At 55.2% G+C, this 101482-nt stretch overlaps 3 protein-coding genes across 7 annotated transcripts; 1 reads left to right on the forward strand and 2 right to left on the reverse strand.

Annotated features, from left to right (window-relative positions):
* Positions 1 to 14927: 14927 nt before the first annotated feature.
* COL6A2 (collagen type VI alpha 2 chain) lies at positions 14928 to 50383 on the forward strand. 2 transcript variants are annotated; one of them, XM_016938669.4, is made up of 28 exons: positions 14928 to 15029; positions 28601 to 28742; positions 29314 to 29912; positions 30139 to 30159; positions 31339 to 31404; positions 33185 to 33238; positions 33322 to 33366; positions 33690 to 33716; positions 33964 to 33990; positions 34083 to 34127; positions 34711 to 34764; positions 35172 to 35234; positions 35921 to 35983; positions 36337 to 36426; positions 37095 to 37157; positions 38316 to 38378; positions 38901 to 38963; positions 39435 to 39497; positions 39989 to 40039; positions 40377 to 40412; positions 40757 to 40819; positions 42155 to 42217; positions 42467 to 42502; positions 42848 to 42893; positions 43028 to 43180; positions 43349 to 43801; positions 44067 to 44105; positions 49489 to 50383. In XM_016938669.4, exons 2-28 carry the CDS (start codon positions 28628 to 28630, stop codon positions 50085 to 50087), a joined length of 3060 nt encoding a protein of 1019 aa, XP_016794158.2. In that variant the 5' UTR covers positions 14928 to 15029; positions 28601 to 28627; the 3' UTR covers positions 50088 to 50383. The 2 variants fall into 2 exon arrangements, with proteins under 2 accessions (XP_016794158.2, XP_024208137.1); XM_024352369.3 differs by having other exon boundaries at positions 14951 to 15029; positions 46741 to 50383.
* Positions 50384 to 54074: 3691 nt separating this feature from the next.
* FTCD (formimidoyltransferase cyclodeaminase) lies at positions 54075 to 73212 on the reverse strand. 3 transcript variants are annotated; one of them, XM_024352371.3, is made up of 15 exons: positions 73086 to 73210; positions 71778 to 71961; positions 70536 to 70664; positions 69247 to 69335; positions 68913 to 69092; positions 68458 to 68640; positions 67734 to 67871; positions 67465 to 67596; positions 63478 to 63539; positions 63030 to 63159; positions 62589 to 62750; positions 56220 to 56263; positions 55806 to 55944; positions 54537 to 54632; positions 54075 to 54371 (listed from the first exon to the last, which is right to left on the reverse strand). In XM_024352371.3, exons 1-15 carry the CDS (start codon positions 73137 to 73139, stop codon positions 54285 to 54287), a joined length of 1809 nt encoding a protein of 602 aa, XP_024208139.2. In that variant the 5' UTR covers positions 73140 to 73210; the 3' UTR covers positions 54075 to 54284. The 3 variants fall into 3 exon arrangements, with proteins under 3 accessions (XP_024208139.2, XP_024208141.2, XP_024208140.2); XM_024352373.3 differs by lacking the exon at positions 68458 to 68640 and having other exon boundaries at positions 54075 to 54351; positions 73086 to 73212; XM_024352372.3 differs by lacking the exon at positions 68458 to 68640 and having other exon boundaries at positions 73086 to 73208.
* A 5999-nt stretch (positions 73213 to 79211) lies between these two features.
* Positions 79212 to 100665, reverse strand: SPATC1L (spermatogenesis and centriole associated 1 like). Of its 2 annotated transcripts, none has more exons than XM_063803586.1 (4): positions 100562 to 100665; positions 86190 to 86540; positions 79980 to 80131; positions 79212 to 79769 (listed from the first exon to the last, which is right to left on the reverse strand). In XM_063803586.1, the coding sequence occupies exons 2-4, from the start codon at positions 86269 to 86271 to the stop codon at positions 79443 to 79445; spliced, it is 561 nt and encodes a 186-aa protein (XP_063659656.1). In that variant the 5' UTR covers positions 86272 to 86540; positions 100562 to 100665; the 3' UTR covers positions 79212 to 79442. The 2 variants fall into 2 exon arrangements, with proteins under 2 accessions (XP_063659656.1, XP_001145501.1); XM_001145501.7 differs by having other exon boundaries at positions 99072 to 100631.
* Positions 100666 to 101482: the final 817 nt, after the last annotated feature.

Here is a 101482-nt window from a genome sequence, read left to right on the forward strand (position 1 = left end):
AGGGCCCCAGAGCCCAGGGTCCAGAGGCCGCCCCCCAAACACACTGTGGCTTTGCAGTCCCTGGAGGCTGCCGTGCGTGTCTGTTGTGGGCAGTACAAGGACGGGGGACAGCAGCCCCCCGAGGCCAGGCCAGGTGGGGGCGGGGTCCTGCAGATGCAACCTCGGGGCTCCCGTCAGGGCGTCTCTCAGGGTCAACAGCCCAGCCCACCCTCCCCAGGACGGCTTTCAGGGTCAACAGCCCGGCCCACCCTCCCCAGGACGGCTTTCAGGGTCAACAGCCCGGCCCACCCTCCCCAGGCAACCGTTCACCCCGCCTCAGTCACAGCTTGGACGATGACACTCGCTGCTCAGCCATCATGGTGTGGCCCCAGGAGGCTGTGGTGAGTCCCAGAGTGAGCAGGCCTGGGCGTGCTGTGCCCCCTCCCGGCAGGGACCCACCCACTTGACCTCTCTTCCCCATCTGACCCTTGCTCCCCAGAGACCCTCCCAGTCCCGACCTGTCCCACAGGCTGGGCCTTGACAGAGAAGCCAGGTGGGCTAGAGGGTCCTCTCACTTTGGGCCTCTGTGTCCCTGGGGTGCCACGCCTGGGACTGTCCACACCAACTGCAGGGGAGAGAAGCTCAGGAGGACTCAGGACCTGGCGATGCCAAGAAAATGACCCCCTCCTCCAGGAAGGCCACTGGGCTTCCACTCAGGTGGGGAGCCTGGGTGACCAGTCCCTGGGACGTGAGCTGAGGCCAGAAGACATGCTGGCAGGGATCGGGGCCTTGAGCATTCGTGGGGGCAGAGTGGGGCGCCTGGTAAAGGGGGTCTCTGAGCTGGTGGGAGGGGGCCCCTGGAGAGCTGGGTGGGGTGGGGGACTCAGAGTCTTGTCCAGAGGGACCTGAGCTTGGAAGAGGTGACCTGGGGGGCAGCCGGGCAGGCAAGGTGCTCCCAGCCTGCAGGCCATCGTCACCATCCAGGTCTTATTGGGAGGCCCTGGGCCGCACCCAGTAGCCCTCCCCCGCCTGCCACCACATCTGCACGTGCGGGGATCTAATAAGTGAGTTGGGTAATTGGGTGCGTTGAGCAGGGAGGGGGCCACATGTTGCTGGTCTCACCCTCGACCGCATCTGCTCACTGAGAGGTTTGCCCAGTGGAGTCTCCACAGGGCCCTCCAAGGCCGGGCCTCAGACCCTGGGGGAGGGCAGGCGGCAACCTCCAGGGAGTCCTGACTCTGGGGAGAAATTGAGAGGCCCCTGTGGCATTTCGGTTAAACCAGCCCCAGAAAATCCCACCCCTGCGACGACTGTGGGCCCTGGAATCAGGCCCTCTCGAAGTGGCTTCCAGCTCACAAGTTCATAGCCACCCCCCGGCTGCCGCCCACAGCGCCGCGCCCTCCACGCGGGGCTGCACATTTGTTCCGGGTCTCAAGGCCGTTAATCCTCAGGACAGCTGGTTCTGTTTAGGGCTTGATTTGTCCGACAATTTAAAATTTTCTTCCTGCCGGAAAGCGGCTCCTTCAAAGGGAAGAGAGGCTTCTCTGCGGCCAACGTCACTGAGTCTTCCAAGACCTCAGCCCACAGAGCGGGAGGGGCCCAGAGGGCAGCGTGAGTGCCTCAGACCACGGGAGGGAGCTGCCCAGGAGCCAGGAGGACCAGTGCCCCCAAAGAAACGCAACAGGGCACACAGCCCCACCACGCCCCACTCCTCCCGACCTCAACAGAGCAGAGCAGGCGGGAGTGGGAGGGAGGCGCAGACAAGGCCTGTGTTCTGGGCCTGTAGGGGAGAAGCTGGGGAGAGCAGGCCCTGTACCCTGAGGATGTGGAATGGGCGCCCCACCACAGACGGCTCCTAGGGTCCCTTCCAGGTGGTATTCCTAATTTCTGGGGATGTGTCATCCCTGTGGCTCGGCTGCACGGGCTGTGAGCCGCTCCCGATGCCTGTGGAACAGGGGGGCTGCTCCCCACCCCCGCCAACATACAGGGCAGCGGAGATGCAAGCAGCAATAGCCTGACTTTGAGGCTGGATGTTCAGTCTCCGGGTCCGAACCCATCCCAGGCGAGCTGTGGTCCCAGACCCCCTAGTGCAGCTCTGGGGGGGACCCAGGGCCCTGTCTTGAGCTCTGTGACGTCCCCTCCCCTCTAAAACTGGCAAATGGTCCCAGGCAGTGTGACCGCCCCACACCCAGCCCTGTGGCTGCTGTGAGTGCCCTCTGACCCTGTCCTGTGGTGGCTTCCTATGAGCAGCAGCAGCAGACTCATCTGCTCCCGTGTTCCCGTCTGAACCCTCCTGCCGTCCTGGGGGCTGCGGGAGGGGCTACCAGCCAGACGAGGGCTGACCCGGGAGGCGAGTACAGTGGTGCCGGGGAGGGTCAGGGGCCTCGGTGAGAATTGCGAATGGTCAAACCCAGAGGCTGCACCCGAGGCCAGGTCCAGAGGGGAGCCCAGGCCACCCTGAGGGACAGGTCCCTGGGTGGGGCGGGAGCCGGAAAAGGAGGAACACATTGGAATGCGTCCCAGGTTTCGCCATCAACCTGACGTTGGCATCAGGGTAAATGTACAATTCTAATAATGTGAGACTAAGGCTCATTAGAGGTAGATATTGGGTTTTGTTAAAAGGTATTTCCAGCCTGTCTTAAACCAATCACAGGACTTCTCTCCTCTTGCGTCCATCAAGGACACTTAGGTGCTCCAGGTTTGGCTGTGTGTGGTTTCACACCATCATGCCAGCTGGCATGCGCGTGCACCCAGTGGTGCTGACACCTCCACAGTGAGCCAGGGAAACCTGCCTGCGGCTGCCACCGTCCCAACCCTGGTATCCTGGGAAGTTCCTCACGGGCAGCTCGCCCGACCCAGGTGCGGTGAAGAGTCCCCTGTGACCGAGGAGGAGCAGCGACACAGCCAGGACACAGTGTGACTCCAGGACCCTGCCCCTGTGACCGAGGAGGAGCAGTGACACAGCCAGGGCACAGTGTGACTCCAGGACCCTGCCCCTGTGACCGAGGAGGAGCAGTGACACAGCCAGGGCACAGTGTGACTCCAGGACTCCCGGACCCTGCCCCTGTGACTGAGGAGGAGCAGTGACACAGCCAGGGCATAGTGTGACTCCAGGACTCCAGGACCCTCCCCCTGTGACAGAGGAGGAGCAGTGACACAGCCAGGGCACAGTGTGACTCCAGGACCCTGCCCCTGTGACTGAGGAGGAGCAGTGACACAGCCAGGGCACAGTGTGACTCCAGGACCCTGCCCCTGTGACTGATCACCTGGGTGCTTTTGCCCCACCATCCCGACCACTGTCATCATGGACCAGTCGGTGGCACTGCTATCCTCAGACAGGCTGGCCTGGGCTGAATGGTGGCCTTCAAACTTGGTCATCATCCCAAATAAAATGACAGGCCCAGCCACACAACACTGAAATAGAAAACAGGCAAACAATAGAGACAATCAACACAACAAAAAGCTGACTCTGAAAAGATCAATAAATTTGATACAACTCTATCTATACTGATTTTTTAAAAGAGAGAAGTGACAAATTATTAACATGAGAAATGAAATAGGAAACATCACTACAGATCTGACAGACATTAAAAGGACAATAAAGAAATATGACGACCAACTTTATGCCAATAAATTTAGACAACTTATATAAAATAAAAAGATTCCTTGAAATATATAAATTATCTAAATTAACTCAAAAATATTCCTATAGTTATTAAGAAAATTGTGTGAGAGGTCTTCACTGGAGAATTATATCAAACATTTAAGAAAGAAGTAACACCAATTCTGAATAAACTCTTTCAGAATATAGAAGGGAAGGTAACATTTCAAAATTTATTTGATGAGACCAAAATCATCCTGATACCCAAACCAGAAAAGAAAAACACAGACCAACATCTCAAATGAACATAAACACAAAATTCCTTAACAAAGCATTAGCAAATTGAACCTGCCAATTTATATAAAGGATACTATACCATAGCTAACTGTGCTTATGCAATTTTGGCTTAAGATTTTTTAAATCAAACAATATAATTTACTATAATAGCAGAATAGAGGTGATGAACAATTTGATCACCTCAATAAATGCAGAAAGTATATTTGACAAAATGCAATGCCTGTTTGTGAAAGTACTCTAAGAAAACTAGAAATTGAAGTTAACTTTCTCTAAAATAAAAACTAAAAAAAAAAGAAGTTAACTTTCTCAACATAATAAAGAGCATCATCACCAACAACCACCAAAGTTACCCTATAGTTAATACCATATTTCTGTGAAAGACAGTGGACTTTCTCTCTAAATTCAGGACTATGTTAAGGACATCCATTCTCACCACTGCTATTTGACATTGTACTGGAGGTTTAACTAGCGGATAAAGGCAAGAAAAAGAAATAAAGGTATACATATTGGAAAGAAGAGGTGTATTGGTCTGTTCTCGTGCTGCTTTAGAGAACTGCCCAAGACTGGGTAACTTATAAAGGAAAGAGGCTTAATTGACTCATAGTTTAACATGGCTGGGGAGGCCTCAGGAAACTTACAATCATGGCAGAAGGGGAAGCCAACATGTCCTTCTTCACATGGTGGCAGGGAGAGAGAAGTGCAGAGTGAAAGGGGGAAAAGCCCCTTATAAAACCATCATATCTTGTGAGAACTCACCCACTATCATGAGAACAGCATGGGGGCACCACCCCCATGATCTAACCACCCCCACAAGATCCCTCCCCCAACATGTGGGGATTACAATTCGGATTACAATTCAAGACTAAATTTGGGTGGGGACACAGAGCCAGACTACATCATGAGGTAATATTGTCTGTATTCACAGAGGATATTATTTTGTGCTTAGAAAATTCTACAGAATTTATTTTAAAAGCTGCAAGAACCGATAAGTGAATTTGACAAGGCACAGGATCAATGAACAAAAATTAATTATAAGGCCAGGACTTCTGGAATGGTGGAGTGAGAACCTCCATAAATCCAGTTTTCCTTAAAAGCAAAGAAATTACTAGAAAAAGTATCAAAATATTCTTTTTCAGAGCTCTACAGATTAACCAAAGTATTGCAACAACCTGAAAAGCATTTATTCCAGAAAAAAATATTGTACCTTGGTAAGAATTAACTACTGACACATAGCCTATCATAAATGAATCTCAAAAACATTATGCTAAATGAAAGAAGCCAGACACAAGAGACCACATACTGTATGATTCTGTATGATTCCATTTACATGAAACATCCAGAAAAGGCAAATCTATAGACAGAAAGCAGATTAGTGGTTTCCTGGGGTGGAGGGTATGAAAGGGTATTAACGATAAATGAGCATAAGAAGTCTTATTGGTGTGATGAAAACTTTCTAAAGCTGATTTATGATTATGATTATACCATTTGGTAAATTTGCCAAAAATTATTGAATTGCATACTCATACTTGAATAGGGTGAATTTTATGTTATGTAAAATATACCTGAATAAACCTATTTTGGAAAGAAAAACAAACTAAGCATACTCTTTGCCAGTTTCTCAGTGCTAGGGAGAAAACACCTAGAATTTAGGGCCCTCGAAGGAACAGAACCCTCAGCAAATACCTTAGACTCTCAGCTGGTCCCTTGGAAAGTTAGGCTCTAGGATTAGGGAAAAACTGGTGATATATCAGTATTCACAAAGACATAAACTTAGATTTGAATTACATCCAACTGTGATTGGAAAAAGGTGACCTGTCCCTACACCAACTGTCCACCAAAATAACATTAAATCCTATAAAAAGTAAGATAACATTAAACAGAGCTTCTACAATATTTCATACACAATGTCCAACACTTAATCAAAAATAACCCAGCAAGAAAAGAGACAGGACCGTATGCCTGTATGGGGGAAAAAACAAGGGAAACAGATCCATGGGTGGCCTTGATTTGGGAGTTATCAGACATGAACTTTAAAATAAGTATGATTCATGAGACATTAGAAGATGAGATAGTTGCGTTAAAAAAAGTAATTGACACTGAAGATAAAACAGAAATTCTAAAAGTAAAAAATGCAATAATTAATGTTAAAAGCTCAATGGATAGGATTAATAGCAGATTAGACATAGCAGAAAAGAGAATAAGTTAATTTGAAAATAGGTCAAAAGGAAATGGGCAGACTGAAGGACAAAGACAGATAATATAGAAAAGCATATAAGAGATGCATGGAAGATGATTAAAGGCTCTAACCTGTGAAATTTAAGGCCCAGGAGGAAAACAAAAGACAGAAAGGGGCAGAGGCAATATCTGAAGAGATCATAAGCAAGAACTTTTCTAAAACTGATAAAAGATATCTTACCACAGATTCAAAAAAGAAAATCTACACATAAAGGACATCGTTCCTAGGTACATCATAAAACTGCTGTAAACCAAAGACGATAAGAAAACCTTGAAAGAAACCAGAGGAAAAAAGCACATTTTCTTTAAAGAAACAACAGAAAGATAGATTTTTTTCCACAAATCTGAAAGCCAGAAGATAATGGAATGTCGTCTTCAGAGTATCAAAAGAAAATAACGGCTAAGTTGGAATTCTTACCTAGGGAAATATCTTTCAAAACTGAAGGTTAAATAAAAGGCTGTTGAAACAAATGAAAACTAAGGAAATGTGTTGCTAACAGACCCACACTAGGCAGTCTCTAAAATAGCCTGCAGCAATCCTACCTCCTGGTATTCCCAACCTTGTATAATCCCCTCCACCTGAGCGCAGGCTGGACCTAGTGACTGACTGCTAACAAACAGATTACGGCAAAAGTGATGAGATGTAATTCGAAGACTAGCCTACAAAAACTTGTTTACTTCTGTCTTGCTGGGCCACCATCTCATTCTCCTCTTTTGCCAGCTTTCTCTCTCAGAGCTCCCACTCTAGGGCAATCAAGTTTCTGTATTGCACATGGGGAGCTGTGGTGAGAAGCTGGTGTCTCCAGCCAGCAGGGGGTGAGGACGGCCACAGTTGCGCGAGTGAGCATGGAAGTTATTCTCCCCCACTCCAGCCTTGCAGCAAGGGCTGGCAGGAGGCCTTTTACCCTGTACCCTTTTGTGCCTTTTGACTTTTGCACAGTGGCCATGCATTATCTTCCCCAAAATAAACAGTAATGTCATAACTATTTAATGCCAATCACTAGTAAAAGGTAAAAATTAATAACAAATAAAAAGGCAAAGAAAAGTAACTGTAAACATGCACCTAACAAAGAGGGCACTCTGCAGGTGAGCACATCCTTCTCCCGTATCAGACGGAGGCCCTGCCTCGAAGATAGAAGATGGCAGTCACCCGGGACTTTCACCCTTTCTCCCTCAAGAGAGTTTGTCAGTGTTGGTGAGGAGTACATCCAGAGATTTACAACACCCTTATCCACCCATCACGAATATGTATGTCTTCAGCTACATGGCATGGCCTTTAAGATCAGAGGCTACATCTTTCTATGATCCAATCTCCTGAAATGGTCAGTGCTTGCCTTTAGGAGAGGATGGTGGGGATAGACAAAGGTTATGGGAATGGGAAAAGGTGATAGTGTTGTTGTTGTTGGTGGTGGTGGTGGTAGACTGAAAAGAGTCACAAAATCTTTGCGGCTCTTCGCATTGGGTGCTGGAGCCTACTTCTCCATTGCCTGAATCCTGGTTGGCCTTGTCACTTGCTTTGACCAATAAAATGTGGCAAAGCAATGTATTGTGACTTCTGGGCCCAGATCTCAAGAATCTTTGCAGCTTCTGCTCTCATTCTCTTGGAATACTGACACCATGTAAACAAGTCTGAGTTAGACTTCTAGAGAGGACACATGGAGGAGAACCAAGGCACCCTGGCCAAAACCCTACAAGACCTATAAGTAATGCCATCTTAGATCATTCAGCTTCCTCCAAGCCTTCAGCTGATGGGCAACACATAATGAGTTCAGATACAACCATCAGAAGAGCTGCCCAGCAGAGCCCAGTCCAAAGTGTCAACCCACAAAAAAACAGCAAATTAAATGGATGATTTTTTAAGCCATTAAGTGTTAGAATGGTTTGCTATGGAGAAATGGATAACTGATTCAGATTGTGATATGGATGGTGGTGACAGTAAGGGTGAGGGTAATGGTGATAGCAGTAGTAGTAGTGACAGTAGTGGGGAGGTCATGGTGATGGTGATGATGGTGGCAATGGTGATAATGGTGATGGGGTGATGGTGTGGTGGTGGTGGTGATGGTGGTGGTGGTGATGGTGGTGGTAGTAGTGGTGGTGGTGGTGATGGTGGTGGTGGTGATGGTGGTGGTGGTGATGGTGGTGATGGTGGTGGTGATGGTGGTGATGGTGGTGATGGTGGTGGTGATGGTGGTGGTGGTGGTGGTGATGGTGGTGGTGATGGTGGTGGTAGTAGTGGTGGTGGTGGTGATGGTGGTGGTGATGTGGCCGTGGTGATGGTGTTGGTGGCGGTGGTGATGGTGGTGATGGTGATGATGATGATGGTGATGATGGTGGTGGTGATGGTGAAGGTGGTGATGGTGGTGGTAGTAGTGGTGATGGTGGTGATGGTGATGATGGTGGTAGTAGTGGTGATGGTGGTGATGGTGGTGGTGATGATGGTGATGATAATGGTGATGGTGGTGATGGTGGTGGTTGTGGTGGTGATGATGGTGGTGGTGATGATGGTGATGATAATGGTGATGGTGGTAACAGTGGTGGTGGTGATGGTGGTGATAATGGTGATGGTGGTGATGGTGGTGATGGTGATGATGGTGGTGGTGGTGATGGTGGTGATGGTGGTGGTGATGGTGGTGGTTGTGGTGGTGATGATGGTGATGGTGGTGATGGTGGTTGTGGTGGTGATGAGGGTGGTGATGATAATGGTGATGGTGGTGATGGTGATGGTGGTGGTGGTGATGGTGGTGGTGATGGTGGTGGTGATGGTGGTGATGATGGTGGTGGTGGTGATGGTGGTGGTAGTAGTGGTGGTGGTGGTGATGGTGGTGGTGGTGATGTGGCCGTGGTGATGGTGTTGGTGGCGGTGGTGATGGTGGTGATGGTGATGATGATGATGGTGATGATGGTGGTGGTGATGGTGAAGGTGGTAATGGTGGTGGTAGTAGTGGTGATGGTGATGGTGATGATGGTGGTAATGGTGGTGGTGATGGTGATGATGGTGGTGGTGATGATGGTGATGATAATGGTGATGGTGGTGATGGTGGTGGTGGTGATGATAATGGTGATGGTGGTGGTGGCGGTGATGGTGGTGGTGGTGGTGATGGCAATGATGGTGATGGTGGTGGTGGTGGAGATAACCATGGGATTACTGGTGGCAGTGTCAACTCTGGACTCCCTAAGTCATCAGAGAAAAACTGAATTTTCCTTCATGTGGATTTTGTGTGTTTTGTTGTGTTCCAGTTCTTTGAAACTATGCATTACCTTTGGAGTTACATGTACCTATTTCCAATTAAATCTCTGGGCCCTCTTCCCAGGAAAATAGAGTTTTTTTCAGACTTTGGGGACTTGTGGCACTACACTCTGGGTTGGACCTGCGGTGAGAAGCCCTGTGCTATGCTTACCTGACATTCTCATGTCACAAACAGGTCGTGCCGGCTGCTGAAGTATTTGTCAGTGTGGCCGTCCTGCGCCAGCAGGGAACTGAGTTGCGTGACATTCACGTGGCCCCTTCAGTTAGCACCGCATGGTTGGTTAAGAGGAGGGTTTTATTCAGGCATAAATATTTTGAAATATTTGTAATCAAATCCCACGTAGTATAGACAACCTCCCAGATGGTGGAGGGGAAACACACCACCCCCCTGACTGGGAGAGAAAAGACTGCGGTTTTCTTTCCTGCCACTTGACCTCCTCTGGGAGCCTCGGTCTCCTCTCTGTGGGACAGGGCAGCCTCCCCTGGCTCCTCCTGGTGCAGGATCGATAAGGCTCTCGCCCACAGCCTTTGTCCCCCGACTTCCTACCACCTGGTGTCCTCACCCCATCTGGGCCCCGAGCACACAGCCTCTGGTCCTGGTTTCCGCTGAAAATGTAAACTATGGTCCACGCCACATTCTCCAGTACTCCTGTGCTATTGTGAAAGTAAAAGACAAAAATACACGTGCTCGGCAGCCCGAGAGCCTGGGTGAGATTATTGAGAATAACGTGGTGGCTCTGGCTTAAACAATAAAAGCCGGAGGATCTACCGCCAGCTCTGAACACACACCCGTGACACAAACTGACTCATGCGCAATTCCCCATTAGTGGCAGGTCTTGCCATTTTTCGTTTTTTTCTGAGGCGAGATCAGCTGCGGCTGGGGAGAACATTAGTTCTGTCTGTCGGCTCCATGAGTAAGCAGAGGAAAGTCTGACTACAGAGGCATCTTCTCAAATGTCCATGAAAGGCTGCAAGCCCGAGAGTAACGCCCCTGCTGCCCTGAGTGGTCCACGTGGTGTCCAGAGTGTGAGAAAGCCACGGAGAGCTTTTCCACACGGAGCCACTTAAGGCCTGCCTCGGCCTGAGAACACGTGGGCAGAAAAGGACAGCACGGCTTCCTCCTCCTCCAGGCCCAGCCTGAAAGCACCCACAGTTCCGACAGAGAAAGTCTCTTCTTAATGGTACGCATGTGTCTTACTGTAGCTCCCAGTTAGTCCCCTAAGCGTGAACCACCACCCACCCATGCTGCTCCCCTCCCACCATCTCTCCATAAACAGGACCCAACGCAGCCAAAAACTCATGGTCATGTGACCTTGGCATCAGCTTGCTCGTTAGGAACCGTGCCTGGAGGTGCTCTGAGCACTGACTGCCAACCTCAGCAGGGCCCTTTGTGGTGTTGAGGTGTGGTGTCCGCAGGGCAGCCTGCAGCCTGCTGGGGTCCAGCCTGGGGCCTCAGGTCCTGGGAACCCTGGTTGAGGCCGGGCTGCCTCAGTGCCCCTCTGCAGCCTGCTGCACCCAAGCACTCTGAGAAAAGGAGCAATCACCCAACTTCAGTCTGAAAATGAGAATGCTGAGAAGGGCATGATGAGGGGAAGCAGACCAGAGCCCACCGGCAAGGGTAGAACGTCAGCCCCGCCCTAGTGGGACAGACAAGAGCGAAGCCTCCTCACACCAGGAGGCAGTATAGCCGGAGCCTTCCCTCCAGGGCTCTCAGGAGAGCCTGTGCTGGTTCATGAAAAAGTGAGTCATTTTCTGCTCCTGGCCCCCTCGAAGCTGGCAGCCTCCACGTCAGCTGAGCCGTGGGTCAGAGCAGTGCCCCCAGGAATTAAATATGTTGCCTTCAGAACCCAAAAAGGCCTGTCAGGCCCTGTGCTTCCTCCTTTGAAGCAGGGGATGCAAGACGTAGCAATTTCTCTTTCACTTTAGAGGATGTCCTGGTATGAACCTGATCACTGGTGCCCTAAAAACTTCCATGAAGTTAGGTCCTGAATCCTCGGAGTTCACCTCCCACCCACAGATGCAAATGTGTCTCATAAGGCCTCTAGCTCATGACCCTTCTGTTCCTCCTCCTGCCCATTATGTCGTCACTGTAATGGATCAGCGTGGTGTCCGGTGCACTGCTCAGGTGCCCAGATCTTTTCAGGCAATATTAGGACAGAGGACAGAGTTAGCGTGGCCCTGCCACTAAACCGGGAATAAGTATTGTTGCTCCTCCCATGTAAATGCAAACTGTTTCTGATCCTCTTTTCTAATTGGAATAGAAAAGAATGCAATGGCCAATCACTGGCCTCATTAATCTGCTACGATGATACGTCAGACACAGCAGATGCAACTGGAGCTACTACCGGGTTGAGGCTAAGTGGTCTGGCGTCACTTTCTAGGATCCATCAGTCTTTGCAATGACCAGGCCAGAGAATTAAACAGACATGACAGTCCACCACCCTCGCCTCCATGAGGCCTTTAATGGTGGTGCCATCCTCCCAGGATGCAACGTGGTTTGTGATTTACTCTCTTGGCCATGGAAAGGGGACTTCCCCACTATGATGTCTGTCACCACACAGGCCTGGGATCCAATATATGGCTACTCCAGCCACTAAGTACATAAATTATAATTACATACTCAGGGGGCAGGGAAGCGGCCACTGGATGGTCTTCTGGCCCAGGGGTCTCACTGTGCCCAACACTTTAGCCAGGATTCCTTTTTATTACCTGGCCCTGTCAGCCCCTTCTCTAACAGGGAGGCCACAGCGACACTTTTGGCCTCCAGTATCAAGGTCCACTCACATCCCGTGTCCATTTGTCCTCAAAATCTCTGGATTTTCCCAGCGTGCAGCCAGCTGAGTGAGTGACAGCGGGATTCTACAGAACATCCTTGTCAAGGTATTGCCTGGTCCTTCCTTCTGGGGACCTGGCCACCTCTGCAATCAATGGTTCCAGACAGGAAATTAGCTCAAGTCCAGGAATGGAGTAGGGAACCACCATATTTTACTGGAGTCCCCGCCCTGGGCCTCTTTCTTCCTTCCTCTGCCGTCCGCCAGGGCGGCTTGGCTCCACATGACCCATCGCTTTCTCCAGGCTTCTGGGAGCCATCCCAGAATCATCTTTGACCCACGACCTGCAGAACTTGCCAGGTAACTAATCCTATGTGCCAAGCAAGTGCCTCCGCCTCAAGAGTTCTTCTGTCCCCCTGGATAAAGCCCCCTGGAAATCTAATACCGGGGGTGCTCCCTGGCTCCTGCAGGCACATGCTGGCTGCCTCGTGCAGTTCCTGGACATGCAACCTCTCTACTCCCTGGTCAGGCCTAGCAGGTCCCCATCCAGGTTACCCTGGACTTTCTCCCTAGTCACTGCTGGCAGCCAAGAGACAAGGTGGAGCAGCCCCCAGTGAGGGCACCTGCTGCTCTGGTAGGGGAGGCCCCTGGAGCATCTTCCAGCACAGAGGAAGTGCTGGCTTCCAAGGGCAGGAGGGGCCCCTCTGCAAGCTCTGAGGGGACAGGGGTCTGCAGGGCCATGCCCCCAGGGCTTCCACCTGGATGTCTCAGCCCATGTTTCAGGGTCCCAGATTTTCCCAACCGGGGTCCAGACCTTCACATAGGCCAGCCGTGGCCAGGCATCAAAACATGCCTAGAGCTAGGTGGTCCCCACAGTCACTGTCGGCTCCTCAGCCATACTGGTTCTACCTCTGCCAAACATGGGACTCCTTTTCAGCAACCAGAGAGGCCCTTTGTTCTCACACCAAGCCTGATGGGCAACCGTGGGTAACGTCGCAATCTCCGTTCATCCCTCTGTGGAGCATCAACCCCACTCCCCCCATGCACTGAAAGGGGGAAACTGCCACACCCACAAGGCCTCCCTTCCACCAGGAAAACGTCCCAGATCACTCTTGGTGAAAATATTTAACAACTGGGGCCCTAACTTTGTGCCAAAGACTACCCATATCCCCACATCAACCAGAATGGTGTCCTCGGTGTTGGCCGGGAAACGGCCACCGCACCAGCTGAGTCTCAGGCCCCTCCTGCACCACTTGTGTTAATTGGGGTCTTCCAAGAGGCAGGTGCCATGGAAGCTCTGACGTGACTGGAGATTTATCAGTGCAATGTCTGTGAAGGATGCTGGGGAGGTGGCCAAAGAGGATGGAAGCCTCAGACCACAGGTGAGACCCCTGTGAAGGAGATACGGGGAGCCTTGGCCAGCACGTGCCCCTAGACAGTGCTGGCCAGGCCGAGGAGAACTTCTGGAGCCAAGGTAACCCCTAAAGGATTCTGGTCTTGTGAGGAGGGGCCTGGCTTCCCCCTGGGAGCTGCTGGCTTGGAAGCAGGAGGCATTGCCCAGGTGAGAGTTCGGCGTGGACCCAGGGGAGTGGCACACGGTGCCCGCAGTCAGCTGTGCTCAGGAGCAGCAGGCAGGAGCCCTGGACTCATGGCTACCATGTGGCTGCCACACTCAGGCACACTTAGGCACATACACTCACACTCAGGCACACTTAGACACACACACTCACACTCAACCTCAGACGCAGACACACACCACACACTCACAGATGCACACACACTCAGTCTCAGACACAGACACACACCACACACAGATACACACACCACAGACTCAAACTCAGTCTCAGACACAGACACACACCACACACTCAGATGCACACACCACACACATTGAGTCTCAGACACACACACACCACATTTGCAAACCTGCTCATCAGAAGAGGGACCTCGCCCCCAGCCGCTCCGCCCCCTTCCAGGACAGCTCTGAAGGGGGCCCTGTCCCGGAGCCCAGGGACCTCTCCCCAACCCCGCCTGCGCCTCACCTCAAGGAGGAACCCCGGCCCTGGCTGGGGGGCTGTGACCAGGGTGGGGAGTGGGGACCCCAGACAGAGCCCTACCAGGGACCCCTGTCACTCTGTCCCCGGCTGGGCTCAGGTGGGGACCTCACGGTGGTCCCAGGGCCCAGCACCAAGCCCACCTGTGGTTTCCAGCGGGAAAGGGGTGGCAGGGGTGGCTCGCCGCATGCCCAGGCTCTGCCCCAACCTCCGCACCCAGGCTCTGCTGTCCCTGCCCTCCCGGCTCCCCCCCCTCAGGCCCCAGGAGCGGCAGTTTCTGCAGGAGCTCCTGACCCGGGGCCTCTCGCAGGAGGCCTGAGCCAGCGGGACACAGGACACGGGGTAGGGGAGGGGTGGGGGGGCTGATGGGGGGAACCCTGCACCCCCCAGGGCAGCTCCTACCAAGGGGCGAGTCCCAGGGCCCCCGTCGGCCCTGCGTGCGGGGCGCGGTCCCCAACACCCAGGGCCCCGGAGGCGGACACAGCCCCAGCCAGGTCGTCCGGGAAATGGGGCGGGGGCGACGGGCGGCCGGGCCCGGGACGCGAAGTCCGAGCAGCAGCGGGCAGGGGATGGCGGGGGAGCTCGGCCCGGGCTGCAGGGGGGTCCCCACCCTCTCCACCTCCTCCTGCCTCCCGCCCTCGAGGGTCCCCGCTTCCCTCCCATCCCCCTCCCGTCCCCCCGGCCCCCTCCTCCCATCCGCGGGGCCGCAGCGCTTCCTGGCGGCGGGTCGGGTCAGGCAGGCGGGGCGGGGTATAAAGGGGGCGGCGCCGGCCGCGGTTCCCTCCCTGCTGCTTACTCGGCGCCCGCGCCTCGGGCCGTCGGGAGCGGAGCCTCCTCGGGACCAGGTGAGCGCCTCCCGGACCCCGCACCCTGGAAGCCGCTCGGCCCGCGGGGGGTGACCCCGAGTCCTGGGAAGGCGGCGGCGGCGGCTCCGTCCCTCGGGCCCCCGGGAAGGGGGACTCCAGCCCCAGGGACGGCGCGGGGGCTCGGGGGGCTCGGGGCTCCTCCTCGCGGGGCTGGGGCCGCGCCTGCCCCTGTGGCTCCGCGTCTGAGGGTCCGACCCTCGGGCCCGCGACTTGGGGCCACCTCCCCGCGGCCTCCTCTGGGGCGGAGCCGGCCTGGGCGGGGTGGGGGGGTCCCTGTCTGCGCCCGAGCTCGGTGCTGGGACCCCCGCTCCCGAGACGACCCCGGCACCGCACGCCCCGCCAGGCCCCGCATCTGCGAGCGGTTCGGGTCCGGCTCCGGCCCGCGGGGAAGACGCCCCGGCTGGCTGGGACCTCCGGGGGCGCAGGGCCTCTCCCCGGGCCGGACGGAAGGGGCGGCGGGGCGGGGGGAGGAGGGGCTTTCGGTGCCCGAGGGCGGGACAGGGCGGGGAGGGGACGCGGGTGGCCCCGACGCCCCATCGCTGCGCCCCTCCCGGCCTGGAGCCCACGAGGGCCCCGCCAGGCCCAGGAGAAGCTGCAGACGGAGGCGGCTCCACAGGGCGGCGGGACCCGGGCTGACAGCGACCCGCAGCCCCTGCCGGGCCGCCCACACCCGCCCTGGGACTCCGCGGGGGGCGCTGGTGGAACCGCTGGGCCTGGGTCTCCACTGCTGGCAACCGAACGGATCGGCCCTCTGTGGAGCCGCAGGTGTGCGGGCGAGCGGTGCCCATCCGGGGTGTGCCAGCAGGACCCCGGTGCCCGCGCCTAGGGCGCCCCTGGAGAAGGGACCTTCCCTTTGGGGTCAGAACCCAGAAAGGAGGGGCCTGCGATCCGCGGAGCTCCTTGTTCTTGCGATAACACAGCTCTGGCTTGGAGGCCCCCTTGCACTTCGACTCTGGTGATTATTTCAAGAAAGTCCAGACCGGGCACGGTGGCTCAGGCCTGTAATCCCAACACTTGGGGAGGCCGAGGCGGGCAGATCACCTGAGGTCAGGAGTTCGAGACCAGCCTGGCCAACAGGGTGAAACCCCGTCTCTACTAAAAATACAAAAAAAAATTAGCCGGGCGTGGTGGCAGGCACCTGTAATCCCAGCTAATTGGGAGGCTGAGGCAGGAGAAAATCACTTGAACCTGGGAGGCGGAGGTTGCAGTGAGCTGAGATCGCGCCACTGCACTCCAGCCTGGGCGAGGGAGCGAGACTGTTTCAAAAAAAAAAAAAAAAAAAAAAGGAAAGAAAGGCCCGGTGAGATGCTTTCTCTTAAACACGGCCCTGCACGTTGAGTTGCTGCCTCCTGTGGCCTATTTCACGTTTATGCAAAGTCGGGCGCCTGATGCGGGGCTCACCCGCCACAAGCAGGTGTCCTGGCGCTGCTCATGGAAGGAGCCCTACCCAGCCCGCGGGGCACTGGCTGGGACGGGGCTGCCCAGGTCCGCCCAGGATCCAAACACCCAGCCCCGCCCAGCGGCCCTTCCTGGCCTGCAGTGGAGGCTGTAATGGGCAGGGGTGGTGGGAATCCCAGCTCACAGGGCGCCTGCTCTTAGAAGGGCGGCGTCTGGGTTCAGAGGTCAGAAACGTCAGGTGCCCATCCCAGAAGTGGCGGCGAACCTGTCTCCACAATGGATAGGAGCACTGTCTTTTTTTTTTTTTTTTGCTCATTTCATAGATAAGGAATGATGCCTTGTTGGGGGTTTGTTCTGCATGTCTTTGGTTTTTGTGCAGTACAAGGCTATTTGGGCTGTTTGATGACTGACCGTGTGTAGTGATGTGCATTGCCTGGTTGTGATGTCCCCGTGTTCCTAATGGATGTTCGCTTTTTGGGTTTTTTTGGTTTTTTGTTTGTGTTTTTTGAGACAGGGTCTCGCTCTGTCACCCAGGCTGGAGTGTGGTGGTGCTATCACCGCTCACTGCAATCTGCACATCCCTGGCTCAAGCGAGCCTCCACCTCAGCCTCTGAGTAGCGGGGACTACAGGCATGCACCACTGTGCCCAGCTAATTTTCTTTTAAGAGACGGGGTCTCACTATATTGCCCAGGCCATGGATGTGCTTGTTTGTTTGTTTGGGGTGTTTGGGGGGGGGGGGTTCTTTTTTTATTGATTTGAAAAAGCTTTATTTTCCCGAATTTTTTATTGTGGTATACAATATAAAATGTACTGTCTTAACCATTTTTAAGTGTGCAGCTAGTTCAGCGACAGTAAGTACATTCATAGTGTTCTGTAGCCATCACCAAGGTCCATCTCCGGAACTCTTTTCCTCTTGTCAAACTGAAGCCCGTGGAGCACCAACTCGCATCACCCCTTCCCTCATCCCCTGGCAGCCACCATCCTACTTTATGTTTCCAGGAATTTGGCCATTTAGGTGACTCATATGAGTGAAATCGTATGAAATGTCTCCTTTTGTGACTGGCTTATTTCACGTGGCTTAATGTCCTCCAGATTGATCCATACTGTAACGTATGTCAGCATTCCCTTCCTTTGTAAGGCTGAGCAGTATTCCACTGCATGCATGCCCTGCATTTTGTTTACCCATTCGTCTGTTGCTGGACACTTGTGTTGCTTCCACGTTTGAGCTACTGTGAATGATGTGGCCATGAACACACCACACAGATACCTCTTGGAGATCCCACTTTCACTTCTTTTGAGTATGTTCCCAGAAGTGGAATTGTGGATCATTTGATTTTTTCATTTTTTTGAGGAATTAATTGCCTCACTGTTTCCCACAGTGGCTGCACCATTTTGCTTTCCTGCCAACAGTGCACAAGGGTCCAGTTTCTCCACATCTGCACCAACAGGTGTCATTTTCTGGGTTCGCTTGGTTTTTTTTTTAAATGTTAACCATCCTAATGGGTGTGAGGTGGTATCTCATTGTGGTTTTGACTTGCATTTCCCTCATGATTAGTGACGTTGAGCATCTTTTCATGTGCTTGTTGGCCATTTATATATCTCTTGGGAGAAATATCTGTTTAAGTCCTTGACCTATTTTTGAATCAGGTTGATTGTTTTTTGTTGTTGAATTTTAGGAGTTCTCTGTATATTCTGGATATTAATCCCTTATTAGATACACAGTTTACAGATATTTTCTCTCATTCTCTGGGTTCTTTTTACTCTGTTGATGATGTCCTTTCACTAGATAGATGCAAAAAATGTTTTTAAATTTTGGTGTAATCTGATTTATCTATTTTTTCTTATTGTCATACCCAAGAAATCATTGCTCAGTCCCATGTCATGAAGGTGTTACCTTATGTTTTCTTCTAAGGGTTTTAAAGTTTTAGGTCTTAAAACGTAAAGATCTGGGGACATGGATCCATTTTGAGTTAATTTTTGTATATGGTATTAGGTAAGGGTCTAACTTCATTCTTTTGCATGTGGATATCTAGTTGTCTCTGCACCGTTTGTTGAAAAGACTGTCTTTATCGAATGGTCTTGACAGCTTGATTGAAAGTCATATATGCAAGGGTTTCTTTCTGGACTCTCTGTTTTATTCTGTTGGTCTGTATGTCTGTCTTTATGCCAGTGCCACACTGTTGATGACTGCAGCTTTGTACTAAGTTTTGAAATTAGGACATGTGAGTCCCCCAGCTTTGTTCTTTTCTTTCACGATTTTTTTTTTTTCTGGCTATTCGAGGTCCCTTGAGATTCCATCTAAATTTTAGGATTTATTCACTATTTCTGAAAAAAAAACAATCACTGGGATTTTTATAGGGATTACATTAAACCTCTAGATCAATTTGGGTGGTATTGACATCTTAATATAGTAAGTTTTCCAATCTATGAACATGAATGTCTTTCTTTAAATGTCCTCTTCAATTTCTTTCAGAAATGTTTTGTAGTTTTCATTGTACAGGTCTTTCACCTCCTAAGTCAATTTTTAAGAATTTTATTATTTTTGATACTATAGTAAATAGAATTGTTTTCTTAATTTCCTTTGGATTGTTCATTGTTAGTGAATAGAAATACAACTGATTTTTATGTGTTTACTATGTATTCTGCTATTTTGCTGAATTTGTTTATTAGTTGTAACAGTTTTTGTGAAATTTTTAGGGTTTTCTACATACAAGATCATATCATCAGTGATCAGAGATAATTTACTTATTTCTTTCCAATTTGAATGCCTTTAATTTCTTTTTCTTGCCCAATTGCTCTGGCCAGAACTTCCAGTACAGTGTTAAATAGAAGCAGTGAAAGCAGGCATCCTTCCTTTATTTCTGACCTTAGAGGAAAAGCTTTCAGTCTTTCACCACTGAGTATGATGTTCACTGTGGCTTTTTCATATAATATGGCTTTTATTATGTTAAGGTAGTTTCCTTCTATTCCTAATTTGTTGAGTGTTTTTATCATGAAAGGGTATTGAATTTTGTCATATGGTTTCTCTGCATCAACTGCAATGATCATGTGTGAGTTTTTTTTCCTCCTTCATTCTGTTAATGTGTATTACATTGATTGATTTTTTTTTTTTTGTATGTTGAACTATCCTTGCACTCCAGAAATAAATCCTACTTGGTCAATTCATTAAATTCCATTTAATTGCATCAAATTATACCAAATTTAGTTTACTATTAATAGTATTTTGTTTAGGATTTTTGCATCAATGTTCATAAGGAAGACTGGATTGTAGTTTTCTTCTCTTGCAATATCTTTGTCTGGTATTGGTATCAGAGTAATGCTGGCCTCGTAAGAATGAGTTAAATAGTGTTCCCTTCTCTTCAAGTTTTTTGAAAATTTTGGGAGGGTTTGGTGTTCGTTCTTTATGTGTTTGGTAGAATTCACCAGTGCAGCCATCAGGTCCAGAGATTGTTTGTCAGGAGATTTTTGAGTATTGATTCAATCTCCTTACTAGTTATGTCTATTCAGATTTTCTATTTCTTCATGATTTGATTTTGTCTTGATAGGTTTTGTCTGTCTGGAAATTTTTCCATTCCATCTGTGTTATTCAAATTGTTGACATATAGTTGCTTATAGTACACTCTTATAATCTTTTTCATTTCTGTAGAATTAGTAGCAATGTTGCCACTTTCACTTACAATTTTAGTAATTTGAGTTTCTTTTTCTTAGTCTAGAATCTAGCTTAAGGCTGGTCAATTCTGTTATCTTTTCAAAGAACCAACTTTTGTTGTCATTGATTTTCTCTATTATCTGTCTATTCTCCATTTTGTTTATCTTTGCTCTGATCTTTATTTTTTCCTTATTTCTGCTAGCTTGTTCTTTTTCTAGTTCCTTACATTGTAAGGTTAAGTTCCTATTTGAGACCTGTCTTTTTTAATATAAGCATGTATAGCCATCAGTTTCCCCCTTAGCACTGCTTTCACTGTCGAACAAGTTTTTAAATTTGTGTTTTCATTTTCACTCATCTCTAAGTATTTTATAATTTCCCTTGTGATTTCTTCTCTGATCCTTGGTTATTTAACAGGGTGTTGTTTAATTTCGTGATTTTTTAAATGTCCTTGTTGCTGATTTTTAACTTTACTCCTTTGTGGTCTGAAAAGATATCTTGTATGATGTAGATCTTTCAAAATCTATTGACACAGACTTTGTTGTTGCAACTAACCCCGTCATTGCAAGCCCTTCTCCCTCTGGTTGAAGTGACTTCCAGGAGATTTAAAGGGCTGGCACCCTTTTCTCCGTTCATTTTTCTCTTTTTCCTCTTTTGAGAGGTAGACATTGAAGACTAGCACATTCAAAAGCAACCATATATGTGGAGAAAATAAAAAAGTCATTGCACATGCTCAGGGGAAATCACGGGCTTAGAAAAGACCTAAGAAGACCTTAAGTTTATACTTTATGCTGATCCTTAGCACAGAGACAGCATCAAAATTATAAAAACAAGAAAAACCAGCAAACTCTGGGGAAGAAAGAGATTTTGATTTCACAAGGCATACAAAGAAACTTTCCTATTTCAAAGGAAAAAAACCAACAGAAACTGTCACTGAAAAAGACTTGGTGGTAGATCTACTAGACAAAGGCTTTGAAAGAACTATCTTAAAGATACTCAAATAACTAAGGGAAAATGTGGAGAAAGTGAAAGAAAATATAGGAACAAATGAAAATATCAATAAAAAGCTAGAAATTTTAAAAAGAAACCAAAAGGAAATTCTGGAGCTGAAAAGTACAATAACTGAAATTTAAAATTCACTAGAGAAATGCAAAGGCAGATTTCAGCAGGCAGAATAAAGAATCAGGGAACTTGAAGATACAGCAATGGAAATTATTGAGTCTGAGGAGCAGAAATAAAAAGATTGAAGAAAGGTGATCAGAGCCTAAGGGGTCTGTGGGATACCATCAAGCAAACCAACATAAACATTGTAGAAGCCCCAGAAGAAGAGAGAGCAAAGGGAGCAGAGAGACTATTTGAAGAAATAATGGCTGAAAGCTTCTAAAATATGATGAATGACATGAATATAACCATCCAAGAAGCCCAAAAAGCTCCAAGCAGGATGAACTCAAAGAGACCCACACTGAAACATTCTAATCAAATTGTCAAAACCCAAAGACAAAGATTTTGAAAACAGCAAGAAAGAATGATTCATCACATGTAAGGAATCCTCAATAAAACTATTAGCAGATTTCTGATCAGAAACTTTGAAGGCCACAAGGCAGTGGGCCAATATATCCAAAGTGCTAAAAGAATAAAAACTGTCTACCAAGAAGCCCACATCCAGCAAAACTGTCCTTTAAAAGTAAGGGAGAAATTAACACATTCTTAGATCAACAAAAGCTGAGAATGTTCCTTACCACTAGACCTGCCCTATAGGAAACGCCAAAGGGAGTCCTGCGGGTTGAAATAAAGGGTGATAGACAGTAATTCAAGTGAAGAAATAAAGATCTCAGCCAGGCATAGTGGCTCATGCTTGTAACCCCATCACTTTGGGAGGCCGAGGCAGGAGGATAACTTGAGCCCAGGAGTTCAAGACCAGCCTGAGCAATATAGGGAGACCCTATCTCTATAAAATAAAAATATTTTTAAAAATCGACCAAGCATGGTGGTGCACACCTGTGGTCCCAACTACTGGGGAGGCTGAGGTGGGAGAATCATTTGGGCCTGGGAGGTTGAAGCTACAGTGAGCTGTCACCACACCACTGCACTCCAGCCTGGGCAACAGAGCAAGACCTTATCTCAAAATAAATAAATAAATAAATAAATAAATAAATATCTCAGTAAAGGTAAATATATAGACAATTATAAAAGCTAATATTGCTGTAACAATGGTGTGTAATGCTGCTTTTTGTTTTCTATATAATTTAAGAGACTAATGATTTAAAAATAACATTATGCTTTTGGACACATAATATATAAAGGTGTAATTATGTGACATCAATAGCTAAAAGGGTTGGGGACAGAGCCATTCAGGGAGCAGAGTTTTGTTTATGCCATTGAAGCTAAACTGGTATAAATTCAGTGTAGACTGTTATAATTTTAGGATGTTAAAATGCAATCCCCATGGTAACAACAAAGAAAATAACTAAAGAATAAATACAAAAGGGAATGAGGAAGGGATTTAAATGTTTCACCATCAAAAAAATTAATTAAACACAAGACAGTAATACTGGAAATTAAGGACAAAAAAATCCATAAGGTATACAGAAAAAAATACAAAATGAAAGAAGTCCCTCTTTATCAGTAATTACTTTAGATGTAAATGGATTAAACTCTCCAAACTCTCTCTGTTAAAAGACAGAGATTGGCAGAATGGATTTAGAAAGCCAAATCCAACTATATGCTCTCTACAAGAGATGCACTTTAGATCCAGAAACATAAATAGATTGACAGTGAAAGGATGGGCAATGACATGCCACACAAATAGTAACCAAAAGAGAGCAAGAGTGGCTATACTAATACCAGACAAGATAGGCTTTAAATCAAAAAAGTTTACAAGAGGGAAAGAAGGACATCATATATTAATAAAAGGCTCAATACAGCAAGATATAATAATTATAAATATTTATGCACCTAATAACAGTCCATCAAAATATTTATATCTTACACTGGGAAGATTGTTGCTGGCTCTCAACAGTCTGCTTCCAGTCTGCTCATATTGCTTTTGTTGTAATGATGGTCATATGTGGGAGCTCAGTATCAAGAGGGCAGACTTGAGCCCACACTGCCAGGCTTCAGACCTCAGCTATTAGCTGAGTGCCCTGGGCAAGTTACCTCACTGGGCCTTGGTTTCCTCATCTGTTGGAGTGGGGATGGTAATAGTACCTATGTCCAAGGCCATAAGTCCAATTGTGAATGTTGAATGAAGGGATATAGGACAGTATCTGGTACACAATTATTATAGATTTTTCATTGACATTTTATACATTCTGTTTTCTTCAAAGACTTTTTGGTTTCTGTTTTGCACTCAGATACTTCCTTTTCCTGGAGTTTATTTGGGAGCACCATGTGAGGTAGTACCTTTATTTCTAGTCACAGGGTGAGCCCTCATCCCAGCCTGCTTCCACCACTCTGAAAGGCCACCATGTCATAGCCTAAGTTCTCGTGTGTTGTTATGCCCATGGTTGTGTGGAGTGTTGGCCTGTTCCAGCACCAAAACCAAAACTGTAATTTTATCGTTTCATTTGATAGCACAAGCTTTCTCATCACTCTATTTTTTATTTTGCTCAACTCTTCTTGCTTTTTCTACCAAGTAAAACTTGGATTCATTTTGCAAACTCCTATCTACAAAAATGCAAAAAATTTTCTTGGAAACTTTAATTAAAATTGCATTCTATTATAGATTCAGTTAGGAATAACTGATATTTTTAAATCAGTTTAAGATAGTGGGATGATTTCTTATCCAAAAACAAGGTTTGTCTTTCCAATATATTTCTCAAAAATTTTTTTGGGCTTTTTTCATAAGTCCTGCACATTTTTATTCAGTTAATTCCTTGGGTTTATGTTGTTTTTCTTACTAGTGTAAATAGCATTTTTCTGCAACATTTTCTAACTGGTTGTCACTGATAGAAGAAAATCAATAACTTTTTGTATGTTGAGGACTAAGCTCTGATTTTTTTATCTTGCCTATATTCTTATCTAAGGGGTCTGCGGAGTCATGCCCTACAAACCATAAATTCTCATCAGATGGTTTTATCTAACCCTATATGCCGTGACTTACTTTCCATCTGACTCTGGCATGACACTACACGACCAAGAAGAAAATAAAAATATTTTACCCCAAAACATGTTTCTTTGCCACATTTTGAAATGGCCCTGCAAAGCCGTCCTTTACTGGGGAAAATGTGCATCTGGAAGGAATCTCTGTTAACATAGCTAGCTCTTTTTCTTCCAGGCCCTCCCAATTCTGAAGAGATTAACCGAGAGTCCAGCAGCTTTTAAAGTGAATAGGAAACACTTGTCATCGACTGTCTCTAAGGGCAGCCACTATGAGACTTCAGAAGAACCTTGGTCTCCACAGTCTTTTATCTTAACCTGAGCATTTCCTTTCTATGATCCCAGGTCTTTAGACAAACTCAACCAATTGTCAACCAGAAAATGTTTAAATTTACCTGTAGCCTGGAAGCCATCTCTCCCCACTTTGAATTTTCCTGCCTTTCTGGATTAAACCAATGTATTTCTTAAATGTATTTGATTGATGTCTCATGCCTCCCTAAAATGAATAAAACCGAGCTGCACCCCAGCCACCTTGGGTACATGTTCTCAGGACCTCCTAAGGGCTGTGTCATGGGTCATGGCCACTCATATTTGGCTCAGAATAAATCTCTTAAAATATTTTACAGAGTTTGACTCTTTTCATCAATGATATATTTTTCTAAGTGGCTCACTAAATTTTCTCTCCCTAATCTCCCCTGCTTTCTCTCTCTTTCTCTCTCTCTGTCTATATATATATATATATATTTTTTTCTCTTTTTTAAAAAAACTTTGTTCAGATGATTTTCTGGGTAGACAATCCTATCTTTAATAAGGACAGTTTTGTCTCTTCTTTTCCAGCAGTTATACTTTTGTTTATTTTTACTGTCTTATTGCATTGGCTTCCAACACAACACTGAATAGTAGCGTAAGGTCTGCACTGTTTGCCCCCACCCCATTTTTTTTGTACTGTAGTAAGCATTCTTCTAATGCAGGATTTTTTAACCCAGGGTTAGATCTACAAATGGAATCCCCGAATTCCTGGACATGATTTCTGTATATGAGCATCTATGCATTTGTGTAAGGTGAAATTGTGTAGACTCTTAAAAGGGTCCATGACCACAAAGATAAGAACCACTATTTTAGCTTTTTGTGTAAAATATGATGTGAGCTCTTGATTTGAAATGTATATCCTTTATAGAGTTAATTCTACTCCTAAATTTCTTACTAGGTTTTACCTTGTCTGGCTGTTGTTGTTTCTTAGTTAGAAATTGATGTTTCAGGGATCTATTGAAGCAATTGCATATTTTTCCCATTTTATGTTAATGTGACTTACATTAATGTATTCCCTAGTGTTTGTGGCATCACTGTACTTTAACTTCATATTATAGTTCTGGTATAGTGGTCCTTAATATGCTATTGGATTTTAGTTTTTAATATTGGCTAGAATTTTTGTGATAATGTTATGGGATTTTTAGAGTGTCACTTTTCTGGCCTGAAACCTCTATGGCCAGTGGCGCCTTTGCCCAAGTTTTTGTCCTGTGTCCGGGAAGAATGAGGTACACAGACAAGTGGAGGGTGTGCAAGACAGAGAAGCTTTATTGAGTGTTAGGAGAGCTCACAGGAGACCCGCAGGGGGCAGCCCCTCTCTGTAGGCAGGTTGTCTTGTCGAATGTTCAGCTCTCAGCAGAGAGAAGGCCCTGGAGTGGGTGGCTCCTCTCTGCAGGCAGGTCGTCCCATTGTCTCTGCAGCTCTTAGCAGAGAGGAGGCCCTCGAGAGCGTGTCTCCTCTCTGCAAACAGGGCATCTCAACTAGTGTTCAGCTCTCAGCAGAGAGAAAGCCCTGGAGAGGGTAGCTCCTCTCTGCAGCTGGTCGTCCTGACATCCCTTCAGGTCCTGAAGCTCTCAGCAGAGAGAGTAGCTCCTCTCTGCAGCTGGTCGTGCCATGCTCTGCCCTGCTCTGACTGAGCCTGGGGCTTTTAAAGGTCTCAGAGGGGGGAAGTGCATGCTGATTGGTCCATGTGCAGCCATGTGTGGGCCCAGAAAAAAGCACCTTGAGTTCCCCTCTGGTCCGTAGGACGGGCAACCCGGCCCCCAGGCTTCAGGTCTGCCCCAGCCTGAAGGTGGGGCTTCACTGGAGACCCATCCTCTTCTGCCCAGGAACCTATCATCTGCCTCCTGTAGCCATCTATGGTGCCCAGGCTGCTGGTACCAAGGGGCACCTGTGCCCAGCCACCCTCAGCACCCCCCCAAGCCTCCCCTCCTGCACTTCTCAGTGCCCACAGTCTGGAGGGGGCCAAGTCATAAAGGGGCTGGCATGTCAGCACTGCCACAAGCATGCACACACCCAGCCAGACAGTGACAGTGCCCGGGCTCAGCCCCAACTCTGCTCTGAGATTGGAGTGGGTGGTGGGAGCGGGAAGAAGCTGGGCAGTAGGAACAGGTACCTTCAGGCCTACAAAGGAAAGAGGGGCCTTCCCTGGCTCCCCCAGAGTGCAGCGATGCCTGGGTCAGCAGCCCCAGTTGGGGCAGCTGCAACTGCACCAGGAGTGGGGGCTGGCTCCTGCCTGCTCCATGGAGCAGAAGGCCCAGATCCACAGCCACGACTTGGGCAGTTGTACCTGGGGAACTCTCACCTCGCCAAACTGCAAGGGGCAGGGATCCCACTTATCCCCGGCTCCTGCTGGCTCCGTGGAGCATGGTACCTGGCCATGTCCTCTCGCAGCCTGAGGCGGGGTCTCCAGACCTGGGCCAGCATCCCAGACAGGGGCAACACCGCCATGAGCTCCCCTTCACCCAGCACGCCACCCAGCCCGGCCCCATGGCAGCCTGTCTGCCTCTTCCTTGGGCCCTCCCTGAGCAGCCAGTGTGATGGCAGCGGCCACACCAGATGGCCTGCCGCTGCCATCAGTAATATTTATAGTGATATTTATCTGTAGAGTTACTTTTAGGGACTTTTTTTTTATCAAGCTTTGGTCACAGGTTATGCCACATTTAAAAATGAATTGGGAAAAAGTTTATCTTTTTATGTTCTAAAACAAGTTAAATAGCATGAAGTGCTTGTCCTTGAAGCTGTGAAACTCACCCACAAACTGCCTGAGCTGGCACCTTTGGGAAGGGACTTCATTCCTCCCTGGGCCCCAGGCTGAGGGGGTCTGGCCTGGGTCATCTCATCCACTCCAGCCGCCACAAAATCACAGCAACCCTTCAGGGCCCTCTCCTGGCAGCGCCTCCCCTAGTCCTGGTGCTTGGACACTCCTCCCATCTGCACCGAGGGGAGGGCGGCACTCCAATCCCTGCATTACCCCTGGAACTGCACGCTCTGAACCAGGCCCGGTGCCCTTTCTGCCCAGCTGCCCGGCTGCTGCCAGCCCCACTCTGCAGAGCCAGCAGCACAGTGAGGCCCGTCCTGATGGCCTCCAGCCCCACTGCGGAGTCAGTGGGCACAGTGAGGCCTGTCCTGATGGCCTCCAGCCCCACTCTGCGGAGTCAGTGGGCACAGTGAGGCCCGTCCTGATGGCCTCCAGCCCCACTCTGCGGAGTCAGTGGGCACAGTGAGGCCCGTCCTGATGGCCTCCAGCCCCACTCTGCGGAGTCAGTGGGCACAGTGAGGCCCATCCTGATGGCCTCCAGCCCCACTCTGCGGAGTCAGCGGGCACAGTGAGGCCCATCCTGATGGCCTCCAGCCCCACTCTGCGGAGTCAGTGGGCACAGTAAGGCCCATCCTGATGGCCTCCAGCCCCACTGTGGAGTCAGTGGGCACAGTGAGGCCCGTCCTGATGGCCTCCTGGAGCTGGAGCTTAGGCCAAGCCACAGGGCATCAGGGAGGATGGACGTTCAACGGCTGGATCCACTTGCTCCAGGGTCCTGGCACCCAACAGAAAGGAAAGCCAGGCTAATGACGGCTGTGTCCCCACACTTGACAGAGTCCTCCCTCCCTCCTTATCAAAGTCCTGTTTAAAGGGAATAGAGCCAGGCTGGAGAGAGAGTGCCTAGCTCTGCAGGGGAGCCGGTCTGGGGAAGCTGGGATCTCTCTCCCGCCCTCCCCTCTGCACTGCTTCCAGGGCAGCCCCAGGCAGTGGGGGGCTCCAGACAGTGGTGCTCCATTCCCTTCCATGCCGACGCGCCCAGCTGCCCACTCCACCCAGCCCTGGAGGACATGGAAGGGCCTCAACCATCCAAATCCCACCCAAAACTGAGCCCAGAGGCACCCACTAAACATCTGTGACCCCACCCAGGGTGGGGCAAGAGAGCGCAAGCCCCCCAGTCCAGATGCTGGTGACGGTGTGTGCTGGGCGAAGACCCCACTTCCTTGAAGACTGAGGGCAGTGCCCCCAATCCCGCTGACCTGCTGTGCGTGCGCCTGCCATGGGGGAGGGTGCCAGGGGAGAGGCACTGGGGGTGTCTGAGCGACCCCCACCCCCTGTTGCAGGACTTCAGGGCCACAGGTGCTGCCAAGATGCTCCAGGGCCCCTGCTCCGTGCTCCTGCTCTGGGGAATCCTGGGGGCCATCCAGGCCCAGCAGCAGGAGGTCATCTCACCGGACACTACCGAGAGAAACAACAACTGCCCAGGTGCCAGGGGTCAGGGGCCGGGGGCTCTGGGCATTTGGGGGGCAGTTGGGACCAGTACCCAGGTGCCAGGGGTCGGGGGCCGGGGGCTCTGGGCATTTGGGGGGCAGTTGGGACCAGTACCCAGGTGCCAGGGGTCGGGGGCCGGGGGCTCTGGGCATTTGGGGGGCAGTTGGGACCAGTACCCAGGTGCCAGGGGTCGGGGGCCGGGGGCTCTGGGCATTTGGGGGGCAGTTGGGACCAGTACCCAGGTGCCAGGGGTTGGGGGCCGGGGGCTCTGGGCATTTGGGGGGCAGTTGGGACCAGTACCCAGGTGCCAGGGGTCGGGGGCCGGGGGCTCTGGGCATTTGGGGGGCAGTTGGGACCAGTACCCAGGTGCCAGGGGTCGGGGGCCGGGGGCTCTGGGCATTTGGGGGGCAGTTGGGACCAGTACCCAGGGGCCAGGGGTCGGGGGCCGGGGGCTCTGGCATTCGGGGGCAGTGAGGTCAAACCCACAAACAGGCACAGGGCCAGGAAACAGGGCTCTAACCAGTCCCTCCTGAGGCTGGCTCGTGACAGGTCCTGTGCCCCACAGAGAAGACCGACTGCCCCATCCATGTGTACTTCGTGCTGGACACCTCGGAGAGCGTCACCATGCAGTCCCCCACGGACATCCTGCTCTTCCACATGAAGCAGTTCGTGCCGCAGTTCATCAGCCAGCTGCAGAACGAGTTCTACCTGGACCAGGTGGCGCTGAGCTGGCGCTACGGCGGCCTGCACTTCTCTGACCAGGTGGAGGTGTTCAGCCCACCGGGCAGCGACCGGGCCTCCTTCATCAAGAACCTGCAGGGCATCAGCTCCTTCCGCCGCGGCACCTTCACCGACTGCGCGCTGGCCAACATGACGGAGCAGATCCGGCAGGACCGCAGCAAGGGCACCGTCCACTTCGCCGTGGTCATCACCGACGGCCACGTCACTGGCAGCCCCTGCGGGGGCATCAAGCTGCAGGCCGAGCGGGCCCGTGAGGAGGGCATCCGGCTCTTCGCCGTGGCCCCCAACCAGAACCTGAAGGAGCAGGGCCTGCGGGACATCGCCAGCACGCCGCACGAGCTCTACCGCAACGACTACGCCACCATGCTGCCCGACTCCACCGAGATCGACCAGGACACCATCAACCGCATCATCAAGGTCATGGTGAGCCGCGGGCGGGAGCACCGTCCACGCGCCAGGGGTGGCCACGGTGGGCCGTCCACCCACTCCGGGCCTCACTTTACCCCTCCGTGAGTGCGGAGGCCGAAGGAGGAAGCTCCGGGCAGGGCCTGGGCCACTCAGGTGTCCCTCCATCCCCACCCAGACTCGAGGTGCAGCCGCCCCAGGTCTCGAGGCACACAGCTAACCAGCGTGTCTGTCTTTTCTGCAGAAACACGAAGCCTACGGAGAGGTGAGTGGCACTTCCCTTCCTGCCAGTGCTGGCCGGCAGCTGCCCCAGCAGAGATGACCGCGCCAGGCTGCCGACTCGTGGCGCCTCCAAGCTGGAACAGATGAGAGGAGAGGGAGTCACCTGCTCCATGTTGGACCTGAGGCCTTGGAGTCTGGAGAAAGGGCTCCCAGCCAAAGCTAGGCTGTTTAGATCCCATGAGGGGCAGCGTTAGGGTCACCCACAGAGCACGTGTTACAAGGAGAGGTCGAGGGTCTGGCCTCCGGGCAGGTGGGATCCATCCACCCTGGACTCGAGGCCCGAGCCCAGCCCAGCAGGTCAGGAGAGAAAGAACTGACATCATCGGGGTCCATGACATCCCCACCTCCCTGTGTGTCCCAGCTCCAGCTCTCAGGAAGGGGAGCAGGCATCTGAGATCTCCCCCGTGAGGCTTCCTGCAAAAACGTGCCCTGCCTCAGAATCACTGCTCACTAACAGTGGTTTCATTGCTGTGTACAAATGGTGCCTCCCTCACCAGTGCCCCTTGCTCTTCCATCCTTTTGTAAAATTTATTCTTTTATATTTGTTTTTTTAGAGACAGGGTCTTTCTCTGTCACCTAGGCTGGAGTGCAGTGGTACGATCACGGCTCACTGCAGCCTTGAACTCTGAGGCTCAAGCCATCCTCCCACCTCAGCCTCCCAAGTAGCTGGGACTACAGGCACCTGCCACCATACCTGGTGTGCGCATGTAGTTCCAGCTACTTGGGAGGCTGAGGTGGGAGGATCGCTTTCGTATTTTTTTTTGTAGAGACGGGATCTCACTATGTTGCCCAGCCTGGTCTCTAACTCCTGGCCTCAAGCAGTCCTCCCCGCCTCGGCCTACCAAAATGTTGGGATTCCAGGCGTGAGCTGCACCCGGCCTTTCTTCCCTTCTATTTTCTGTCATGGCTTAAGCCAGGCTTGGTTTTTTAAAACTTGCCTAGAACACCTGACCAAGAGCCAAACTCTTTGGCTTGTCCCTGATGGGGGCAGAGCCTCACAGCACCCCATGTCTGCTCCCTCACCCCCACCCAGATTCTCAGAGCATTTCAGCATCTCCTTGGCCCCTGCTGAGAGTCGTGGGCTACACGTTCTGAGACCCTGCCCTGCCACCTGAGGAATGTCCCACCCATGCAACCTTCTGTCTCTGCTTCCTCATTTCAGTGCTACAAGGTGAGCTGCCTGGAAATCCCTGGGCCCTCTGGCCCCAAGGGCTACCGTGGACAGAAGGTAAGATGCCCAGATTGCCCGCAGGGTCTGCGCTACCAGGAAGCCCCTGATTTGTTTTGAAATCCACATTTGGCCGGGCGTGGTGGCTCATACCTGTAATCCCAGCACTTTGGGAGGCCGATGCGGGTGGATCACAACGTCAGGAGATCAAGACCATCCTGGCTAACATGGTGAAACCCTGTCTCTACTAAAAATACAAACATTAGCCGGGCGTAGTGGCATGCGCCTGTAGTCCCAGCTACTCGGGAGGCTGAGGCAGGAGAATCACTTGAACCTGGGAAGCGGAGGTTGCAGTGAGCCGAGATCACGCCACTGCACTCCAGCCTGGGCAACAAAGTAAGACTCCGTCTCAAAAAAAAAAAAAAGAAATCCACGTTTAAGGCCAGCTGTACCTCAAATTGTCTCAACACTTCTGTCCCTGGGGAAACTAAAATTCTATATGTCTAATTCCTTTTAAATAGTATATTGAGAAAAGCAGAAGCTTGTAAAAAATTATTAAGATATGCCATTAAAATACTTTGGTAAGCAAGCATATTCAAGTAAGTAAATAAAATGTGAGATGCACTACAGTTAATAATATGATTCCTCATTAATATGAAGGAACCTCTTTTGTGGCTTACTAAATAAGCAGTTTTAGGGAGCCTGGTTTGAATGTCCCCTGCATTTTCCTAACAGAGGTGCATAAAATAAAGTCCTTCCAAAACTCACTAACAGAGTATGTGAAACTCCAACAATTCACATCTGTCAAAAATTATAAAGAAAAGCATAGCAGGAGAAAGTAGCTTCTAAGGAGATGAAATAAGGAATTGACCATCATAGAGGATGTTACTGCTACGTAGCTTCGTGTTTTTCTAAATTTGGATAACAGCTGTCTAGACCAGTAGGTATCTGGATGTACCTTCTCCAGGATGAGACATCTCGAGGCTGCAGGTCAAATCCTGCCATCTCCCTCCCTGGCTTCTCCAGTCCTGGTGGCAATGCCTACCCTACCACAGCTGGGAATGAATTTGCCACTTGGGGCAGCCTTGGCTGCACACAGCAGTGCAGTGACCCGTTCTGTTGGGGGGCCACTGGAAGCTGCCACAGGGGTCACTGTGGCTAGAGTTTGAGGGGTGGCAAGGTGCCAAGCGGAGCCCAGGACAGGGCACAGCTGTGATGTTCCAGAAGCCTCTGCCCACCTCATCCCCTGCCCTGAGTTTCCTCCCTTTTCTTCCTTTTGACCTCTTAATTCTTCCCCTTTCCTCTGCTCCTCTTTGCACTTAAGTTGGGAGCATATCAATAAATAGATGAATTTATTTAATAAAGTTCTGTATCATAGGTTAAAATTTTAATTCCAAGAGAGTGTAACCTTTATGTGGTGTTCTGAAGTCCTGATCTGTCTAAAGTTACTTAGATAAAGGACTTAATCTTTGTAGTGACGGTGACCCAGGCATCACTGGAGAATCAGAGCCCAGTGTTGGCCACAGTCACAGCTACTGGGTGCAGAAGGGACCCCCACGGGCCAGGCACCCCCACCCCAGGGGACTCTTCTGGCTCCATTTTGCAGGTGGCTTTGTGGGAAGCTTCCCTCAGAGCTGGGAGAAATGGGTCAAAGCAAACCCTTGTCTGACAGAGGCTGGCCCCTTGGGGAACAGCTGACACCAAGACTTCTCCACTTGGGCAGGGGAATCAGTAACCTCTGCTGTGTCACCTCTCAGAGGAGCTGTGGCAGGGTCCCTAGCTGCCTACCACCCACCCTACCCTGCCTCGATTTACTCTTTTCTCTGTTGTCTGCTTTTAGGGTGCCAAGGGCAACATGGGTGAGCCGGGAGAGCCTGGCCAGAAGGGAAGACAGGTGAGTGTCCTTGCCCCACGCCCGCCCCGCCTGCAGCCCAGCGCCCCAGGGCTGGGCTCACACTGCTGCTTTGTCCTTCACAGGGAGACCCGGGCATCGAAGGCCCCATTGGATTCCCAGGACCCAAGGTGAGTGACCTCGGCCAGGGGCTTGGCTCCACCCTGAGGCCCCAGCACTGCCAGGCAGGCTTCCCCCAGCCCAGCCTCAGCCTCAGCCTCTACGACCCTACCCCCAGTTACCAAGGAACAGAAGCACCTCGATAACTTGATGGCCGTCCCAAAACCCAGCCTCCAGCCCGACCCAGGGCTCAGCCTCCTCCGCAGACTGTTTGTCGAGAACACTAGATGCCAGCGGCCCACTGAGCACTCCCCTCAGCCTGCAGGGCTGGCCCTTCCCTGCCTGTGTCTCTGCAGAGCTCCTCACTAATGCCCCTCTCTCCTCCTGCCCCCAGGGCGTTCCCGGCTTCAAAGGAGAGAAGGTGAGGCTCTTGCCCTGACAGACCTCAGACCTGCGCCAGCGTCGGCCCAGACCCACCTCTTGGCGTCTGCTGCAGCCTGTCACTGCTCCTGGGGCACCGGCCTGGTCTTTTCTCAGTGGTGGCTTTGGGGGCTCCTGGGGGGTCCTGTGGCCTTGAGTTTGGCCCAAGGGCTTTGCCCCCCAGAGGCAGCAGTGCCCATGATGCTTTGAGGCACCGAGCTCACTGCGCCGGCTTTCCTCCTACACAGGGTGAATTTGGAGCCGACGGTCGCAAGGTAGGCTGGCTGGGTAGGCAGAGCCCCTCCTTTCTGCTGCTCAGGGCAGAAGGACTGGGGCTAATGGAGTCCCCTCTTCCTTCTCTCTTCAGGGGGCCCCTGGCCTGGCTGGCAAGAACGGGACCGATGGACAGAAGGTAGAGGGAGCCTCGGGCTCGCAGCTGGACTGGTCTCACAGAGGCATCCCAGCCTCTGCAGAGCCCCCAGATCCAGCCTGATCTGTCAGCTTACACGTGTGTACACACGCATACACACACACACACACACACACACACACGAACTTCAGCTCCTGCCACATCCCACTGCCCCACCCAGGGCTTCACCAGCCTGCATCTAATTCAGGGCTGCACATCCCGGCTTGGGGCAGCTCCACAGCTGCACACAGAGGCCAGCAACAAGCCTACCCCCTCCCAGGTCAAACCACAGGACAGCCCCACCCATTCCTTCCATGGCTCCCCGTGGGAACATCCTCTGTGCCCAGGGAGCTCTGCCCTCAGGGCCTCTGGGAGGCAGCCAGGGATGGCCTGTTCCTGCACAACGGCCACTCTGCCTCCCCGGAGACGGCTCCACAGCAGCCGTGGCCTCATGTGGGCACCCGTGTGCCAGGAGGAGAGCGCTGCAGCCCTGCGGGGCAGAACCGGGTGGGCCGTGTCTTGGTCGTTGGCACACATGGACCCCAGAACCCCGCCCTGAGACTCCTCCTGCCCCCTTCTCCTTCAGGGCAAGCTGGGGCGCATCGGACCTCCTGGCTGCAAGGGAGACCCTGGAAACCGGGTAAGGGCCGTTTGCACCCCTCCTTCAGCCTCGGCCCAGGGGGTGTGGGTGCCTGACCGGGTGGGAGGGTAGTTGCTGCTACAGTGGGAGCGTGGGTTCTCCCGGCAGCCCAGCAGCCCCAGCCCAGCATTCTGCCGGGTCGGAGTCATGTGAGGAATTCCCCCTGGGAGCTCCTGGCGGATCCCCGTGGCCTGGAGACCTGATGCATCGCAAACTTCGGTGTCACTGGACAGCTCCATTTCCCTGAGCAGCAGATCCAGGCCTGGCCTCTCGGTCACTGAGCCTGGGGCCTCACAGCGAGGGTGGGAGGTGCCTCCCGGGCTGGGACAATGGAGCACTTGGGCCCTGGCTCATGGGGAGAACCCCACCCGCCGTGTGCCGAGCTCCACCTCTCACTCCTCTCTCAGGGCCCCGACGGTTACCCCGGGGAAGCAGGGAGTCCAGGGGAGCGAGGAGACCAAGGCGGCAAGGTAAGTGGCCTTGTCAAGGTACAGGCCGGCCGGGGCAGGCGGGGTCACCAGCTTCCAGGGGCCTCCTGGAGGCAGCCCCAGCTGAGAAGCTGAACAGAGAGGGCCTTTCCGGAAACACTGGTCAGTGAGGAGCCAATGGCCATGGGATGTGGTGGAGGGTGCCCTGCCCGTTGCTTCATCAGCTTCTAACCAGGGCTTGGGCGGCCCCACCGCTGCTCACCGAGGCCTCAGCAACAAACCCACCTCCTCCCAGGTGGAGCCCCAGGGAGCCCCACCCACACCTCCTGGAGCTCCCCATGGGAACGTTGGTGCCACAGGGGCTCTGCCCTCCTGGGCCGCCTGCAGTGTCGCCCCGTCCCTGGCGGCCCCAGGATCCCCAAGGGCTTTTTTCTGGGAGCTTGGACTTAGGGCTTCCCACTTTCTGTCCACCCTCCCTCAGCCCGAGCCAAGTCTGGCTGAGTCCTCTGTGCAGATGCACGGGCGTCCTGCCCGTGACACACACTCTGCCCTCAGCTGGCACTGAGGTTCCAGCAGCCCCCAGCCAGCATCTGGCATCCCAGGTGCCCCGTGGACATCAGGGAGGTGCAGTCCCAAGCCCGACCGTGGGTCCTGCCCCCCCCAGTGGGCATCCTGCACCCCCCTTCCCCTGCCAAAAGACGTGAGGCTGATTCTGCAAACCCTTCCAGGGGGACCCTGGCCGCCCAGGACGCAGAGGGCCCCCGGGAGAAATCGGGGCCAAGGGAAACAAGGTGAGCCCCTCTGCCTCTTCGCCTGCAGCTGAGCTGGCCACACTCACGCCCACGGCCCAGATGAACAGTCACGCTGGCCACCGTCTCTGCTGTCACCATGGTGCCCCATTGGGCTCTGGGGACACGGGGAGGGACAGGAAGAACAGGCCATGTGCCCTGAGCCACCAGCCCCTCTGACCTGTGCCCTCCTCACGAGGCTGAACAAGTTCCAGGGGACCCTGCAGGGCCCCCACGTGCCTGGCAAGCGGATTCCGCTGGAAGACAGTAGGGGTTCCACACCACACACCGCACAGGCGTGACCATGCCTCAGGGCCCCTGCCTCTGGGTGACTGTGCTGTCCTCTCCTTCCTCAGGGGTATCAAGGCAACAATGGAGCCCCAGGAAGTCCTGGTGTGAAAGGAGCCAAGGGTGGGCCTGGGCCCCGCGGACCCAAAGGCGAGCCAGTGAGTCCCTCCCGCCCCTGCCTCAGGGCCCCACTCTGGGCATCCTCCTTGCAGCTTGAGGAGGACCATGGGGGAAGGGCACCTGGGCTGTAGGCAGGATCCCCTGCTGGCAAGGCACAGCCAGGCCCCCATCCTCCCAAGAAGTGGACCCGGACCACCCCACGGGACCCCCCAGAGCTGGACTTAGAGGGAAAGCCCAGGCAGGTCCTCCATGGTGTTCCCTAAACCCAGCACCAGCTGCCCAGGGCATCCTGTGAGGGCTGAGCAGGGCCCGTCCCAGTGCTGACCACTCCAAGGGGACTCTGTCTGAGCATGGGGCCTGCCTGGCAGTGACCGCAGTGACTGGACGGCACCAGGTCCCCACCGGGCCCCAGCCCATCACCTAAAACGCCACTCACCAGACATCCAACTCCACCTGGAGCCTCCCCAGATCATTCCTAAATCCTCGGCATGGGCGGGACCGACGCAGCAGAGGGACGAGGGCTGGCAGCAGAGCCACCGGCGCAGGCTGAGGCTGTTGGGAAGGAGCCCGGGGATCGAGGTCCCAGGTCCCAAAGCCAGAGCCCTCCTGTAGAGAAGGAGCATCGGCCCCGGCACAGCCCCCACCCTCCACAGGCTCTGGGCTTGGACTCAGCCCCCTCCCTCACCCACACGCCTGTTCTCTGCAGGGGCGCAGGGGAGACCCCGGCACCAAGGGCAGCCCAGGCAGCGATGGCCCCAAGGGGGAGAAGGTGAGTCCTCGTGTGGAGGCAGCCCGGGGTCTCACTGTGGTGCCCATGGGCCCTGCTGACGAGGGCCCCAACCCCATTCCTCCCAGAGAACAACAGAACCCCAGGGCCTCACTCTCCAGAGTTCACTCTCTGCAGAGTCTGGGAACGCAGCCCTGAGATCCCCACACCCCATTCTCTGCTGAGGAAGCTCCACCACCCACCCAGGCACACCCCGCACAGCTGTGCAGGCACCATTCACCCCCGGCCCACTGAGGCACCACTCACACCCCCCGGCCCCCACTGAGGTACCGCTCACCCCCCAGCCCCCACTGAGGCACCATTCACACCCCCGGCCCACTGAGGCACTGCTCACACCCCCAAACCCACTGAGGCCCTGCTCACCCCCGGCCCCCACTGAGGCACCACTCACAGCCCCGGCCCCCACTGAGGCACCACTCACACCCCCGGCCCCCACTGAGGCACCGCTCACACCCCCGGCCCCCACTGAGGCACCGCTCACACCCCCGGCCCCCACTGAGGCACCGCTCACACCCCCGGCCCACTGAGGCACCGCTCACACCCCCGGCCCCCACTGAGGCACCGCTCACACCCCCGGCCCCCACTGAGGCACCGCTCACACCCCCGGCCCACTGAGGCACCGCTCACACCCCCAGCCCACTGAGGCACCACTCACCCCGGTCCCTAACTGAGGCACCACTCACACCCCCGGCCCCCACTGAGGCACCGCTCACACCCCCGGCCCACTGAGGCACCACTCACACCCCCGGCCCACTGAGGCACCACTCACCCCAGTCCCTAACTGAGGCACTGCTCACCCACGTGACCTCAGGGGTGATGCTGAAGGGCTGTGTGGTAAAACCCCGGCCACCAGCTCCCCTCGACATCAGGTGAAGGGACTTCCTCCCGGGAAGTGGACGAGGTCCTACCCACGTGTGGGTGGCCTCAGGGGGACCGAGAGACCCCGTGCTCAGAGCGGCAGCTACAGGCACCGGGAAGGAGCGATGGGTGAAACAGGCGACTGTTGCAGGTCCCCCTGGACAGACGGGGGTCTTCCTCCCAGGCCCCCTTCCCCAACCCCCGGCCACACCCGCCTCTCACGTGGGACCCAGGCCGGAGGCCTCAGCTGAGACCCATGGGGCCTCCCTTCCCTTCCCACAGGGGGACCCTGGCCCTGAGGGGCCCCGCGGCCTGGCTGGAGAGGTTGGCAACAAAGGAGCCAAGGTAGGGGAGCAGGGTGGGCCGCACCCCAAGGTAGGGGGTGCAGGGGGGCTGCACCCCAAGGTAGGGTGGCCAGGACTGCACCCCAAGGTAGGGGACCCGGGTGGGTGCTGCACTCCAAGGTAAGGGGGACCCAGGTGAGGGCTGCACCCCAAGGTAAGGGGGGCCAAGGGTGGCTGCACCCCAAGGTAAGGGACCAAGGCAAGGGCTGCACTTCAAAGTAAGGGGAACCTGTACCCCAAGGTAAACAGGGCCCAGGCAGGGGCTGCACCCCAAAGTAGGGGACCCAGGTGAGGGCTGCAACCCAAGGTAGGGGTGCTTAGGCAGGGGCTACACCCAGAACCCAGTCTCCTCCACTCAGTGTGCTCAGGGCTGAAGGTCAAGTGGAGCCACAGCCTCTGGGGAGGGTCATAGGGGCCGGGGCCAGACCCGTCTTACCCCTGCAGTGTCCACAGGATTGATACTGGGGACTCCAGAGTGCTGCTGTCAGTCAAGAGAACCCCAAATTCCTCCCCTTTCTTCCAGGGAGACCGAGGCTTGCCTGGACCCAGAGGCCCCCAGGGAGCTCTTGGGGAGCCCGGAAAGCAGGTCAGTGTCGGTGCGGGAGGCCTGTGACCTCTGACCCCACGGCTAGAGGTGGGACCCCGGTGCCCTGTGACCCCACGGGTGGGTCTCCCTATCCATGTGGAGACAGCCTAGAGCTAGCCACTGTCCCCATAGCAAACCCAGGCAGCAGAGCCTGGCCTCAGAAGCCAGGACCTGCTCCCCTAGACCGAGTACCTCATACCCACCCTCAGCCCCAGCCCCAGCCCCCCATCCTGCCCTGAAGGACCCAGGTTGTGGAGTCAGGGGCAAGGCAGTGGGCCTGAGGGCCTGGATGGGCCACAGGGAAAGGAGGAGCTGGGACCCTCAAGACAGAGGTCCACGGCCCCCACAGGCAGCAGGAGGAGCTGCGGCCATGTGGCCTGGTGGTCAGGGCTGGACGGGGCATGTCGGGTGACCCCTGGGCATGGCCAGTCCCTGCCTGTGCTGACTTCTGAATTTCTCTCCTGCCCTCAGGGATCTCGGGGAGACCCCGGTGATGCAGGACCCCGTGGAGACTCAGGACAGCCAGGCCCCAAGGTACGTGCCCCTCCCCCAGCAGGATGTATTAGGGGTTCAGGGCAGCTGCCTGAGGAGCAGGACAGGGGGCCGGCCTGGGGGACCCTGTTGCCGGCAGACATGCCTCAGGACGGGCCTGTGCCTCCTGTTCTCAGCTCTGGAGTGAGGGGATGCCTCCGGGGTCCAGGAAGCCCCCCTGGCTCTCTTCTTCAGCAGTGACCCTTGGGTGTGGGTGGCACATCCTTCCTGAGGCAGGGCCTGAGGGCAGCTACGTGGCCTGAGCAGGGTCCTCCCGGCGTGTGGGCAGGCTTCTGGGTCTCTAGGCACGTCCAGCCCCCACTGGAGGTGGACAGGGCGAGGTTGGCCCCGCCAGGCCTCTGCTCACAGCCAGAACTCGACGGCACCCCTAGCCCACTTCCACCCCAGTGTGCACCTTGCGCCCTGTTGAGCACAGCCCCCCCAGCCCCACCCCATCCTATGACCATGCTGACTGACTCAACGTCCTCCTCCAGGGAGACCCCGGCAGGCCTGGATTCAGCTACCCAGGACCCCGAGGAGCACCCGTGAGTCACAGCCTGGGATGGCAGCTCCCAGGAGTGGGTGGACATTGTCCCAAGGGCCCTGAAGATTCCTAGTAGTTCCCTCAAGGCCTCCTCTGTGCAGAAGAAAGTGTGAGGTCCCTCCTGCGGGACAGAGTGGTGAGAAGGCTTCGGGTGACTCAGTGAAGGACAGGTCCAGCCCAGCATCAGGAAAAGAGCACAGCTCAGAACGCAGCACAGTGGCCTCACCCAGAGTGTGAATGAGCAAGGGAGGGAAACGGGGCTGCAGAAAGCTGCCCAGAGGGAGGAAGGAGCACTGGGATCTGAGGCTGAGTCACCCTGGCTTCTGTTTGCTTCACAGGGAGAAAAAGGCGAGCCCGGCCCACGCGGCCCCGAGGTATGTGTGGGTCCTGGCCACCTGTGCCCACCCAGGGTGGGGGTCTGCACGCCCAATTGCTGGGAACACAATGCCCACCGTCACTGACAGGACCACCCCTGTCTTGGGATGGTCCTGGCTCCCCAAGGCCCAGCCATGTCACCTATGCTGAGCTCTGGGGGAGCTGTCAGCCACTGGCTGGTCCCTTTGCAACCAAAGTTCAGGCTTTGCCAAAAAAACCACATAGATGCTCCCGTTTAAAGGACCCCAAAATGCCAGATCGATTTTTCCACATAAAAATCTCACTGGTGTCCCTGGTAGAGACAGCTCCTCTGTCCCAGGCTAACATGTGTTCCCTGTCACAGGGAGGCCGAGGCGACTTTGGCTTGAAAGGAGAACCTGGGAGGAAAGGAGAGAAAGGAGAGCCTGTGAGTGTCGCCGTCCCGAAGCCCACAGCAGCTGGGCAGAGGCAGGGAGGGGCCCTGAGGCTAAGCGTGTGCATCTATGAGTACAGGAGAACGCCAGGCAGCTTGGCCCCAGCCATGAGCACCACCCCCACCTTCCTAAAGGGAACGGCTGGCTCAGGGGCCCCCTCCCTCCACCCAGCCTCCCTTCCAGCGTCCCCCCAACAGCATCCCCCCCAGGGTCCCCTCCCCCATGTCCCACACACAGCATCCCCACCCCAGCGTCCTCCCCACAGTTATCCCCCAGAAGGTGCTCTGTGCCTCCAAATCCCTAGCCTGGCCAAGGGTTTAACCAGGGCTGCAGGTTGGTCTGGAACTGAGCACAAAACAAGGGATGGATGGATGGGCAAATGGACGGATGGGAGGATGGGTGATGGATGGAAGAGTGGGTGAATAGAGGATGGGTGGGTGGGTGGATAGGTGGGTGAATGAGTAGATGTATGGGTAAGTGGGTGGATAGAAGATGGATGGATGGGTGGGTGGATGGATAAGTGGATACATGGGTGAATGAGTAGATGTATGGGTGAGTAGATGGATGGTTGGGTGGGTGGGCGAGTGTGTGGTTAGAGGATGGATGGCTGAATCGATGAGTGGGGGGATGGGTGGGTGGGTGCATAGAGGATGGATGAATGAGTTAGTGGGTTGGCAGATGGATAAATGGGTAGGTGGATGGATGGTTGGTTGGTGGTTGGGTAGGTGATGAGTGGATAGATGGGTATGTGAGTGAGTGGGGGGATGAGTGGGTAGGTGGATGAATGGATGATTAGGTGAATGAGTGGATGGACAGACGGACAGTGGGTGGATGGATGAGTGAACGGATGGATGAATGGGTGGGTGGGTAGAGGATGGACGGACAGGTGAGTGGGTGGGTGGATGGATAGATGGGTGGGTGGACAGGATGGGTGGATGAATGGATGGGTTAGTGGGTGGCTGGGTGGATGGATGATGGATGGGTGATTGGGTGGATGGGTGGGCGTGGAGTTGGTGGGTACATGATAATGGGGTGGAATACCCATGGATTGGAATGAGCTGTTTTGGCTGCCATTTCTGGGACACCCAGCTCTGCCAGGCCCCTACCCCTCTGGTGGGCCAGGCTCTGACGGTGGCCACTCGCGGCCTTTCCAGCTCTGGTGCCAGCATAAGGAAGGAGGAGGCACGGCCTTGTCTTACTCCTTGCACCTGTTAACCACCCCCCCCCCCAAGGGAGGACCCGTGGTTGGGGACAGCACGGGGGGCCCTGCTGTGTGCAGGGACTGTCCCTGTGGCCACTGAAGCCCACCTGTCCTTGTTCCTTCTCAGGCGGATCCTGGTCCCCCTGGTGAGCCAGGCCCTCGGGGGCCAAGAGGAGTCCCAGGACCCGAGGTAGGTGGCTGGCCAGTCCCCATGCCCTCCCCCCGACCTGCCAGGCCAACGCACACCCAAGCCTCATGGTTCTGCCCACGGTGGACCCACGTATCAGTGGGCCGTGGCCTGGGAGAGACTCAGCCACCCAGCCTTGGCCCCAGAGTCTCAGCCTCATGGTGGACCCACGTATCAGTGGGCAGTGGCCTGGGAGAGACTCAGCCACCCAGCCTTGGCCCCAGAGTCTCAGCCTCATCCTTCCTTCCCCAGGGTGAGCCCGGCCCCCCTGGAGACCCCGGCCTCACGGTAGGTGTCACATGGGGCAGAACCAGTGTCCTTCTCCTGCCAAAACTAGACACCAAGAGCAGCAGGGGTGGGGGAAGGTCAGCTGGCAAGGTCAGAGAGCAAGATCAGTGGAGGAGATCAGAGGGCAAGGTCAGAGAGCAAGCTTGGTTGGGGAAGGTCACAGGGCAAGGTTGGTGGGGGGAGAAGGGTGGCAGCCAGGTTGGTAGGGGCAGGACCCGCCAGCCTCCCCGCATGGCTGCCTCCACACGTGGGCTGGAATGTCCCGGGACCCCCAGGCCAGGACCTTGCTGTGGAAACTCTTCTGGGGCCCCGGGGGGACTGCCCTGCCTGCCGTGTGCATTGCAGGAGTGTGACGTCATGACCTACGTGAGGGAGACCTGCGGGTGCTGCGGTGAGGCACTGCCCACGGCAGGGTCGGGGCCCATGCACCGGGTGGAGGGCGGGAGTGCGGCAGGGCTGGGTCATCGCTGGGTCCCGCATGTGCACGTGACCCTAGGGTCTGAGGTCTCCCCGGTACCCCCCCAGACTGTGAGAAGCGCTGTGGCGCCCTGGACGTGGTCTTCGTCATCGACAGCTCCGAGAGCATTGGGTACACCAACTTCACGCTGGAGAAGAACTTCGTCATCAACGTGGTCAACAGGCTGGGTGCCATCGCTAAGGACCCCAAGTCCGAGACAGGTCAGTGGGGCAGGGGCGGGTGCAGCATTGCACGGGGGCCGGGCGGGGCGTGGGAGGCGATGAGATGGGAGAAGTCCAGACGCGTCCCTCCAACGAGGGCCTCTGCATGGCTGGGGATGCCCCAGACCCCGAGGCCTCTGGCGACGCCCTCACGCGTGCGGCTTGCAGGGACGCGTGTGGGCGTGGTGCAGTACAGCCACGAGGGCACCTTTGAGGCCATCCAGCTGGACGACGAACGTATCGACTCCCTGTCGAGCTTCAAGGAGGCTGTCAAGAACCTCGAGTGGATTGCGGGCGGCACCTGGACACCCTCGGCCCTCAAGTTTGCCTATGACCGCCTCATCAAGGAAAGCCGGCGCCAGAAGACACGCGTGTTTGCGGTGGTCATCACGGACGGGCGCCACGACCCTCGGGACGATGACCTCAACCTGCGGGCGCTGTGCGACCGCGATGTCACAGTGACGGCCATCGGCATCGGGGACATGTTCCACGAGAAGCACGAGAGCGAAAACCTCTACTCCATCGCCTGTGACAAGCCCCAGCAGGTGCGCAACATGACGCTGTTCTCCGACCTGGTCGCCGAGAAGTTCATCGATGACATGGAGGATGTTCTCTGCCCGGGTGAGCGTGTGGGCGCGGGGCAGTCGGCCAAGGAGCAGCAGGCCCCAGCCGCTGTCTAGCGTGAGCCCCAGGGACACCCCTCACCTGAGGGACGAATGTGCAGCCCAGGATGTTGGGCTGTGGGTGGGAAGGGGTCGGGCTCTCTCGGGGCTGCAGGGCGGAGGCCAGCTGCACCCTGAGCCTGTCTAGGCAGATCAGTGAACGGTCACTGAGGGTTCGCTAGGGACTGACCCTGGCCTGGCCCGGCCTCTCTCCTCTCTTCCAGACCCTCAGATCGTGTGCCCAGACCTTCCCTGCCAAACAGGTAATGCAGGGCACCCTGAGCCACCACCCTAGACTAGCAAAGCAGCCCTGGTGTCCTTCCTCCTCGAGGGCCGGGCTGGGGGAGGGGCCGTGCAGGGACCCGGGGGGCGGCGGAGCCACTTCGGAGGCTGCTCCTTAGTGAGATGGCCCCAGGATGGCAGCACAGGGGAGGAGCAGCTCGGGGAAGGCAGGCTCCCAGGAACGCAGGAACAGCATCATGAGGCGGGTGCTGCTAGCCTGGCGCTGTGCTCGGCGTGTGGCCACTGGTCTTGAAGGGCCACCATGGGCCTTGCAGTCTCCATGAGCTGGCCGTGCATGTGCCACTCGGAGGAAGCCCTGGATTGAGTGAGTGAAACCATCCCGGGGCGGAAGCACCGACACCCACCAGCACCAGCAGGTCTTGCTCCAACCCTGGCCTGCCTCGGAGCTGCGGCTGCGGCTGCGGCTCCCATGTCTGGGAGTGGGGGAGCCCATGTCCCGGATGTGGCCCACATGGGTGTGAAGCTGGAGCTGGGGGCGCCATCCAGGCTCTGCTGGACGTGGTGCTGCCCCCATGGTGCACTGCTGCACCGTACCTGGGCCCACAGGAGGTCCCTGGGGGCGTTAGGAGCTGAGTCCCCCTCAGTGAGCCGTCCCCTCCAGGAGTGTGAGGATGGGGACGCCATGGAGACAGGGTGGGAGGGTCCGACCTGGAGGACCACAGGGAGGAAACCTCAGGGTCTGCGGTACGAAGTCAGCGCTTCCTCAGCACGCGGGTCGCGGTGTGCGTTCCATGGGGAGCTCCCGGTGGGTGAGCTGGGCCACTGAGCACATTCACAGGCCCTGAGGCTGCCCCAGGGGAGGAGCCGTGGACTCGGAGCCGAGGTTCCCCATACGTGCTCCGACAGAGAACCTAGGGCTTGCACCTGGGTCTGGCTGCCCTTCAGCAGGCGGGCAGCCTCTGGCCCCACAACAGTGGGCTGTGCTTCTGCCGCCGAGGTGCAGGCGTCCTCCCCTAGGGTCCGCCAGGGCCTGCATCAGCACCAGGGGCACCTGGACCCTGAGGGCAGGAACCAGACCTTGGCTCCTCCACCCAGCCCCTCATTCCTGACGGGGCAGGGAAGTCTCGGGACCCCATGATGGGCGACATGGCGATGGTCACCCTGGGTGCTTTGCTCTCTATCAGATGGAGGCCTTCCCCTCCACTCTGGGGTCCAGTGTGAGTGGCCGCTGTGGCTTCCCCTCCACTCCAAGTTCTATCGTGAGTGGGTGGGTGCTGCGTCTTGTCAGGTCCTTTCTCTGCATCTGTGGATGTCACGTGACCTTTCCTCTTTAGCCCATCATTGTAGTTGGGAGTGAGTTAGCCCGCTGAGCGTCATTGAATTTCCAGTGTTGAGCCAGCCCTGCGTGCCTGGGATAAACGCACCTGGCCGTGGTGTGTGGCCCCTGATTCGCTGACGCCTGCCTGAGGGTTTGCGCTTATCGGCGACATCAGCCTGCACTTTTCTCGTGCTCTCTCTGGTTCTGGCCTCAGGGTGACGTGGGCCTCGTAGGGTCCCATGGTGGCTCCTCCCAAGACGGTGACATGGGGTGAGCCCGTTCTCCCTCCTGGGAGTGGGTCACTCAGGCCCCCAGAGCACCACAGGGAAAGCAGCCAGGGAGGACACGGAGGCCCTTGAAGCTCTGGCCTCTTCTGAGGCCTCCAGGACCTGACAGTGAGTGGGAGCAGCCCTGGCAGAACCCCTCCCCTCCTCTCGGCCTCCCTGACACCTCTTCCCCGACACTCAGAGCTCATCCTCCTTCCCAGCTGTTTGCAATTTCAAAGTGAACTCGACCTTGTGGCTCCAGGAGATGCAGCAGGGACAGTGTTAAATCGGCTTTCACCAGCCCACACGGCCAGGCATCCTCCTCGGCCCTCCTGGGCACTGGGTGGACACCACTGGCTGTGGCCTGGCCCTGGCCTTCTCCAGACAGCCCTGTCCACCCCAAAGCCCAGCCACCCTGGGCCTGCAGCAGGCCTGTGGAGTTCTCAGTTGCGTGGGGACCAGAGGGTGCTGGAGAAACAAACCAGACGCAGCTGAAGGCAGTCAGGGCAGGGCCCACTCAGCGATAAGAGCTGCATAGGGGCCACAGCGTAACCTGAGCTCCAGTCGGTGGAAAGAAAAGGCAGAGACGTTGCAAAGGCCAGGTCTGCTCAGGGGAAGACAGTTCTGGGTGTAGAGGACTCACATCCCAGAGAGGCTGAGGAAGGGTTTGCCACCGCAAGCTTTCTCAGGCGGGCTCTTGAGGGGTGGCTGGGGTCTTCCTGGCGACGGGGCCTGCAGCACTGGAAGCCCTACTGGAGTTTGGCGTGTCTCCGGCACAGGTTTGGACGGAGCTATTTTGTGCTGAAAAGTTTTCTCGGGGTCCGTGGTGTCCCCCAAAGGTGCCACCGTGCGGGTCTCCTAGCTCCCTGGCGCTTCCTGTCCCTGTGCTCACTGCCCCCACGCCTCCTGCCAAGGCCGAGCCACACACCCGCTCCACCTGCATTTCCTCTACCAACTCGCCAGCCCAAATGCCGCTCTTCACTCTGGCCTCGCTAAGCGGCCGCCCGAGGAGGAGCTCTAGGCCGACGCCCACCGCAGGCCTTACAGTCTTCTCTGGACGCTCCCTTGCAGATGCACCGTGGCCTGGCGGCGAGCCCCCGGTCACCTTCCTCCGCACGGAAGAGGGGCCGGACGCCACCTTCCCCAGGACCATTCCCCTGATCCAACAGTTGCTAAACGCCACGGAGCTCACGCAGGACCCGGCCGCCTACTCCCAGCTGGTGGCCGTGCTGGTCTACACCGCCGAGCGGGCCAAGTTCGCCACCGGGGTAGAGCGGCAGGACTGGATGGAGCTGTTCATTGACACCTTTAAGCTGGTGCACAGGGACATCGTGGGGGACCCCGAGACCGCGCTGGCCCTCTGCTAAAGCCCGGGCACCTGCCCAGCCGGGCCGGGCCCTCCCTGCCACACTAGCTTCCCAGGGCTGCCCCCGACAGGCTGGCTCTCAGTGGAGGCCAGAGATCTGGAATCAGGGTCAGCGGGGCTACAGTCCTTCCAGGGGCTCTGGGGCAGCTCCCGGCCTCTTTCCACGCTGGTGGCCACCGTGTCCCTTGCTGCGGCTGCATCTTCCAGTCTCTCCTCCGTCTTCCTGTGGCCGCTCTCTTTATAAGAACACTGGTCATTGAATTTAAGGCCCACCCCAAGTCCAGAATGACCGCGCAAGACCCTTAACTCACTCCCGTCTGCAGAGTCCTTCTTTGCTACATCAGGTCACCCTCACAGGCTCCAGGGTTTGGGCGTGGAAGTCTTTGGAGTCCCTTACTTAGCGGCCCAGCTGGGCTGCCGTGCGTCTGGGATGGGGCTGAGGGAGGGTGCTACCCAGGTGCTGGAGGATGTTCCAGCACCAGGTTCCAGCGGAGCCTCGGAAACAGGCCCCAGAGGCTGGTGAGCCTCGCTGGGTGTGGGCACTAATCCCGTGCATGGTGACTCGTGGGCGCTCACGGCCCACCTGGTGGCAGGTGAAGGCTTCGGGTTGGGCAGCAGATAGGGGAAGCTGGCAGTCCTGGCACCATGACGCATCTGGGCTGGTGTCATGCACAGTAGGGCGAATGGCCACAGCTGCCTGCCAGCAGCCCTGATCCCGGGGTGTCTGCACCCTTCCAGCCCAACCTCTGGGTCCCCAAAAGCACAGTTGGGGGAGCATCCACCAGGCACGACCTCTGCGGTCCTCAGAGGACTGAGCAGAGAACCCCAGGGACCACAATGTTGGGGAGCGGCAGGGATCACCATCCAAAGGGCGCGGCCCCCACAGCGAGCTGACCCCGACGTTCTGACTGCAGGAGCCCTCATCCAGGCTGGGCTCCTGCTGGGCACGGCTGTGACCATTTCTCATGGCCAGGTTCTCGTCCCCACACCCACTGCACAGGGCAGGCCAGGCTGGGCTTCCCACTGTGGGGATGAAGGATCCTCCACAGGAGGAGGAGAGCAGAGTCCACAGACATCCCAACAGCCTCAGCCTCCCTGTGCCTGGCCGGCCCCCACAGCTTCCCTGTCTCCTCCAGGCCCCACAGACACTGATGAATGGACAGAGACCCCAAAACCAGCTGCCCCGTGCATGTCTGTCTCCATGTGTTTGGTGACAGCAGTGAAAATATTAGTTTTGAGGAGGTTTGGGAAGCCCAGCGGTACCTGAGGAGTTTCTGGACATTTAAGCCGGTTCCTAGGTGTGGCCTTAACAGGGAGGCTGCCCTTCCTTTCACTGAATAAGCTGCGTCACTCATAAGCTCACTGAGGGAACCCCATCTGCCAGCTCGTGCATGCTCAGACGACATCCATGTCTCAAGCGTTCTGTGAAGGCTGCGGTGCAGCGTGAGGTCACCCTGCTGTGTTCAGAGCTTTGCTCACTGCCTGCGGGGCTGGACCGTTGCACCTCCAAGACCCCCGGAAACCGAGTTTCGGGTCAGGGTCCTCTGTATGCATTCCTGGGGGTCCATGTACCAGCTGTGACGACGTCCAGGGGTTGGGCTGAGAAGCAGACACCCTTGGGGAAACTGGCTCTGTCCCTCCCCTCCCCCATCCCAGGAGCTGAGGTCCTGGTGAGGCCACAGGGCCAGGTCCACGCAAGGACTGTCCGTGTCCTGTCCTGTGGTCTCTGGCCCCACATGACACCCACACGTGTGGTGGGCAGCCTGGCCTGGGTTGTGGCTATGGCCAGGCCCCCAAGCTGTCCCCGATGCCCAGGGCTGGTGACCACCCAGGCAGGTGGGGGCCCCACTTGGTAACAGAGTCATAGGGCAGAGCCCACCTGGGCTGCCACAGAAGATCTGGCTGCCCCTGTGCCCACTGCTCCCCACCATGGCCAATCAGAAGAGTCAGGGGCTCCTGGTCTTTCCGGGAGGGACGTGGCCCAGCCAGCTCTAGGTGTTCTGAGCAGCTCTGGGACCCAGCGAGTGAGGGGTCAGGCTGGGGGTGTCAGAGCCAGGGTCCTCCTTAAGTACCTCCCACACCACACAGACAGTGGCCCTTTTGTGGGCAGCAAATTCTTGAGCCATGAAAGGATGCTTTGGGCCCCTTCCCTCCCAGGAGGGCAGCCTGTGCAGGGATGGCGCTCAGCAGGTGGACTGGGCCTGGGGCCTGTGTCAGGGTCTCAGGCCTGGGAGCACCAGCAGAGGAGATGGCGGCTCCCAGCAGTGCCACCTCAAAGAGGCTTGGGCTGAGGACCCACACCCAGGGCTGCCCTGCAGGAACGCCCCCGCAGAGCCCAGTGGTCTGTGGGGTTGCAGGCAGGGTGCGAATGGAAGGGCACAGGTGCGGGGCTGGCGCCTGCCCGGTCCTGCCCACCTCCCCTCCGCCCAGCCCGCACCTGCGTCTCCCCACAGAGCTGTCCGTGGCACAGTGCACGCAGCGGCCCGTGGACATCGTCTTCCTGCTGGACGGCTCCGAGCGGCTGGGTGAGCAGAACTTCCACAAGGCCCGGCGCTTCGTGGAGCAGGTGGCACGGCGGCTGACGCTGGCCCGGAGGGACGATGACCCTCTCAACGCACGCGTGGCGCTGCTGCAGTTTGGTGGCCCCGGCGAGCAGCAGGTGGCCTTCCCGCTGAGCCACAACCTCACGGCCATCCACGAGGCGCTGGAGACCACGCAATACCTGAACTCCTTCTCGCACGTGGGCGCAGGCGTGGTACACGCCATCAATGCCATCGTGCGCAGCCCACGTGGCGGGGCCCGGAGGCACGCAGAGCTGTCCTTCGTGTTCCTCACAGATGGCGTCACGGGCAACGACAGTCTGCACGAGTCAGCACACTCCATGCGCAAGCAGAACGTGGTACCCACCGTGCTGGCCTTGGGCAGCGACGTGGACATGGACGTGCTCACCACGCTCAGCCTGGGTGACCGCGCCGCCGTGTTCCACGAGAAGGACTACGACAGCCTGGCGCAACCCGGCTTCTTCGACCGCTTCATCCGCTGGATCTGCTAGCGCCGCCGCCCGGGCCCCGCAGTCGAGGGTCGTGAGCCCACCCCGTCCATGGTGCTAAGCGGGCCCGGGTCCCACACGGCCAGCACCGCTGCTCACTCGGAGGACGCCCTGGGCCCGCGCCTCTCCAGCTCCTCCCACGGGGTCCCCGTAGCCCCGGCCCCCGCCCAGCCCCAGGTCTCCCCAGGCCCTCCGCAGGCTGCCCGGCCTCCCTCCCCCTGCAGCCATCCCAAGGCTCCTGACCTACCTGGCCCCTGAGCTCTGGAGCAAGCCCTGACCCAATAAAGGCTTTGAACCCATTGCGTGCCTGCTCGCGAGCTTCTGTGCTCAGGAGAGACCTCAAAGGTGTCTTGTGGCCAGGAGGGAAACACTGCAGCTGTCGCTCGCCCACCAGGGTCAATGGCTCCCCCGGGCCCAGCCCTGTGCAGACCCCACAGCCTTGATCAGCAAACTCTACCTCCAGCCCCAGCCAGGCCCAAAGTGCTCTAAGAAGTGTCACCCTCATGGCTGAGGGTCTTCTGTGGGTGGACGCATGATTAACACTAGACGGGGAGACAGCAGGTGCTGAGCTTGTTTTGTTCTGTGTGGAGATCTCAGTGAGTTTTTGCTGTTCAGACCCCCAGGGTCCTTCAGGCTCAGCTCAGGAGCACCACAGTGAACCAGAGGCTCCACAGGCAGGTGCTGACCTGGCAGGAGTGGGCTTGGCGGCCATCACAGGGCACCACAGACACAGCTTGAACAACTACCAGTATCGGCCACAGACCTGGAGGCATCAGCCGGGCCATGCTTCCTCTGGAGGGCTAGAGAAGGGCCTGCCCTGGCCTCTCCCCAGCATCCCAGGGTTCCTGATCTCCTGGATAAGGATACAAGTCACCACACTGGACTGGGGCTCAGCCTGCTCTAGAATACCTCACCTAAGTCACACTGGACCAGGGCTCAGCCTGCTCTAAGGTGAGCTTACCCGAGACACTGGACCAGAGATCAGCCTATCCTGGGATGAGCTCACCCGAGTCACACTGGACTAGGGCTCAGCCTATTCCGGGATGAGCTCACCCGAGTCACACTGGACCAGGGCTCAGCCTATTCCGGGATGAGCTCACCCGAGTCACACTGGGCCAGGGCTCAGCCTGCTCTAGAATACCTCACGTAAGTCACACTGGACCAGGGCTCAGCCTATTCCGGGATGAGCTCACCCAAGTCACACTGGACCAGGGCTCAGCCTGCTCTAGGATGAGCTCACCCAAGTCACACTGGACCAGGGCTCAGCCTGCTCTAAGGTGAGCTCACCCGAGACACTGGACCAGGGCTCAGCCTATTCCAGGATGAGCTCACCCGAGACACTGGACCAGGGCTCAGCCTATTCCAGGATGAGCTCACCCGAGTCACACTGGACCAGGGCTCAGCCTATCCTGGGATGAGCTCACCCGAGTCACACTGGACCAGGGCTCAGCCTATCCTGGGATGAGCTCACCCGAGTCACACTGGACCAGGGCTCAGCCTATTCCAGGATGAGCTCACCCGAGTCACACTGGACCAGGGCTCAGCCTGCTCTAAGGTGAGGTCACCCGAGACACTGGACCAGAGATCAGCCTATTCCGGGATGAGCTCACCCGAGTCACACTGGACCAGGGCTCAGCCTATTCTAGGATGAGCTCACCAGAGTCACAGTGGACCAAAGCTCAGCCTGCTCTAGAATGACCTCACTGGAGTCACACTGGACCAGGGCTCAGCCTATTCCAAGATAACCTCACCCAAGTCACACTGGACCAAGCTCACCCTGCTCCAGGAAGATCTCACCTGAGCTCACTGCATCTGCAAGGACCCCATTTCCAAACAAGGTCACATCCAGAGGTCTGGGGCTTAGGGGTTGGGGTTGGGGGTAGGGGGTAGGGGTTAGGGGGCAGGGGTTAGGGGGCAGGGGTTAGGGTTCAGGGTCGGGTTCAGGGTCGGGTTCGGGTTCGGGTTTAGGGTTAGGGGTCAACATGTGAAACTGGGGGAATGCAGTTCACTCTGGATACCCTGAAACTTTGTTGTCCTTTGAGAAGACTCACTCTTTTCTTCATACTCCACCGCTCTGTCATCTGACCACACAGCCTGCAGCTCCAGGGGAGTACGTCAGTTATTTTCTCTTCCTTTCCTCCTTTTCCCATCCCACAAAAAAACTACGCAAATGCCAGCAGGAAATGCAGAAGAGGCCCACCGGTTTTGCTAAGTCCCTGCGCCCTGAGTGTCAGCCCTCAGATCTCTGTGCTCCAGGTGAACACCGCGGGTCCCGCAGGTGGAGGGAGGCAGAGGCCCCTGCAGGTGGAGGGAGGCAGAGGCCCCTGCAGGTGGAGGGAGGCAGAGGCCCCTGCAGGTGCACAAGTTCCACCCACAGGAGCTGCCCAGGGCCTCTGCAGGGAGAGGGCGCTCACCCTCTCTCGTGCCAGCTCCCACGTGTGCAGCCTCGGACCCTGCAGGGCAGGAACGTCAGTCCCACTGGAAGGGACTTCCAGCTACCTACAGGCTCTACCCACAGCTCCACCCAGCAACTGCCGCTCACCACTGGCCCTTCACCAATTACACCACACCAGCATCCCCTCACCAGCATCCCTCACAAATGTCCCCTCATGGTCCCAACACCAATGTCCCCTCACAAATGTCCCCTCATGGTCCCAACACCAATGTCCCCTCACAAATGTCCCCTCCCTCACGGTCCTAACATCAATGTCCCCTCACAAATGTCCCCTCATGGTCCTAACACCAATGTCCCCTCATGGTCCCAACACCAGTGTCCCCTCACAAATGTCCCCTTCATTGTCCCAACACCAATGTCCCCACACAAATGTTCCCTCACAGTCCTAACACCAATGTCCCCTCACAAATGTCCCCTCATGGTCCCAACACCAATGCCCCCTCACAAATGTCCCCTCATTGTCCCACCAATGTCCCCTCACCAATGTCCCCTCACCATCCCAACATTGATGTCCCCTCACCAGCCCAACACCAATGTCCCCTCACCAATGTCCCCTCCCAGCCTTCCCTCCTGAGTCCCCTCCCAGCCTCCCCTCCCAGCCTCCCCTCCCCAGCGTTCCCTCCCAGCCTCCCCTCCCCGCATTCCCTCCCAGCCTCCCCTCCCAGCCTCCCCTCCCCAGCTTTCCCTCCCAGCCTCCCCTCCCAGCATTCCCTCCCTGTCGCCCCCTGCCGGCCGGATATGTAGGAACCTTTCATGCTGAGTGATGATGGCCCTGTACCCACACACACCTTGGGTGTTTTTTCTCCCTGTAGGATTCTTGTCATTTGTCTTGGATGATGACATCTTTTTTCATGAACAAGTATGTTCTATTTTCAGAATGGGAAATCTCTCCAATAAGGCATCTGAGTTTTCTGCTTCACTCAAGGACACAGTAATCTTCTTTTTAATATCCTGCAGTGCTGACTAACAAATACATTCATACGTCGTCTGTCACATGTAATAGTCCATCTGGAAGTAATTTGAGAGTATAGTGATTTGTTAAATTATTTTTTAATGGAGAACTTCTCTGGAGACAGGAGGCTGGCTGGGCAGGGAGGAAAAGTCTCCCAGGAGCCACTGGTTGAAGGGTGGACGGGAACTGAGGACGGGGCCAGTACCGTGCTCTGTGGAACTGTCCGGACCTGCTGAGAGCTGCACCTGGGAAGCGAGGCTATCCTTCCAGCGTCGAAGGTCCTGCTGTCCCTGGGGTTTCTGTCCCATGCACAGAACCAGGGCCCCTTTCCCTCAGACAAGGGGCCTCACAGCCCAGGGACCTGCACTGAACCCCAGGTCCTCTGAATACCTGTGACCCTGCCCACTGTGGGCTGCACTGGGTGTCTGGGGACCCTGGTGCTGAGGTCCGTCTCCTCACGCTGCAACCCCATTCCCTCCAACGCTGGCTCCCATGGGCCACTGACCATATGTCCTGCTCCTGCCCCAAGACCCGCAGCTCAGCTCTCAGCCCTGCCCCCAAAACCGCCAACACACAACACAGGTTTGGTGCCAAAACTTTACTGGAGATCACATGGGACTAAGGGGCCTTCTGTCCCTGCCAGCGCCTCCATTCCCAGGCGATGCCCTGCTGCCTGCCCACCCATCCTCCGGGCCCCACACGAACAAGCTGTGTCCCCCACCGAGGTCACAGCTCTGCCCTCTGGGGATGGGCGAGGGAGGGGCCACAGAGCCCGGAGAGGCCTCCCGCACCGTCACTCCTGCCGGGTCTCCAAGCAGTCCAGCACCAGTGCAGCCTGGGTCTTGGCTTCCTGCAGGAGGCTGGAAACACGATGGTGGATCTGATGGACACAGGGAAAGAGGGGTCTGGGAGTGCCAGTCTTCAGCCCAGCTTGCTGGGCAGCAACCTCCGACCCCCACTGCCCACGGCCAGTCAGCAATCACCCTGAGGCTGTGAATCCAGGCCCCCACGTGGGGTCCGGGCACCACACCTGCCTCCTGCTCACCTGGTCCTTAAATGCCTCGTCTGTGATGTCCCTCAGGTTGATGAGCACGTTGAAATATGCGCCAAACACGCCCATCTCCAGGGCTTTGGCCGCCACCTGCAAGGACCCCAGGGAGCCCCTACATGGATCAAGGCTGAGCAAACTGCCGGAAGGAGGGTCTCTGCCTGACGGACTCCGGGACAGGCCGGACTTCATCCTCTTCCTCACAAGGAGCCCAGCGCAGCCCCCGCTTTCGCCCCACAGAGGGCTAAGCCCCACCACTGAGCTTAGAAAACAAAACTTCCTCTTATCCAAGCAGGGCTCAGCCCCACAGGAGGCCTGGGAGCAGTCACGCTGGAGGCTCTCCGCCACTCTAGGAGCCAGGACCACAGTTCTAGAGGCAAAGTCATCCCCTGGAGGGCCCCCGGAGGCAGCTTCAGGCTAACGGCCCGCCCACGGCCCAGGGCCACTTCCCAGGGACTGAGGGGACACTTCTCTGGGACCAGATGCTGAAAAGAGGTGTCTTTCCTATAAAGACCCCGAAGACCATGAGGTCTTAGGGCAGCTGCAGAAAGTGCTGAGCCCATGAGATAGACGCTCCTTCTCTGGGACCCTCTGCCCAGCCGTGGCCCCTGTCAGTGTGAGGCATCTACTTCCAAGAGCTGCCTTGTGTGCTTCCTCGTGTTTTGTTGTTTTTGACCCAGGGTCTTGCTCTGTCACCAAGGCTGGAGTGCAGTGGTGTGATCACGGCTCACTGCAGCCTTGACCTCCTGTGCTCAAGCAATTCTCCTGCCTCAGCCTCCCAAGTAGCTGGGACCACAGGCACCACCGTGCCTGGCTCATATATGTCTATTGTACAGCCAGGGTCCCGCTATGTTGCCCAGGCTGGTCTCAACCTCCTCTATTCAAGTGATCCTCCCGCCTCAGCCTCCCAAAGTGCTGGGACCACAGGCGTGAGCCATTGTGCCTGGGCTGACATAGGTGTTTTCTAGAACAAGACAGTGGGGGTGATACAAGGGGTCTTGGGGGAGTATACACTTATACAGTGGTCAGGGTGGGCTCTGCAGACACATTTGGGTCTCCGTCTGTGGTGCCGCCGTGAGCGAGATCTTAGAAGGCAGCGGACACCCCGGCCCTGTTAGAGGAGGCCAAAGCCCCGGGAACTGCCCGTGAAGTGAGGTCTCCCTACCTGGCTCAGCCCAGCAAACCACCGTGCTCTCCAGCAACTCAGCCCCAACAGCTGCTTCCTGCTTTGCAGCAGGAGACCTGGGGTCCCCCGGGCCCCCCTACCTGGAGGTCTGACCGGCAGGCCAGGTTCCCACACCAGGCCAGTTCCTGCAGCGCCGGCCATAGCGAGGCCACCGTCTCCGCCAGCGTCAGCGGCACAGAGACTGCCCGCCTCAGACCCTCCTGTAGGGCCGCCGTGCGCCTGAAAGGAGCAAGAGGAGAGCCTGGGCACAGCGGCACACACAGGCAGGCAGTGGACACACTGCACCCCAACAGGGCTGAGCAGGCTGCAGAAGCGGGCGATGGGAAGTCATTCCCAAACACCCAGCACGCCCAGGCTGACCACGCCCCGTCATTCCCAAACACCCAGCACACCCAGGCCAACCACGCCCCGTCACAGCACCCAGGTACCCGGGATCCTGGCCACCAACTCCCCAGACACAGAGGCCCACGGTGCGGCCGGCCCTCCAGGCTCACCTGTCCTTTTCCTCAGGTGTGTTCTTGGGCAGCCTCATTGCTTCCTGCCATAAAGAGAGAGAACCACTGGGCGAGGGACCGTAGGGGGAGCAGCCATGCCCTCTGAGCTCCCACAAGGGGCCGTAGCAAGGAGCATGTCCGAGGCAGGGACCAGTTCTCTGGGAACCAAGCTTCTGTTGGGCCAGTGGTTTACAGCCCTTGGCATCAGGCTTGGTGGAGGAGCAGGGTAGGGGGAGTCAGGGGCACACAGCAGATGGTCAGAGACCCGGGGATGTGAGAAGCAGGTAGTTCCCTCAGGGCCCTTATTCTCAGCTAAAGAGCCTGAGGGCCCAGGAGGTCCCCTGAGCCCTCAGAACCTGTAGGCAGGAGTGGCTCTGGGCCTGTGTCTCCAACACAAGCAGCTGCACCGCCCCCAAGCCTGGGCATAAGAGGCTCAGACTGTGCAGAAGGACCAAGAGCAAACCTCAAAGCCCCTCATGTCCCTGCCCCGGTCACAGACACTGGCCTTTCCTAGGTGCTCATGTGTGTAGCTCACGGCGTCACCGTAAGGCACTCGGCTCCTCGGACCCACCCCGTGTGGAAGGGCATAGCTGGGACCACACACCAACCTTCCAAGGACCCACTGGGAGCCCTACTCACATGGACTGTGGCCAGAGCCCTGGCCAAAGGGTGCTCAGTGGGGAATACGCTCACTTCATCTTGGAAGATTCAGCCAACTCTCCACCAGAAAGTCATCATCAACCGCCCCTACCCTCGACCATGGATGAGAGCAAATGCTCCCTGGGCCCCAGCCAGATCTGGGTCCTTTGACCATTCCGACAGCAGTGATCGAGGAACAGAAATGCCCAGTGTCTCCCTGACTGGCTGGGGCGTCATCCAGACCAGGCCTCCTGGCTGCAGCCCCTCTCCCAGGCTGTCCTCTGCACAAGGTTCTGTAGCAGTTGCAGGCGGAGGCAGGACAGCCATCCTCAAGCTGTGACTCGCGCTACGAACACTCTCTCACACCCAGGCCTTGCTGTGTCCATGGTCTCCCTGGGCAGATCTTGGCCAAGGGTGTGCTTCAGGTGGCCGCATCTGTGTCCGGCCGAGGCCTGCCCGCCCGGTCCGTTTTGTTTTCTGTGATTTATCGTGAGGCTTGGTTGTGTTGGTGATGGGGAAATACAGTTTTCTATTCCTTCTGGAAATTACTTATGTATTTGGTGCAAGGTACAGATATCTCCTTATGTTTTTCAAAAGTTGACCTTCGCATTGCTCAGAGGGAGTGTAAACCAACCCAGCACTCCCGTCCACCTTCACGTGCCTCACAGGGAGTGTAAACCAACCCAGCACTCCCCGTCCACCTCGGCATTGTTCACAGGGAGTGTAAACCAATCCAGCACTCCCCGTCCACCTTCACATTGCTCAGAGGGCGTGTAAACCAACCCAGCACTCCCCGTCCACCTTCACGTGGCTCACAGGGCGCGTAAACCAATCCAGCACTCCCCGTCCACCTTCGCATTGCTCACAGGGCGCGTAAACCAACCCAGCACTCCCCGTCCACCTTCACATTGCTCACAGGGAGTGTAAACCAACCCAGCACTCCCCGTCCACCTTCACATTGCTCACATGGAGTGTAAACCAATCCAGCACTCCCCGTCCACCTTGGCATTGCTCACAGGGCGTGTAAACCAATCCAGCACTCCCCGTCCACCTTCATATTGCTCACAGGGAGTGTAAACCAACCCAGCACTCCCCGTCCACCTTCACATTGCTCACATGGAGTGTAAACCAATCCAGCACTCCCCGTCCACCTTGGCATTGCTCACAGGGAGTGTAAACCAACCCAGCACTCCTCGTCCACCTTCGCGTGGCTCACAGGGAGTGTAAACCAACCCAGCACTCCCCGTCCACCTTCACATTGCTCACAGGGAGTGTAAACCAATCCAGCACTCCCCGTCCACCTTCACATTGCTCACAGGGCGCGTAAACCAATCCAGCACTCCCCGTCCACCTTCACATTGCTCACAGGGAGTGTAAACCAATCCAGCACTCCCCGTCCACCTTCACATTGCTCAGAGGGAGTGTAAACCAATCCAGCACTCCCCGTCCACCTTCACATTGCTCACAGGGAGTGTAAACCAACCCAGCAGTCCCCGTCCACCTTCGCATTGCTCACAGGGCGCGTAAACCAATCCAGCACTCCCCGTCCACCTTGGCATTGCTCAGAGGGAGTGTAAACCAATCCAGCCCTCCCCGTCCACCTTCGCATTGCTCACAGGGCGCGTAAACCAACCCAGCACTCCCCGTCCACCTTCGCATTGCTCAGAGGGAGTGTAAACCAATCCAGCCCTCCCCGTCCACCTTGGCATTGCTCAGAGGGAGTGTAAACCAATCCAGCACTCCCTGTCCACCTTCACGTGGCTCACAGGGAGTGTAAACCAATCCAGCACTCCCCGTCTGCCTTCACATTGCTCACAGGGAGCGTAAACCAATCCACTGATTTCGACCACTGATGCCTAGTACAGTCTCACCGTCCCCGCTCATGGTTCTCTAAACCACACGTCTTGTTTCTTTCCTGCCCCTTGATTACATTTTCATCTACGTACTTTTCCTACTTGTTTTTTAATTATTCACCTTATTTTAAATTTCTAAACATAAAGTTGTTCCTATGTTTTATATACATATGTTTACATTAGAGACAGGGTGTCGTTCTGTTGCCCAGGCTAGAGTGCAGTGGTGCAATCACGGCTCACTGCAGCCTCAAACTCCTGGCCTCAAGCTACCCCGACTTATGCCTTCTGAGTAGCTGGGACCACAGGCACCTGCTACCACGCCTGGCTTTATTTTTTTTTTCTTTTTGGGTGGGTAAATACAGGGTCTTGGTGTGTGGTCTAGGCTGGTTTCAAACTCCTGAGCTCAAGGGATTTGCCCACCTTGGTTTTCCAAAATGCTAGGATTACAGGTGTGAGCTATCATGCCTGGCCTATTTCTAATATTTATATTTAAATTCATGACTGTCTTTAAATGCCTGTCCGGGTCTAAAGTTCATCAACCCATTAAAGTCTAGAAAAGATCATCTTGTTCTGGGGAGGCCATTTGAACTGTGATACAAGACCCAAAAAATATAAAGTCAGGATTGATACATTCCACGACATAAAGATTAAGAGTCATTGTCAGAAGCCCCACACGCGAAGTCCAAAGACGAACAACAAACGGGGAAAGCTGAGCCCAGAACAAGGCCTGCCTCCCCTATTAAAAAAAAAAAAAAATACTAGAAGGCAGCGAAAGCCCCAAGAGAAACTAAGATAAAAGGAGTCAAAAAATATTCACCAGATAACTTCCTGGAAAAGAAGTAAAAACCACTGCTAAATGTAAGGAACATGCTTAACCTCCCCGGTAATGAGAAGCGCATCCCAGAAGGCAGGGCTCTGCGAGCAGGTGTTGGGTCCCTGGGCCCCCCCGGGGACGGGGGTGCTTCCCCCAGTGGAAAACCCAAGGGGCCAGGCTGGGAGCGGGCGGGGCTGTGTGCGAGGGGAAGGAAACGCGGAGCTCTGAGGCAGCGAGAGAGGCGAGCACTGGGCGCGCTGTGGCGAAGGCGGGCTGAACCCCCGAAGGGCCGATCTATTGTAAAAAGTAAATAAATAAAACCTGAATTTTTAAAATGACTGGAAACGGTGATCAGCGTCTACACCTCCCTGCAAACAGTGTGTCCGGAATTGGTTCCTTCTGATGTTCAGATACGTCCGGAGTTTCTTCCTTCTGGCGGGTTCGTGGTCTTGCTTGACTTCAGGAGTGAAGCCGGAGACCTTCTCAGTGAGCTCTTACAGGTGGCGCTTCGGGAGCTGTTTCTTCCTCCCCGTGAAGCCGCCGACCTTCACAGTGAGCGTTAAGCTCTTACAGGTGGCGCGTCGGGAGCTGTTTCTTCCTTCGGGTGAGGCCGCCGACCTTCATAGTGAGCGTTAAGCTCTTACAGGTGGCGCTTCGGGAGCTGTTTCTTCCTCCCCGTGAAGCCGCCGACCTTCGCAGCGAGCGTTACAGCTCTTAAAGGTGGCACGTAGCACAGCTGTTAGCTCCTCCCGGTGGGTTTGTGGTCTCGCTGACTTGAGGAGTGAAGCTACACACCTTCGCAGTGAGTGTTACAGGTCGTAAAGGTAGTGCAGGCCCAAAGAGTAAGCAGCAGCAAGATTTAGTTCGAAGAGCAAAAGTACAAAACCCCCACAGCTTGGACCAGGACCCGCCATGATTGGCGCTGCTGGCTTCTGTGGCCAGCTTTTATGCCCTTATTTGGCCCCACCCACATCCTGCTGATTGGTCCATTTTACAGAGTGCTGATTGGTCCGTTTTTAAAGAGTGCTGATTGGTGCGTTTACAAACCTTTAGCTAGACAACAGAACACTGACTGGTGCGTTTTTACAATACTTTAGCTAGACAGAGAAGTTCTCCAAGTTCCCACCCCAGTAGCTAGACACAGTGCTGATTGGTGTGTTTACAAACCTTTAGCTAGACAGAAAAGTTCTCCAAGTCCCCACCAGACCCAGAAGCCCAGCCAGCATCACCTCTCCACAGGACCAGAACGGGAGCCTCAGGCGACTCCCTCTGTAAATCCGGGACTGTTTATCCGAGGCCCTCATCCTGGCTCCCTCTGTGCCTGTGTGTGGATTCCACGTGCATTTGGGGCCTGCCTTCCTCACCCAGCCTTGTAGGGTAGACTTCCCAACTGAGGGCTGGGGGTCTTGTGGCCCTCCCAGAAACACAGGCGCCCCCACTGCCCTGCTCCGGAGGCTGGGGCACATGTTTCTCTCTCCCTCCCTCCCACTCTGTCCCTCCCTGTCTCTCTCCCCACCTCCCTCTCTCCCCACTCCCCTCCCTCTCTCCCTACCCCCCCTCTCCATCTCCCTCTTGTGGGCGACAAGCTAGCCAGGTGCCCAGGCAAGAGACCGAGGGCACGAGCTGTTTTAGTATAATAAAATATATAAAATAACAAGAGTTGTACTAGATATAGATGATAGATATGATTATATATATTAATCATTAGTTTGTAGCAATTACTCTTTAATATTATAATAATCTTTGCTCTGCAATCATAACCTAGGAAAAACCAGGCCATACACAGATAGGAGTTGAAGGGGCACGCTAAAAAGTGACCAAAAAACGAGTGTGAGCTCTTTGCCAGGCCTGGGCAGGGCCACTAGAGGGCTCCTTGGTCTAGCAGTAAGGCCAGCGTCTGAGAAGGCGCCCGTTACCAAGCGGAGCATGGTCTACGGTAGTGTGAGTGCCAAAGAAAAGTATCCGCTACTTAGCAGACCAGAAAAGGCAGTCTCCCTTTCTCCAGGGGAGTTTGAAGAAGACTCTGGTCCACCACCTCTTGTAAAGGGCCCGCCCGCAGTTATCCCGAGGCCTAATCGTCTCCCTGTGATGCTGTGCTTTAGCGCTCATGCTCCTGTTTCACTTTTATGTTCCACTCTGTACACCTGGCTCCACCCTCTAGATAACAGTAGCAAACTTAGTAAAAGTATTAAAGTCTTTAATCTTTCTAAAAAGAGCATTAAAAAAAATGATGTAAGCTGTCCTCTCTCTGGCTCGGCTACCTAACCGGGAAGGGGCCCCTGTGCGGTGGACATGTGACTCACGTGACCTTCCCTCCCTCACTCCCTCCCCCCCCTCCGCCATCTGCCTCTCTCCCCACTCTCCCTCTCTTCTCTCTCCCCTCCCTCTCTCTCTCTTTTCTGCCTTTCCCTCCTGTCCTCTCCTGGGCTGGAACTGCTTGGGGGCATCCTGACCTTGTCACTGCCCTTTCCCAGGCTCTCTGGCCCCTGCCCTAGGCTCTGAGCACCCAGCACCCATCTGTGGGCACATCCTGCCAGCTGATGCTCATGTTCCTGTCCCGTTTGGAGGGAGGTGGGGTCACTGCCTGCCTGAGTGGGTGTTATCTGAAGATGGTGTTTCTGTCTTATGTTGTGGCTGAAACGGGTCCTCTCTGGCCTGCCTGAGAGCACTCATCACTGTGTTCCCGAGATTCTTGCAGGCCTCCTTTCCTGGAATTGCAGGCTTCTTTAGGGGCCCTGCCTTGCTCCAGGTCTGTGGGGTCCCCCAAGCCTGGGCTCCTGGCTCCCCTGCTGGGAGAGGCCTGTTCCCTTGTACCGGCTGTCATGGCCTGTTAATGTGGGGTCACCCTGGCCGAACCCTCAAACCCTGCTGGGCCCAAGCACTTGCCGGGGTGAGGGCAGTGCTGGTGGTCAAGGTCCAGACAGCGGCCAGTGGTGACACCCTCAGGCCCCTCCTGGTCCCCAGCCCCTCCCCAGCCAGTGGCTGACCCGCTTCTCACTGGGGCCCCAGCTGGGGGTTCGCTGTTGGTGGGGCCCGGGGAGCCCTGCTGTGGCCGCCACTCACCAGGTAGGCGGCGAAGGCCTCGGCGTCGGCATCCACCAGCGTGGTTAGCTTGGCCGAAGCCTCGCGGAAGGGCGGGATCAGGCGCCGCATCGTCGTGTCCAGGGACTGGAATTGGCGCCGCCCGTAGGTCATGAGGCCCACCATGGAGCCCAGCGCCGCACCCTGCGAGAGGGGTGGATGTGGGGGTCGCAGGGACCCCAGACGGCCCGGGACCGTCCCCAGGAAGAGCCAGGGGCCCGGGTGATCCCTGCGGGGGTCCCGCCCCTGGGGGTCCCACCCGTGTGGCCCCCACGTCTCCACCCAGGGCGGCCCCACCGCGCCCTCCCCACCCCGCGCCCTCCCCCCAACAGCGCCGTTCCCCCTCCCCGCCCTCCCCCAACAACATCGCCCTCCCCGCAACAGCGCCCTCCCCCCAACAACTGCGCCTCCCCCCGCGCTCACCATGGCCGCAGCGGCCGCCGCCACCGAGCCGCCCCCGGGGGCCGCAGAGCGGGCACCCACCTCCCCCACGAAGGCGCGCAGGGACTTGCTGCCCAGGCCTCGCTCAGGCCCGCGCTCAGGGACCAGGTACCTGCAGGGTGGGCGCGGCTCAGCGGGTCTGGCCGGGGTTGGTGGGGGGAGCGCAGTCCTCCCGGGGCGGCCCCAGGCCCCACGCCCGTCTGCACCCACGGGGAGGTGACCACTCGGGTGAGAACCTGCGGGGACCCGGCCGCGGTCTCTGTGCCCCCCTCACCCCCCAGACCCCGGCTTGGAGCAGGCCGAGTAGGCGCCCAAAGGGAGGCGCTGGGAGGACTCAGCCGGGTCTCCACGCAGGGACCCCAGCGCCCCGCGAGGCCCGAGAGGCAGAGCCCGGGAGGGGTGAGAAGAGGGCGGGAGGGCAGAGGCTCACTCGATGATCCGCTCCTTAGGGCTGAAGGGGCACAGGGAGTCCAGGCCCAGCCGGCTCACCACCTGGAAAAGGGGCTTGGAGTGGAAACGGCCTCGGCGCGTCTCCACCACCAGGAAAGCCTCGGAACCCGCGGGTCCCACCCTTGTGGCAGTCGCCCCCTGCCCCGAGCACACAGGTGCTTTTGCGGGGAGCAGGGCAGGGGCGTGGCTGGCACCCCCCACCTCTGCCCCGCCGGGAGCCCTGTGGGCCCCGCCCCAACAGGCACCCCGTACAGGCTTCTGGAAACAGCCATCACCCTGAGTTGCCCTTGGGGAACCTGAGGCCCAGAGAAAGGAGTTGCCCCCTGGGGACCCCTCAGCAAACTGCTGCTCATGCTTCGCCGCCCCCCAGCACCACTGCCCCACCGCTGACGGGCGGGAAAGATTTTAATTCACCAAGTCTTCACATCTAACAAGTCCTCAAAAGCTGAGGAACAGCCCCAAGTCACCCACACATAAACTTGTATGCCACAAAAGTGAGCTTTACCTAAATTCAAAATAAAGTTGTGACAGTCCCATTTAAGATTAGAATTCATTCTGCGAAACCCATTCAGAACACGTTGGCTATGCGACCCCCACCCCACCCCACAGAGACGGACAGCAGCCGGGCGGGGTGGAGAGTGCCTCCCCGTGGCCATAGAACCAGCAAGCCGCAAGGCAAAGCCTCCTTCCACAGAAAACCCCAGGAAGATGCCGGGCATTTTAAAGGCCTGGCTAAGCTAGTAGACAGGACATCATTCGAAACCAGACACGACCAGAAAGACGAGTCCGGAAAGGCCTGCCAGCCTGGAGCTGGGTCTGCCCTGGGGGCAACTGCCCCTCTCTGGCAGCCCCTGATGAGTGGGGGAGGTCTGGGGCCTTCAGAGTGGGGTCCGACTGGAGACCCCTGGAAGGTGACACCCCCAAGGATGAATTAGAAACAGCCACCCGCCAGAGGAAACAGTTGAGGTACTTCCCAGTCCCTGCCTTCCCTTTGGGCGAAGCAGGAAAAAAAAAAAAAATCTCCTGGGAATTCCTAATCACAAGCCACCCTGACAGGGCTGCAGGCCTCACCCGACACCGAATTCACTCTTGTGTGGTTCCAGAACTCCAAGCCAAAAACTCAGCTTCAGGGGGTCCTGTGAGGCAGTGTCCACAAGCGCCAGCACAAACCCTCCTTGGAGGAGAAAACTTTGAACCCAGGTGTCCAAGAATTACCATAGATAAAATTGCAAAGAGCATGCACTGGCAATCAAAAATCACACAACACAAAGCAAAGCAGCCTCACCACAAGGAGGCAGCACGCAGCCACGGGCACAGCCAGACCTGTGCAGGCTGCAGGCATGGGGCCCTTCAGGTAAAGAAGACAAAACCCCAGCCAGTCACGGTGGCTCACGCCTGTAATCCCAGTGCTTTGGGAGGCTGAGGCGGATGGATCACGAGGTCAGGAGTTCAAGACCAGCCTGGCCAAGATGGTGAAACCCCGTCTCTACTAAAAAAAAAAAATACAAAAATTAGCCAAGTGCGGTGGCACACGCCTGTAATCCCAGCTACTCGAGAGGCTGAGGCAGAGAACTGCTTCAACCCGGGAGGTGGAGGTTGCAGTGAGCCAAGATCGCACCACTGCACTCCGGCCTGGGTGACAAAGTGAGACTCCATCTCAAAAAAAAAAAAAGAAGAAGAAGAAGACAAAACGCCACACTGGAAAGCAGACGGGGCCTCACACATAAGAAGACAAGGAAATGTGGAGAAGCGACAGCTGCTGCTTAGACAGAAAGGATGACGTTGGAATGCTGTCACTGGCTCCTAAAACTCTGGAATTTTGGTAATAAACAGGTATTTACCTACTCAATACTTTAAACACCTTCAAGTACTCCCCACAACGTATTAATTGCAAAAGGAAAAATAGTAACATTGCAGTGAAGGGTCCAGGAGGAAGGGGGTCGCCTTGGCAAGTGACGGGTCCACGTCGGCACCCTGAGAAAATGAGCATCGTGGGGAGTCGGCGTCTCTGAGGAGGACACAACACTATCTATGCTTTTCCTGCCAAAAATGCGTAACTGGCTGGGCGTGGTGGTGCACACCTGTCGTCCCAACACTTTTAGGAGGCTGACGTGAGTGGATTGCTTGAGTCCAGGAGTTTGAGACCAGCCTGGGCAATAGAGCAAAACCCCATCTGTACAAAATTAGCCAGGACTACATAGTGGTCCTTGCCTGTAATCCCAGCACTTTGAGAGGCTGAGGTGGGAAGATCACCTGAGCCCTGGAGTTTGGGGCTGCAGTGAGCTGTGATTGTGCCACTGCACTCCAGCCTGGGTGACAGAGCAAGACCCTGTCTCAAAAGAAGTAATAAATTTAATTAAAATAAAAATGCACAACTACATCTGGCCACAAGCAACATCAGACTAGTCCCCACTGAAGCGCTTTTAAAAGTCTGTCCTTTGAAACTATGTCAAGGTCAATGAAGGACAAGGAAGACAGGAAGAGTTGGAAGAAAGGAGAAAAGGTTGGCTCAGTGCTCTGTGTTACGTGAACTGGATCACAGATTGGAGGAGAAATCGCTATGATGGGAATCACTGGGACACTGAAGCAATTTGATTATGGCCTGAGGATTATTAGATACTAGGATTGTATCAGTGTTGAATTTCCTGATTTTGATAATTACACTGTGGTTATGTAAGAGAATGTCCCTGTTCTTAAGAAACACAGCCTTAATAAATTAGGGGTAAAAGAGCACAATGTCTTCAACCCAACTTTTAAATAGTCCGGAAAAAAATATAATATGATTATACACAAATAAATGGGGCGAAATGCAAGCACTTGGAAAATATCGGTGGAAGGCAGGAGTGGAGGGCCACCTGTATCTTCTCTGTAAGAAATTATACAAAATGTAAAGTCACAAAAAATTTTGTTAACAGCCAAGAATACAACAGACAAGGCCACAAACGCACCAATGATTGAGGCTAGGTTTTGGAAAACCACTGTGAATCCAGAGGAAAGGAGTGGAAGAGAAAGTAAAGACAGAGACAGAGAAGACATCAAAGCTGCTGCAGCATCACGGGGTCCTACAGCTAGAGAACTAAACAACTGGGTCAGCGATCTAATAGAAGAAAATATGCCCGAGACTAAACAAGGACGGAATCCACAAGTCACGAGAGCTAAATCAGTAAAAACACAGACAAAACGTCCCCAAAAATCCAGTTAAGTGGATTGTGCTTATTGCGAAAAACACACCCAAAACAAAGTGACCTTGAGTGAAAGGACAGACCAAGGCGGATAGCGGCTCTGCAGTCACCTCGAGTGAAAGGACAGACCAAGGCGGACAGCGGCTCTGCAGTCACCTCGAGTGAAAGGACAGACCAAGGCGGACAGCGGCTCTGCAGTCACCTCGAGTGAAAGGACAGACCAAGGCGGACAGCGGCTCTGCAGTCACCTCAAGTGAAAGGACAGACCAAGGCGGACAGCGGCTCTGCAGACGCTGCCACACCCCAGCAGGACCTGAGGCCCCGGTGGAACCCAGACTCCAGAAGCCTTGAGGCCCAGGTGTCCACAAGACAAAAGGAATCACTTTCTGAAGGAGCCGCTCCGTGGATGGGGATCTAAGTCCCATAGCTGAAGGCACACACTTCCATGAGCTGCCAGTTCCAGGGGTGCAGGACGCCCCGACGGAGGTGGTGAGAGGAGGCACAGGCCCCTCCACGGGAGCATGGCCGGCCCAGGAGGCAAGACCCAGCAGAAAGAGCGGGGTGTCCTCTCCGTGGAATTTGCACAGCTGCGCATATCATAGGTCACAAAAAAACCTCAATAAGGTGTCCAAAATAAAAAGTGAAATCTCATCTTCTGAACACAAGTCAATAAAATGAAGGGGGAGGAGGGGGAGGGAAGCTGCGCCCCAGGGCTGTGAGCTCCGCCCCCGCCTCCCCACCCTCCCCGCACGCCCGTCCGACCCTTCCTCGGCAGCCCGGCCTACCAGCCTGATCCGCTGCTCCTCCTCCAGGATGAAGAGGCTCTCCTTCTCGCAGTAGAAGGCGGCCGCATCCAGCAGAGCCTTCAGGGGCACCAGGCCCACCAGCTGTGAGCCCACCACTGGGAGGCTCAGCTCCTGCCGAGGCACAGGCAGCGTCACCCCCTGGGGGCTGGCTGGAGAATGGCCCTGGCTGGAGGATGTGGGGCCCCCGCCCTGCCCACGGGACAGATCGGCACGCCCCTCACAGCAGCAGCGGCTGCTCCCGGGCTCACCTGTGCTTCTCGGCAGGTCTCCTCGTAGACCGTGTGCAGTGCCGTGACCTCAAAGTCCAGAAGATTGGTGGACACCTGAGCCAGGTTCTTCTCATCCAGGTACCAGCCAATGCCCTGAACCTTCTTCAGACGTCCTGGCTGCAAAGGAAGAGCGTTCCCCAGCCTGGGCTAGGAAGCTCATCCTGCCTGGCCCTGCCAGTCTCTCCTGGCACTTGCATTCCCCAGCTGGACGGGGAGGAGCCTGTGCCTGGGTGGGTGCTGTGGTTCTCCTCCGTCCCTCACTGAGCTGGCCGGGGAGGGCCAGAGAAACTTCGCTTGCCACAGGGAAACGGAGGCCCCAAGGGTCAGACGCCGGAGGCCCACCCCGGCAGGCCCCCGCCCAGCCTAGGCCCTGCCTTCCAGCCACGCTGTGTCCTAGATGTTGGGGGAATGCTGAGGGGTGGGGCCCCAGGCACCCCCATGCCGTTCTCCCATCCCATCTGCTCCGCTCCCGACAAGTCCCCTCAGCCCCGCACTTGTCGGGGTGACTGAGTCCACGTGGGGGGACTCTGACCTCTGCCCTTGGCCGGGGCCTAAAGCAGGACTTAGAGGTCCCTGTGCTTTTGTGCTGAGTCTGCAGGTCGGGAAGCCGGGTCCCAGGACCTTGGCTGTTTGTGGGACCAGGGTCTCTGAGTGGGGAACAGATGGGCAGGTGGTCCCCCCCGCTTTCTCCGGGTATCTATACCATCTGCGCAGGAGTGACGCTCAGACTGGGTGACCACTGCTGTGCAGACGTGGAGGGAAAGGCCTGGGGGCACCTGAAGGTTTGTAGGGGTGTCGGGGCTCCCAAGGCATCTGGAGGGATATGGGGGGCCCCTGAGGGCACCTGGGACTCCGGAAGTCGCTGTTTCCCAGCAGTATGGAAATGCTGCCACATGTTAACAAAGGGAAGTCCTGCCTCGTTCCCTGGAAAATCCCCAGGAGGCCAGAGCTCCCCAGCTTCACTCCGCTCCTGACCTGCTGACCTGCGTGGTCCCCGCACGGTGTGGACGCGGAGGCTGGGCCAGTCTGCAGGTGGGAGGCTGAACCCTGTCCGGCCGGTGCCCCATCCACCACCGACCTCCCCACCTGAGGCTCTCAGCCTCTAACCCTTTCCCGAGGGGCTGGGTGGGGCTCCATGGGGTCAGTGAACGGGGTCACCTGGTCCTTCCCGCGGCCCTGCTCCCGCAGGTTGAGCGCGATGCGGTGGGCTTGCTCCTTTGTGCCGAGCAGGTTGATGTTAAAAGCAATGAGGAACTTCCTCGCCCCCGTGGCCGTGGCCCCCCAACTGGGGACAAAGGAGCTGGGACCAAAGTCGGGCGCCCAGTCGGCCTGCTGGAGCTGTGAGCAAGTTCGCTCTGGGGTGAGACATCCCCCACGGGAGGGAGCAGCCGCCCGGGGTCCCGGGAATGAGGGGCCCGGCCCAGCCACCCCAGCCAGGACAAAGGGGCAGGTCCACCTCCTTCCCAGGCCCAACCGCCCAGGGTGGGGGCACCTTCTTAGGGAGGGCCTCGTACTCCCCGGCCCGGATGGCCGGCAGGGTCCGGCGACTGTCCATCCTGGCCGCCTCGCCGTACAGGTAAACTGCAGGAGAGCCCGGCGGTCAGGCCTGGACCGGCAGGGGGTCCAGGACTCAGTTCCTGGAGGACGCAGGTGGAGGGGCTCCCTCCAGCCTAACCCAGGAATGGGCCCCTACTGCACCCTCTCCTGGGGAGTGCCCGTTCTCCGCCTTGGATGGATGCGGGTGGTCCCAGTGGACCCTCAGTGTGGGCCAGCACCCCTGCCCACCCCCTCCTCAGAGGGTCCTGAAAAGGCAAATTGCAGGGTTAGGATGGAACATGTGGGACATGCTAACGGCAGGACGTTCATGCTTCTGTTTTCTTTGTATGATAAACAGAACCGCAAGCAACCACATAAATATAACGACAGAGAAAAGGAAAAACTCGTGAACCCGCACACCAGTGTGACTGTGACGTGGGCCCTGCGTCGGGATTTCCTTCAGGGAGCACTGGCGTGACCGTGACGGGGGTTACGTGTGCCCCGCGCGCCGGCGTGACCGTGACGGGGGTTACGTGTGCCCCGCGCGCCGGCGTGACCGTGACGGGGGTTACGTGTGCCCCGCGCGCCGGCGTGACCGTGACGGGGGTTACGTGTGCCCCGCGCGCCGGCGTGACCGTGACGGGGGTTACGTGTGCCCCGCGCGCCGGCGTGACCGTGACGGGGGTTACGTGTGCCCCGCGCGCCGGCGTGACCGTGACGGGGGTTACGTGTGCCCCGCGCGCCGGCGTGACCGTGACGGGGGTTACGTGTGCCCCGCGCGCCGGCGTGACCGTGACGGGGGTTACGTGTGCCCCGCACGCCGGCGTGACTGTGACCTACGTCCCTGCCTCGGGATTTCTTTCCAGGAGCGCTGGGTTGGTGCAGCCTAGGGGTGGGTATGCACTTTGTCCTGTTTGTCTCTGTTTGTTTCATATCATTTTCTTGATTTAGTTAATTTCCCAAAGTGAAATTATTCTGCTCTAGAAGGCGTGGACTTTAAGGCTCTTGGTTTGCCTGTGCAGCTGCTCTGCGGTGCAGTCTGAGGAAGCCCCGGGCCTGCACGGCCGCAGGCGAGGCTGCGTTTATTTCGGTATTGAGGGAGCTGCGCTTCTGCATGTTGGCTTTTTGGAACACTCTGCCCTTGCAAGAGCAGTCAAGGGCAGGGAACTGGGGGATACAGAAGGAGCCAATAACCCACACCAATGAGACGGGAGCAGAGTGAGGGGGGCGGGGGGGCACGCTCACCTGGCACGTCCAGCTCCTCTGCCAGCCTCTGGCCAAAGGCCTGGGCGCAGAGCACACACTCGTCCATGCTGACGCCCCTCACGGGGATGAAGGGGCAGACGTCTAGGGCCCCCATGCGGGGGTGCTCTCCTGCAGAGAGATGGCGAGGCTGGGCAGGAGGCCAGGTGTGGGAGTGGGTGGGAGCTCCACGGGGTTCTCGGACCCTCTGTCCTCTCCAGCCTGGGCAGCCCCCAGTCCACACGCCCAGCGAGCTGCTCACACTGACCCACAGGGAGGAGGCCGGCCCTGGGCGCTCCCAGCCCTGCCCCAGCGGCAGCACCAGCCCTCCCAGGACAACGGAAGTTCCCGCACCGTCCTCCCAGCCAGTGTGGGGGAGGTCATTCAGCCCAGGAGCAGCAGCACCTGAGCGGGTGGTCTGGCATCTCTGGGATAAACCTGTCCCTCTCCTAACACTCACAAAAATAACTTTCCAAGGGGTGCAAAGCTCAGCTCTCAGGCAGCCCTGGCCAGGCCAAGAGGGGGCGCTCGAGGCTGGCTTCCGGCCACCCCAACCCCCTCCCCTGAAGCCGAGAATCCACACTGCGTTTCCAGAGCATTCTTCTCACTAGCTGAGTCCCTCGCTGTGGCTACACCAAGCCGTGGGTCGGCGCCCACCCCAGGGGACGCCAGCCTCCCCCGCCTTTGCCGCCACCGCCCAGGGCTGGCCACTTAGAGATAAGCTTCTCATCCGTCCACCCCTCGGGATCACTGTGAATCCCTGGCCTCTCATGAGCGGCCCACAGCCCAGCCCCTGGCCAGCGCCCGTGTGTCCACACACCTTTGGCCCTGCCCGCCCACCGAGGTGTTTGGCTTGTGGGCTGTTGACAGGTCAGCTTCCGGGCAGCCCTTCCCCCACCAGTGCCTGCTCCAAGACTGGCTCTCAGCCCCCTTGACGTGTGGGCAGGTGGACGGGGCCCACAAACCTTCCCTGGCGTGGCCCCCTCCCCCCACCCAGCCGTGAAGGTGGCCCGGTGCTGTGGGAGCGTGGCGACCTGGGGGTCCCCCAGAGCACAGCCCTGCAGGCAGGCTGGGGGCCATGACCCCCACACTCCAGGGTCCTCCTAGGAGAGCCAGAGCCAGCCCCACCGGACCCCACGTTCCAAGCCTGGGCCCCGGGCCTACCCCCTCTCCCAGGACACCAGGACAGGGCTCGGCCCTGACATTCTGAGACACGGCAGCCACAGGAGAGCCCAGAGACCTCACCTTGGTGCCTGCTCATGTCGATAAGTCGGGAAGCTACCCGGGCAGCGTTGAGGGCCCCCTCCACCACGCACTCCGGCGGCCCCACGAAGGTGTACACGGTGCGGTTGGTGGAAGGGCCTGCGCCCACATCCAGCAGCACGCAGCCCGGGGTCTGTGTGATGGCTCCAGAGATGGCGTCGATCACCTGGGACACAGGCCCGGCCCCCACACCTCAGTCTCCCCGTTTGAAAGAAGGAAAAGGAGCTTGGAGGTGGCTGCACCCCGAGACACAAATGGGGGCTGAGGAGGCGGGCCAAGCCTTTGGGGGCTCTCCGACAAGCTGAGTGCCCGCACACAGCGGCCGCCCGGGAACCCTCACAGCAGCCACAGTCACTCCAGCCCAAGCACGGTCCCCACAAGGGGCTGCAGGTAGTGCTTCCAGGAGAGACTCACGGGCTCTGCTCCGACAGACAGATGCCAGAGACGTGGCCGGGGATCCAAGAAGGTGACCACAGGCGCAGGTCACAGAGGGGCCAGGACCCCCACCCCCGAGCAGGGGAGGGACAGATCACCAGCATGGGGGAGGGGCCTGAAGGGCCTAGAACCTTCCGGGTGGCAGGACTGCTGGGAGCAGGGGCTCAGCCCCAAATCTTGCCCTGTCCCAGGGCCTTGGTGCTGGCTGGAATCCCAGCATGACGAGGCCTCCCTGCACCCCTGTGGGTGACCCCTGTGGCCTGGTGCTGCCCTCTGGGAGGCCTTCCAGGTGGCCCTTAGGGCCTGCGTTTGTTCCCGGAGGAGCCTGGACCTCAGGGCTGTGGAAGGCGAGAGGCCGGACCTGGGGGCCTGCTGCCCCCTCTGTGCCTACTTCGTTTTGGGTCCAGTGAGGATGGTGGCTGCAGGATGGGGACTCAGCAAGCTAACTCCAGTGGAGATGGAGCGGCGGTGGTGGGGACCATGCTGGGCCACCTCGTGTGACCTCACGCAGCCCTTTCAGTCAGTGGCAGGAGCCCCATTTTCAGGGGGGAGCACCAAGGCCCTTTGAGGCCCAGAGATCTGCCCAACCCCCCACCGAAAGCACCCGAAAGGCCCCTGAAGCCACAGCCAAGCCTCAGCCCCCACAAGCACCAGTCATGTTCCACCCACCCCTGGGTCAGGCACTCCCCAGGCCCCTGAGCCACGGGATGTCCTTGCGGCCCACGGGCAGCGGCTCTGTCCATCCTGGGAAGACGACCCGGGACACCAAGCCCACCACCTCCTCCATGGCCTGGGCCTTAGCCACTCAAGCTGCCCCATCAGCCCTAGATGCTTGACCAGCTCCTCGGGCCTCACCTCCTGGTTCTTCCCCTCCGAAAAGTTGGGGACGCATTCCACCAGCTGGGACATGGCCAGCACCTTGATCCGGATGCTCCTCTCTGGGCAGATGGAAGGACAGGGCCAGTGCTCCGCAGCCGCCGCCAGGGCCTTTATACGCTCACCGGCAGCACCTCCCCACCGGCTTCTCATTAACCAGCAAGGCACAAGGAGCACTGGGGCCACGGTCCCTGTGCAGCAGCGGAGTGGGGTGCTGCAGAGCCACCCCGGGTGCTGTTGACCCAGAGGGGATGGCTCCACTCAGCCAGAGTGTGGGTTCCCAGAAAAGAAGCACATGCCGGGGCGAAGGGGCGTGTGCTGAGGACCCCCAGGAGCATCAGGCCAGCCTGGCTGGAATCCTGTCGTGACGAGGCCTCCCTGTGCCCCTGCGGGTGACCCTCGTGACCCTGTGCTGCCTTCCGGGAGGCCTTCCAGGCAGCCCGTGGGGCCTGCGTTTGTTCCTGGAGGAGCCTGGACCCCTGGGGCTGTGGAGGGCGAGAGGCCAGCATGAGGCCCTGGCTCGCAGCACCCAACTGAGGTCAGCTCAGCTCAGACAGGAGAGTGCAGGGGAGCACGCGTGTGAGAGTGAGTGAGGATACACATGAGCGTGGGGCAGGGGAGCACGCGTGTGAGAGTGAGTGAGGATACACATGAGCGTGGGGCAGGGGAGCACGCGTGTGAGAGTGAGTGAGGATACACATGAGCGTGGGGCAGGGGAGCACGCGTGTGAGAGTGAGTGAGGATACACATGAGCGTGGGGCAGGGGAGCACGCGTGTGAGAGTGAGTGAGGATACACGTGAGGGCAGGGCAGGGGAACACGTGAGAGCGCAGATACACGTGAGCACAAGGCAGGGGAGCACATGTGTGAGAGTTAGCGTGGATACATGTGAGCACAGGACAGGGGAACACGTGTGAGAGTGAGCGAGGATACATGTGAGTGTGGGGTAGGGGAGCACACGTGTGAGAGTGCAGGTACACGTGAGCATGGGGCAGGGGAAGCAAGCATGTGAGAGTGAGTGCAGATACATGTGAGCGCAGGGCAGGGGAACACGCGTGTGAGAGTGCAGATACACACGAGACGGGCATGTGCAATATGGGGGAAGGCAGGTGAGACCCCAGCTCTCCCCAGCTGCTGCTCCCCTGACTACAGGCTCCCCACGAAGTCAGCGGCACCAGGGCCGTGCTCAGAAGGGAGAACTCCTGTCTCCACGTTCAGCCACTGCCCACTTGCAGTGCTTTTATCATTTTCTCTTTTTTTTTTTTTTTTTGAGACAAAGTCTCACTCTGTCACCCAGGCTGGAGTGCAGCGGCACAATCATGGCTTCCTGCAGCCTTGGCCCCCGGGCTCAAGAGATCCTTTCACCTTAGCCTCCTGAGCAGCTGGGCCACAGGCACACACCACTACACTGGCTAACTTTTCCATTTTTGGTAGACATGGTGATATGGTTTGGCTGTGTCCCCACCTAAATCTCATCTTGAATTGTAGAGCCCATAGTCCCCACGTCATGGGAGGGACCCGGTGGGAGGTCACTGAATCACGGGGGCGGCTTTTTCCGGTGCTGTTTTTGTGATAGTGAATGGTCTCATGAGATCCGATGGTTTTATAAAGGGCAGTTCCCCTGCACACGCCCTCTTGTAAGACGTGACTTTGCTCCTCTTTCACCTTCCACCATGATTGTGGAACTGTTGAGTCCATTAAACTGCTTTTTCTTTAAAAATTACCCAGTCTTGCGTATGTCTTTATCAGACAAATACACATGAGGTCTCACCACGTTGCCCAGGCTGGTCTCAAACTCCTGGGCTCAAGTGATCCTCCTGCCTCGGCCTCCCAACGTGCTGGAATTACAAGTGTGAGCCACTGAGCCCAGCCCCACTTGAAGTTCTTTTTTTTTTTTTTTTTTTTTTTTTTTTTGAGACAGAGTCTCGCTCTGTCGCCCAGGCTGGAGTGCAGTGGTGCGATCTCAGCTCACTGCAAGCTCTGCCTCCCAGGTTCACGCCATTCTCCTGCCTCAGCCTCCCGAGTAGCTGGGACTACAGGTACCCGCTACCACACTGAGCTAATTTTTTGTATTTTTAGTAGAGATGGGGTTTCACCATGTTGGCCAGGATGGTCTCGATCTCTTGACCTCATGATCCACCCGCCTCGGTCTCCCAAAGTGCTGGGATTACAGGCGTGAGCCACCCACTTGAAGTTCTTAATGGAACCCCAGCCATGTGGGCCTTAGGGACCCCACCTCCGTGGCTACTCAGGGGGACTGGGATGAGACAGGAGCCAGGTAAGCCCAGAAACCTTCAGAGGCTGGGAGCACACAGAGTTCCCCAGCCAGGGCTCCACGTCTGGAGGCTGGGAGCGGGGGATGGGGTCAGGGATCTGTGTCTGGAGACCAGGAGGGGAGGATGGGGTCAGAGCTCTGTGGAGGCTCAAGGGGAGGATGGAGTCAGGGATCCATGTCTGGAGGCCAGGAGGGGAGGATGGGGTCAGGGATCCATGTCTGGAGGCCAGGAGGGGAGGATGGGGTCTGTTGAGGGCCGCACTGCATTCCCTCGAGAAACCATCTGCTGAAGGCCTGACCTCCAGCACGGCAGACTGGATTACCCCCAGCACCGCAAACTGGATTGGATGTGGAGATGGACAGGGCAGTGAGAAGAGGGAGAGACACCAGGGATGCACTCAGAGAAAAGGCCAGGAGGACAAAGCAGGGAGGCGGCCGCCTGCAAGCCAAGCAGAGAGACCTCAGACGAACAGAATCTGCAGACACTTTGATCTTGTACTCTGGGCCTTCAGGACTGTGATAGATTAAATTTCTGTGGTTTAAGCTGCTGGGTCTGCGGTACTTTGTGACGGCAGCCGCACACATCCAGGGTCCCGAGGTGCGGGGCACTGGAACATGCTGGCTGTGAGGGTTGCCCACACTGGGCTGGCACCTTCATCCTCGCACCACAGCAGACTGACCAGAACCATACACTCGTGACCCAGGACGGTGCCAAGGCCAAGACCTGGCCCTGTCCTCCAGCCCAGCAAACCGCCTGTCAGGAGAGAGGGTTGGGGTGGGAGGCCCCGGCAGGAGCTGCATGCATTTCCTACCCAGCTACTGCTGGGCCAGGGCTTGGCTACAGCTGAGAACACGAGGGGGAACGGGGCTGGTTGTGACGCTGGCGCTGGTTCTCAGGGGCAGCGCTGAGACATTAGAAATGCTGGCAGGTGCTATAAGTAGCTCCTGAATCGGGGACCCTAAGGGACCCCACTTACAGGAGAAAGAATCTCAGCTATGCCCACACCAGGGTTTCCAGCATCTCTCCCCAGTGACAGGCCCAGGGCTACTGATTCCAGGGCCAGGCAGGCCATACACTTTTCTAACCCAGAGTATGAGACAAACATAGTGGGCCCATAAGTAAATGACTGAATACGGAAGCTGCGTGCAGGAGAATCCGAGTTCACTTGGGCCGGTGCCCACCTCCGTCCCAAGAGGCGGGAATCATCCCCTAGAAGCTCACTGACCTCCCGTCTACAGATGGAAGAGCTGGTGCCCAGGGCCCGGCTGCTGCCCCAGGAGACATGGCCACGCCAGCCACTTCAGGGCCACCCTCCTCACCCTGTTCCCATTTCTCCTCATTTTAATAGTACAGTAAGAAAAAGTGCAGGAATGGGCTTCACCCTCTCTGCACGGGAGCCCTCCAGAAAGTTCCACATGCACCTGCAGCTTAGGGGCCTAGTGGGTGGCACTGCCAGGGTGGGGGTCTAGCTTCTGACCACAGGGCCCCCCCAGGCTAGCCCAGCACAGTGGACAACTTGGGCCCCACTATATGGACAGAGGGTGAGCCATGGGCACCGCCCCAGCCAAAGCCCCCAGGGGCCACTCCAAGCCAAGCCCAAGAGCCTGGAAGACACCAAGGCTGTTTGGGGCACCCATGGCCAGAGGCTGAGAACCCCATTCTTCTAGAGACCCAGAGCACAGGGGCTGAATGCCACCTGCCCACCAGACTGTTCCTGTATAACTCATGTGGTTTTTGTTTTCTAGTTTACAATGCTTTGACCTCTCGGGGGCCTTACTGGCTAGGTGGAGACTGCCCTCCCAGGGCTGGCTAATTCCTAGAGACAGCAAAAGGTGCCTGCAAACAGAGCTCCCCTTTAATGCACAAGCCAACCCACCTGGAGCCTGTAAACCCAACCACCCCTTATCTGACTCACTCACCAAACCCATGTTCCTCTGCCCTCAATCACCCTGGGGCAGGACGGTGGTCAACTAGACACCACCCCATAGCCCGGAGCCCAGGGAAATTAACCTGTCCAATCCTAAACTTGCTCCTTCGTGCCTACCCTCCCTGGCCTCTCTTCCCAGGGAAACCCCCACAGAGCCTCTGGCCATGCTCTCCCCTCTCGCCTTCTGCGTCCTGTTGCCACGGCGCCCCGCCCCGGGCGGCCCTGTGTGGCACGGTACGTGCCCTCCTGTGGTTTAAGCAGCTGGGTCTGCAGTACTTTGTGACACACTGTCCTTTAAAGTCAGGGGTCCTGTGTCTGTATCCCACCACACCCAACTGAAATAAATCCTGGTGCGTTTCATCACAGCCCTTCCTATCCCAGGCTTGCTGGAAGTATCCACTCGCTGGCACCGAGGGGAAGGGGGCATGGACCACCTGGCCGAGACTGTGTGGCTGCAGCCCTAGGCCTGGGGCCCAAAGCTCCTGGCCCAGCCACAGAGCCAGCCCAGTGCCGGCGTGGCCATAGGCGACCCTCCAAGGTAAGGCCAGAAATCAGCACCCAGCCACAGAGCCAGCCCAGTGCCGGCGTGGCCACAGGCGACCCTCAAAGGTAAGGCCAGAAATCAGCACCCAGCCACAGAGCCAGCCCACTGCCGGTGTGGCCACAGGCGACCCTCAAAGGTAAGGCCAGAAATCAGCGCCCAGCCACAGGGCCAGCCCACTGCCGGTGTGGCCACAGGCCACCCTCAAAGGTAAGGCCAGAAATCAGCACCCAGCCAGAGCTTCCCAGGCCAGCGGGCCCCTCGTCTGCCGGGCATGAGGTTGGGCCCGCACCCCAGGATCCAGCCCATCTGCACCTGGGAGCTGAATGTTGTAGCTACCAGCCAGAGTGGGGTCCCCAGCAGTCTCCATCGAGCTCTGAACTGTTAATGTGTGACAGCCCTGCCATCCTCGCCACTATTGCTGAGACAGTGTGAGGACCAGGCTGAGCATGCTGGCTTGTGCAGCATGAGCCAAGACTCCCCTGAGACACGGTAAATGCCCCTCGTTCCAGGGCACTTTGGAACTGGGTATCTCCTCAGCCCCAAGGTCCCGCCAATTCACTGAGGGCCCGTCTTCTCGCTGTTCCGGCCTCCGGCAGGGAGATGACCCAGGGGGAGGGGAATTGATGGGTCAGTTCCCCAGCTCCCCGCTCCGGGATGGTGCAAGGTGCACCTGACATGGTCTCCGGGGCTCCCCTGTGCTCGTCCACCCCCAGCACCCCCATGGTCTCCAGGGCTCCCCGGCGCTCGCCCACCCCCGGCACCCCCATGGTCTCGGGGCTGCCTGGCGCTCGCCCACCCCCGGCACCCCCATGGTCTCGGGGCTCCCCGGCGCTCGCCCACCCCCAGCACCCCCATGGTCTCCGGGGCTCCCCTGTCCTCGCCCACCCCCAGCACCCCCACGGTCTCGGGACTCCCAGGCGCTCTCCCGCCTGCGTTGCCACTGCTCAGCCCTAAGGTCCGGGTTCACTGTAACGCGGCTGTTGCCCTTTCGAATTCTTCGCTTTTGAACAAGGGGCTGCGTTTCCATTTTGCCGGCAGGGGTGCGCAACCATCCGCCAGAACCAAGTCCTTGCCCCAGCTCGGCATTCGGGGAAACCCAAACTGGGACAGGACTCGCCGTCCCGGGCGGGAAAGCGGGTGGGCGCGGAGGCCCGGGGGAGGGGTAGGTGGGGAAGGGGGGACGGGGAAGGGGGGAGGGGGGAGGGGGAGGGGTAGGTGGGGGAGGCGGAAGCGGAAGGGGGGAGAGGGGCCCCTGCCGGCTGCGGCTCCTTCCTGGCTTCCCTCCTTGAGCACTGAGCGGCGCTTCCTGCAGGCGGAGCAGCGGCCGAGGCGCCCTCCTCGCCCTCAAAGAGCCAGAGGTAAAGGCAGACAAGCAAACGGATGATTTTAATGAGGGGCGACAAGCACTCCGCAGGTGCGGGCAGCGGCGGGCTGCGGTCGGGGCCCAGCACCGGTGGGAGAGGGGCCTTCTCTGGCCTCGCGCGCGGGGGACGCGGCCCTTTCCCCTCCGGGGGGACGCGCAGGAGGCACCGCGGCCCCGGGTTGGAACAAACGCGTTTACCGCAGGCAAGGCGGCGGGCGCGGGGCGGCTCACCAGGCGAAGAGGGGCTTGCTGTCCTCCTTGGAGAGCTCGCACAGGCAGTTGAGCAGCAGCAGCGAGTCGCCCAGGAACTTGGGGGGCACCACGTCGATGACCAGCTTGCGCAGCGCGGCCGGGCTGCTGTGCAGGGGGTTGGCGCGCAGGTCGGGCCGCTGCTTCAGGATTCCGTAGGTGTTGATGAGGAACTCGCTGAACGCCGGGTGCACGTCGCGGCTGTAGCCCAGCTTCTCGAGGCGCGCGCTCAGGGCCAGGTAGCGCTGCGTCAGCTCGCGCAGCTTCTTCTCGTCCACGGAGCCGTCCAGAGACTTGATGGAGGTCTGCGGGCGCAGCGCATGGATGGGGGTGGGGGGCTCGGGGCCCTCGGACGGGGACTTCCAGGCCCAGGGCCGACCCCTGCCCCGCCCGTCTGGGTCCCCGGGGTCCCCTCCTGCGGACAGTGCCCGGCCAGGAGCCAAGATCTGGGGGCCTCACAGGGACGGACCGAGCGCCCCGCACCCTCCTGGCCGCGCCCTCCCCACGGGGCGCACCTGCTTGATCTTCTCGGGGATGTTGGCCACCGTGAAGCCGTAGAGCCGCGTCACGCCCGGGAACACGTAGGCCAGGATGCGGCGGTCCAGCTGGAAGGCGATCTCGCCCACCACGCGCGCGTCCTTCTCGGCGCCCGCGAAGCTCTGGATCTCTGGGGGAGGGAAGGCCGGGGACAAGGTCAGGGGAGAGCGAGGATCCACTGCCCTCGAGGGTGCCCTCGGCCACGTGGGGGGCGGCTCCTCCACCCCCCTCCCCCCACCTGCCGCCACCCCCCACTGTCCGGCAAATAGAATCTGAAAGAAAAGGAGCTTCTTAAAGTGCCAAAGGGCAAGCCAGCCTTCCCTTCGCCCTGTCCTCGGTCCCTTCTGTCCCTTTGCGATGAGGTAAACCTTTTAATCTCGGGGGTGGGGACTGGTCCCCTGTCACGGGGGAGTCTGCCCCAGCGTCGGCCCCTGCGAGGACAGAGGAACCCGGCCCTGGAGGTGTGAGTTGGGACGGGTCACCTCCAGTGAGGACGCCCGTGGAACAGGGCCGTCGGCTTGGCTGGGAGGAAGGGGAGAGTTCTTCTGTCTTGGCAACCTCTGGGCATCAAAGGCTGCTTTAATGTTTATTCAATAAAACTGCTTCATTCTTTCCTACCTCTGAGAAGAGGACCAATGGGTTGGCAGGACTTTTTTTTTTTTTTTTTTTTAGACAGAGTCTCACTCTGTCATCCAGGCTGGAGTGCAGTGGCGCCATCTCCACTCACCGCAACCTCCGCCTCCCCAGCTCAAGCGATTCTCCTGCCTCAGCCTCCAGAGTAGTGGGACTACAGCCGCGTGCCACCACACCCAGCTAAGTTTTTGTATTTTTAGTAGAGCTGGGGTTTCACCCTGTCGGCCAGGCTGGTCTCGAACTGCTGACCTCAGGTGATCCGCCCACCTCAGCCTCCCATAGTGCTGGGATTACAGGCGTGAGCCACCGCGCCTGGCCCAGGACATTCTACTTTAATTACTTCCTCGACATTACTTAGGAGACGGCAATGCTCCCACAAAACCTGCTTCCGAACCCCCCTCCCCAGGACAGCCTCTGATGGCATCCGAGTCCGTAACAGCACATGACCTTGTCCATCTTTTTCCTGGAGGACGGGAAACAGTATCTCATTTGCATTTCACTAACGACTAGTGATTCGAGCATCTTTTCACGTGCTTATTGGCCATTTATATACTGTATCTTCTTTGGAGAAATATCTATTCAGCTCCTGTAGTGATTTTTCATTGGACTGTTTGTCTTCTTACTGTTGAATTGTCAGAGTTCTTCAATATTCTGCATACTAGTCCCATTTCAAATGCACAATTTACAAATGTTTTCTCCCATTCTCCGGGTTGGCTTTTCATTTTTTTGATACTGTCCTTTGAAACACAAAACTTTGTTTTTTTGTTTTGTTTTACTTTTGATGAAGTCCAATTTGTCTGTTTCTCTCTTTTGCTCATGCTTTTGATGTGATCTCTAAGAATCCATTGCCAAATCCAAGGTCACGAAGATTTACCCCTATGGCTTTTCTACAGGTTTTCTGGCCTCAGCTCTTTGAGACCTCTTAGGTCTTTGATCCATTTTGAGTTAATTTGTGTATGTGGTGTGGCGTAAGGCCCAGCTTCATTCCTTGGCATGTGGATATCTCTTTGTTCCAGCACCACGTATTAGACAGTATTCCGTCCCTCCTGAATTGTCTTGGCACTCTTGTTGAAAACCATCTATGTACAGGTTTATTTCTGACCTTCCCATTCCATTGCATTGATCTGTATGTCCATCGTTATGGCAGTACCACAGTCTTGTTAACTGTAAGTTTTATAGTCAATTTTGAAACTGGGAAGTATGAGTCCCTCAATGTTCTCCTTTTTCAAGATCGTTTTACTTATTCCGGTTCCTTACACTTCTATATGAATTTCAGTTTCTGCTTGTCAATTTCTGTAAAGAAGCCACTAGGATTCTGATTGGGATTGCATGAATCTGCAGATCCAATGTAATCCATATCAAAATGATTGATTTTTGAACAATATAAAGTCTTCTAATCTGTGAACACAAGATGTTTTTCTGTTTATTTATTTATTGTTTGTTTGTTTGTTTTTTTGAAGAAAGGGTCTCGCTCTGTCACCCAAGCTGGAGTGCAGTGGCATGATCTCAGCTCACTGCAACCTCTACCTTCTGGGCTCAAGTGATCCTCCCACCTCAGCCTCCTGAATAGCTGGAACTACAGGCATGCACCACCACGCCCAGCTAACTTGGGTGGTGGGGGGTTGGTAGACATGGGGTTTCGCCCTGTTGCTGAGGCTGGTCTTGAACTCCTGGGCTCAAGAGATCTGCCCATCTCAGCCTTCCAAAATGTTGGGATTACAGGTGTGAGCCGCCGTGCCTGGTCATTTATGTCTTCTTTCATTCCTTTCAGTGATGTTTGTAGTTTTCAGTGTATTTCTTTCCCAATCACTTTTCAAGACTGCAGAAGAGGTATGTCAACACACTGCACAGAAGTGTGTTAGGGCCAATGAGGGGCGTGGAGGAGCAGGTGTAATCTCCTCCTTCTGTATCAATGTATTTCTCTCATCAAGAATCAAGCTCTTGGCCAGGTGCAGTGGCTCACGCCTGTAATCCCAGCACTTTGGGAGGCCGAGGTGGGTGGATCACAAGGTCAGGAGTTCGAGACCAGCTTGGCAAACATGGTGAAACCCCATCTCTACTAAAAATACAAAAATTAGCCAGGCATGGTGGCGGGCACCTGTAATCCCAGCTACTGAGGAGGCTGAGGCAGGAGAATGGCTTGAACCCGGGAGGTGGATGTTGCAGTGAGCCGAGATCGCACCACTGCACTCCAGCCTGGGCGACAGAGCGAGACTCCATCTCAAGAAAAAAAAAAAAAAAAAAAGAATCAAGCTCTTTCTCCCATCCCCCCACCAAGGCAAAAATGAGGTAGAAGAAACATCCTATAGATGAGAAATGATTCTAGTATAGGTTCTAGAAATGATTTCTAGTCCAACCTGGACTCTATAAGATCCAGCCAAAAACCTATTCTTCAAAGGAAAAAGGCCATACATTGATAAACCTCTAGCCAGACTTAGGGGAAAAAAGAAAGAAGACAAAAATTACCACTAGCAGAAATTAGAGATGCCACTACCACAGATTCTACAGACATAAAAAGGATAATAAGGAAGTATTAGGAATGACTTTATGCCAATAAATTTGACAACCTAGATGAAATTGACCAATTCCTTAAAAGACACAAACTACCAAAGTTCACTCAAGAAGAAATAGATCCTCTGAATAGCCTTATATCTGATAACCTTACAGGTCACATTTGACAGTTTAAAAGTAAACAGACTTCCAAACTGGCCTGCTTGGGAAGGTCTTATGATTAATGGTCCCCGAGTAAAGAATCTTATCATGATTTCCTCAGATTGCTGATGTGCTGATTAATGGACTGAAAAGATGCTGATTTATTCCTGAATCATAAAGGTTTACTGACTGTCTTGCACAGAGATGTGTTGACCTGTATGTTGTCATCTGTAGCCAATGCTTGTAACCTCTGTGTTGTACCCTCCAAAGAAAAGGACAACATGAGTATGAGGAGTCCTTTCCCTCCTCCTAGCCTCTCCTATAGAAACCTTCTGACTTAGATTCCAGAACACTCTCAACTTTGTTGGTGTGTTCCTCTGGGTTGATCCTCACATTTGGCTTCCAATAAACCTTTATCGAATTATTTGTCTCAACAGCCTTAATTTCAGTTGATATTATCAATAAAATGGAATTTGTAGGGGGAAAATGTTCCTACAGAGACCATTCAAGGCTCGGGTAGTTTCAGCGGTGAATTCTACCACTTAAGGAATAAATAACACCAATTCAACACAAACTCTTCTAGATAAAGAGGAGGGAAGACCACAAAACAATGAGAAAACAAATAACAAAATGGCAGGAGTAAATCCTTATCAATAATAACTTTGAATGTAAATAGGCAGGTGCAGTAGCTCATGCCTGTAATCCCAGTACTTTGGGAGGCTGAGGTGGGCGGATCACTTGAGGTCAGGAGTTTGAGACCAGCCTGGTCAATGTGGCAAAACCCCATCTCTACTAAAAATACAAAGATTAGCTGGGCGTGGTGGCAGGCACCTATAATCCCAGCTACTCGGGTGGCTGAGGCATGAGAATCACTTGAACCCAGGAGGCGGAGGTTGCAGTGAGCCAAGATTGCACCACTGCACCCCAGCCTGGGCATCAAAGTGAGACCCTGTCTCAAAAAAAAAAAAAAATTACAGCACAGTCAAATCGATGAATGATGGTGTGTGAGTTTGGTCAAAAACAACCAAGAAACTTTGAATGTAAATAGACTAAACTCTCCAATCAAAAGACGGAGCGGCTGAATGGATAAAAAAAAACAAGACCCAACCATCTGCTGCCTACAAGAAACACACGTCACCTATAAAGACTCACACAGACTGAAAATAAAGGGATAGAAAAGGATATTCCATGCAAATGAGAACCAAAAAAGAGCAGTAGCAGCCATAGTTATATCAAAGTGGATTTCAAGACAAAAACTATAACAAGAGACAAAGAAGGTCATTATATAATGATAAAGGGGTCAATTCAGCAAGAGGATATAACAGTTATAAATATATATGCACCCAACACTGGAGCACCCAGATATGTAAAGCAAATATTACTAGAGCTAAATCGAGAGACAGACCCCAATACAATAGTAACTGGAGACTTCAATACGCATTTTCACCCTTGGACAGATCTTTAAGACAGAAAATCAAAGAAATATCAGACTTAATCTGTACTGTAGACCAAATGAACATGATAGATATTTACAGAACATTTCATCCAACAGGTACAGAATACACCTGCTTCTCATTAGCACATGGATCATTCTCAAGGATAGACCATATGCTAGGCTGCAAAACAAGTCTTTAAAAATCAAAAAAATTGAAATTATATCAAGTATCTTCTCCGACCATAATGGAATAAAATGAAATCAATAACAAAAGGAATTTTGGAAATTATACCAACACATAGAAATTAAAACAATACGCTCCTGGATGGCCAGTGCATCAGTGAAGAAATTAAGAAGGAAATTTTAAAAATGTCTTGAAACAAATGATAATGGAAACACAACACACCAAAACCTAGTATGTACTAGATTCAGCAAAAGCCATACTAAGAGCTATAGCTGTAAGTGCTAAGAGTTTATAGTTATAAGTGCCTATATCAAAAAAGTAGAAAAACTTCAAATAAACAAGCTAATGATTCATCTTACAGAGCTAGAAATGCAAGAGCAAACCAAATCCAAAATTAGAAGAAAAATAATTAAGATCAGAGCAGAAATAAATGAAATTTAAATGAAGAAAACAATACAAAAGATCAATGTAACAAAAAATCGGTTATTTGAAAAGATAAATAAAATTGACAGGCCAGGCATGGTGGCTCATGCCTGTAATCCCAGCATTTTGGGAGGCCGAGGCAGGCGAATTGCTTCAGCCCGGGAGTTCAAGACCAGCCTGGGCATCGTAGCAAAATCCCATCTCTACAATAACAAAAACCAAAACCAAAAAATTAGCCAGGCCTGGTGGCATACACCTGTAGTCCCAGATACCTGGGAGGCTGAGGTGGGAGGCTGGCCTGAGCCTCAGGTGGATATCTACATGCAAATCTCACACCATATATGAAAATTAACTTGGAATTGATCAGAGACCTACATGTAAAACCTAAACTATAAAACTTCTGGAACAACACACAGGAGAGAATCTGTGTGACCTTGGGCTTGGCAAAGATTTCTTAAACTGAACATAAAAAGCATAAAATACAAAAGAAAAATCAATAAATTGGACATCATCAAATTAAACAGTTTTGCTCATCAAAAAACATTATTATGAAAATGAAAAACCATGGAGTGGGAGACCATATCTGCAAAACATACACCCAAAAAAGGACTCATATCCAGACACATAAAGAACTCTCACAACTTCCCAAGAAGAAGATAAGCAACCCATTTTATCTTTAAAGATGGACAAAAGACTAGGACAGACACAGCCTTGGACCCCAGCCTCCCAGCCTGGCTCTCCTCCCTCCACTCTGTGTGACTGGATGGAGAAACGGCCCTGCCTGACCACCCAGTCATGCCCTCCCCACAGCTGCCAGCCTGCACTGGGGGCCCCCCCAGGTGCCCCCGCACCCGGCCATACCGTTGAGGTAGTAGCTCCTCCTGGTCCTGTCCCCGGTGGGCAGGCTGCTCTCCAAGAAACACACCTTCTTAGGCCGGACCATCTCCCTGGGCTCCAGCAGGGTCTTGTCCACCAGTGAGTCTTGCAAGGGGCTCAGGAGCGGGGACAGCTTCCTGTCGGTGCCTCGGTGGCTATGCGGCTCTGGGGGACTGAGGAAGGCCTTGAAGGGTGCCTGGGAGGGGGCTGCACAGCCCGGGGAGGTGTCGTCCTCGCTGGACAGGGGGGCATGTGAGCACAGCAGGTCCTCCAGGGAGGATATCTGCAGTTGGGCGGCCGTGTCGGCAACACTCGTGAACCTTCCGCAATCTGGAACTGAGGCGGGGAGGAAAGGGAAGAGAAATCAGGCTGATGCTCCTAAAACATTCCTGGGAAGTATAAAGAACATGTTAACAAACCCTATGCTCCCCACCCCAAGCTTCAACACCTGCCGGGGTTTCCCTGGCTTCAGAGCATCCTCCTTCCCCTCAGGCCTCAGGTGTAAAAGGAGGAGCTGGATGTGGTGAAGTGGCCACAGGTGCCCATCCTGCCCGTGGGAGCACTGCGTCTATGGGCACAGCAAGCGGGCAGGCCTCCGTGTGCCTCCTGCCTGGCTGTGTGCCCACACACACTGGAGAATGACTTTTATATGCTTAAGTTGCACATAAATGGTAGCACCCCACACATTTTATTCTGCAACTGAACTTTTTGCTGCTGCGTTATCTCGTTGAGATTTATGCACGCTGAGCCATCTGGTAGCTACCTGGTTCATTTCACTGTTTCCTGGCACCCCTGTACACATGAGCACACATACAGACACACACACTGAATTTTTAACCCTTGCCCTATTGATGGACAGGGCCTGTTTCCATGTTTCCGTGCAAACACACAGCTGTAATCGGCCTCCTGGGAGGAGCCTCCTGCTCTGTGAGCATCCTCTGTGGATGGGGAGGAGACTCCCTGCTCTGTGAACATCCTCTGTGGATGGGGAGGAGCCTCCTGCTCTGTGAGCATCCTCTGTGGATGGGGAGGAGCCTCCCTGCTCTGTGAACATCCTCTGTGCATGGGGAGGAGCCCCCTGCTCTGTGAACATCCTCTGTGGATGGGGAGGAGCCTCCTGCTCTGTGAGCATCCTCTGTGGATGGGGAGGAGCCTCCTGCTCTGTGAACATCCTCTGTGGATGGGGAGGAGCCTCCTGCTCTGTGAGCATCCTCTGTGGATGGGGAGGAACCTCCTGCTCTGTGAGCAACCTCTGTGGTCCAGGAGGAGCCTCCTGCTCTGTGAACATCCTCTGTGGATGGGGAGGAGCTTCCCTGCTCTGTGAACATCCTCTGTGGATGGGGAGGAGCCTCCTGCTCTGTGAACATCCTCTGTGGTCCGACGCTGGGCTCAGGTGTGTTCACTTTCTTTGCTTTCCACACCAAGGGGGAGGGTCCATGCCCACCAACACCTCCTGGCCCCACACCCTCATGAGGACTGAATATTCCCCAACCAGGCTGATGAGGTCATGTGGCATTTCCCCAATCCCTGGTCAAATTTAGCTTATCTATGCCTTTATGGCTTATGAAATTCTATTCTACCTCCATGTCATGTGTATTCTCCTAGCAATAAAGCAAATACATATTAGAGAAAGTGTTCGGAGCCATATCAAAAAATTATACCTTAAAATGTGCCTACTGGAGCTTGCAGTGAGCCAAGATCGTGCCACTGCAATCCAGTCTGGGCGACAGAGCAAGAATCCATCTCAAAAAAAAAAAAAAAAGTGTGCCTACAAAGGAACCAACTAATCTTCCCTCTGAAATGTTTTCCAAGGAAAAAAAGTTCGAAAGAAGCAAAGTCATCAGTGTGTGCCCGGCCTCCTGCCACGTGGGAGGCCTGGAGTCCTCAGGCCTCCACCCCAGACACTTTTCAAATTATAAAGGAATATTATGTACAATTATGTATTAATTAAAATTTTAATAAAAGGAGATAGCCTGGAAAATTACTTTCAAGTGACTCAATAAGAAGTAGAAAACCTAAATGAACCAATACACAAAGAAGGAAAATCTAAAAGTTATGAAATGATTATTCCCCAGAGGGCGGCAGGCCTGGATGGTCTGTGGGTGAGTGTGCCAAGTTCCCAAACAAGTCATAATCCCGATATCATACAAATGAGGCTGGAACCATAGAAGAGGTTAAAAGATGCTCAATTAGGTTTCAAAATTTGTCACAACTCTGATGTCAAATTCCTACAAAGATAACCCCCAGAAAAAAAAAAAAAACCATGGCCAGGCCAAAAATAATTGCACAAAGTCTCATCCAAACATGATCAAGAACACACAGCATGAGGCAGGAGTGTGCATAGAGCATGAGGCAGGAGTGCAGAGCGTGAGGCGGGGGATGCACAGAGCATGAGGTGGGGGATGCACAGAGTGTGAGACGGGGGATGCACAGAGCGTGAGGCGGGGGATGCACAGAGCATGAGGCGGGGGTTGTGCAGAGCACAAAGCGGGGAGGTGTGCAGAGCACAAGATGGGGGTGGAGAGCACGAGGCAGGGGTGTGTGCAGAGCACGAGGCGGTGGGGTGGAGAGCAAGAGACAGGGTGTGCGGGACCCAGTGGCTGTGCAGCGTAGCAAGATACCAGATACGGTCCCTGGCAAGAAGCTGAGTTACCTCCACTGGTACAGAGATAGGCTCACAAACACCGAACAAGATGAGCCATTTCTCAAATTTTCTGTTTTCCAAAAATAAGAACAGGAAGGACTCTTCCACAGCATCCAGCCTGTGCAAACCTCCCTCCTCTGGGCAGATGGGACCGTTGGTCCTTCCCACAGCTGGTCAGGAGGACCAGGATGCGGCCAAAACCCTCTCTCACCTTCCCTGGAGGAGGCCCCATGAAAGTCAAGGCCAAGGCCCGAGTTCTGAGTAATAAGGACAAAGACAGAAATAAGAAGTTCATGTGGATCGGAAGGGCGGGATGGCCGGCCAGATGCAGCCAGATGATACAGCTCCCACGGAGGGCCTGAGATGACTGGTGAGCTTCTAACACATCTTCAGAGGGAAGGTGCTGAGGGCAGATGGAGGGAGCACACAGAAGCTGGGCTGAAGGGGAGAAAGCTGGGAACCTGCCTGGGACTACTGAGCACTGGTGCTCATTTTTGGACCCACAACGGCTCTGGGGAAATGGGGGAGTTAAACGGGCAAGGAGCAACCCACTGTTGCCATGGGCCTCTGGAACCCCAGCTGGGGGAGACCCCTCGCCCACCATGGACACTCTAGTTGGCAGGGAGAGCTGCTTAGAGAAGTGGTGGGGGCAGCAGCCAGCTGAAGCGGAACCCAGAGGGTCTGGTGCAGGAACACAGCCAGGGACGGCCGTCCCCCAGGCTTGATTTGCTCCCACAGGAGACTTTGGGCCTAGGGAAACTGTCAGACCTGTTCTCTGCAGGGTGGTCTTACCCATCAGATGGGACCAGTCCAACCTGAGCACCCCTTCGTCTGCTGGCCTCTCCTGGGGCCCCAGCCTGGCCATGCCTGCTTGCAGGGCAGTCTTGGGTGCCCTGGGGGTCTTCACCATAGCTTCTGTGCCGGCAGACTGTGCCTGGCCAGTGGAGAGCTCCAGTGAGGCAGCCCCGACGGCCACACACCAGCCTGCCTGCTCCCTCCTCATATTGCAGCTTCCCCTGGGCCCAGGCAACTCCCCACATCACTCTGCTGATGTCTGCACAGGTGGGTTTTGATTTCCTTCCCCCACCAGCATGCAGGAGTTCAGTGGGCCTCCCCTTTCCCTACAGACTTCCATTGCAGATGAAGCCTTGGCAGACACAGAGCCAGCAAGCCCCATACCCGCCAGAACCCTGCCTTTGACCTAACACTGAGCAGAGAACAGTGGATCCTCCCCCACCCTGAGCGATCACTGCTGCTTGCAGGGCACAGAAAAGGCACCTAGACCTGTGCCAACCAGCACCCCACCCATGCCTATAGTACCTCCAGAGTAACTGCACACAGTCTCCAACAGGAGTCCCCCATCCCCACCCCAGCTGCTTTGCCTCCACCACTGTGGTGAACCCCCACAGGAAGGCAGGCACTCTGCATCTGCCAGCCACTCTGCTGTAGCTGCAGTACCTCAGCCTCCCAGTGCAGTGGATTCCAAACCTCAAGGAGCCAGAGAACAAAGTCAGGGCCCAAAACAAGTCCCCCAGAGCTAGAGCATGCAGAGTCCAGGAGTTGGCAGCTGGGCACTGGCCCCTTAAATATTCCATAAATGAAGCCAGTTGGCTGAATCCACCTTATACCACAATCAAAACCTCAAGGTCATCAAACAGACCAGGCATGGTGGCTCATGTCTGTAATCCCAGCACTTTGAGAGGCTGAAGCAGGTGAATCACTTGAGGCCAGGAGTTCAAGATCAGCCTGGCCAACATGATGAAAACCCATCTCTACTAAAAAATACAAAAATTAGCCAGGCATGGTGTTGGGTGCCTATAATTCCAGCTACTTGGGAGGCTGAGGCAGGAGAATCACTTGAACCTAGGAGGCAGAGGTTGCAGTGAGCCGAGATTGTGCTACTGCACTCCAGCCTGGGAGACAGAGCAAGACTCTGTCTCAAAAAAACAAACAAACAAAAAAACACAGAATGGCAAGCTAGATAAAGAACCAAGACCCATTGGTATGCTGTCTTCAAGAGACCCATCTCACATGCAATAACACAAATAGGCTCAAAATAAAGGCATGGAGAAAAATCTACCAAGCAAATGGAAAACTATGATTGCAGGGTTGCAATCATAGTTTCTGACAAAACAGATTTTAAACCAATGAAGATCAAAAAAGACAAAGAAGAGCATTACACAATGGTGAAGGGCTCAATTTAACAAGCAGACCTAACTACACTAAATATATATGCACCCAACACAAGAGCACCAAGATTTATAAAGCAAGTTCTCAGAGACCTTCAAAGAGGCTTAGACTCCCACATAATAATAGTGAGAGACTTCAACACCATACTGACAGTATTACAGATAATTGAGACAGAAAATTAACAAAGATATTCAGGACATGAACTCAGCACCGGATCAAATGTACCTGACAGATATCTACAGAACTCTCCACCCCAAAACAATAGAATATACATTCTTCTCATTGCCACATGGCACACACTCTAAATTCAATCACATAATTGGAAGCAAAATACTCCTCAGCAAATGCAAAACAACTGGAATTATAACAAACAATCTCTCAGATGAAAACGGACCCAGTTGGAAATCAAGCCTAAAAAATTCACTCAGAACCACACAATTACATGGAAATTGAATAACCCACCCCTGAATGACTTTTGGGTAAACAGTGAAATTAAGGCAGAAATCAAGAAATTCCTTGAAGCTGATGAGAACAAAAATACAACATACCAGAATCTCTGGGACACAGCTAGGGCAGTGTTAAGAGGGAAATTTATAGCATTAAATGTCCACATCAAAAAGTTGGAAAGATCTCAATCAAACAACCTAACATCACAGCTAAAAGAACTAGAGAATTAAGAGCAAACAAATCCCAAAGCTAGCAGAAAACAAGAAATAACCAAAATCAAAGCTGAACTGAAGGAGATTGAGACACAAAATACCATTCAAAACATCAATGAATCCAGGAGCTGGTTTTTTGAAAAAATTAATAAAATAGATATACCACTAGCTAGACTAATAAAGAAGAAAAGAGAGAAGATTCAAATAAACACAATCAGAAATAAGGGATATATTACTACCGACCCCACAAAAATACAACCAACCATCAGAAAATATTATGAAAACCTCTATACACATAAACTAGAAAATCTAGAAAAAATGGATACGTTCCTGGACACATACACCCTCCCAAGACTGAACTAGGAATAAATGGAATCCCTGAACAGACCAATAACAAGCTCTAAAATTGAGTCAGTAATAAATAGCCTACCAACCAAAAAAAGCCAGGACCAGATGGATTCACAGCTGAATTGTACCAGATGTACAAAGAAGAGCTGGTACCATTCCTGGTGAAACTATTCCAAAAAGTTGAGGAGGAGAGTCTCCTCCCTAACTCATTCTATGAGGCCAGCATCATCCTGATAACAAAACCCGGCAGAGATGCAACAAAAAAAGATAACTTCAGGCCAATATCTTTTATGAACATTGACGCAAAAATCCTCAACAAAATTCTGGCAAACCAAATCCAGCAGCACATCAAAAAGCTTATCCACCACAGTCAAATAGGTTTTATCCCTGGGATGCAAGGTAGGTTCAACATAAATCAATAAATGCGATTCATTACATAAACAGAACTAAAGACAAAAACCATATGATTATCTTAATAGATGCAAAAAAAGCTTTCAACAAAATTCAACACCCCTTCATGTTAAAAATGCTCAATAAACTAGGTATTGAAGGAACATACCTCAAAATAGTAAGAGCTATGTATGACAAACTCACAACCAACATCAAAACTCAACCCCTCAAAACTTGGCACAAGACAAGAATGCCCTCTCTCACCACTCCTATTTCAACATAGTATTGGAAGTCTTGATCAGAGCAATCAGGCAAAAGAAAGAAATAAAGCCCATCCAAATAGAAAGAGAAGAAATCAAACTATCCCTGTTTGCAGATGACATGATCTTATATCTAGAAAATCCCATAGTCTCAACCTAGATTCTTAAGCTGATAAACAACTTCAGCAAAGTCTCAGGATACAAAATCAACGCGCAAAAAACACTAACATTCCTATATACCAACAACAATCAAGCCAAGAGCCAAATCAAATGGAATGAACTCCCATTCACAACTGCCACAAAAAGAATAAAATGCCTAGGAATACAGCTAACTAGGGAGGTGGAAGATGTCTACAAGGAGAACTACAAAACACTGCTCAAAGAAATCAGAGATTACACAAATGGAAAAACATTCCATGTTCATGCATAGGAAGAATCAATATCATAAAAATGGTCATACTGACCAAAGTAATTTTATAGAGTCAATGCTGTTCTTATTAAAATACCATTGAGATTAATCACAGAACTAGAAAAAAAACTGTTTAAAAATTCATGTGGAACCAAAAAAGAGCCCGAATAGCCAAGGCAATCCTAAGCAAAAATAACAAAGCTGGAGGCATCACACTACCCAACTTCAAACTATACTACAGAGCTACAATAACCAAAACAGCATGGTACATAGATCAATAGAACAGAACAGAGAACCCAGAAATAAGTTTGCACACCTATAACCATCTGATCTTCAACAAACCTGACAAAAACAAGCAATGAGGAAAGGACTCCCTATTCAATAAATGGTGCTGGGATAACTGGCTAGCCATATGCAGAAGACTGAAATTGGACCCTTTCCTTACACCATATACAAAAATCAACTCAATATGGATTATAGACTTAGATGTAAAACTCAAAACTATAAAAACCCTGGAAGACAACCTAGGCAATACCATTCAGAACATAGGGATGGGCAAAGATTTCACGACAAAGATGCTAAAAGCAATTGCAACAAAAGCAAAAATTGACTAATGGCATCTAATTAAAGAGCTTCTGCACAGCAAAATAAACTATCAACAGAGTAAACAGCAAACCTACAGAATGGGAGAAAATTTTTACAAACTAATGCATCTGACAAAGGTCTAATATTCAGCATCTATAAGGAACTTAAAGAAATCTACAAGAAAAAAACAAACAACCCCATTAAAAAGTGGGCAAAGGACAGAACACTTTCCTAAAGACATACATATAGCCAACGAGCATATGAAAAAAGGCTCAACATCACTGCTTATTAAAGAAATGTAAATAAAAACCACAATGAGACACCATCTCACACCAGTCAGAATGGCTATAATTAAAAAGTCAAAAAACAACAGATGCTGGCAACGTTGCAGAGAAAAAGAACGCCTATACACTGTTAGTGGGAGCATAAATTAGTTCAGCCATTGTGGAAGACAGTGCGGCGATTCCTCGAAGACCTAAAAACAGAAATACCATTCAACCCAGCAATTCCATTACTGGTTGGGTTCCATTACTGGTACCCAAAGGAATATAAATCATTTTATTATAGAGACACATGCACGCATATGTTCACTGCAGACTATTCACAATAGCAAAGACATGGAATCAACTTAAATGCCCATCAGTGGTAGATTGGATAAAGAAAATGTGGTACATAGACGACATGGAATATTATGCAGCCATAAAAAAGAATGAGATCAGCCGGGAGCAGTGGCTCATGCCTGTAATCCCAGTACTTTGGGAGGCCAAGGCAGGTGGATCACCTGAGGTCAGGAGTTCGAGACCAGCCTGACCAACATGGTGAAAACCATCTCTACTAAAAATACAAAATTAGCTGAGCATGGTGGTGCATGCCTGTAATCCCAGCTACTTGGGAGGCTGAGGCAGGAGAATTGCTTGAAATCGGGAAGCAGAGGTTGCAGCGAGCCGAGATCGTGCCATTGCACTCCAGCCTGGGCAACAAGAGTGAAACTCCATCTCAAAAAAAAAAAAAAACAGAATGAGATCATATCCTTTGCATGAACATGGATGGAGCTGGAAGCTATTAGCCTCAGCAAACTAATGCAGGAACAGAAAACCAAATGCCACATGCTCTTACTTATAAGTGGGGGCTAAACAATGAGAACATGTGGACACATAGAGGGGAACAACAGACACTGAGGCCTACCAGATGGTGAAGGGTGAGAGAAGGGAGAGGATCAGGAATAATAACTAATGTACTAGGCTTAATACTTGAGTGACAAAATAATCTGTACAACAAACTCCCATGACACAAGTTCACCTATGTAATAAGCCTGCACTTGTACCCCTGAACTTAAAAGTTTTTTTAAAAAGAAATACATGGCCAGGTGCAGTGGTTCATGCCTGTAATCCCAGCACTTTGGGAGGCCGAGGTGGGTGGATCACCTGAGGTCAGGAGTCCAAGATCAGCCTAGCCAACATGGCAAAACCCCATCTCTACTAAAAATACAAAAAGTAGCCAGGCATGGTGGTGTGTGCCTTTAATTCCAGCTACTGGGGAGGGCAAGGCAGGAGAATCGCTTGAACCCAGGAGGCAGAGGTTGCAGTGAACCAAGATGACACCACTGCACTCCAGCCTGGGCAACAGAGCCAGACTGTGTCTCAAAAACAAACAAACAAAAAAACCATTTACTCCTGCCTTCTGAATCAATGATTCTATTTTTTAAAAATAAATCCAGCCGGACAGTGGCTCAAGCCTGTAATCCCAATGGTTTGGGAGGCCAAGGTGGGAGAATCGCTTGAGCCCAGGAGTTTGGGACTGGCCTGGGCAACATAGGGAGACCCTGTCTCTACAAAAAAAAAAAAAAAATTTTAATTAGCCGCTCATGGTGGCAAGCACTGTAGTCCAAGCTACTCAGGAGGCTGAGGTAGAAGGATTGCTTGAGCCCCAGAGGTCGAGGCTGCAGTGAGTCATGATCATTGCCACTGCACTCCAGCCTGGGGAACATAGACCCTGTCTGAAAAAGAGAAAAACATAACGGGCCAGGCACGGTGGCTCACACCTGTAATCCCAGCATTTTAGGAGGTCGAGACAGAAGGATCCCTTAAGCCCAGGAGTTCAAGACCAGCAACATAGAAGATCCCATCTCCATAAAAGTAAAAAAAATCACACACACACCAAAAAAAGAAATCCAATGGAAATAACCTTAAATATAAAAATTCTTAAAACCTTTTTTGTGGTGCTATTTACCTCAAGGGGAAGAAAAACTTTAATTTCAAACTGAGGGAGAATTCATTACATTGTGGTTCATCCGAATCGGCAATATTGCAGGGCCATTTTAAAGTACACCTAACAACACAGGGACAATCTTCTATCGCGTCAGACGGAAGGAGTGACCAGGAGTTGCACATAGAGAATCCTCACCACTGTTGGAAATCATCCGACAATCCACCACCAACAACTAGGGAGCGAGTGGGCAATCTGGGGGGGCCTGGCTGTCCTCCAGGGGACACCTCTCCAGTGGAGACATGGCGAGTGGCATCGTGGCAGTGCTGGAGGGACCAGGACGATCCCGAGGGAGACGAGATGGGGCAGCTGGGAGGGGAGGCAGAGGACTGCTGCTCCCACTGGCCCTTCGCGTCACTCACTTGTAAACCTGGGTGAGAAGACCTGGGGACCTTGCTCCCCAGCCGACGGGGACAGATGAGCCCTCCTGTGACGTGGGAACCATGCCGGCGCAGTGCCCTCCTCCTCCATCAGTGGGGTGTAGGGGCCTTTCGGAGAGCGTTTCACAGTGTCTATTTCAACATTTCAAATGCACACAGCCTTTGACCCGAGGACCCACGTGTGGGATCCCCTACACAAAGCCACAGGGTGCCTGCGCAGGCCACCCACGGCAGCGGCATCCACGGTCGCAGAGAACTGGGAACAGTGCTGCCTGCCTGGGGCCCCCACAGAAGGAGCCCAGTGTTCAGGTGTGCCGGGGAGATCTGCAGATAAGGACTGGTGGGGAATGCCGTGAAATGGATCGTTAAGGGGGAAAAGTCAAGTTGCAGAACAGCACAATCCCGTGTAGGTGGACCAAAAAGATACACAGACAGACACACAGATCTCCACCAAAGTTCCAGAGAAAACCCAAGAGAACGTTGATTGTGGCTGCCTTTGCGGAGGGGGCCGGAGGCGTGGCCTGAGGCTTAAACGTTGCACCCTCCACGGCGTTTATAAGTTTACCATGAGCACGTGTTGTTGAATCCGTACGAAAAGCAGGTTTTTACTCATCCTGTTTTGAACACAGATGCTAAGGAAGTCTTGGCAACATGCAAACATTGCTGGTGGTGGTTCCTTTGCTTATAAACTTCTCCTTTTTTGCAGAAGCTCAGTGCTGGTTTTCCCAACCCCAGTTCTGCTGAGGGCTGGTCCTGAATGCAGCGTCCCACAGCCCCAGGTACATTCCCAAGCACATGCTGAGGCCCAGAGCATTAAGGGTGCACCACACGCTGCCACTCAAGTGGCAGAGTTTAGAGGGTGGTCTTGTCCAGGCCCCTCCCCGCTGCCAGCACGGGCCACACTGAGCCTGCCCCACACCCTGTGACGGGGGCTCCAAGGCCCTCTGTGGAAGGCCTGCTGGCCTCGGGTTGAGGCTCCTCCCAAGACCCGTGTCCAGCAAGACCTGAGTTTGCCAAGGTGACCCAAGGGCAGGGGCAGCAGCCGTGGTCATGGAGACCCCGCCCTGACTCAGCCCCTGACAAGGGTCCCTCTGGGGACTGCACAGCCTGGGCAAGGGTCGAGGGTCTGCCCCTCTCCTGCCAGGGGAGGCACCAGCACTCTGTCCAGCCCTGAGGTCTGGCCCAGGGTGATTCCTTCTTGAGGAGGAGGACAGCAATGCAGCCCAGGGCACGCAGCCTGCGGCGGTCCACACGCACCAAACAGATTAAGGGCCCTTTTGCAGCCACAGTGCCCGGGCCTCACAAGTGCTGTGAACGGGACCCTGCACGTGGCCCAGCACCGTAAGCACAGGTCTGCCCAGCAAACGCCCTGTGGTGAGTGTGGGGCTCAGTGGCCGCTGATGGAGACGCAGAACCTGGGGCCTCGCACAGCATGGCCCCCAGGCGCCAGGTTCCCCAGCCACACTGTCCCCGCACATCCTGGTGAGGTGCTCTCCTCCCAGTTCCCTGCGAGGAGCCCCTGCCTGTCACCAGAGACCAAAGGTGTGGGGATGCTGCCATGGATTCCCCTCTTTGCTTCCAGACATGCTCACTCTCAGGCTTGTCCATGGAGCTCTGAGCAGGGCCTGGGGCCTGGCTGCGGAGAGTGCCTCCTGCACACTGCGCCTGCTCAGAGTGCACATCTGAGGGTGGTGGCCAGCGTTTGAGAAGGACTCAGGAAGCAACCCCCCCCACCCCCAGCACAGGTGCTGGAGCGGCCCCTTGGTGAGTGGCAGAGCTGGCCTCCCGGGCATGGCTCGTGCTCGCAGACAGCAGTGTTCACGGGCACTGGCGAGGCTGCCTGCTCCATCGTCCAGGACCAGGCAGGCTGACCAGGTCCTTTCCGGGCCCGGCCGGGTGGGAAGCTGAGGTTGGCCGTGGGAATCCCAGGCAGTGCTGGGTCAGGGACTCTGTCCTCTGCCCACCAACCCAACGAAAAGTCAAGGGTACACCTGTCAGCCCCACCCCAAATCACATGCAGGAACGGGGAATGTTTTTCCCAAAACTTTTAGAATAAAGCCTACTACTTTGCAGAAAGTGACCAAACCCTATATATGTACTTTTTTCAGTAAAAAGCCACAGAAGGCTGGAGTCAATGCTATGTGGTGAGTGGATCATGGCTCCACACTCCCACCCCCACAGGGACAGGCGCCCACTTGTCCCTACCCGCTCCCCTGGCCGGTGGCTCTGAGGCCTCCCCAGAGTGGGACCTTCCCACCATGGGGCTGGCCTGGCTCTGGCCGGGGACATGAGTGGATGGGACACAGCACTCATGGGACTTGTGTGGCTGGTCTGACACCCCCCTCGCCCCTGACCCAGGAGGACAAGAGACACACGCAGCAGAGCAAACTGCCAGCCAGGACCAGCCTGGAAGAGCTGCCTGGGGCCCTGGAGGCCCACAAGCCTGCGCACCACCTGCTCTACCCCTATGGGGACACTTCCATGACTGCAGCTGACCAGTCCACCTGCCAGCGGTTGACCACTCCCACTTCGCCAGCGACCGAAGGGGAGGGGAGGGGCCTCACCTGAGGGCAACAGCAGAACCCACCACCTGGGCTTGCTTTACTCAGACCTGAGGGTGTGAAAGGTGCCGGTGACCTCCCGCATCAGGGAGCTGGCCGCCACCCTCGACTCCCGGGGAGCAGGCATCCCGCGACCCCCCCATCTACCAGGCCATCTGAGCTGGGCGGCGCCTCACCTCCACTCCCGGGGGAGCCGGCCTCGGGGTAGGCATGCGCCCTGGGTGGGAGCAGGTCGTGGCCGCCGCCCTCCTGGCAGCTCTGGCTGAGCAGCCGCCGCAGCATCTGATTCTCCTTCAGGAGGCGCACCTGCTTCTTCAGGTCCGCATTCTCGCTCAGGAGCCGGCTCATCAGCTCGCCACCCTCAGCCATGGCGGGTGCGTCCCTCCTTGTCCCTCACGGCTCCTGCAGCCCCATGGAGGTGGGAGCCCAGAGCCCGCAGGCACCATAGAAACAGCCCAGGCACGGAGTTCCGTAGCCACCGCCGCCTTCCACGCCTTGTGATGTCACTGCCCTAGTGATAAGGTGCCCAGCACCCCTGCCTGCCCCCGCGATGGCTCATGGCCCCGTTGAGGCAGTGAAGCTGGAGGCCCGTGGCGTGCACAGGCAGCCACTCCCACACTATGACCGGGGCCCGAGAATGCCAAGGACATTAGGCAGGTACGGGATGTGGGGACTGTACTCCAAGGGGGGCGTCCAAGCCACTCCCCCTTGAGCGGCCCAGCCAGGGTTGGGTGTCCACCCTGTGTGGTGTCCTCAAGCTGGGTGGGGACGCTGCCTTCACCCGAGTAACACGTGGGCTGCACTTCCCATAGGACCTGCCCAGGACACAGGGTTCCCAGTGCAGCTTCCTGTGGACCCTGGCACCCGGGGCGGCAACTGATGTGCAGGTGTTCATCAGGATCCGTCCTTGGCACCCACATTTGAGGAGGGAGGGACTGGCAAGGGCAGTGGGAGGAGACCAGCATGTGGGGGAGACCAGCCTGGTGGGGAGACCAGCTTGTTGGGGAGACCAGTCTGCGGGGGAGACCAGCCTGGCGGGGGAGACCAGCCTGAGGGGGAGACCAGCCTGGGGGAGGAGACCAGCCTGTGGGGGAGACCAGCCTTGTGGGGGAGACCAGCCTGGGGGAGGAGACCAGCCTGGGGGAGGAGACCAGCCTGCGGGGGAGACCAGCCTGGGCCGGGAGATCAGCCTGCGGGAGGAGACCAGCCTTGTGGGGGAGACCAGCCTGGGGGAGGAGACCAGTCTCAGGGGGAGACCAGCCTAGGGTGGGGAGACCAGCCTCGGGGGGAGACCAGCCTAGGGTGGGGAGACCAGCCTGAGGCAGCCCCACGATGGCTCCCACATGCTTTGGAGCGCTGGGTGGCCCTGAGGGCTGGGCTGGAGGCCACCTGCTGACCTCACTCCCTGATGAGAAGGGTCCAGCAGTGCATGTCCACCCCTCAGACCACAAGTGCCCGTGTCTAAGACACTAATTGTTCCTGACTGCACTGCTCCTGCCTGCACGTAACTGAGGACGCCCCCAACCCATGGCCACGGCCCCTCGGGCCGTCACACAGGGCTGCGGCTCACGGGGTCCTGCTAGAGCAGGCGTCTGTCCTCAGTCAGTGCGACCGTCTTGAAATCCACCCTGACTCCCTGCTTCAATTACTTGGGAAAGTAAATCACCTCAGTGTTGTTTCTTGGCTCCGAGGGTCTTGTTTTATCAGCAGCCGGGATGCAACAGATGGGTCATCTCATCCTTGTGGGAAGGGCCGTAGGGCAGAAAACACAACCCAGTGGGCCGGCCACACCTCCAGCCCTGTGACGGTCACCCACCACCACCAACCCAGTGGGCCGGCCACACCTCCAGCCCTGTGACGGGCACCCATCACCACCACCAACCCAGTGGGCCGGCCACACCTCCAGCCCTGTGACGGGCACCCACCACCACCAACCCAGTGGGCCGGCCACACCTCCAGCCCTGTGACGGGCACCCATCACCACCACCAACCCAGTGGGCCGGCCACACCTCCAGCCCTGTGACGGGCACCCATCACCACCACCAACCCAGTGGGCCGGCCACACCTCCAGCCCTGTGACGGGCACCCACCACCACCAACCCAGTGGGCCGGCCACACCTCCAGCCCTGTGACGGGCACTCAGGACCACCAAGGGCACTCAGGCGCAGATGCCCCCGGGAGAACACCACCTTCATTCAGCCCGGGCGGCCAGATTAGGGGAAGGTTGCTTCTAGCAGAGAAAGTCTCAAGTCAGGCTTTGTGGGGAAAGGAGGTTTCTACACCCCGAGCGTTCCTGACACAACCCAACCAGCCTGGTGCTGCACCACGGGGCTCACACCTCAGATCAAGACAACGGGGGCCCAGCCACAGCCCACTGACGAGGGCATGCAGGGCGTGCAGGATGCAGGGCAGAGAGAGAAGCGAGGGGTGGGTCACGGATGCGCCCCCCGCTGTGAGCCCGAGGGGCCCTGAATGGCTTTTCCTGCCCTGGCTCCTCCCATCATATTTTAAATGCCCTCTTCCTCCCGCTCCAAGGAAACCTTCTCTTGACGTCAGGTACTCTCCAGCCACGGACCTATCAACATTC

Source organism: Pan troglodytes, chromosome 22, assembly GCF_028858775.2.
Source record: "Pan troglodytes isolate AG18354 chromosome 22, NHGRI_mPanTro3-v2.0_pri, whole genome shotgun sequence".
In the NCBI taxonomy this organism is placed as follows: Eukaryota; Metazoa; Chordata; class Mammalia; order Primates; family Hominidae; genus Pan; species Pan troglodytes.

Bases quoted from the DNA above. Each gene is read 5' to 3' on its own strand.
- COL6A2 (XM_016938669.4), top strand. From the start codon at position 28,628: ATGCTCCAGGGCCCCTGCTCCGTGCTCCTGCTCTGGGGAATCCTGGGG. The intron at 37,158-38,315 runs GTGAGTCCTCGT...CCCTTCCCACAG, and splicing joins ATGGCCCCAAGGGGGAGAAG to GGGGACCCTGGCCCTGAGGG. The intron at 43,802-44,066 runs GTGAGCGTGTGG...CCTCTCTTCCAG, and splicing joins GGAGGATGTTCTCTGCCCGG to ACCCTCAGATCGTGTGCCCA.
- FTCD (XM_024352371.3), bottom strand. From the start codon at position 73,139: ATGTCCCAGCTGGTGGAATGCGTCCCCAACTTTTCGGAGGGGAAGAAC. The intron at 63,540-67,464 runs GTAGGCCGGGCT...CCCCTTTTCCAG, and splicing joins AGGAGCAGCGGATCAGGCTG to GTGGTGAGCCGGCTGGGCCT. The intron at 54,633-55,805 runs GTAGGGGGGCCC...GGGTCCTTGCAG, and splicing joins CCTGCCGGTCAGACCTCCAG to GTGGCGGCCAAAGCCCTGGA.
- SPATC1L (XM_001145501.7), bottom strand. From the start codon at position 99,264: ATGGCTGAGGGTGGCGAGCTGATGAGCCGGCTCCTGAGCGAGAATGCG. The intron at 80,132-86,189 runs GTATGGCCGGGT...TCCCTCCCCCAG, and splicing joins GAGGAGCTACTACCTCAACG to AGATCCAGAGCTTCGCGGGC. The intron at 79,770-79,979 runs GTGCGCCCCGTG...CTGCGCCCGCAG, and splicing joins TCCCCGAGAAGATCAAGCAG to ACCTCCATCAAGTCTCTGGA.